The 144179-nt window shown below is 35.9% G+C and overlaps 2 protein-coding genes across 6 annotated transcripts in view; one reads left to right on the top strand and one right to left on the bottom strand.

The window, feature by feature from the left end:
- Positions 1 to 5097, top strand: part of LOC148946881 (uncharacterized) — a 5567-nt gene extending 470 nt beyond the window's left edge. Inside the window, exons 2-4 of the mRNA XM_089096456.1 lie at positions 947 to 1165; positions 1879 to 1976; positions 4629 to 5097. Coding sequence (XP_088952582.1) covers positions 947 to 1165; positions 1879 to 1976; positions 4629 to 5097 — 786 coding nt within the window. The remainder of the gene's footprint in view (positions 1 to 946; positions 1166 to 1878; positions 1977 to 4628) is intronic.
- Positions 5098 to 23030: 17933 nt separating this feature from the next.
- On the bottom strand, positions 23031 to 140271 carry IleRS (Isoleucyl-tRNA synthetase). Of its 5 annotated transcripts, none has more exons than XM_089096690.1 (16): positions 140178 to 140271; positions 120314 to 120440; positions 95645 to 95801; positions 84331 to 84481; positions 81401 to 81589; positions 80388 to 80516; positions 74575 to 74723; positions 62650 to 62868; positions 57258 to 57448; positions 53884 to 54090; positions 51398 to 51595; positions 49112 to 49250; positions 46996 to 47138; positions 41307 to 41553; positions 30525 to 30721; positions 23031 to 24346 (listed from the first exon to the last, which is right to left on the bottom strand). In XM_089096690.1, the coding sequence occupies exons 2-16, from the start codon at positions 120430 to 120432 to the stop codon at positions 23101 to 23103; spliced, it is 3681 nt and encodes a 1226-aa protein (XP_088952816.1). In that variant the 5' UTR covers positions 120433 to 120440; positions 140178 to 140271; the 3' UTR covers positions 23031 to 23100. The 5 variants fall into 5 exon arrangements, with proteins under 5 accessions (XP_088952816.1, XP_088952815.1, XP_088952817.1 ...); XM_089096689.1 differs by lacking the exon at positions 140178 to 140271 and adding an exon at positions 140032 to 140164; XM_089096691.1 differs by lacking the exon at positions 140178 to 140271 and adding an exon at positions 140084 to 140107.
- Between the last annotated feature and the right edge of the window lie 3908 nt (positions 140272 to 144179).

The raw sequence follows: 144179 nt of genomic DNA, 5'->3' as shown, positions 1-144179 counted from the left end.
GTTATGTAAAAGGGTCTTATATTTTTGTGTTAAATGACAGGCTGGATAATATTTTTTTTTTCTTATAGTAAATACAGAGAGGTAAACAAGCTAGTTCTGGGTATAATAATGAATTATTATGAGACCCCTTTTCCCTACATAATGTAAGCAGGAGGGGGTATGCAGTAATTTTAAACCCATATTTTTTTGGCTTTGCACGGCTTACTAAACTAGAATTTAATGGGGAGAAGATGGTGAAACCTTTGTATGAGAAAACAAATAATTTATTCTTTATTTGAGAATGTTCTTTTGTTACAATCAAATGGTATTGTATAAGGCTTTTGTAGGTCACGTACAAAGATTTATCTGCAAAAGATGGGTATGAGGAATAGAATATTTATCACCAAAATGTTTTCTTTTACTACAATATATTACAAAATGAATAAAAAACACATATTAAGACGACAATTTTACCAGGAAATAAAAATCGGACTATGATACACATTAATTCTAAATTTTCCGATTTTGGGGTTTTCAGTTACTATTAACATGAGTCACCTTCACTTAGCTAGATTATTTGATTCTATTTTCGCTAATTTTTGGTTTAATTGAGTTCTTTACCTTTCTTTGAAAAACTTATTTTATGGAAAAATGTTTTTCCTAACTTTCTTGTTTAACCTTACGGACCACGAAAACAGTCTTTCAGGCCATGAAATGTCTCTAAACTTGAATACTACATCGAGAGCTAACAATTTAAGCTGGAGAGGGAAGGTTTTTAACATTAACATATAAGGGGTGGGGCAATAGGGATGAGTTAAATTTAAGTGGGGGCAATACATGTTGAAAACTACGATTTCGAGAGCAATTATTTGGAAAACTAAAACAGTTATTCGACTTAAATTTAACGAGAAATTAAGATTCTAAGTTTCAAGTTATTTGGAAAACTAAAATTTAATTTATATTTCAGGACAATCCCAGGCAAGAGGCTCCCCCCACAGAGAAAGCGAGGGCGTACGATAATGCGGGTCCTTCTGTGTTCCCTCTAGAAAGCAACGAACTCGCGGGTACTGAAATGGCAACCGTAGTAGATGGTGGTGAAGTTACCGGGCATTCTGCGCTACCCCAGCCCCATGGTGAAGATGCGAGGCCTTCACTGCGAGCGATGCCAATAAACCCAATAATACCAGTCCTTTCGTGATTAAAATAGCTATATTATTATCCAAAATTACAACATTATTTTATTCCAACAATCACGAATTATGCTCATAAAAATTCATTTTTATATGTTTTTTACGCATGACAGAGTGCTGAGATTCTAGAACATTGAAAGAGCCTCCGGTCCGATGATGTTGGGAGGGGGATAAGGGGGTCTGAGTAGTCCCTAGCCCCAAAGAAATAGGCTTTTCATCATGTTATACTGATATAAACCTAATTTTTAGGCAAGACAAGGGACTGAAAAAGTAATAAATTGTCTGGATAATAGGATGTCAAGGGGGAGGGCCCTTTTTCGAGGATCCAAGACCCACCTAAAGTTTAAAGGCTATTAAACACAGCCCCTATTTCGATGCTGCCGTTGGGGGCCCAACTAGCCCCATCAAAGAAATAGCTAAAGTAAAACATTCCGTTCAGCTTGATAAAGGGAAAATAACTGGGATTGCTGGGAGCCCTCTCCAATAGTTCTGAGGGTTTGAGGACATTGCCCATCCTAAAACAGGTTTTTCATCACCGTGAAAATAATATATCATTTTTTTTTCAAAGAAATTAATTTCATCAGCTAAAGGGACGAGAACCCTGGTCCTGAGATTAATATTCTTTTTCAGCTTAATAATAATATTCTTTTTTACAGGTTAAAATCTTAAGTGTTTCACTAGAAAATAAATTTTTATTCTCTTTTTCCAGGTTGCACCTGAAATGCAAGCAGTTGATGGTAATGATGTCGAACCGGAATGGATCGAACAGTTACTACTCGATTTCTATGGTGAGGGAGCAGCAAAAATGTACAGCACTAATAACACCCCCTCCGTAAGTGTAATATTTTTAAGACTCATAATTCCGAGGGGATGGAGAACCTTGTTTCAAGCTTAATAACAGGACTTACAACGGCAAAAAGAACTTTTTATAGAAAACTGAATCTTAAAGGTAAGGGTTGGAGGAAGGGGGAAACCATTCCTTACTTACAGAATAATCTCTGGTCGTTAAACTTTTAAGTAGTTGTATGGGGTTTCCATGCCCAAATGACTACTCCACCCCATGTATGGAATAATTTTTGCTCGTTAAACTTTTAAGTATTAATATGAAATTGTATGTCCAAACGGACACTCTTAAGCATAAGCGACCACCCCTAGAACAATTTACAGACTAGTAATATATTTTATTTTGGCACAATATATATTCTTTTTCAGGATGAATTATAAGTGTTTCAAAGGGGAAATAATTCGTTTTCTATTTTTTAAGTTCACCTAACAACATTGCCAACAACTGAAAGGCCCTACAGTGATGACACGGAGACACCTATCCTGTCGCCACCTTCGGAATTCCGTGACAGTCACTGTGTCAGTAAGGGCCCCGTGGAAAATGAACCGGAGGGGGTTTAAGTGCTGGAATGATCCCAGTTAATGTAGCTCTCCTCATCTTTGATTTAGATGGTTTTATAACTCTATTTTTCACCAAACATATCTGATAAAAAGTTTGAGATAGCTATTTTCTTAAAAATAGTTCAAAGGCCATATAAGAAAAACTCCGGTGTCGATACTACCCCCAGGGCCTGGGGGCAGGCGTTCTAAGTTATGACCCAGGACCATATACGATTCTAATGGAAGGGATGCTCATATAAAATTCTTAGAGGGCTCATTTGATTGGAAATTGAAAGTTCTAGTTCAATTTTACAGAGTCAAAAGAGTTTGGGAGGCAACTAGACCCCACCACGCTCTTTTTTTGCCAAAACCCATCCAATACAAATTTTGAAATAGGCATTTTTTTTTAAATAGTTCAAAAATTAGATAACAAAAACTCCAGTGTCGACAAAACCTCCCAGGGCCTGGGGGCAGGCGTTGGAAGTTATACTTGAATTGAATCCTTCTGATGATATGTCTATTATACACTATTAACCTACTATCATGTTATGTAATTAGAACAAACCTCCAAGAAGAGCTCCCTCCCTCGAAGAGCGCTTCTTGACTAAAGTGTTCTTGAGGGGGGGGGGGTCCTTCTCGTTCGGCTTTGTTAAAGAGTAAGCTAAGCTACTGGGCTCATACCCCGTTTTTCTTTTAAATCCCGAAAATTGGTTCCCTGAATTTCCAAAAATCACCCAATACACTACTACCCTTAGCAAATCTGCTAGCTATTTTTGAACATTGAAATAAAAAGTAAAACTTATAGCATGATTGTAATTATGTCACAACGACGTAACTCATGTTGGGGTTGGGTTTTATTTAGTATTGTAAAGTAGTTTCTGTTTGCTTCGAATTATAATAGAAATTTATTTCTTTGATCTTAAGTTTAATATAAATATTTATAGTTTTTTTACTTAATTAATTTAAAATAGTAGTAGAACAACGTTTATTGACTTAAATCTGACTGTGTTTTGTCAATATTATACAAATGTAAAATGAAATATAACATACTTAATTCTGCAGATCCTAGGTTGGCGTTACCACTAGTGTATTCTCTTTAATACGTCATATGATAAATAATTGTTCATTAAATATTAACAAAGTATTTCCAAAAATGGCTAGCATACTTGCTAAGGATAGCACTCTATCATATTTGCTAAGGATAGCAGTGTATTGGGTGATTTTTGGATATTCAGGGAACCAATTTTTGGATTCATAAGAAAAACGGGGTATGAGCCCAGTAGATTAGCTTAGCTTATTCTTTAACAAAGCCGAATGAGAAGGACTCCCTACCCCCCCCCCCCCCAACTCAAGAACGCTTCAGTCATGAAGCGCTTCGAGGGATGGAGTTCTTCTTGGAGGTTTGTTCTAATTATATAACATAATAGCAGGTTAATAGTGTATAATAGACATATCATGAGAAGGATTCAATTCAGGTGTAACTTCCAACGCCTGGCCCCCAGGCCCTGGCAGGTCGTGTTGACACCGGATTTTTGTTATCTAATTTTTGAAGTATTGAAAAAAAATGGCTATCTCAAAACTTGTATAGGATGGGTTTTGGCGAAAAAGAGCGTGGTTGGGTCTAGTTGCCTACGAAACTCTTTTGACTCTGTAAAAGTGAACTAGAACTTTCAATTTCCAATCAAATGAGCCCTCTAAGAATCTTATACGAATATCCCTTCCATTAGAACCGTATTTGCCCCCAGGACATAACTTAGAACGCCTGCCCCCAGACCCTAGGGTTAGTATGACATCATCTCTATTTCTCCTGTATACAAGTGTTGGGAGTTTCAGCTTTGCTAGTATTGCAAGGTAGGACAGCTTCCACATGCTGGATATAACTTTGGTGGCAAGTCTCCGCTCATCTTCCAAAACTTTTCTGTCTTTTTTTTAAATAAGGGGAGGCTAGAGATATTCCAATTTTGAGCTTGGGACAAGCAAGTCCCTTATACAGAAGACTGATGACTTTAGGGAAGCAAGTGGTAATAGTACACTTAATCAGCCCCGTTGAACTAGCAGTAGACATTTTAAATCTAGCCGTCAGGCCATTCTCGAATACATAATGGCCGATTTCCAGGTTGGCAATGATGCAAAAGTTGTTAACATGCATCATAAGCAAGCTTTGAAGCGTTGTCTTGCAAATGGAATTGTTATAAATGCAAAAGGTATTGGGGTAACTGGTTCTTTCAAGCTTGCAAAACCTGTTAAGGCCGAAAAACCCAAAGCTGCAAAACCTGCAAAACCTGCTAAGCCCACAGCTAAGAAAACCTCATTCAAGAAAACAGCCACACCTACTGCACTTAAAAAGTCAACTTCAGCCAAAAAGGCTACCAAGCCAATGGCTGGTAGCAAGAAACCTGTAAAGGTTTTCAAGAAACCCACTGTTGCCAAAAAAGCAGTAGCAGCAAAGAAATTGACTCCCAAGAAGGGGTCATCAGTCAAGAAAGCTACCGCCAAGAAAGTGGCATCTAGAAAGTCAGTAGCTAAGAAACCGGCTAAAAAGTAATTGTGTGCAATAGGCTAGCCTACACTATCAAACAGCCCTTTTCAGGGTTATCAAAGCAAATGCTCGAAACTTTCTGTTCAGAAAGTTATAATGATATTGGTTTTAAATTTTGACTGTCTACTTTTCCCTTTCAAGTATAATTCAGCTGTTGTTTCCACCCAAAACACGTTCTGTAATATTTACTTTTGCATTCTAGCGCTATTGCCGTCTAAGAACACCGTCTTAAAGACCAGATTTTACGGCTGGCTCGTAAGGTTCAAGCTTAATAAAGTGGCCACATTAATAAATCCATAAATACCTCGCCATAGCCGAATGGGTAGAGCGGTGCCTTCAAATCGTGGGAGCTGAGGTTCTATTCCCAACTAGGCTGAGCGAGGCGAAGAGAGCCAAAGAATCATCATTTATAGCAACTGTAAATTTTCGTTTTTGGGCCTTCCAACAGGAAAATAATACAACTAAAAATATTTTTGCTTATTTTTTTTTAAAATCCCGGCAAAAGGGAAAGGTTTGGTTTCAAGAAGTTCAGACTCTAAAAACGACTTTTTTGTTTGTTTTGTTTGCTTTTTTAACAATTCAACACATCAATCGCAATCTTTGCAAAAGCAAAGAAGAAGAAACACAAATTACCTGGAAATGACTTGTTACAAACATCAAAGAACCAGGCAGCTAACTAAGTTCAATATATGCAATGGTTTGGTATCCTAATGATCGTCTTTTAATATAATTTTATTTGAAATTTTCAGGAATTATTCTAGTTTCAGTTAACAAATAAATTTTGTGTTAGAACCCCCCAAACATTACTGCATTTTACATAATAATGGATAATTATATAAAATGAAACCGTATTGACAAACACCATTTATGATGAACTCTATCGGTTCTTTATATAAACTTTACTAACCTAATTGAATTGAATTTATCAAGTATTTTGGGCAATAGGTTGCATCAAGACTGGGCTGGGTAATTGTAGACAGAGTATAGTTAAGTAGTCTATAAAATTTAGTATAGGCAAGAGGTCGTTCTTTATTATAAAATCAAATATCTTTGAAAAGACTGCAGTATGAAAAGTTATAAAAAAAATGCAGTTTTTAGTGGAAAAATTTATTCTCATTTAGAAATAATTTATTTTAGTTACAAAAGATTTTTAACCCAATTAATTTCCTTTAAAATGAGCCATTGAACAACTCTCTATGACGTTCCAGTGCCAAGCTATCTGTGGAAAAGAAAAAAAAAAGAAAAAAAATATGCAGTTTAGACAGAATGCTCTAGCAGCTGCCACTTTTCTTGATTTTCAAGCCAATATATTTCCCTTGCTGTTCAAGCCAAGGGACAGAAAGTTTCCTATATAGGGGTTTCGAACAAGGCAGTTCTAATCGTGTACTTTTTGTTTTGATTTGACTCCTTTTTTAGGAGTTATGGGTTTTTATATTTCTTGACATTGGACGTGATCGTCTCTTACTAGGTTGCTAGCTACCACTGCAACCCGGATTTGATTGTTTCGAAAATCAAATATCTTTGAAAAGACACAGTATGAAAAGATATCAAAAATGCAGTTTTTTTGTAAAAAGTGATTCTATTCTTAAATTTTTTGGTTTTCTGATTAAAAAAGGCACTAGAAGTTTTAATTTCCGTTTGAATGAGCCCTCTCGCGACATTCCAGTACCACTGGGTCGATACGATCACCCCTGGTAAAAAGAAAAAGGGTAAAAAATAAACACACATCCGTGATCTTTCCTCTGGCAAAAAATACAAAATTCCACATTTTTGTAGATAGGAGCCTGAAACCTCTACAGCAAGGTTCTCTAATACGCTGAATGCGATGGTGTGATTTTCATTAAGAATCTATGACTTTTGGGGGTGTTTTCTCCTTTTTTGAAAATAAGGCAAATTTTCTCAGGCTCGTAACTTTTGATGGATACGAGTAAACTTGATGAAACTTATATATTTAAAATAAGCATAAAAATCCGATTCTTTTTTAAAGGAACAGTATGAAAAGACATCAAAAATGTAGTTTTTTTTTATAAAGTTATCTATTTTTAATTTTTTTTTTAATTAAGAGACATTTTTAAAATAATTATTTTGATTCTTTTGATTTTCTTAGGCTCGTAAATTTCGATGGGTAAGACTAAACTGAACGAAACGTAAATATTTAAAATCAGCATAAAAATCCGATTCTTTTGATGTATCTATTGTTATTAAAAATCCATTTTTAAAAGTTTCGGTTACTATTGAGACGAGTCGTTCTTACTAAAAAGTACGTTACCACGAACTATTGGAAAGAACATCTCCGAAGAAAAATATACCAAGAAGCAGATGTCAAATGTTGGGAATATTTCTGTGATTCAATTCCTGAATGTGTCATGGGGCTATTTTATCAGCTTCTTGGAAATGGAGATGAATCTTTAAGCATTTTAAGACCTATTAGTGTAAATATCATTCAAAATTGATCATTGCCACAGAGTGTGTTGAACTCAAATCCTTCGGAACTAGAGGAAAGTCCTTACTCTACTGTGCTAGTGACAACTTGAAGTATAACTATGCCATTCAATTTATGATGTCTAAGACGTAATAAAAATGTGTAAAAAATTATCCCATACGATTGAGGAACAATAACTTTTTCGTCCCCTCTATCATTTCCTCCCTGCATGTTGGGAGCTAAAAACTTACAATATAAGTAAAAAAAATGACTTTATTCTTTAGCGAAATCAATAAGAGACCCATTGATCATAACCAAGGATTTAGTGTGGTAGTACAATTGTTGACACAATTCTTCAAGAATATAACTGGATTTAATGTTTAAAGCAGTAATAATTAATGGTTATCATTTATGTTAATTACTTAATGAATTGTTTTTAATTCCAGTTTTAATTAGAGTGTCTCAATTCTCATGGAAGAGAACGATGTGTATACTATTATTTTATCATATTAGGATTTCTCTGTAATCAGCCGAGAGGGTTTTCCCGCCTCCTCCGATAAGGGGTGCAGGATAAATCATCAGTCTTGGCTTACCCCCTCTTTGTTTTTTTTTAAACCTTTATAATCTCCTTACATCTTTTTAAATTGGGAGTGGCATAAAACCTAAGTGGATCTGACCGCTGCAACCTGGATATTGGACGTGACTGTCTCTTAATAGATTGCCACTACTACCACAACCCTGAAGCAGATTCATTTTAATATTTCAGTTGTTACAGGTTAGAATTTGTTCTTTATTATAGCTTTTCAAGCCAATAGATTTTACTCGTTATTGAAATCAAGGAACAGTTAGTTTCCTATATAGGAGTATTGGACAAGGCGGTTCTAGTCAGATCAAAAAGATCTGATACATACGCAAAATCTCTGCCGATCCATCATTGGTGCAGATTGTAGACTTAAAAAATATCGAAAAATGACAATACAAAACTGTCAAAACAGAAAAGCTAAAAATGAAAACCATGGAGAACAGATATGGAGAACATAGTTTTAATGCTTCTTGTTTTGTCAATAATAGAAGTTAAGATTACCAAAATTTTTCTATTTATCTTGTCAGCCTCTCAACTTTTCGTTAGTTAGCATATGTATCTAATTTACTTGTGCTATTTTAGTGATTAGAATAAAAAAAGAAATCTTTTCAGTGCTGAAAACTTTAGCGTAAAGCTCAAGGTATTGAGGAGGGGGCAACCCCTTCATATGTGGAATAATTTCTGTTTGTTTTGAGTTTTAATGTTGCTCCTTTCTTTAAAGAAGTCTAATAACTTTATAAAAAATATAAATATTATTGAAATCAGGAATCATATTAGAATTGAGGTGTCGGGTTGAATTGAATCTGCCTCCTCTTGCATTCTGATTTATAATTTCCAATGCGATTAGTTTATAGCCTACTTGGATACAATCACAGTCGTCAAAAAGAAAAATGAATTTATAAGGAAATTAGAAAGGTTAGTAAAAGAACATAGAGGAGGTAAATGGTTCATCTCCCCTTAGGTTTTATGCCACTCCCAATTTAAAAAGATGTAAGGAGATTAAAAAGGTTTAAAAAAACAAAGAGGGGGTAAGCCAAAACTGATGATTTATCCTGCACCCCTTATCGGAGGAGGCGGGAAAACCCTCTCGGCTGATTCCAGAGAAATCCTAATATGATAAAACGATAGTATACACATCGTTCTCTTCCATGAGAATTGAGACACTCTAATTAAAACTGGAATTAAAAACAATTCATTAAGTAACTAAAATAAATAATAACCATTAATTATTACTGCTTTAAACATTAAATCCAGTTATATTCTTGAAGAATTTTGTCAACAATTGTACTACCACACTAAATCCTTGGTTATGATCACTGGGTCTCTTATTGATTTCGCTAAAGAATAAATTAATTTTTTTTGCTTATATTGTAAGTTCTTAGCTCCCAACATGCAGGGAGGAAATGATAGAGGGGACGAAAAAGTTATTGTTCCTCAATCGTATGGGATAATTTTTCACACATTTTTATTACGTCTTAGACATCATAAATTGAATGGCATAGTTATACTCTAAGTTGTCACTAGCATAGTAGAGTAAGGACTTTCCTTTAGTTCCGAAGGATTTGAGTTCAACACACTCTGTGGCAATGATCAATTTTGAATAATATTTACACTAATAGGTCTTAAAATGCTTAAAGATTCATCTCCATTTCTTAGAAGCTGATAAAATAGCCCCATGACACATTCGGGAAATGAATAATTAGTATGATGATAATTATTATGCTTAGAGATGCTGTAAATAAAGTTTTAGAAGGACAAAGTTTGGATTTAGGAAGGTCAGAGGTGGGTCGCCCAAACTTTCCCTCTTAGAATAATAATTAAGAAGTGCCGTAATCAAAACGCCCCTCTAGTCCTCAGTCTTACAGATTTTAGAGAGGCGTTTGATTCAGCCGAAAGAAGAGTTTAGTGAAAGTTCTTTCCTTATGTAGTATATCCGATAGGCAAAATTTAAGTGATTGGTGTTATGTACGAGACAAAATTTGCTGGGTTAATCTAGGAAATAACAGAATAGCTAGTTAGGTATTTAATCAGAAGATAAGCAGGGCAGTGTTCTATACCCGTTTAAATGGATTGTTTTGATGGACTTTGTCGGGGCAAAGCGTTACATTATGATGTCACTTGCTTCGAACATTTCACTTCCTGTCAGTGTCAGATAGACCGAGTAAAAACTGATCTACCTTTGGAATCCTTAAATAACGTTCCAATTAAGATTTTTGAGGGACAGCAACACTTTTACTTAACACTATCAATTTTTCTTAGAAATCACAAGTATTTTCTTAACAGTAACAAATTTTTTCTAATAGCACCAAGTTTTCCATCAATGATAACAAATTTTTCTTAAAAGTAACAATTTTTTCGTCACTGATAACAATATTTCTGTTAGAAGTAGCAAGTTTTCTGTAAAAGATAACAAATTTTCTTAGAAGTTACAATTTTTTGTCGTTTATGATAACAACTTTTCAGTTAGAAGTAGCAAGTTTTCTGTAGAAGATAATAAATTTTCTTCGAAGTAACAATTTTTTAGTTTATCATAACAACTTTTCTGTCAGAAGTAGCAAGTTTTTCTTAACATTAACAAATTTTCTCATCGAAATAACAAGATTTTTCCTAAATACTAACAAACTTTTACTTAACACTGTAAATTTTCTCTTAGAAGTAACAGGTTTTTTCTTAACAGTAACAAATTTTTCTAATAGCACCAAGTTATCCATCAAAGATAACAAATTTCTCTTAGAAGTAACAATTTGTCGTCACTGATAACAAGTTTTCTGTTAGAGGTAGAAGGTTTTCTAGCATAGATAAAAAATTTTTCTTAGAAGTAACAATTTTTTTCCTTTGTAATAACATCTTTTCTGTCAGAAGTAGCAAGTTTTCCTTCACACTAACAAATTTTATCATCGAAGTAACAACTTTTTTCCTTAATACTAACAAACTTATACTTAACACTATCAAATTATCCTAAAAGTAACAGGTTTTTCTTAACAGTAACACATTTTTTCTAATAGCACCAACTTTTCCTTGAATGATAACAAATTTCTCTTAAAAGTAACAAATTTTGTCAATGATAACAATTTTTCCGTTAGATTTAGCAAGTTTTCTGTAAAAGATAGCAAATTTTTCCTAGAAGTAACAATTTTTCTTTAACACTAACAAAATTTCTCTTGATACTTTTCTTGGAAAACACTGCCTTTCTGGGCTTTAATATTTCATAGCGATAAGACACAATCGTTTCTCACTTATATATCAACAACAAGTTTCTCTTAGAAATAACAATTTGTTCATCATCGATAGCAAGTTTTCTGTTAGAAGCAGCAGGTTTTCTGTCAAAGATACCAAATTTTTCTTAGAAGTAAAAATCTTTCGTTTATGATAACAAGTTTTCTGTCAGAAGTAGCAATTTTTCCTTAACACTGACAAACTTTCTCTTTGAAGAAACAACTTTTGCCTTGATACTAACGAACTTTTGCTTAACACTATCAATTTTCTCTTGGAATTAACAATTTCTCGTCATTGATAACAAGCTTTCTGTTAGAACTAGCAAGTTTTCCATCAAAGATAACAAATTTTCTTAGAAGTAACAATTTTTCGTTTATGATAATAATTTTTTTGTCAGAAGTAGCAAGTTTTCCTTAACACTAACAAATTTTTTTATCGAAGTAACAACTTTTTTTATTAATACTAACAAACTTTTACTTAACACTATCAAATTTTTCAAAGAAGTAAAAGGTGTTTTCCTAACAGTAACATATTTTTTCTAAGAGCACCAAATTTCACATCGAAGATAAAAAATTTCCCTTAGAAGTAACAATTTTTTCATCAGTGATAACAAGTTTTCTGTTAGAGATAGTACGTTTTTCTTGTCAAAGATACCAAATTTTTCTTAGAAGTAACAATTTTTCGTTTACGATATCAAATTTCTCTTTCTCACAATCGTTTCTCACTTTTTTCTTTGTAAGAACGTCAATGAATATGATTTTTTTTCCCTGGAACACCAAGCATTCTTGGGTTTCATGGCGTAATTTGCATAGCGGGACCATTTCTCTAAGAAAACAAACATGGTGCCATGTGCATGACGGAGGGGGAGGTGTGTAATGCCATGGTGGTGTGCTGTGTTTTTGAAGCTATCATGAATGGTTTCGCTTGCGAAAAAATTGAATCAATCGGTTGAAGTATAATTTTTAACAAGAAATGTCTAAAAAAGGTCTTGGGAATGATGAAGGGGGTGTCAGAGGGTTCCGCAGAGCAGTAATAGTTAGTTAGTGCGGCGTGAATTGCTTGGAGTATCACATTCTGGTAGTGAAATGGTGAGTTCCGCCGTTCAATGCCACGTGGATGGTAGGGGGCAGGCATGTAATGTCACGATGCTGTGGAGTGCTTAGGGGGTTATTATGATAGTCCAGGTTCGCGAAAAACATGAATCATCCGATTGAAATATAATTTTTTTAACAAGAAATATCTAGAAAATGTCTTAGGAATGATGAAGGGGGTGTCAGAGGGATGCCACAGAACATTAATAGTGTGACATTGTGGCGTGAATTGCTTGGAGTATCATACTCTAGCAATGAAGTGCCGAGTTCCGTTGTTTAAGTAAAAAACACTGTTTAATTTAGATTCATGAGTTTATTTTCGTTGGGAAAAGTTGAAAATGTTCTAAAGGGGGGGGGATGAGTGGGTGATTCCACATGGATGCCGGAGGGGGCAGGCACGTAAAGCTGTGAGATGGTGTGGAGTGTTTTGTGGAGCATTATGAATGGATTGGCCTGCAATAAAAAAAAACTCGAATCATCCAATTGAAGCATAATTTTTTACAAGAAATGTCTGAAAAACGTCTTAGGAATGATGAAGAGGGTGCCGCAGAGCAGTAATAGTTTGATAGCATGGCGTGAATTGGCATGGGGGCATCATGTTGAGGGTGGATGGCTAAAATAAATCATTGGATTTAAAAACATATTTTTATTATGAAAATATCTGTAAATGCCTTTAGAATAATTAGAGTTTCAAAGGGTACCGTATGCCATCCAGAATTTGCCAGGGTGGCAGGCATTGACTTGGACTAGCACGCTCAAGAGCTTAAAGATAGGGTGAGAGGTGTTAAAAGAATTTTTCGGGGAGAGGGAGCTGAAATCTAACATCCCAGTCTAAGAAACGATGCATTTTTGTTAAAAAGTTCTTAATAGGACTTAAATGTGCATCTAATATCAGCCTTTCCCTCTGGAAATGATTGCTAGGGGGAAGGGGAGGTGTACTGTCAGGATATTGTGAAATGTTCATAAGTTAAGCTCATGGAAACAATGCATTTTCATTAAAAAGTTCCTAATAGGGCTTAAATTGGCATCTAATATCAGCCGTATTCCCTGGTATTGCATGCTAGGACCCCGCCACCTTTCTATAGTACACGGTTTTTTTATTATATTACGATCAGTTTTTTTTCACGTTTTATTTTTTGTTTGTCGTGTTTTTAACTTTTTTCTGTGTTTTTAATATTGTTTGTAAATTTGATTGAAATAATAAAACTTTTATTTACAAAGGTTTCTGTTATTAGGATTTAACATTTAGTACGATGAAGGAGTTTGCATAATTTAAGCACCTCTTCCGTCTTTATTGCTAGAAATAAATTTAATTGTCTCTGAAAATAAATATTCCCCGTCTTCGTGCCAATTGACGCAGGTGCACGGAAAAACAAGGGTTGCGTCCGGAATTCTACCAGGTGTGTCATGGAGTTGCCACGCGATTCCATGCATCCATGGAATCCATGCGATCACGTCTTGCGACGTCACAGGAATGTGTGATTTCTTGAAAGTATTGAGTAGGATAAAATATTGGGAATGGCTTGTTAGTCTTCTTGCTTGGTGCGCTGTTTCATTGGAAGGGAATTGGCCCTTCGAGTCCTAGCAAGGACAAAGAACTAAAGAATAAAAGGTATTAAGGCCAAAAAAGGTATTAAGCGACAGTGATGCCCGCCTTCATTATATAAAAGCGTGTGCTGACCTTACATAATGTGTGCACCGTCATAAAGTTAAAAGTAAGAAAAAATGCCTTGAACGTTCTGCGCAAAAAAATAAAATGTCAAAAAGTATGACACGACAGTGATGGTTGCGCAATCAGTACGTGACATCATATAAGGTGTGTGCTGTCGTTAATTTACAAGAGAGGGTTCCCCCATGGGTTCCTGACATAAGGTTACATAAAACTGTGTCATCCATATTAGACCTGACCGTTTAAAACGGCTAAGTCGTATGACGTCATTGGTGTCCAGAGGGGTGTGTCGTGGGGGTCTTGCCAATTTTGTTCCCTTTAATAGGACCGGTGACAACATTGCATAGGTCAGACGGCTTGAGGGTTGGTAGCTCCACTTATCTGACCCTTTTAAATCCCATGTTAATTTCCTATTATTACTACTTGTTTATTATCCCGACCATATGGGAAAATAGAAAAACAATAGGGGAAATACTAGAACACCTGGACATATTCCATAATAGCCGTCTAGACAAGTATATGGGAAAATAGAAAAACAATACGGGTTGCTACGGGAAATATTGGAACACCTGGAAACAAGGCTCCCGTGGGAATCTTGCTAGGGATGCCGTGACGTCAGAGGGCATGCGTTTGGAATCCTGTGGGAAAAGGGAGGGTATACGCTTCAAAGCCGTGAAGCATTACTACTGTTCTGTTCTTAATTTACGTCAATGATCTTGTTCTTATGTGTATGAACAAAAAACAAACATTTCTTGTCGTCTGTGTCAACCTGAATCTTTCCATGGCCGCAAATGTATAACGGAGCCTGAGATCCGGACTGTCTTGACTTTTTTGTGTGAGGAATAACTATGTGGTTAAATGCTAATTGCTTTGCATTAAATGTTGCGAAATCGAGCTTCCTGATTTTTTCGCAAGTTTCTCAGCCCTGCCCCCAACTTTCGAAAATTTATCTTTCAAGGGGTTCTTTCGGTAGACCTAGTGATTGATATGTTCGGGCCCTGGGTGTATCTCATTATGATAATCTATCCTTCAGGTATAATGTTCTTAACGCCCACGCGTGGTTAATGCCTTCGGTTCAAGTTGGAATTCTGTTTTATTGTATTTATTGGGCAAAGCACTTTGTTCCTGCTTGGTTTTTGGCGAATAGTCAGCTGGTGGCTGATTGGTGTTTTCCTTTTTAGCGTGTGTGTATGTTTTATTTTTCTCTCTTTTTTTTTCTCTTTTTCTCCCTGGATTTTCAGTCAGAGTCTTACGGGGGAGGGGGAAGGTATTTGATGTCGGACCTTTTGCTTTTTTGAAAAAGAGTTACACAAGAGTAGGCTTATTTTCCCCTAATCCCCTTTGACCCTCGAAAAGGATATTATAGCACTCAATTTTCAATGATCACCTGTACGAAGTGACACGAGGGAAAAGGCAATTAATTTTTTTTTTTATTGAACGTTCATCAGTATTTCCTTTGTTAACGCTATTCCGCTGATTCTCCCAGATATAACAGGCTGATTCTCTGAATATGTCTAGATTTGCCTTAAATGTCAGGTCTTAGGTACCTAAGCAATTCCCTCAACCTTTAGCTTGAGTTCACACATAAATTGTGGTGCTGCGCTTAAAGCTAATTTGCCCACCAACAATCAAAACCCATTCCCTGTAAAAAAAGATTCTAACCAGTTGCGGTTAAGTTACTAAATTGCAAGGAATAATACAGAAAACAATGTATTTTTAATAAAGATAAAAAAAATGTAAGAGGGACATTAAGTGACTCGTAGACGGCACCATTCAACAGCCAGATCAAAAAATTTCTGCTTTGACTTCGAGCTTTATTCTTTCCAAATAATATCTTTTGATTTCTGATGCTCATCTTCCACTTACTACTCACTCACCCGCTCGATGTGCGTATAACTGAAACCTCATGCATCTGAACCTTTGTGCAACAGAATCCCCTTCAAACTGAGCCCAGTGCGACTGGACCCTCGTACCACTGATCCCCATGTAAATACATCCTCGTGCAACTCAACCCCATTTAAGTGAGCCCTCGTGCAACTGAACCCTCGTGCAGGTCAACACCCCTTTAACTAACCACTGGTACAACTCAACCTCCATCTAACAGACCCCTCACTCAACTGAACCCCAATGCAACTCAATCCTCACTCAACTCACTATCCATGCAACTCAAACCCGTTCGGCTCAGCCCTTTGAAACCCCCATTCATCTCAACTTCCGTACAAATAAATGCTCGTTTAACTAAATCCTCATTCAATTCAACCCCTGTTTAACCCCGACCTGTCTGACTCAACCCCCATGCAAATCAACCGTATTCAGCTCAACCCTCAAGGTGGCAAAAGCTGATTCGAATAAAATGGTCTTTAGACTTTATTTATTAATTCTTTTGCATTTTTACTTTATGCCGTTCCGATGCAGAACTATCTCCCCTCCAAAAAACAACAATTTGGCCTTCCATCCTATATATTTGAATATTAGCGAAACTTTTCGTGCTCAGTGCCTCAATACCCTTGACGGTCATGGTCGCAGCAATAGCTGCACCTAGTTCAGGAATGTCAACTATTATCAAAATTCATCTTAAAAGTAAAAGTTTATTGCGGAAACAAATTCATGGGAATTTTCAGACTGAGCTGGAAACACTCCTTTTTCGGTTTTATTTATCCAGTTTAAATAGGGCACTAAAATATTGCAGAGAGCTGTTTAAAGTCATTTCAAAACTAACTCACGTTTATGCGCTTTTTATAACTTCGTCCTGACAACATCATCATAGAATGCCTTACGGCACAAAAACGCAATTTTAGTGTCATTTCTCGAGTGTAAAGGCTTGAAATCGTAAAAGGTCTACCACTGACATCTCTATGATCAAAAACCCTTAAACCAGTGTTTAAAATACCCTTTCTTGAATACTCCTTTTCGAAGTCCCCTTTGCAAGTGAAAAAGCAGACTTTTGAGAAAACTACCGGGCAAAAAAAAATTCATTCAAACACAAGGCTAATTTATTAATGGTAGTGGCTATTAATTTTCATTTTGACACTATGAAAATCATTGCTTCGTAGTTTATGCAACGTCTATCTACAAAAACAGCTAAAATATGATTACCAATAACACTTTCCTCTAATTTTTGGGAATTCCGAAAAAAACTAGCTTTTTATGTGAAGATTGGCGTAGCTTGAGTTTTTTTGAGAATTTAAATTATATATTAAAAGTTATAAATATTATAGCTGGTGAAAGAAAAATAAGCACCCATCTCAAAATTTGAACCGACGCGAGTGGAGGTGCCAGAGTGAGAGGGAGAGGGGCAAAAAGGTCACATGAGGGGGGCTGGCTACCTCTAATCGCTTGTGGATCTTAAAAATGCCATTCGAAATTTCTATCAAGTGAGTATTTCCAATCAAGAGAACACCCTTCTAAGTTCTACGACAACCCCCTCTCTGTGAGGCGGCCAAGAAAAAAAAATACTTGCGGCATACATTACTCTTTAATATGTCATCTCTTTTGCTCATTCAGTACTGAATGAGCCTTTGAACTGTGAGGACGCAAATTGGATTTACTTTGAATTTAATTGGTTTGTAAAAAGTGTATTTGTTAGACAGTGAAGATATTGCGAAACATTGAATTGGCTTGGGATTATACACCTTGGATTACGTCATTTAATTATGACAAAAAAAGAAAATAGGCCAAAGTCAATGAATCAAGCTCTGATTGAGTAGTAGTTCAGGTGTCTTTACCGCTTGCCCTGAGGAATGGAATGAAATGCAAATATTTGATTAGTTGAATTTTGCAAACGCTACAGAGTATTCCTGAAAGTTGGTTGTGATTCCTGAAGTAGAGTCGGTATTCAAACGCTGTTGGAAATCGTCGGTGCAGGAGATAGGGGTGTTAGCGGTTCCCAAATTAACGGTGGCTTAGCGAACTGCACGTCCGCATCGAAGTGGATAAATTATAGGTGCCAAAATAGGTAAGAGAGATTACATATTTTATTTTATTTGCACTTGCCATGGGGCGAAAAAGGAAGATTGCTAAAACTGTCCAAGTAGGATCCCAGTCTGTTGAGAACAGTTTGTTGAATTCGACCGTTTCATCTGAAGGGAATAACGATGTCGCTTCACTGAAGACCCTGGCGGATGATTTTGCTAAGATGCTAACAATACTTACTGAAAATGGTAAAAAACTAGACTCTATAAACGATAGTATAAAAATGTTAGAAAATCGTATGGTATCAGTGGAAAATACACAGTCTGAGCTAAAATCAGAAGTTAATACTACGAATTCACGTGTTACACAGCTTGAATCTGATGTTCAAAACTTAAGAAATGAAATGTCAATTATCGCTAGTGCAACGAAAAAGTATGAAACCGGGAATGCAGATCTGTCTTGTTGGCTTATGGCATCTGAGTATCGACATACAGAGACGAATATTATCGTTTGGAATGCTCCCTGCGAAAATACTACCCAAGCCGAAACATTTTTTTGACCAGTTGTGTTTGGAGGGTCTAGGTCTGTCCATGGTCCCGAGGTTTCGAGTTGTTGGTAGTGTCCGTAAGGAGCAACCGTATTTTAAAGTTGATGTTGGTTCTCGAGATGCGAAGGTCAGTGTGCTTAAGAACGGAAAGAAATTAAAAGGTAAAGTTATTGGACACCATAAAAATGTATCTGTTAGCGATGATGCACCAATATCAGTTCGCGAAGCTCGAAGGAAGTTGTATGTAAAGAAATCTAGATTAAATGCTATAGGAGTTTCATCATGGGTTTCCAATACAGTTCCACCATATATACAGATCGATCGTGGTGGTGTGGCGGCAAAATTTGGTTACGATGAGCCTATCCCTGAGTTTTTGGACCAATATATGGTTATAAAATTAATGGTTAATTAAGAGTTTGTTAATATATTTTTTTTTTTATTTTTTTTTTTTTTTTTTTGTATTTGTGTTTATGGAAAAAAAATGAAAAGTTGTTCTTTTTCCTCATTTATTTAGTTTTTGTTAGAATTTAGAATGGGTATGTGGTAGACACAGGTAGAGCATTGTGTTTTCTTCAATTATAATTTTCTGGAATTCAGTAATGGAAACAGTAAGCCTGTATTGTGACAGGTTAGTGTTAGTGTCAATTTTTTCACTTTTTTTGTATTCGTTTGTTTATTTATACTATTTTGTTAATATGTTTCTTATTATTTTTAGGTTATATTGTGTTTTTTCTGGAGCTTCGATTACGTTGGAAACGGGACCACCGACCCTCCGAGTTATAGTAAGTTATTCAGTTGGTTAGGTTTGGTTGCAACTACCCTCCTTTTCTTTTTTATATATATATATATTTATAAAAAATGGTAATTGTTCGTAATGATCGTTTGGATTGGCTTGAGAATAATCCATTGAGTGTTTCAGATTTAGGATTAGGGGTACTTCACAGGGATTTTGAGATGGGGGTAGATGATGTTTTTCCGAAGGTTAATTATAAGTGCCCAGTTGATTTACATACTAGACTGGCACCGGATAAACTTGGCATTTTTCATTTGAATTGTCAGGGGTTAAATAGTACATTGGATTATTTGTCGGAGCTGTGTATGCTATCTGATTTTCATATTCTTGCACTTACTGAAACATGGTTAATGAATAATAATTCTGGACTATTGGATATTTTAGATTATAATATGTATGTTAAGAACCGTACTCACCATCAGCATGGAGGACTTGCCCTGTATATTAGAACTGATTTGAATGTGAAGGTTAGGGATGATTTGTCTGTTAATAAAGAGATGGTTTTTGAGTGTTTTGTTACGGAGGTTGATAAGAATGGTGACCCATTTTTTTATTGCTGTTTGTTACCGCCCCCCTTCAGCTAGTGTAGATTGTTTTTTAGAATTATTAGAGCAACAAATGGACCTTTTAACTCGTAAGAACATGCCGTGTTTTGTGTGTGGAGATTTTAACATTGATTTGAAATTGTTAGCATCTAATTCAAAAGCCCGGAATTTTTTGAATTTAATGTTAGGTTATGGGATGCATCCTGCTGTAAATATTTGTACTAGAGTGACGGATTCATCTTCATCTCTAATTGATAATGTATTTTTGAATGTTCCCCATGATTCGTCGAGTGTTGTGTTAAATGATGTTTCGGATCACTTTGGTTTGGCTATATTAGTTCCGGGTATATTTAAGAATATTAATATTAATTGTGATGCTCGCCCTAAGCCTAAGAAATTAATAGTTGATTCAAATACTATTTCAAGATTTAAGCTTAGGATAGAACAGTTAGATTTTAAATTTTTACAAGAAGAATTAGATTTAAATTTGAAGTTTGAGCTTTGGTATGGTAAGATTAAGGATACGTTTTTGGAATGTTGTGAAGTGTCAGGAATACAGAAGAGAAGGGTGTCTCCGAATAAACCTTGGATTACAAAGAGTTTGTTACAGTCAGTTAATAAAAGACGTTTTTTATATAAGTTGTCAACAAGGAGCAATGATCCTCATGATAAAGTAATATATAGAGTTTATAATAGTAGGTTAAATGCTGCACTCCGACTGGCTAAGGTAGAATATTATAAGGTTAAATTTAAAAAAGTTGAGGGTAACCCGAGTAAGACTTGGAAATTGATTAAGTCTGTGACTTGCCCTGGTAGCGTCTTGATCCGCCCAGATAATATGGGAATGAATAATAATGTTGCAGATGAGATGTGTAATCACTTCGCTACTATTGGGCAGCGTGTGTCATCATCGGTGCCAGTCTTTGATCAAGATGGAGATTTTCGTCAGTTCCTACCTGAAGATTGTGATGTGTCTGCGTATCTTAAATCTGTAACTATTGATGAATTATTTGATGTTATAAATAATATGAAAAATGGAGCATCAGGAGGCGATTTTATTTCGTTGAAGGTTTTGAAGTCGATATTAACTTTTATATATAGTCATTTTTTAGGACTGATAAATAATTGTTTAAAAGATGTAATATTTCCTGATTGTCTAAAGTGCGCGAATGTTATCCCTATATTTAAAGGAGGGGATAAGAATTGTTTTAGTGATTATAGACCGATTTCTTTACTGCCATTTATTTCTAGAGTGTTTGAAAAGTTGATTCATAGTAGGATGGTAAGTTTTTTCGAAAAAAGACAATTTTTTAGTTCTAGTCAGTTTGGGTTTAGGAGTCATCATTCTACAGAGCATGGAGTTTTGTTTTTAACAACTTTTATTAATGATGCTTTAGACAAGGGTCTGAAGATAGCTTCGATATTTTTGGATATTACTAAAGCATTTGACTCTGTTGATCATGATATACTAGTTCAAAAGCTATATAGTAGTGGTATACGTGGTGATTTTTTAAATGTGATAGTTAGTTTTCTTAGTGAAAGGACTCAGTGTGTCGTGATGGATGGAGTTACATCTAAAATTTAATATATTTCGATTGGAGTACCCCAGGGTTCCGTGTTGGGCCCTTTGTTGTTTTTGGTTTATATTAATTACCTTTGTGGAGCTTCAAGTAATGTGTCTTGTTCTTTAGACCTTGATACTTACGGTACAAAAGGAATTCTACCATGTTTTGCTGATGATGCCCATTTCACCGTAGCTGCTAGAACTGAAAATGAGTTGATGACTATATTGAAACAAGGTATTTCTTCGATTGAAAAGTGGATGCGAGTAAATAAATTGAAACTGAATCATAATAAGTCGAATTTTTTGATTTATGGTAGAATTACTGGACATTATCCATGGATTAATAATATAGAAGTAGGGCACCATACTATTGTAAGATCTACTAGTACTAGATACCTTGGTGTTATAATTGATGAAAGCCTTAGTTTTAAAGACCATATTGCATCTGTTAACAGCAAATTGTCTCGTAATATTGGTATTATGGGTAAACTTAGGTATCTTTTTCCGTGTGAAATTCTGAGAATGTTGTATTTTTCTATGGTTCACCCATATCTCATTTACTGTTGTATGGTTTGGTCGAAAACATTCGTAACTCACCTCCATCCGCTCTGCGTAACACAGAATATGGCAATTAGAGTTCTTTATGGTAATCAAATTGACCTATCTGCATCGGTGAGGCATCTTTACCGCGAGTATAAAATTCTACCGTTGGCAGGAATATGTGTATTCTATAATGCTCTGTTTATGTTTAAATATTTAGCTTCGGAGTTACCATCATGTTTTTCAGGAATGTTTAGTCTTGCGTCTACTACTCACGATCATTTGACACGATCTTCTCAGTTGGTGCGAAGACCAGCTATGGTCACGTCTAGGTCTAGGTTTTCAATTCGCCATGTTGTTCCGTTAGTTTGGGAGAGTTTGCCAGAGGATTTGAGGAATGTTGGGGGTTTGCAGGATTTTCGTAAGTCGCTAAAGAACCATTGTTTTGATGTGTATATTTTGAATGGATTATTCCACGCCACTTAAGTTTTTTTTTTGAGGTGGGTTTTGTTGCATCTTAATATTATTATAATTATTTTAATTTTTTTGGGTTTTTTTTGGAGGTTCGTTGGTTTTGGGGTCCGTTAATTTTAGCTATAATTTTTTTTTTTTTTTTTTTTTTTTTTTTTCTTTTTTTATTTTTTTTTTTTTCTTTTTTTTCTTTTTTGGTTTCTTGGTTTTTTGATTTATTAGGTGGGTTTTCTCCCGCACAAGCATTGCTTCAGGGAATCGATGATGTATATATATTTTTTTTTTTTTTAAATAAACCCATTGTTACTTAAAAAATAACACTGGAAACCCGCGGAGTAAACGCAAAAAAAAGAAAAAAGAAAGAGAATAAACTACTTTGCAGAAATAAACTATTCATAATCTAATTACCAAAAATAATTCCGGTCTAAATTATGTCGGAGAATATTAGCAACAACTAGCACTACCACGGTTTGACATAAATCGTTTGCATATTGACTAGTTTAACAGTAAAACAAATTTTTTTTTGTTTTCTGACAAACAAGGTTTGAGGATTTTTTTTTTCACTAGACCATTCATTTCAATAATATTCATAGGATAAGGAATTTATTTTCTAAAGTGCTTCAGTAAACAGATGACACAACCCCAGAAAAACCAATTTAGTTTCCAGTCTTTAGCTTGCTGATGATCTCAGAGGGTATTTTGAAACCAACGGGATTCTCATAAAGCAGCGAATATACTTTTCCTTCTCGTTTGAAGTCACCATAATCACAGAAAGTTTCTTCTTCTTCTTCAAGAGCCATATCTGGATGGAATTTCTGTTGCCCCACAGTGACATAAACAGTCTTGTGATTTAGACTAGCAGAATCGCAATTTACAGCCTCCCCAGTTGAAGTAAACAATCTAACTTTTCTACCCCATAGGCCAAAGACACCAGCAGCTTCTTTGGATAAAACAGATGTGTCTATAAATCGTCCATCAACATATTCTTGCAGAAGCACAGTTCCTCGCCTCTGATCACTCCCATTACAAAGGACTACGTTCACATACCCCACAGCGGGCTTTTTTCTTCGTGGCATTTCTGAAGATAAATCAGTAGCATCTCCTTTTATTAGTATAAGACGTAAAGTGGCAGATGTAAGTTTTAGCTGTTGCACCTCTTCACCAACTATTTTGGATTTCTGCACTTGTAAAGTATAAGGACGTAAAGGAGTTTTAGTATCTTCTTCAATTGACGATTTGAAACGATCAAAAATATCAGATAGATAACCATCGTCTTCTTTTATTTCATATAGGACGGTGACTATGTCGGATGGTACAAGTTTCATTTTCTTTCTGAAATGCTGCACAAGTGTCTTCAATTCTCTTGCAACTCCTTCATCCTTCAGACTTTTATCCTGAGAAACATCCAAAAGCACAAGCAAATCTCCTTCCGAATTCGCTTCAAACCGGTTCGTCATCTCTTTGGACGTATCGCAACTAAACGAAAAAAATATACGAATTTCCTCTGTGGTTATTTTCTCACCCGCAAGAAACATCTCTCCGTCTCTTACAAACTGTTGCAACTGCTCATCAGTAAGCTCCTTAATCTTCTTTGAAACTGACTTAAAACTACCTTTCAACCTAGCGCCAAGAAGTTTATGATCCGGCTCGGCCCTTAAACATACACCATACTTGGATTTGTTGGTGGTTAGAGTAAGAGACTTGACATTCAACTCATCACAAACATATCTCTCCAGCCTTCGTATCTTGTCCAAAACAGATTGTTCTGAGTGAATCACAACAATCTCACGAAGTGGAGTTTTCAATGGCAGTGTTTTACGCTCACGAATAACACGTCCAAGCTCCAGAACACTTTGAAGCCGAGAGACAGATTCTTCTATATTTTTGTCAATGAATGAGATCCTAAAAGAAAACATAAAGATGAAAAATCGGCATTTGGTTACATTGATAATTATGACAAATAAAAGCGTAAATACCCAGATACAAATAATTGTTATAGTCTTCGTTTCAACTAATAGCCTATTAAAAAGTATGTTATATTTAATTTGTTTTGTTTTAGCCAAGAAACAGAAAAAAAACATTAGTAGTTGAACTTTGATAAGTTATTTTCTCCTTCTAACTGAAAAAATTATTCCAGGTACATAAATTCCAACAAAGAGTAGAATTATATTCTACTTCAAAACTTTTTAAGATCTTTAATGTACTATTTGACATATGATGTGCAATCTTCTTGTTATACTTTAGTACATTTTGTACAAACAGGCGTTTTTATGATTAAACCAAAATAACGAAAAAAAGCTTCTTTTTTTATCATGAAAGGAAGCAGGGATGTCAAACTACGAGAAAAAAGAAGTGAAAATCCTAAATATTTGAGGTAGACCAATCAGAAATAGTAGATGCCAACTGAAAAAAACAAACAAACATTATTAACACTTTAAAACCTGCACCTATTTCAAGCTCATTTTTAATATTTTATTTGTGCAGACGGCACGGCAGTTTCATGAATAGGCAACACTGTTAATAGTTGATAGCATCGGTTATGTTCCCTTGACTTGACCATTCCCTTGACCTACTTCATAGGAGGTAGGGGAGAGGGACTACGATTTGAGACAAAAAATACCCAAGTAACTCTAGCTCAAGGACTGTTGAACCTAATTTTTTGTAATTAATTTAAAATAAAGATTGCTTCCAAAAATATAAATTAAATAAAAATAAGGAGTTAATGGTCGAAAATTTGACCATTCACTTGTGACCATTACCAGAAGTCAGAGTAAGATACTACTTGCAAAACTATTTTTAGCGATAATTAGTTAGGTAATTGCTAAATAGAATTAATTGAGGATTAAAATTAGACTCTTTTCTACTGATTACTGATACTCGGGCGACGCTTTTCGAATCTATTGAAGTTGTTGTGAGAAATTTTTTCACCATCCTTAGTATTTGATTGATAATCAGTTAAAGTATGAAATGCTGGCAAAACCTGTGTGCTCTGATCTTTTTTCTATCAGCTAGAGTTTCTCCATAATAACTTCAAGTTTTTCTTGATAGACTTTTCAATTTTTATCAGACAAAAAAAAATGTTGGCGATAAAAAAATACCGACGTAAGTTTTGGAATTACTAAAGAAAAACTATTAACTTAGATGTTAACAAAACAGTTGACCAATTTTTTTCAAGATAAAAATGAGAAAAAAAAGAGACAATAAACTCTTAGCATTTTAGTCTGATTATAGAAGAATCAATTGAATTCCAAAACAAATTTGTTCAAAAATAACAGCGACATTAAAGCCTAAACAAGCGTAAATGAAATCATATAATAAGTAAAACTTAAAACAAACAGATACTAGATTAACGAGGAACAGATTTGTAAATATTATATAGACTTTGCCCCCAGTTCAAGCTTAACTGTACATATAATGTCCTTAAATGATTCGGAAACAAAATAAAGACAAAGTGGCACAAATATCTAATCTCCTGCTTTGATTTTGTTTCTTCACTATCGATGACTTTCCGCAAAAATCGTAGATAAATCCGAGGAAAGGATTTTAAAATATCATTTTGCCTTTACAGCCAGTTGAACTTATCACTTTGTAGCAACCTCTCACCGGTAAAGATTGTCCAGGGTATAAGAAGGGGTATAGAAAAATATATGTATTAACTTTGTAGACAGTTGAACCGAATCCCTTTTAAGCTTAGACATAGTTAGAAATTGAAACTCACGATTTTATCTTATAGAGCCTAATTATCATTATGTAACTATCCCTAACTTTTTATAATCGTAATACTGCAGCTACTCTCTAGTACAACAATTTCAATATGATGTCATTACTGTTAAAACTACTAGCAACTCACTGCAGGACCAAGCTGCCTGAGACCAACACGGCTGCGCTATATTAGCCTCCCAGCTTGGAATCCCAACCTATTCAAAGCTTCCATCTTTACCCCCTCCAAAGAAGTTCTAATTTACTTTAAATCATCCCCTACGACCTCCCACAGAGCTTAAAACTTGCAATATAGTTTAATTGATACTATAAGGCTATCCGTCACATTTCATAATCATTTTACTATAGACGCTGCTAAAAGCCAAAGAATGGTACACCAGTCAGTAAAAGCACATAACCCCTATCCTCTAAGACGACCATGGTCTAACAACTGATTCTTAATTAACATTCTCTCACTTGTCTTTGAATTCTGTTTTTCCCAATTCTTCTAATAAAATAAAAGGGAAACAAATTTGCGGAAGTATCTAACCACTTTACCAAGGAGATGACTCTAACAAGTCTAACAAGGAGGATATAACAACCTACTCTTAAATGCACCTCCCTCTCTGTACTAAGCATGAAACCGAATTTTCCGTACCCTCAGATGCATTGGGAGCAAATAATAGGTGCAGCAACTAGCATCTTTACACCCCGTAGCAAAGGATGCCACCCCTCATTGCAAAGATTACCAAGACACAACAGCCAATTGTTCCTTGCAAGTCCCCCTTGTTTTAAAATATGAAACAGATGTTTTTTTTCTCATAATGCGTAACACAACACTGAAGTTTTAATCCCTTGAAATTTCTAAAACGGTGTATAGAATGAGTGAGTTCGTGCACAAAAAAATTATGTCATGTACTTTTATCAACGTTGAAACCAAACAAAATCCATCTGTCTTGGTACAAAATCGATTTTATTGCCACAGGCCAGCTTTCTAATATCCCTACTTAGAAAGGAGCAAAGGGAAAGCTCGAGTTCCTTTGGTGGTAGTGCCACGTAACCGTCAAACATTTAAGCACTTTCCCATTTGAATATAACTTTTATCTGAAACTGGTGCGTGCCTGTTAGAACAGTTTTCCAGCCTTGATGGAACGAAAGCCAAGCTGCATTTCTTCAGATATTCCTCTCCAAAATGGGCTACATAATTCCATTTCAATGCACACACTGTAGGCTCTGACTCAATTTCTAGCGAAAACTGTTCCTATTTATCCCCAGGCAAGAAATATGAGGTTTTCCAAAGTTTTATGTCATATCCGTCACTCCAGCCTAAGGTCCACACTTTACATAAAAACCACAGAAGTAAAACCCTTACCCCATTTTCTAGCAATAATATGAAATCGGCAAACTAGAAAAAAAAAAGGATAAGCCAAAGTGTTACTCCCGCAACACAATTACAATGAATGAACCAATGAGACCCAAAATAACACAAATTAAAATGAACAATCAGGTTAAACTTAAAACTAGAGTAACTTTTACACTTTACTGATATACCTTTGGAACAGTTTTTTCTTCTTGACATAAAACAACCCAATAAAAACAGTAACGAAGTTTAAAGGAGAAACAGCAACACTTTCTTAGAATAAAATAGATTAGTGACTTTCAATTTATGTTTACTACTTTTCGTAACTCTTTTTCGTCAATATCTTGCTAGTTGATTTTATTAAAAAGTATACAATATTGATAACTAAACACAACTTAAAAAAAAACCTCAAATGATAATTTTCGAGGCATTCTGCTTAGTTTATTAAAATTTCGTTAAAAAGCACATTCCGAAATTTCTGTAAAATCAATTGGCAAATAATTTGCTGATTTACCAATTCAAAATATTTCTACAGCTAACCAAACATATTCCTACATGACATATCAACCGAGGCTTTAAAAGTTCTATTTAGGAAACCATTTTTGGAATGAAATGGAATAAAAAGTTGAAAAAGCGGCAAAAAACGTCCTTTAAAAACAATAAAGTTGCATTAAAAGTTACAAATATACCTATTTATGATTTCTTTTTTTTCTGTAAACCTGATTTGTATTTTAATTAATTATTGCTGTTCATCCAGTGACAAAAGAAAAAAGAGAAATGAAAAACCTTCGAAATTCCTATCGTTTTCAGTAAGGAACAAATGACACTCATACCTTTGGGGAATTAAAAGGGACAGGAGCCCGCTCTTATGAATGGTAATTTCCTTTCTTTTTAAGATGGGATCTATTGTTTATTTTAATCTCTGTTTGTTTTAGGTTTCATTTATTCATTAATAGTTGCTTCTTAGGATCAACTTAATTACTCATTTCTGTTGGTTTAAATATGGCTTATTACGTGATTTTATTTTGGGTAATTTTAAGTTTCAATAATAATCTTTACTTTTATTTACATTTTTTTCGGAAAACATTTTTAAAACTTCATATACATCAGGAATTCCTGCAAATTTGAGCAGTATTTAAATTCTTAAATTTTAACAGAAAAAGAATTCATTAATTTTTTCATTGACTACTTTTCGACTCGGAAAAATTCTTACGTCTGCCCTTGCCAGCTGTGATTGAACTCTGGGGCCAAGTATGTCAGGCCAACAGAAAGGGGAAAAATCACTCCTTTTCAACCGAGTCAGACCACAGCCATGCTATAAATCCCACTATTTGGACAACCATAGACACAGATCATTTCGGCCCCTAGTTAGGCCTTATCTTGTTTTGCACCAATTTTCTAAGTACCTCCTTTCAGACCTTTAATCACTTAAACTGAGAATACTTACAAGATTCTGGCTTAATCAAGGCGCAGCATGACTACGATTGCTGAGCAGTTGGGGTTGAGAGTGGGGGCGTCACAGACCTAATTTGCATCGCCCAACCATATATGTGTAAATATATATAAGAATATATAGAAGCAGCCGCCTCTGCCCCCCCCCCCTTCCGTACGCCCATGGGCATTATCATAAAGTTGTAATTTTTTTTGTAATAAATAAATCTTACACCGAAATGAAAAAAATGTATTTTTTAAAATTGAAAATAAATCCAAGGGAAGGAAGAAGGTGTGGAGCTCTAATAATTGGATCTCTAGGTAGACGAGGTGCATGCACTGCTATTTTGATCTCAAGGAGTTTTGAATAGGAAGAAAAAAGGAGTGAAACTCTATATAGATTTAAGAGTGGAACTCCAGATAACTCCAAGGGAAGGAGAAAGGAGAGGAGCTCTAAATAGGGGTGGAGCTCTAGATAGACTAGATAGCACACCATGACTACGATTGCTGACCAGTTGGGGTTGAGAGTGGAGTCGTCACAGACCTAATTTGCATCATCCAACCATATATGTGTAAATTCCTTGCGTGATTTTAAAAGGTGTATATGTCCGTCTTTTCTGCGAAAATGTATCAGTGAAGAATAGATCCTCTGAAGTAAATCATTTCAAGTAAGACCATTTATATGCTTTGAGGCCACTGTCCCTAGGTTTTACGGGGCATTTCCACCCAGAGGCACATTCGTTAGACGTTTATACCCTTTTGGATAAAATAGCAAGCTAAAAATCACAACGCGACAGCGTGGTGGGGGACTTATATGTCCAAGGACGAAGAATGACATGGGAGGAGACACGTTATTTACCGTTACCTTTCAATCCTTAAAATATCACTAGAAATTCAAACTATGACCGAATGAGCCTCCTTCCTAGTTTTTATTACCCCTGCCAAATACGAGATGACCAGAAAAAAACAAAGAAGACGTATCACTCTTTACTAGGTCAACAGTGCAGCGTCGATTCTAACAGAGGCTCGGCATAAACTCAAAAGAAATGCGAGTCGAAAGGCATAAATATGTATACATGGATCTACTCAGCTGAACGGTTTTGCCATTTTCTTTTGTGATTTTTTCATGTAGCTAAATTCAGAAAAGCAGCCAAATTTCCTTTTATGATGCTTCGCACCTAAATTGTTTTTGATATTCAAGAAAATGACATTTGAAAGTACAATATTGCAGAAACCTTCCCTCCTCGTTTTTATTAATTAAAAAACACTCCAAAAAAATTATTCAGAGAAGTAAAGAATGATATTAAAACACAATGAACAGAAACAAGGCCATACATTAAGTCAAACTTAATTCTAAAGTCCGTCAAGCTTAAGAATAACAGATATTACTATGGACAAATTTATGAAACGCAGAAATAAAATGAATAATCACGTGAGACTTGAAACCAAGAGAAATTAAAATGCACCCATTTTCTGGGATAAATTTATAATGAAAATCATTTCAGCGGGCTAAATTTGTCATTTCATCAATGGATATGAGGTTTCTAACCTTCCCCAAAAAGGTGCAAAAAAGAAAGAAAATTGGCTCACCTAGGCTCAGGCATCATCAGATAGTGCACTGAAGCAGTCTGCTTGTCCTCAGGATAGCCTTTTACAATGGGTCGCAGTCTTTGGTAGAGCCATTCTGTGAAAAACGGCGTAAAAGGTGCCATCATTCTTATCATCGTGAAGAGGACACGAAACAAAACATGTAAAGAGTCGATACAGTCTTCACTTCCATATTCTCCCTAAAATAAAACATAATTTAAAACTTTGTACTCCCTCCTTGATCATCAAAATATTCTCCTTTATATATATATATATATATATATATATATATACACAAATATATATGCAATGTATATATACATATATATACAATTTGCCAAAATTCAGACAAACGAAGCATTTACTTTAGTCATTGAAGCGACTGGAGTCATTTTCAAATGCACGAGGTAAATAGAGAATTAAGGAAATTCGCGCTACTAAAGGCTTCACAGCACAAACATACAAGATGTAGACTTCACATAAATTCAGATAGTATTTATAGGAACCATTGAAAAAGCAGATCAGCTAACTCGACTTTTTTCTTTTTGTTTTAGATTTTGTGTTAAAACATACGGTTTTTGATTGCTTAAATTCACCACCGTCCCCTCATAATAACAATCAACATTCTAGTCAGTGTTTTCATCTTTTTTTTTTTTAAGAGGTTAATTCAACTGAATTGATACTCAATGTACTAAAAAACATTGCTCATGCTCGAGTACTACTACTAATAATAGCTCACGGCAGTACCAAGCCGCAAGAGGCCAATATAGCCAAGCACGTTCCTCCTCCATCCCAATCTATTCATAGTCTCCCTTTTTACACCCTCCCAAGAAGTTCCCATTTCCCTTAAATCTTTCTTTATGACGTCTTCCCACCCAAGACGAAGACGACCTGCTTACTGTTTAGCCCTAGATGGTTGGCCGAAAAGGACAATCTTCGCCAATCTGTCATCCTTCTTCCGCAAAACGTGCCCTAGCCAAAACAACTTTTCTTTCATTATAGCCCCAGAAAGGGGGATTGAACCACATTTTTTGTACAGCCTATTGTTTGAAATACGGTCAGTTAGCCGAGTACCAAGAACAATCCGTAGGCAATTTTTCTGGAAAACATCAAGCAAATTTTCATCCGCTTTTCGGAGCACCCATGCTTCAGAGCCATATTTGACCACTGTCATCACTGAAGCTTCTAATATTCTAATCTTGGTTTGCGGACTTATCTTCATATTCTTCCAAACCTTTTTTAACTGCTAAAAACACCCTGAGCCTTGGCTATTCTAGTTTTAACGTCTTCACTGCTCTCACCGTCTTTACTAATAACACTACCGAGGTAAGTGAAGCTTCCCACCTGATCAATCTTTTCGTTACGCAACGTCACCTTTTCATCTTCACTTATTACTTGGATCAGTGACTTAGTCTTTTGGTCATCTATGTTCCGGTCAAAACGAACACCTTGAATTTGCAATGAATATAAGAGCTCATTACTTTTGCTCACACTTTCATCTAGCAGCCTTGAATAACCATCATAATAAAACTTCGGAAGAGTTTTTCCTCCCCATTTGATTCCCCATTTGGTCTCCCATTGCCTTTCCTGTGCTCCTTAAGAAAAGTCCATCAAAATGATCCATATAAATGGGAGTAGGACGCAACCCTGCTTTACTCCTGATTTAATACGAAACCAGCTACTAACCTCATTTCCTACCTTAACCGCAGCAGTGTTATTCTCGTGCATAACACTAATCACTTTAATGCATTTGTCTTTTATACCATACAAGGATAAGACCTTTGCTAAAGCTCTTCTATCAACAGAATCGAAGTCTTGCTCAAAATCTATAAAACTGAGGACCAAAGTTGTTTGACAAGTCAGGCACTTCTCAATTATTAACCTAAGAGTGAAAATTTAGTCGACACATCCTCTACCTTTTCTAAAACCGCACTTTTCTTAAAAACAAAGTTCTTTTCTTAAAACTTTGTCTACGGCATCTCTCAGTCTAAAAAGTATCATATTACTAAGTATTTTGCTATCTACAGAGAACAGACTAATACCTCGATAATTACCACACTAACTTTTATCACCTTTCTTATACAGTGGTTTAATTAAGGTTTCCTAAAACAGTTAGGTACTTTAGTACAGGAAAATGAGCTCCAAAAAGAGGTCGACCCGAAACAAATTGCAACAGAAATGATTTTTACACCATCTTGCAGAGAAAAAAAAACTGAACAATATATCCATTTTCGCATATTCTGAGTCGACGCAAAATAACGGTTTTTTGGCTTTTAATGCTATTTTTTTCGTTATTCGAATAAATATCGCAATTTTCGTGGACATCGGTTTTTCTTGAACGGAAGTATGATTCTAACCCAAAATAACATGGCGAGACCGAAAACGAAGTCGGATTTAGCGTAAGAAGCACCATAAAAAAGTAACTGTATTTTTTCGACTTTTTTCGCCTAAAAAATACAATTTTCGTTGTAGCCCGATTTTCTTGAATGAAAGTGTGGTTCTGACGTAGAATCACGAGCTGAGATCGAAAATAGAATCAAATAGGTTGTTCACTGAACCAGAAAAAAAAATCGTAATCATTAATGAATGATCTACATTTTTTTAGAAAATAATTAGGGAAAGTGAATTACAAACCGAACTGGTTTTCAGTGGTCAGTATCGTAAATCACACTTAAAACACTCTTCGTATACAATTTAGGGTCAACCCATAGTGTCTAATCTTCACAGTCTATTAAATAGAATCAATCTTATAAAAAATACAAAATAGAGAATCAGATTCCGACTAGTTTCACAACTTTTTCATTTGGAATGGATTAACGACTAGGGTTCTAGGTTCTCTTCATCCTTGTTGCTGTCGATTTTTGGGGAGTTGGAACACATTGTTCCCTTGCAGGTTCTGCATGCTGAAGTACAAACTAAGCCGTTTTTAAAGCAGCTACACCTCGCTGAACTACACTGTACACGACAGGAGCACTTCACGATCTTTAGGAGCATACGCGGGGCTCGTGGGAGGTCAGTTGTCAATGGGTACGAGAAGTCATCTTTATTCTTCCATCCCCATTCCTCGGCTTTCAGTTCCGGATCAGGCTCCCCGGTCCATACCTGAACTTGATAAAAAACTCTATAGCTATGAAACTTGGCTGCATCAGAAGTTGGTGGCAGATATTCTGGGTGAACAAAAGAGTTTGCCGTTGTCACTTTCTTTTCAAAAACTTCTCTGCGGAGTTTGTTCAAGTTCCCTCCTTTCGACGAACTGTATATGATCAGCAGGGCGTCTTCACCAGCGGTCTTGATTTCCTCCTTCGAAGCGGACTTCTGCATGAACACTGCAGCTGATGTTCGGAAATCATTGTCTTCTATCAGCCTCTTCAGTGCAAGACCTTTTCCCACACCGTGGATTCGCGAAGTAGAGTCACAGCCTAACAGGGCGTGAGCAAAAAGGATCAGATGACAAGTATCTTGTCCCAGTTTCTCTTTCAGGGTGTGTATGTCCCATATTCGGGGAGCTTTATTTTACTTTGGCTCAAGTGGAAGAATAGTTTCTTGCTTGACAAGTCACAGTGGTAGCATAAGAGAACCAATAGATCGGTATCGTCCCCAACTACGGCAGTGTCGTGATACCGTGAAGAGGCAACAGCAGCTTCCACAATCGGGACATCTGCGACATCTGATGCCTGGGAGACAGAGACACCATTTGCACGGAGATGATCAGCCAAAGCGCAGATAAACCTGGCTTTGTTTTTCTTGCAAGATAAGAACTCTTCTTTCTTCAGCTTGAGCTGCATATCTGCTGTGAAGAAGATCTCACGGCAAACTGTACGACTCCTCAACGAGTGAGCCATATCTTTTATGGAAGCCCCACCATCGTAGCCGTCGAAAACGATAGTGGCAGAAGGGTACTTTCCTGTCACGTAAGTTGCATAATGGTCTAGAATCTCCAGGTATCTTTCATTGTTTGTCCATGGTATCCTGTGCAGCAGAGCTCCACCGTCTAGGATATATCGAGTGCCTTCGGGGAGGGGAAATGAATGCTTCTCAAGGTTGCACGCCTGGGCTATGGTCTTCGCAAGTTCTGGTTTGTTCGCAGTCCGGAGCATGCAGGAGCTGTCAAATAGTGACACTGGGTAGGAACACAGTTCGTGTTGAAAGTACTCAGTTTCCGTAAGATTGATCCTTTTCGCGATCATGATAAACCTCTGAAAAAGAAGAGTCGGGTCTAGTCGTTTGCAGTCTCCCCGTTGACTTTTCGTTGTGGTCATAAGGATTGACAGTTCTTTTCGTCGAAACACAAATTCAGAGACCACCAGTCCAGACATGGCGTCAAAGACTTTTATGCCAACATCTTTGGCAGAATCAACGTTGGCAGACGGATAGGCAGTTAGACCATTTGCTATGCTTCTTAACTGAACATCTCCCTCAAATGGTGAACCCCTTTCCAGAAACTCGATAATCGTCTGCGTATCTTTGCAGTATCTCAGTTGCATCGGCTCTGACATCTCCTTGTGCTGATCGCTTGTAACGTACAGAATTTGTGAGATACGTTCCATCAGAAGGTTTACTGTAGAGCAGACTGGTCGCGACAAAACCCATAAGGACCTCTGAGCCTCTGTCATGCCGCTGCCGTTGGTAAGGCCACCACAGGTTTTAAGAGAGCTCCTGTTCAATGACAAGATCCTAAGCTCTGTAAGCTCCTGTTCAATGACAAGATCTGTGGAGAGTCCAGCCCAGAATCTATCAGAACGTCTTACTACATGCATGCCACTCTGGAAAGCCTGGTAGACCGTAGGATGGGTATCTTGGAGCTTGTCCATTCGCTGGAGGTAAAGATGGCATGATTTCGTATAGTGGTTGTGTCCTGCAGCCGCCAGGTAAGGTAACATGTCTGAGGTAGACTTCAAATGGAGCTCCCATGACCCAGATCGTTCTCCTTTTACAAAGTTTCGTAGAATCGCAACCATGTCCAAATACTGGAACCAAAGCTTTGATGTTCGACACTGGAGCAGTTCTTTTCTCTTTCTGCTGATGAATTCCTGTATTTTTTCTAAGGAAGGATTGCCTTCTGCAACCTCAGTAACTACTTCCTTATTCATCAGTTTCTCGTATAGGTTTCTGAGTTCCACAATTTCTTCGGATTGTAGTCTTGGCTCATCATCACTAGCTTGGTTGTCGGCAAAAACCTCAGAAAGCAGAATGGCGTGTAGCGCAGCGTCAATAAGTAAATGTCCACGTACTGCTCTCGCGATCGCTTTTCCGCTGAGAAGGTGGGGAACAGTATTGGGCGCATACACGTTTTCAAGAACCTCTCTGAGTCCTGACCCATCCATGATGTAACCCACTGCTCCAAGAAAACTCATCATGGTATGGAATCCGCCAAGTTTCAGGACGACTTTTGAAAGTGCACTTCCTGGTGAAGCCGCTTCGACCATTTTCATGGCTTTCCACCACAAGGGTTGGTCAAAGGTTACGACGGGAGTAAATCCATGTCGCATGGCCTGGTCTACAATAAAAAGCAAAGTGGAGTAAATACAGGTGTCGTCACTAGCTGGGAGATCGATCATTGGGAGGAAAACAATAGACGATTTCCCTGGGTGATTCCCCACCATAAGTGCTTGCTGCGTGGCATTCCAACCCGGTCTTGGAGTTTTCAGGTACCAGGAGGAATGCCAGAGGATTTCAAGGGTAGAGTTAACAACTGGTTGAAAATCTCTCAGACCTTCATATCTGATTCGCGAGAGTATGGAATCGTCTGATTTATGGTGCACAATGCGTATCTTTTGAGCATTTCTTATGTCATCGGCAGTGGGATTAATCCTAGGAATGCGTATTCTAGCAGAAGTTGACGCTGGTGTCACAGAGGCAATGATACCCATACCGTGGAAAGTATTGTTGCCATCGAGAGTGCAGATATCATGATCCACGTTGTCGGCAACGTGGTGAATAAACCCGCCAGGGAGAATTTCATCCAGATCCTCAACTGCGCTGATGGCTGAACATCTTTCGAATCGCCGAACTTCATAGTACGACGAACAGAATCCCATTGCGTTCAGAGTGTCGATGAGATATCGCGACGCAAAGTGATGATGCATCTGTACACCCAGACCTATTTGCAGAGGTGCAATTACAGCTTGTGGTCTAGCTGCTTGTATGATCGCATGACCAATACTAGCAATCTTGAGGTCTACGGTCTTCCCAACAAATATTTCCCGAAGAAAAAGTCTGAGGCTGTCAGGTACAAAGTTCACAGCTTCTGAAGTGGTTGACAGTTTTTCTAAAACGTCGTAGTCGTCTTTGTTTGTCTGTAGGCCTTTTATGTCGTTTTTCAACAGTTTCGCTGCAGCGCAAAGCAACTGTGCTTTTTCCTTCTCGGGATCTGCAGATCTTGCTTCCACATGATACTGATTTAAGATTGATTACGCAGTATCCGTGAAAGTCACTACATTCGACTTTCCGTCGACAGTCGAGATGAGAATTCTAGTACCGAAGTGCTCGAGAATCTTTTTCTTCATATAAACATTGCTGTAAGGTTCAACATCCACTTCAAGAGCGTCACGCATCTTTTGAACTACATCACTGACTGTTGTCTGTTCTTCGTCAGTCCTTTCAAGAAACTGCATCGCTTTTATGAAAGCATCCGTTTTCACCTCGTCCTCTGGTCTGCCTGACCTTCTTCTCTTTTTCTCAGGCTCACAGTTCATGTTCTCGTATTTGAATGGAATCCCTCGGCTTGTCCGAAAGTTATTGCTGCAAAACTGATGGTACACGGCATCAGCGGCATGAAGGTCTGGGACGGTGCATATCCTTCGGTAAACACTGACTGCCCAGTCATCATTTCTCAGTTCGCATGTTTCTTTAATTGTTTTGTCAAAGTCTATGGTCCGAACGCAGAAAACATCTGAGCCTTTCCGGTGTGAAGCTGAGAGGTCAACAGGGCAGCCACAAAACAAGCAACACTCGTTAAACCTGAACTGTGAAGTACTCGACCGCAACTCTTACTTGGCAGTGGAAATTTTAGCTAGCCACTCATCCTTTCGCCTTTGAGTGTCATTGTCAATGTTACGCCTGTGTGTATAATTTTTTCTGCATAACTCATGGACCTTCTGTCCGGCAGTGACCACAACGGTATCCCTTCGAATCTGACTAGATTGTTTAATTCCAGCAGCTCCTTTCTGTGTAATAATCGTGTAATGTGAGTCGTCTTCGACATTTATTTTGCAGATTCTGCAGTGCTCCAACTGAGTAGACATCTCGCTATAAAAAAAAAAAATAGTTATTAAGAAAAAAATATCTGATCGAAATTTTAATAGATTTATTTTGTTAAGCCTTGTTGAAAGGTCCAGTAATAATGTCTCTAGGGATGTCAACGTCCCCAAAGTCTTCAAGACAACGGCTATAGGCAAGGCAATTACTTCATTGTTGCACATGGATACGTTATTGAGAGGGCTATGTTTGTTTGAACTTTACTTTCCAAGAAGACGAGGGATATTCAAATGAGCCTTACAGAGAATGTTGAGGAAAGTGTTGAACTAAATGAAAACACGTTATGTTTACACAGATTGTCAAAAGGGTGAAACACAGGAATAAGTAAGTATATTAATTGGGAAAATTCAGGGAATGATAAGGGATATGATCAAAAGACAATATTTGCATGCGACCAATACTACTTGAGCTACTACTATCATACTTCTCCATTTACAATACTGAGGGGAAAGTTGAACTAAATCCAAAGACGCTGTGTGCATGCACAGCGTCAAACTAGCCTAGCTCAAGAATTAATTGGGGTATTAAGTTGGAACTTTCAGAGAATGCTTAAAGGGGAAATATCGTCTCATCAAAAGGCAATATGCGCACACTACTGCTAACGCTACTGTTAGTGCAACATTTACTACTACTACTTCTTTTGCAACTAATTTTAAAGTTAACCTGTCGTTTTGTTGTGTTCACCTTTTGTTAAATGTTTTTTTTCTGGGGACGTTTTTTTTATAAATATTTGGCGCTTTAAAAAAAAAAAAAAAAAAAAAAAAATTAAAATGACATGAAAAAACAAAGAATTTGACGCAAAACAGTAAAGTACAATAATTTATACTTTAAACTTTTAAATTATTAAGTTCCGAACCACCATTATAAAAACCGACTTATTACCTGCGCTAATCATTCATCAGAACACTAGCAGATTCACCGGAAAGTATTACTCGACTGCTAGATGGCGGAATTTCGAATAAAAATTTTTCTCGGGGTAGATGGCGAATTTAAATAAAGGTTATGACTGTCACTGACCGGAACTAGTTTTCTCCTCGACTTTCTGGCATTACTTGAGGTCTTCGTCTAATTGATTTCTCAGTCAAATCTTGGGAATAAACTTTGAAATCTTTAAAACACTGAGTGATGAATGTGACGATTTTAATTTTTATTGCATTACGTATCTTCGAAGTGTCTTATACTAGTGCCTAGTTCAGGTATTTTTACGAACAACCGATCATTTGTTAAATAACAAGTGCCGATTGATTGTCTTTACAAAAATTACCGCAACGCATATTGATGATAGTGAAACTTTTTTGTTTTGCACCAGACACCCAATCGGACTTCATTTTCTGTCTCAGCTTGTCATTCTGCATCAGAATCATACTTCATTTCAAGAAAAACGGTCGGATACTAAAATTATATTTTTTTCCGGAAAACGTAAAAAAAATCGCACTAAAAGCCAAAAAACGGTTATTTTGCGTCGACTCAGAATATGCGAAAATGGATATGTTGTTCAGTTTTTTTTTTTCTACAAGATGGTGTAAGAATCATTTCTGTTGCAATTTGTTTCGGGTCAAACCTCCATTTGCCTGTACTACTTCCCCTTTTTCAAAAATCATATTCATAATCTTCAATAAGTTATTTCTAACCTCAGAGGCACCATATTTAAGAAACTCATTTCCCACACTATCGGCACCTGGAACCTTATTATTTTTTAATCCTTTTAGTACTGTCGCTAATTCTTCCTCACAAGCACGATATTCCATTACATCCAAGGTATTACTAACTTTTTTATTTTCCTCAATATAATTTCCTGCAACTCTATCTCGGGTTAACATATTCTCAAAACGTTCAACTCATCTTTCTTCAACTGTATCCCTAACACTAATTATGGCCCAATTCCTATCTTTAACTGGGACAAGTCCGGATTGACTACACCCTCTCAATTTATTAACATGCCAGTACAATATTTTACTATTATCCCGTCTAGCTGCATCTTCCGGATCCTCGGCAATTTTATCAAGGGCCTCCACTTCACACCTCCTTAGTTCATATTTTAATGTTTTCTCCACTTTCTTTACATTCCTTTTGTATTCATATGATCTATCGCTCAAATAATTTCTTGTACAACCCCCTTTTCCTCTCTATTAAAAACATAGCTTTTTCACTAATATTCCTAGCTGCGGTCCTAACTTTCTTCCCTAAGACACCATCAGCAACTTCACAAATTGTTTTTCTAAAATAATTCCAACATTCTTCCACATTGTTAAATTTTAAACTTTCGAGTTTAGTATTCAACTGTTCCTAGAAAGTTTCTATCATATTCTCATCCTGGGGTCTACCAACATCATAGCTTCCCGGGAGGTAGTTACCCTTCCAAAATTTCAGCTTTAAATTAACCCTAGACACTACTAGAGGTTCATCTTTACTTTTAACATCAATAAAAGCACTGTTATATACCCTAGTATCTTGTATTGATCCTGCTAGTCTTCGGTTTACAATAACATAATCAATAAGGATTGCTGTCTTACCATCACATGAATACCATGTTAACTTATGGGCCATTTTGTGACAAACACCGTATTGGTTCGTATACTGAAGGAGAGACTTAACTTGAATGTTATACCTACAAAATTACAAAAGTCTGTACCCATTACTGTTTTCTTTTCCTACACCAAATTTACCTAGGCTAGGATACCATCCACCCCTATTTCTATCGACATGGGCGTTAAAATCTCCTAGTAAAAACATCATATTTCTGCCTGGGACCCTGTCTATTTGCTCCTGTAACTGTAATTAAAATTCATCTGATTCACTAGTATCTCCGTCAGTCGGTTCTACAGAGGCATATACTACTTTAACTGATACCCTGAATTTTTTAGTCATAAAATAAGCAATTAGAATTCTATTGTTAATACCTTCCCAACCTAAACAAAACTTAGCAGCTTCCTTATTCATCATGAGCGCTACTCCCTGTCTATGTACCCCATCCTTCCTGCTGATTAAACAATGCTCAAGCACACACAAAAAAAAACTTGAGAAAGCTTTTGAAATGTTTTGAATAGCTTCTTTTAATACTTGAACAAATTCAATGCAAGGAAACAGATGGTTAAATAAATGATGATAATAATTCCTGAAGATGTCACTATTTGTAATATTTCCATATTAAAATCATAAAAGAGAAAATATAATTTTTTTACTGTAACACGACTTATTCTATTGTTTTTAGAAGGTTTAGCGGACAGTAGCCCTACTGTGTTTGTGGTAATTTCTCTTCATTTTCATTTTAACTTGAATATTTGTTTTCATTTCTGTTTGTTTTAAGATTCGTTTATTCGTCGCAGCATTTGTTATTTTTATGCCTAATATGATAATTTATTTCCATTTCTCTCAATTTTGGATTTCATTACTTCATTCTTGGTAATTTCGTTCATTTGAATTATTATAGGAATTTATAATTTTTTTTTATCTTAAGTTTCAAAATGGCTCTTTACTTTTCTCTGAAAACATTTTTTTTAAATAATAAAACAAAAAGCAAGTTTCTACCTTCATCCTTGGTCTGTTCATTTTAATGTACCAATTGTTCAGCTGGTCTACAAATTTTATAAGTCTTGGTACAACCGTGTACAATCGATACGCGCCCATTTCCTGACGTACGAACTGAAGGAGAGACTCTGTAAACGACAGGATCCATCTATCCATAATGTTGTCTGGAGTTTGCATAGTACCTTCATCATATAAAAATTGTTGGCATTCTTTGCGTTCAAAACGGCAAGAGTTTTGTTCGAAAAACCTATAGAGATTCAAGTTTTAGTTTCTAAGGTATACAACAAAGAAAAAAAGGGTGAAATCAGTAATACTTTTCATAAAATCTAATCAACAACTTAATGTGAACTGTAGCTTTACAAAAGTCCACAAAATTTTAAATGAACATCGAAATAGAACCATTTTAGCAAGTTAAAGGTTATTAATTGTCGTTACAACATCGCCGTAAAATAAATACAAAAAAATCATTTATAAAATTGCTATGAAAGTTTCAAGGCTCTTTTTGGTACTTAAATGTTATAGCGCCTGTGTTAAGTTCTTCATCTAAGTAGAACCTGTTTCTCTGACTAAATATGATGAAAATATAATACTTTAGAAACTAATTTGGGCTATATATATTTGCACATTAGGGGGGTAGGGGTAAGGTATAGCAGGTCTGCATGGAAAATGTGTTAGGTATAACTATCCTGATATTATAAAGTAAGAACTGTTTTCTAACTTAACACTGTCCAAATACTTTACCCCCAACCCCCTAATGTGCAAATATATAGCCCAAATTATATATTTCTCATCTATTCTGTCACTTGTCTTTCTAAGCTGAAAGAAACCAACATATAAATCGCTTCTACAGTGCGTCAATGGATGAAGAACTTAACATAGGCGCTATAACATACAAGTACTCTCTTTTTTACAGTTTTATCTAGATTTATTTGCATTTATCATTATTAAAAACCAAAAATTATTCAAAGGCTATAATTTCGCAATAATGCTAAAGATTTTGATAGAATTTCCCAGTTGAACTATAAAAACCATGAATCTGTTTTCTTTTTTGTTTTGGTTTTGAAAAAAAAAAAAAAATTAGTTCTCATTTATTCCTTAAATCTAGGATTGCGAAGATTTTCACTTTACAAGATTTAATTTCTCATGATTTCATAGATGGTGTTGACTACAATTATATCACAACAATTTTGAGTGCGTTCGAACGTGTCTTATCTGACTCATCTCCAACACAAACGTCCCTGGATTTAATATGTAAAAGATAAAAGCAAATGCTCATCCGATAGCTTATTGCTGATGAACTGAAATACTGTGGACAACTAGGAAAATAACAACATTAGTTACGTTTGGTAAACTACAAACAAAGTCAATTTACAAATCCCTACAGGTGTGCCCAGGGTCGTATCCAGGATTTTTTCGGGGGAGGGAGGGTACAAAAAACGTATCAAAATTTGTTCATATTCATTTTTGTTACGATTTTACGAGTCGGGGGGGGGGGTCAAACCCCCTATCCCCCTTCCCTGGATACGGCCTTGAATGTGCCGAATTTCGCAATTACTGTCCCTTTTTTCTCTGCATATACCTTTACAAACTTTTTCAATTTTTGAAAAGGCTGAATTTTTCCTTTACATGTGACGTCGCTGATCCTGTCTTTTCCCGGGGTTAGTAGCTGCAACTAATTCGACAACTAATCCAGACCGTTTTAAGTAGCAACCTCCCTGAACTCTGGCATCATTTACGTCCAGTGAAACGCTAAGGATAAGTAATGGGGCTGGTCAGATAAGCAAACTTGGGATGTTCGAAGACTATTTATGGTTTCCAGACAAAATGTTAGAGAATTGTGGAGTCGCATAGTCGTAATAGTCGCCTGGCCGTAAAACAGTGTAAAAAAATTGAAGTTTCTGAAATTACCTACAGTTATATTTGAAATTGAAAAAAAGCAACTTCAAGAAATATTATTTATATTTTCTTTTTCTGAAGTAAAATCTGAACTCGACCCGTCAACATTTGTCGAAAATTACGTTTAAAATTCCAGACTTCAAAATATCTACAATCAATAACAGTACATCATTTGTGCATAATCGTATTAGGGACTTCAGAAACAAAAATATCCGAAAATAAGGTAAAATACTATACTATTTGTATTAAGAATGTTTTAGCAATATTCCTATTATCGAATTTTGTAGATATATAATTGCGAAAAGACAGTAGTGTGGGGGACCCTTATGGGTCCCCCCCCACACTACTGCCCAGATTAATAGCTAAAACTAGACTCAGAACCTAATTAATACACAATAGCTATATCCATTGTATTTGGGTATAGTTGGACACAATGGATATATCGTTAGGATATATCCATTGAGGCTTCTTGAATAAACCTTTTTTAAGCTCCGTATCAATTTGTAATGATTCAGAGAAAAGGCTTATTCTTCCCTTCAATAAAGGGCATCACAGTTGCAGTTCCATAACCCAATTGAGCGTACCCCCCCTCCCCCAAGAGGTGTTTTCATATACAAAGTCTCTCATTCCATCAGATTTCTCTGAGTCGTATGTTATTTAGGTGTATCTACAACCAATTATAACTTTTTTGTGTTTGAGTATTCTAGCAACAGAGACTTAAAAAATGTTTGATAATAAAACTGAAATTTGGAATATTTCAGTGAAACTAGGTGGCTCAAATTTTCCTACCCAAACTGGTATAAAATTTCAATAAAATGGACCTGTATCGAAATTCATAACTTTTTTTTATAACTCGTTGACTTGATGTATTATTACATAGGTGTTCCAAGCTATGACAAGTGCCAAAAATAAGCAGTTACGTAAACGATATTATCATTTTCTTATTAATATCATATTTATAAACTATGCATTAACACTAAATTAAATTTAAACATTTTTTTTATATCCTGCCACCATCCTATACAAGCATTTGATAGCTCAAAGGTTAATATAAATTGTCACGACTAGCCATACCGTTACACAAAAAGAGCCTCAAAAGCTGTCTAGTTGCCGGTTCTAATTTTACTGGCTGATCCTTGTTTTCTCACCTAACTCCACATTTTGCTCTCTTACTAAACAGAATTTAGACGCAAACACAAAAATTTCCAAAGATAAAATAAAAACAATTGAAAATATTTATGACTTGCAGTACAGTACTAGTTGTATAGCCTAGTTATAAGCATTGACACCATTGTCGCGGCGGTTGCGTGACCATGAGGATGGTTTAGGGGTTTGAGAGGGAGCGGGGTATATTTGCACAACAATCGAACCCAAGTAGCTCATTTTATGTTGTGTTACAAAACATATTATTAAACACTATTATACAATAATTTAAAAAAAAAGGTTTTTACTTCTTCTTCTTAGGTAAGCTTCGTCTGATGTCGCATATTTATATTTTGTTATAATTACACTTGTAGTATGGTAAACTAATTACACAATTACCTTTAATAATGCCAGTACTTTCCCCACAAATTCCAAATTACGAGGGCTGCAAGGATGACATTGGGCGAAAATTTTCAATTACGCAACTATTTGTTTCTGTTTCTTCTTTAGATCAACTTTGTCTGATGTCAGTTTTTATATTTTGCCATAATTACACTTATAGTATGGTAAACTAATTATATAATTACCTTTGAATTTTGCCCGTATTTTGCCAACAAATTTCCAAATTACATAGTTACACCACAACCCATCACTTACATTTTTTTATGTGAAATTCTTTCGATGTTTCAGCATTCGACATAGTGGGCAATAAATTTGAAATTCCATTCCAATAACTGTACGTTTATACCATGAGAAACAGAAATTTGTAAGCACACTCAAGAACACTTTAGGCGCGTAAAGTAGTTATTATTTATTATTTTTATTCTATTTGTTTATCATAATGTATATTGAACATCAATTTGATGGTCAGTGTTAAAAAGATAAACCACCTTATTTCGTTTTCTTGTTTCGTGTGCTCAAAGTTTTTAGTGATGAGAAAAAAGGCGACTTCTGTTTTTCCTTTAGCGTAATAGTTTTAGCACTCAAGTTTGCCAGCAGGCATAGTACAAATAAAAATGTTCCACTCTGTATTTTAAACTTCTATATATTATTAAAATGAGCCCTTCCTACTCATTTTTAATCGAGAGATGTATCCGGTTCATCTTTTAGAATTATTTTAGGAAATCTTTAGCTTTTTTTTTACCGTAATCCAAATGTATTTTAGTAAATATTTTCCACTATATTTTGAACCAATTCTGATTTCGGATTCCATGAATCACAATGTCTACAAATCTATTTTTGCTTAAATTTATTTTTGCCTAAATTTATTATTTTTGCCTAAATTTAAATAAATTTCTTTATTTTTAATTTAAAAATAAAGAAATTAATATTTGCCTAATTTAAAAAATAAATTTCTTTATTTTTGCCTAAATTTAATGTTATAAAAAATTTATATGTTATCAAAAGAGTATATCGGCAATATCATACCAATGGCTAATTGTATTAAGTTGAAACTTCCAGCGCTTGATGAGGAGGATGTTCAACTGACCAAAATGCAAACGTTAATACTACTGCTGCTAGTGCTATTGCTGTTAACACCACTACTAGTCCTACAACTGGTACTACTAGCACTCCAACTACTACTACTGTGACTGCTATTACAACTATGACTAAATGTACGAAAGTGAACAAATACAAAACATACTAAAAATGTAACAAAATATATTTTAAATCTTTCCAGTTTTTTAAATTTAATAAAGACAAAATTATTAAGACTTTAAGGAGTAAAAATTAGTATATGTACGTTAAATTGTGATCCACATTCATTTGTTGTTTTGTAAAATAATCTTGGTTGTGATACGTTATTTTTTGTTGTTTTTTTCCGATATTAAGAGAAACAGCAACATTCAGCTCGAAATAAGGTGTTTTCAGAGAAGTGAAAATTATTTTATGGTCTTTAGAAGATATAAGGGGAGTCGGCCCCACTCACCTTAGTTTCTGCTAATTTTGAGTTTGACTCGATTATCTTTTTCAGTTTCTCTTCTTTTTGGGTTTTCTTTATTTATTGGTTATTTCTATTCATTTTTGGTTTTATGTAGCTCTATATTTTTCTTTGAAAAACTAATTTAGTAGAAAGTATTTTTAAAATTAATCTTTGAGATAAGAGAAGGTGTTATGAGCATAAAAGCGGGCATTGGACAACCATACATTACATTAATGGAGGAAAAGTTTTTTGTAAGTCTATTCGATTTTGCCTGGCAGCCTTGCTAAACTAGCCCCCTGACTGATAGACAGATGCTATTTAGAGGTATATCAGTAGAACTTCTCTAACAGTAAATCCTAGACAGACTCTATCAACAGGAAACCATCAAAACACTACATAAAACAAAAAAGTATATTGTAATGCAGCTGTTGAATATTCAAAAATCATAAATGTACCATGACATCGAGCCCCCACCCCTCCCTCCCATGTTAATCGTACTGGATTTGTTTTCCAATATCAGACGTTTGTCGGTAATTAATGTATATTTCGAAGATTTTTGTTTTAATTTTATTCAACTTTAAAGCGCAGCAACCAAAATTACAGTAAAAGGGTTTTGCGGTAGAAGCTATTAAAATGACACCAGGGAGCAGTCCATTAAAAGACTGCATTGCACACGTATAACTGAGAAAATACCATCAAAAAGTAAAAAAACGAAGATATTCTTACTTGTAGGCATTCAACCAAGGAAGCAAAACATTTTTGACAATTTCTTTAACACCGTCTTCTTTGAATTTGAGGTTTTCTCCTCTAACGACAGGACTGTCAATCAGATATAAGCGAAGGGCGTCGGCTCCATATTTCTCAACAACCTCAAATACAAGAAATATTTTCAAACCTACGTTTTCAAGATTATGGTACTTACCATAGAATAATAAAACATGGCAGCTAACTAGAAAATAATTAAGAAGAGCTGAGTCGGAGAATTAGTAAAAGAAAGAGTTTGACTCTTAGTGACCGTAAAACGATTTTCCATCAAGAAGCCATCAATCCACGGCTAATTGAAGAAAAAGCCAAGACAGATAATCTGAGTGAGAGGCACAACTGGCTCTTAGTGACTGTAAAACAATTTGTTCCACACATACTCGTAGTTATTTAGAAAAAAAAAAACGAAAAACCAAAAATGGCCGTTGGTGACGCTGTGGCCAGTAATAAAAAAAAGAAGCACTGACAACCTAAGATTTGTCCCTGGCTGTCCTTTTGGGGTTTTAATCTTTACTAAGAAAAAAGAGGGAGAAAGGTGGAAACTTTAAGAAACTGGGTTAAGCGGCTTTCACACTACTAACGTAATTTCCTATGCTAAGGGCTTAGGTTACGTTAAGTGAAGCATAATCTTTCACACTTCAACAGGTTTCTCTCACTCTAGGCTAACATAAAAATCTCTAAAACCATTATATTCGTCATCTAAAATTGTCACAATCATCGCAAGTAAACTATTCAAAAAATCAAAAACGTGGAGTGGAGCTTCAAGCTCTCACTAGGCGTGAACGGCTGTCTAGGAAAAGTTTATAATTTATTTTCAAAATTTATTAATTGTTCATTCAGGGTCCGTTCTATTACGGCTACACTGACTTTTTATAACATAACATAAAGTTGCCCTAACATGATAACGTAACATAATATTCAAAGCAAAGCCCGAGTCTGCTTGGCACTGCCTACGTTACCGACCAAATTTGTTCCAAGAGATAAAAAACGTAAAGTAAATGCTTAAATTATGTTAGTGTGAAAGGTTCTACGGCTTAGTGCTGTCTTTAAGTTTGAAGCTTTAGTCCCAAAAACTTACTATAACTTGAACTTCCGCTCCTATATTCCTTGGTTTGGATAATCAGTTAATAGCAGAGAATGGGATGTATAACATAGTAGTTAAAATAGCACAACGCCATCTTTTTAGTTTTTAAGGACGCAAACATTTTCTTTCTAATAACAAATACAAAATAATAATGGTTATTCAACCGATTTTAATTAATAGGCTCGCAATTGAAGCAACCCCAAAATAAGCATTATCTTTCACATAGCCTTATGTAACTATTCTATTGAACTTGGACTTATTCGATACTTGTTGGGGGCCCAAAAATTTATGGATAATAACTAAGAATAGAAAGTTGATGACCATCTTTAGATGTAAAAGTTAGTAAGTAAGTATGACGGCACTAGACCCTTAAGATCCAAAATGGCGGTGCTGATCACCGTTTCGTGGCACTTCAGCCAGGAAGTGCAACGGGGGCTGGGGGCCAGCCATCCTGCGCTTTCGCACACCCTTCCTGCTTACCTTCCCCAGATTTCTCCAGGTACCCATTTAGAGTTGGGTCGACACTGGCTAAGCTCACTACTCTATCATGTTTTGTAGAAAAATGTTAAGAGTTAGATGGAGAATTATCAGCACAGGCAATATCAAGATATAAAATACAGTGCTGAAAAATAGACAAATGAAAAAAAAACATCATGGCGACATTTGGAATACAGAATTAACTAATCTATACTTAAGGTACTATTACATATTCATTATTAATGAAAATTTTCTTCATTATTAATGAGCATAAATCTAAAAATCCTTCAACTCATAAACTAAGCTTTCCAATTTTCTTCCCTCTCCTGAAATTAGATGCAAATTTCCATATATGGGTTGTTTCATATATTCTAGTCAATAATTGACTTACTTTGACCAACTCCCCTCTGGTCAAACCTTAAATCCTAAGTTAAGTTTTGGTTTCCGGAATGATACAGGGTTACTCAAAGTAGCTCAGAGTTTATATTATATTATAAAATAAAGGGACTTTTGACCCACCTCCATAGGATCTGGGTAGTTTTTCTTGCTTTTAGACATTTTTTGCCCATCTGAGGCAAGAACTAATCCGTTTACAATCAGGTTCTTGAATGGGGGTCTCTTGAACAACGCTGTCGATAGAACAAGCAGAGTGTAAAACCTGAAATACAAATAGAATCTACAGGAAGCAATATAGTTTCCTAAGACCACACTGCCTTTTCATCACGTACAAATAATAGTTCAACAGGTAAAATCCTTTTATTGGACAGTGAAGCACAATGATAAAAATCCTGGATATTTCGATCACTTACACAGCAACCGTCATAAGCAGATGACATTACAAATGGCGCAACTAGTTGTAGCCAACTAATTTGACACTTATCCGTAAGCTCTGGGCCAAGGGGTCCGACGTAAAAAGAAAAATTATGTGAAACCAAGCAAGCAGTGTGAGTATTCATGTCGACTCCTTGAAGAAACAATAAATGACAAAAAAAGGGTTTTTTAATAAGAGCACCTATTTTACACACCTTTGGAATTTTATAATTAGTTTAATTGGTTGCTGTTGATTTTCAAAATTTGTTCTTTAATTCTAACAAATATTAGGTTAAACAAAAACAAGTTTTTCAACTAAAAGTGAGGAGAAACATTAAAACTTAAAAGGAACAGAAATTATTACGCATATGAGGGTGGGTTGCCTTCTGCTCAATACCTCGCTTTTCAAACTCAAGTTTTTTAGTACTTTTAAAAAAGCTTCTTATTGTTCTAATTAACTGACCCTTGTGTTTCAAGAGTCGTTCTTGAAGAATTGGGAAAAAAGTCAAATGTTAGCGTCAAGAGCGAGGTATTGGGGAGGGAGACCCCCCTCAGATTTGTAATAATTTATGTTCGTTCTAAGTTTTAATGTTGCTCCTTACTTTCAGTTGAAAAATTTCCTTTTCTATATTTAATTTAAACAAAAATTGTAATTTTTTTATTTAAAAAAGAATTTCGTATAGGATTTCTGGCGAATTCCCCCAGTGTAAAATTTCCCCTGAAAAGTTTACCCCCTGTAAAATTCCCTCCTCATGGAGAATTATCCCTGTGGAAAATCGTGAACAACTTTGGCGAAAAAAAGGCGTGGGAGGAAGGCTAGATACCCTCTAATATTTTTGGTCACTTAAAAAGGGCACTAGAAATTTTAATTTCCGTTCTAATTAGCCCTCTCCTGATATTCTAGGACCATTGGTTTGATACGATCCTCCCTGGAAAAAAACAAAACAACAAAAACCAAAACAAACAAATAAACACGCGTCCGTTATTTTTCTTTAGGCAAAAAAAAAAATCAAAATTCCACATTTTTGAAGATGGAGACTTCAAATCTCTACAGTAGGGTCCGGTGATACGCTGAACCTGATGGTGTCATTAAGATTCCTTGACTTTTAAGGGACATTTCCGCCTGTTTTTTGAAAATCGGGCAAATTTTCTCAGGCTCATAGCCTTTGATGGGTAAACTAAAATAATGAATCTTATATATTTGAAATCAGGATAATAAGCCAATTCTTTTAATATATCTATTGATATCAAAATTCTGTTTTTTAGAGTTTCGGTTACTTTTGAGCCGCGTTGCTCCTAACTTACACTTGGTTACCATGAACTCTTTGATTCAATGACAGCACGTTTGGAGGAATCTAAAACGTGGCTGGCAAATAATGAAAAAAATGAAGACTATTAGCCCAGTTTATTTACTGCTATCCTCTTATGACATGGCTAGCCCTTATTCCCTTTCGAAATTTGCTGGCCCTTCTGCCTCCTTCCTTTCAACCATACGCAGAAGTTTTACAAAACAGGGTCTTTAGACGAATTTATTATTCTTAAAGTGCCCTTTTGTGATGTCACCTCGGAGAAAACGCATAAGAAATGTTTAATGTATAATTGGGCGATGTTAATAATGTTTAACCTACTTTTTGGTACTGTCTCGAAACTTTTCATGTTAACTTTGGTCAATTCTTTCTGATTTTTGTTTCATCCATTTCTGCAAAAATGAATCCCTCATTTGCAGTCGAACTTCAAGGACTTACAGATTTGATAGACCAAAGGGAGAAATGAAAAGCAAAAAAAGGAAGAAAAAAATTGCCAGGCTACAGGACTATGACCAAAGCAAGGGATGCTATACAGCTTGGGTAAATTCTAGCCTTTTTGTCCGATATGATTTAACAATCTCATAAATTTTCAATAGCATCAGTTTATAACCGCTATAGATACACATAAAGTATTTCGAAACACCCAATATAAAACAGAACTTATTGAAAAAATCTTTGATAGGCTCACCATCCTCGAGTCTGGTCAATTCCTTCTGCAATAAAGTCAGCAGGAAAACAGCTTTCAAATTTTTCTTTTCCCTCAAAGGGGTAATGAGCTTGGGCATAAGGCATGGATCCAGACTCAAACCAACAATCAAAGACTTCAGAGATGCGCTTCAATGGAGGCATGCCAGGTCGTTTTGACGGAATTGTAATGTGATCAATGCTGCAACAACATAATATTAATGTGTATTACACAAAACTTCTAATTAATCCTTTTTAATTACAATCAAAACATCCGTTCTTTCTGACAAAACCCAAGCAGTCAGTTTCTCCCTGGTGACATTGTAAGTTCCCACTTCATTTCTAATTATGGTTAGCAATATTGACGGTGAGTTTTTAACAAATGGAAATTTGTTGATGATTTAACAGCCTCAAAAACACAGCAGAAAGATTTCAAGAATGAAATCCTCAAGCAGATATCAGATGAAGCTTAATAATGTTATGACAGTCAATTCATCGAGGTCAACAACTTTAACAACAAAGTTTTGCGGAACTCTATCAGTTTTTTTCACTTAGCCTATAGTACTATTAGATTGTTCGGCAATAAGCTACCAAGTGATTTCATATGGGACAGGACAATTACTTACATTCTACAACGTGTAAATGCCTCAGCTTTTACCTTAGACTCCTTATTAAGCTCTTAGACTTCCCGTATCTACTTGTTTGAGAATACTACTTCCCCTTTTAGCATCAAGTACTTGAATATGCCTGTCTTTTTTGGCATTCTGGCTGCGCTAAGAAATTTGTCAGACAGAATAGAGGCAACTCGAAACATCCGTAAGAAGTCCTTCTATGATTGAAGAAGTTTTGATTCCTACAGACACCACTCTTTTTGTGTTAAAATCTCGAACTAAACAAAATTATAAGGGATATTTATAAACAATACCATCATTAAAGCGGCTCAGGACCAGAAAAGTAACTTTAAAGATTTGTTTATCAAAGTTTATTAACTAAGATTGAATGCCGTGCAGACATTTTGTGGCGTTGTAAGACCAAACAAGAATTATAAGACTAATTCGCTAGATTGAGTTTGGTTCACTCTTGCTATGAAGGCAAATCTGATATTTTATCACTATTTAGCAGCTACAGGTAAATTCAGGTCATTGCACAAGTTATGCGGGGCTCCCACAACGTCAATAAAGTTAAAAAGGTTTTTTTTTTATGAAACTACGAACCATACAATTTGTCCCACTTACACAAGGATTTCGCCTTTTTCACTTCACAGCAATTTTTCATAGAAAATAACTGAAATTATCATGCGTTGAACTGAAAAACCATCTTTTCAAGCATTTTTTTCTTTTTAATAATATATGAAAAAAATTCGTTGTGTAACCCTTATTCTTTTACGAAGCAAAATATTCAAAAAAATATACACTATTATATATGTAGACACTAATTTGTTTGTGGTTGATTTGACATTTTCCACAAGTCTTCAGCTATTCCTTGAACTTAGTGGACTTTCTAGAAAAAATTAAACAAAGTTCAACTTTTTTCATAAAGTCAACAAAGTTGTGCCAGGTGAATAGTTTATTAACTTTATAGACAGCTTTATTAACTTTATTGACGCCATGGGAGCCCATCATTAGACTTGAACTATGAAAACACCGACCTCCAACTTTGGGGCGCATTACATCAAATGTAATGCATTACATCAAAATACCAAAAATGGACTTGGCATACTTTATTACTGAATGCCCTAAATATTGGAAGGTACGGTGATGACAGTGGCCAAATATGGCTTTGAAGCAAACACGCTCCGAGAAGCGGATAAATATTTACTAGATGTTTTCCAGAGAAATTGCTTACGGATTGTTCTGGGTACCCGACTGACTGACCGTATTTCAAACAGTAGGCTGTACGAAAAATGTGGTTCAATCCCGCTTTCTAGGGCTACAATAAAAGAAAGGTTGGGGTGGCTAGGGCACGTTCTACTGATGAAGGATGATAGATTGCCGAAGATTGTCGTTTTCAGCCAACCGTCTAAGGCTAAACGGAAAGCAGGTCGTCCTAGTCTAGGGTGTCCTGGGAGGGTGTAAAGTGGGAGGCTTTGAATAGATTGGGATGGAAGAGCAGCGTGCGTGGCTGTGTTAGCCTCAGGTGACTTGGTGCTGCGGTGAGTTGTTAGTAGTAGTAGTAAATATAATTGAGAAAATGCCTGTAAGAAATATGAAGAATGCCAAGTCTCAAAGAAGATAAAACATGCCGATTACTAAGCCTACTCTTTAGTTCCAAATAGCAATAATCCCCCCCCCTATGCATATGCACTATAATTTCTGTCAATCCCATAACGGTTTCAAATGTAGAAAGTAGAGTTTGGAGTTATCACAACAGCAAATTCGTCCCCCCTTTAAGTTATCAAAGCAACCCAAATACAGGCAACCCAAAAATAGATAGAAATAATATCGATAATTTGCTGCAAGAATAGAATAAAGAAAAGTAAACAATTCCAACCTTTCTCTATGGATATCTTTGACTTCAGAAGTCAAACCAGCCAATTCTTGGAGTTCACCTCTTGATCCAACGCAAACAATTTCTTTACCATCCTCGGAAACCCAAAGCGGAATTGGAGTTCCCCAGTAACGGTTTCTGCTGATGGCCCAGTCTCTAGCATCACGTAACCAGTTTGCAAATCGCTTCTCTTTGACAAATTCAGGAACCCTACAGAAAAATGGAAATTACAAGCAAAGTAAAAGAATTTATTAACATAGTTTACTCACCGAAATTACATACATCCACGTAGATGCAACCTCTATATCTTCCAATATCAAAAAAATAGAAAGCTCATTTCAGCAACTAGCAGCATAAGTATTAAAACCAATATATTGGAAACAAAGGCAAATGCCTATACAAAAAAAAACTATCAAGTCTCTCTTCTAAATTCATTAGGATCAAATACTTTCTGTCTGTAAAAACAGTCCTCTCTATTCTCAAATGCTGCGACGCAGCCAAACGTCATAACGTCTTCGGGTTTGCATAGCAATTCCTATACTGTTTAGTTTTGGAAATTCCATTGGCCAATGTCTTTATAAAATAGTTCACCTCTACATTTGAAAGAATAGGTGCTAATGTAACTTTAAAAAAAAAAAAAAAGTAATTTGTCCTCCGGTCGCGTTTTCAAATGTCCGTGAAACATTTTGTACGAACAGATTAGGGCTTTTGACAGAAAACAATAAGTAAGATTCTGAAAATCTTGACAAGACAGGCAGTCCCGGTACGGCAGATGAATTAGAAAAGTAGGGAACTTCGTCATTCTTTTTACACCCTCTCCAGGATGTTTGTATTTGTTGAAGCATAGGCGAGAAGATAATTTGTCTGGAATTCAAGAATAGATCGCACAGGCATTTACTTAAGAATGTTTTTTGTGGAGGGGGGGGATAAAACGGAAAACGGAGGCCTAATAATAATATAAAAAATAAAGATTTGAATAAGAAGTATCCATGAATATTAACAAATTGGGATTTGAGGGGGGAGCGGCCACAACCCGAAGTCTCCCTTTCCGTGCGTGTCTATGAGATCAAACCACAGGTTGATGCAGGGGAATCAGTAGAGAAACCATTTCTAGACAAAACCTATTATTTTTGACCCTTTTGGAGTGATCCTTTTCTAATGATAACAAGCTTAGTTTTCAATAATTAATGATGCCTAAGTCTTGTTCGGAGTCGATTTTGAAAATGTTGTCATTCAGCATAAAAGATGTCTAGATAATCTCGTTTCTAGCTATACGCAGGCATTTACTTTTTTTTAATTTGTGAAATGAAATTCGTTTGTACCAAGGGCTTTTAGATAGAAATGTCAATCAAACTCAAATTTTGCACATTATGGTCCTCTTATTCCAGAGGCTTATGGATATAAGTTTTGAACCGGCTGGACAACATTTTTTAAACTGTACTTTTTGTGGATTAGGGCTCCCTTGTGCCAGGGACTTATGAGGGTAAGTTTCAAACTGGTCAAAGACGAATAGTTTTTCGGCCCATTTTCAGGAAAATTAATCGGGGATGAGAGACATTAAACCACATCTTTTGTATCTTGATTTAAAAAAAAGTACTTGCCCCACTCCCACCCTCTACCCTTTATGAATTTTTGTGTGACTCATTTTGGGCCCCCTAACAACCTCGCCTCCCAAAAAAATATGTGGTCCTTTTGGTTTGGAGAAAAATATCTGAAAGATTCAAGCCAATTGGGCAGCTAGAACCACACATACCCGCTCTTTTGCGATTATAAAACTTAATTGTAAACAACGGACAATTTGCATAATTCAGAAACCTTGCCCCCAGGCCTGCGTGGGTCGTGCTTTCCCCGAAGGTATATTTATTTTGTATTTCAATTTTTCTTGAAAACTGGATATCAGGAAATTCTGATCCGACATCACAGAGGGTTACACGGGTGCCTAGGGGCATGAAAGGGCACCTACTATCACTTTCGATTACTTTCACTTACGATCCGATTATTGGTTGCCGGTCTTTTCATTGTGATCCTCAGAGGGCAATTGAAATTTCAATTTCTAGTAAAAAAAGGCCCTCTCCCAAATTTCTACGACCCCGTGTTCAGCACCACGTGGTTGGAAAGATATAATGCAAGGGAAGCATTTCGCTCGTTACAAAGTCAACGCTAGTGTTTTGACTCTAATAATTGATTGTGGAGTATACCATTTTACACTGTGTATTTACTTTTTACGCAAGTACTGAAACTTAACGCGCTGTTTAGAATCCGTTTTTTAAATACAGAGTTACGTTCATATATTTCACGCCTCATCATATTTGTGTGGGATTTTAACAAAAAAATTTCAGTCAAAGTCTGTGTTTTCTTGCAGTACATCTGTGTGGCCTCGGGCACCTTGGTACTGTGATGGGTTGTTAGCAGTAGTAGTATGAACAGAAAATGATTACCAACAGTTGCTGGCAACCTTTATTAACACTAAACACAGGATAAATTTAAACACATTCCTAAAGAGGGTAATTAATGATTTTAGAAGTCAATTTTGGCACCAATGTAGAGATAAACATCTAAATCCATTTTTAACCAAAATCCTCATAAGAAGGAGCAAATCAAACACAGGATATACCCCGTGACAACAGGTACAAGGCAGCAGCGAAAAAATTCTGGCTGCGGAAGTTAAAGCATAAATTCTTGTAGCACGATTGACAACATATTTTGTCAGGAAAAATTTGGTAGCAATTTTTCCTGCAGGAATTTTTTCACATTTCTACAGAAGATTAACCTGAGCGTTTATCATCAAGTCAGTTATAAGACAAAATTTGAATGTGCATAATTACTGTTGTTTCCAAGGAAACACTAACACAATATTTGTTTTCTCGCGTATAAGTAGATTCTTAGAGCAGCCAAAACTAAAACTCTAAATGGAACCAACGCACTGAAAGCTTTCATTTTGAAATCTAGCCATCATTTTTTTTTTATCAGCTTCTCTGACACAGAATCAAACTTACAAATATTGGTTTATACTATGATTTGATTCCGACTGCTATTAGCTTTCTGTCTGTTAGCTTCTAAAACTTGAAATAATTCAATTTTCCGGGAATAAATTGTAAAATTAGTTGAAAACTTACAACTTTCTGAAACAAAATACTTAACAACTTTATCAAGTGGCCTCCATTTTTTTTTTTTGGGGGGGGGGGGTGTTCGGAACTCGCATGATCTCGACGAGCAAAGGGGAGAGGGAGAGAGAGAGAGACAGAGGGGGGGGGAGAAACAGGGGGTAAGAGTGAGAAGAGGAGAGAGCGAGAAAATATAGAGAGAGAAAAGGAGGGGAAGATAGGGAAGGAGGGCGGGAGGGAAACGGGGGAGAGAAAGACAGGAGGGAGACTTACCAATAGGTTTGCTTGCTGTTTTCTAGAAGATGTTCCTGTAAAAATTCTACTTTGACAAACCAGGAAGGGACTGCTTTATAGATAAGAGGCGTGTTGGATCTCCAGCAAAACGGATAGCTATGTTTCAGCTGTGCATCTTGTATAAGTCGTCCCTTTTCTTTTAAAGCCTTAATGATATTTCTATCAGCATCCTAAAGGAAAAAAATAAATGAACCAATAACAGAAATCAAAAGTTTAAACATATAAGACAACATCTAAAAGCAAGGGGTGTACCCGTGGGGGGATTAGGAGGAACTGATTAATCAAAATTCCATGTAATTGTTTCTTCTTCTTCTACTAGACCTTTGTCCTGGATTATAATCAATATAAACAGATTTGGTAATTCTTAATAAGGTTGAAGGTTGCTACAAGTCAAAAATACTCCCCCTGAATTAATTAATGTTACCAAGCCTAAAAAGAGATTTTACTCCCCCTGAAGTCTCATTTCCTGATCTGTCAGAAGTGAAAATACTGGGAGTCATTTTCTCCAAAGACTGTTCTTTTAACGCACATGTTGACAGTGTAATTAGGAAGGGTAACACTTCCCTTCAAATACTGTCTAAAATGTGGCGTATCGGTTGCGACGTCAAGTCTCCTCCGCACCCACCTTTACTATGTGCGGCCAGTCTTGGAGTATGCATGTCCTGTATGGGGCCCTTCCGAACTACATACTGCTCGCCTAATGCACGACCTAAAGTCAGTGCAAAAAAGGGCAGTTAGAATTATCCTGGGATGTAGTAATATTTCCAACCAAGAAGCACTCAATAAACTTGGAATCCACTGCCTTGAGTGAAGACTGAGACAACACAATCTCATCATGAGATTTGGAAAAGCATTGCTGTCAAACCCAGCCCACCGTGATATTCTCCCCGCAGATGCCCCACCAAACAGAAAGACCAGACAAAAACTCAAACTGACACCTATACGTACACGAACAAACCAATATTGTAATTCATTTTTGCCATTTTTTACGTCTATTTTTAACTTGTAATGTTGTAGTGTTTATGTTTATCCATGTTTAATATGTAATGTTGCGCCATTATTTTTTACTTCTATGTTTAACATGTAATGTTATTGCAACTGTAAATTAGCCAAGAGCTACGAAATTTGTGTAATAAAGCGTTCGCGTTTTCTCTCTAAGTGAACGAAGTTAATTATTGTAAGTTATGCGAGTTAATTATTATAAAAAAGAGTCTAAAACACTTCTGAAACTTTGACATTACGCTTCGCCACTGTTTCTGTTGTGTTTTCAAAGTGCTTGTTTCTATTCTGTATGCAAACAAAAAATAAAAACAGAACAGAAACCGATTATCTGTTTTTAATTTACCTTTTCTATTCTGTTTCGGTTTTTATATTAGCTATTTTGTCCTGTTTCAGTTTTTTTTTTTACTTTTTTCCTCTGTTCTTGAATTTTTCTAGTGAAAAGACATTCAGGAGTTTCAGACAAGTTGTTCATGAGGAATAGCAATCTACGTTTCACCGTGAAAAACCAACTGTTTCCAGTTCCCAACTGTTCATTTACGCAGCAGCATGAATTATTCTTATACATTCATAAAGGGCCATATACAGGATTTTTTTCGGGAGGGAGGGGGTACAAAAAAACTTTAAAAATGCATTAAAAATTTGTTTGTACACCTTTTTGTTACGTTTTTACGAATTCGACAAATATTTCCGGGGGGAGGGCAGAACCTCATCCCACCCCCTGGATTTGTTCTTGCATTCGTAGCATCTTCAGTTATGAGAAAACACGTTTGAAATCATTTTGTCTACAAGGGTAAATTAATAATATTTTCATTCGTCGAACCTTCACTTGCAATGCTGGGAAAGCAAACAGACGTTGCAGTATTTTGATTTTTGTTCATTCATACGCTATACAATGACAAAAAAAGAAGTTAAATCAGGATCAGGAAACAATATAATTGTATAGATATATAAAACACAGTTAAGTATTATTATGCAAAACATACGTAAACAGTATAAAAAGCTATTTTTAAATAAGACATTATAAGTTAGGCAATGAGTCATTATTTGGGTGCCAGTAATTTTGTGTCCTCGCGAATGCAAACACTGTACCAACAAAATTATTACAGCATCAAATTCAGGAAATGTCTTTCTCGACATTTCCCTCTGAACAGATTTTCGAATCCCCTCCAGTTTAACTGTTTACTATCCCACCGACCGCTAATGTTTAGATTTACATCCAAGGTCATAAGAAAAAGTTTCCTGTTTTTTATTTGGTATTTTGAACAGTTGTTAGTGAAAAATGGGCTAATAAAAAGAAAATGGTGGAAACTGTCAAAATGAGTCAACTTTCGCTCATAACAATGGCTACATCTGGGCATCAATAACGTAAAGTGGGGAGGGGGCTGTCCCCTAGATTCTTTGCCCCACTAGATTTTGAAAAAAAAACTTTTTGAGTGGTACTTTAATTGAAAAAAAAGCCTTGGTATTAGCCTACAATTGGGGCTCTTGCAAAGGAAACATGTTGAGAAAACAATTCTTAGTTAATAATACGTAGAGAAATTGTAGTTAATACATTTTGATGGCGCTTCCACTTTACTTCAGCACCTTTCCCCAATGTGCAAATAAATAGTCCAAATTGGCCTATATAATCCCCATGCCTTTTGCCATGCATCACTCTTGTTTCAGCCCGTATACCCGTAAATTGAACCTACACTGACGAAATCAAGAAACGGAAAAACACATAGGAAATATATAATTCGGGCTATGTATTTGCACGTTAGGGGTGAGGGAGGGTTTTTGGTATAGTGGAAGCGCCTTCAAAATGTGTAAACTGCTATTTTTCTGCATACTACGAAGTAAGAATCGTTTTCAAAACAAATTTCTGTCTCAATAGCCTCAACTGTAGGCTGATACCAAAACCTGGTGTGTTTTCACTAAAAATATTTGAAAAAACATCCAACCCCCCCCCCCCCAGAGCTTGAAATATACATGTTATGCCCACCTTTTACATTTTTGTGATTTGACACAACTTCCGGGAATCAGGGAGGGGGACAGTTAAATCGGAAGTGACTTTGAAAAACCAATAAATAGCAACTTTTTGAATGTAAAGGAATTAGAATTATATTTGAATAGATTTAGTTCAGAAGGAAGTATAAAATAAATTAGTACTCATTTTCTTTTATTTAAGATAAATAGGCTTGGATTTGCATAGGGATGAACGCAGGACAAGGGGAGCTTTGAGCTCGACCACCCTTAAGACTCGAAACTTTCTTGAATTTCTGAGAACTTCTTAATCAAACTATCAAACATTTACTTTACAATTGCCTTCCCCTCCCTTCCACCCTTTTTCCGGAAACGAGAGTCAATTGCAACTTTGAATCTAGTTTTTGTATCGTATCCCACTATTTATCCTTTCAACTACTATGAAAAAAAAGTGCAATAAACTCCAAGAAAGTGAAAATTTCCTTATATTTACATCCCTTTAAAAACTTGTTTTAGAGAAGAGAATACTTAAGGAAAGTATTGTACAGCAAAAGGTCTAAGTTTAGTCGAAATTCAGAATTTGAGAAATTTCATTTTATCTATTTGGCTAAGATTGAATTCGGCGGATGGCCTAGAACAGTAATTTCCGACGCAGAGCGCTGTTGAAATGTGTAAACTACCATTAAAACGTGTATTTTTCTTTTGATTTGTCTCTTACGCACATTTGCTAGGAAACAATTAATCTTAAAAGGCTGTTTTAAGCTGCAAAGGGACAAAAATCTTTGAATCATCATTAAGAAGTGCCCTTTCCCGTTGCGTTTTTCTTCTTTCATCCATGCTTTTGTTTAAGATGGCTTCCGAACATCAGGATGGAGGGAGGGGCACAGAATGGTCAGTAGGGGAGATAGCCCCTCTCCCCCAGAGCAACTAAGGTCTCTGTTTAAATACCAGTGATTTTAAGCAGACTGCATAAATCAATGACAAAAATTATTTTATTATCGAAACGTCTCAAATAGTTAGTATGTATTTTCGAAAAGTTTGAGGATATGCTGCATAAGCCTGGCATAGGCATAAAAACGGAAATTCAGAAAAATGGACGGATGGACGGATTCAGAAAAATGGAACTACGCTTTCTCAAAAGTACTACTTCATGAGAAAGGTGCTACATTTGACTAGTGACAATCCTGACGAGAAGTTATTGAGAGACTAAAATTTAATGTTTTCAGATTTGAGACCATTCATTTTCAGGACTCATTTTCAAGACAAATAAATCCTTCTGGACCTGGAAGACATCATTTTATAGCATCTTACTGTACCTGCTACTAGTGTGTGGAACGAATCGGCATTTTCAATCGCCAATATTTCAAGCGAAAGCAGGGTGCCCAAAAAATTTCCAAGATACTGGAAAGCGCATGTTTTTAAGTGATAAGTTTTAAGGCCCGAAAAAATTATGCTATTATAATAATAAAACAAAACTTAACACCTACTGCTTTAATCTTTAAGCTGTAAGTGTTGAAAAACAGCTGTTTTCTGTTTTTACCAAAAAACTGAACAGAAACAGGCCTGTTTTTTGTTGATATGTTCTGTTTCATTCAAGCCCTGTTTATTTTTTGTTTTGTTTCTTCAAAAAAAAAAGAAAAAAAGAAGAAAAAAAAAAACAAAAAGTGCCGATGCTTATTTGACATCTATTATATGTCTATACTTGTCAATATTTATCACGGTTGGTATGACCATCTACATGCAAATATTATAACAAATCAAATAAAACTCTGTTTCTTCTGCATTAATGAAAAAAGTAACACTAAAACTTTTAAAGAGCATGAACCACGGTAACTGGGAAGTAGCACCTAACCCCTCCCCCCCCCCCTACCCTTCCTAATTCCTCACACCCTGATTCCCACACAACATTTTTAGTTGTGTTCATAAGGCAATATAGCAAAACAACCCCATTTAACTCTACCCTCGTGCATCTCAAACCCAGTCATTTCAACCATCATTCAACTTAACCCCCGTGCAACTCAAATCCTATTTAACCTAACACCCCCTTGAAATCAATCCCTTTTAGCTAGTTCTTTATGAAACCCAACCCCCATTCAACTCAGCATCCGTTCATCTCAACCTCGTTCGATTCAACCTCACTTATCCTAACTCCCCTGTAGCTCAACCTCACGTAATTCATTCCTATTCAACCGAGTTTCATAAAATCATCCATCAATAATTCAACTCAAACGTTCCTGATACAACTCAACTCTCATTCAAATCAACCCTCAACAACGTAACTGAAAATTTTAACTCAAACCGTTTGGTCAGAAGTGATAAAAGTTTGACTCAAATGAAATGGTCTTTATTCATTGGTTAATTATGGTTCTCTGGCCTGGTTTTGTCGAGGGCAGCTATAACAACAAACCTTAACATGTTGTCCAAAAAAATCCTCAACGGGTTTCGTAAAACGTCCGGTTTCGTCCACTGGGCAAATAAGTTCTTGGTCCCTCTGTATAATATCAGCTGCAAGACAGACCCGGTAGTCGTCCTCACCAAAATATGGTGCTTGGTGAACAATGCCAGTGCCAGACTCCTCAGAGACGTAGTCATCAGTTAGAACCTGAAAAGCGCCTTTTGCTTTGTGCTGCAAAGAAAAAAAACAACTTAAATTCAAATTCAAAAATGTGCAACAAAACTTGTCAGGTTTTTGCTGCAAAGGAAACAAAGTATCTGTGCTGCAAATGAAAAAAAAAATTGTCAAGCAAGATTTACTGCTGCATACTTGTCATACCATAAGGCAACCAGATGCGGATATGTTAACAAACATACACTTCTCCACTCCAGCCTCTTTAAACTGATTTGCTTTGGCTAAATTTCCAGAAGGGGCAAAGATCTCGGAAAACATTCTTCAATACCGTTCCGCTTTAGTCTGTAGCAATAAATGAACAGTTAAGATAAAAATTATAAATTCTGTGCACCATTATTTACGATTATTCAAATACAGCTTGAACATCCATGAACAATATTTACAGCTGGCCTATGCAAAGCAAGGGGAGAGAAAATTTCTGTCCCCCAAGACTGGTCTTTCAGACCCCCCTCCTTGTCGTAGATAGATTATTAGGTCGAAAAATGAGTTCTTTGCTGCTTTTGGACAAACCCTCCACTAGCCCCATGAAAAATTTGCAATTTCAAATTTTAATAGTGAAATCATTTCTCGCTCTCAGTGCAAAAGTGTGCAACGGTTACTCACACTTTTGCAAAACCTTTTATAGGAAATCAACACCTTGTAGGAGCAGAAAAAGAACTTTCGGCACCATTTTGGTTTTAAGAGACGTATCCATTTTCCATTGCTTCTTACAATATGCCATTTCTTGTTAACAAAAAGCCTCAAATCGAAGAAATTGCCCTAATCGTTTAAACTTATCTCCAAACGTCACCAACAACAAATTTGAAATGAAAGCAGAGAACGGCAGATTATAGCAATGCTGCTATTTCGAAAGGCTGGCCAGACTTTAGCTGCTGATTCCATAGTAAGCTAAACCATTTTGGCTTAGTAAGTAAAATTGTAGTCTGAAAAAACGAGCAAATTAGTTTCCATACAAGAGTATAGTTTTGAAAGCATTCAAAAGCATCCAATTGATCACCTCCACTTTTCTTACAATACAATTCCAAAGCAATAAGAATTGATAATGTAAAAAGACAAAAAGAGAAAAAGGGATTTGCCCATCAAATACTACTACTTATGATTTTAAAATATTTAAATTACTGCTAATAAAAATTATCTATTTTGAATGAAAGCTGGAAAATATGTCTTTTGAAATTCAAATACCCATACTTACTGAAACCTAATAGCATACCACAACACACAAATCGTCATGTTCAACACGGAAGGATGTATCTAAGAGTTTTGCAATTTTACATCGTGAATTTTAGTTCTTCTGCTTTCTTTTAGTTTTTTTTTTTAAATTAATTTTTAGTTTTCTTTTGTTTTTCTGAATAGTGAGAAAGATTCCTTATTTCATATCGATTTCAATATGTTCGCTTTAATTAGAGAAATTTTTGTGGGGCTCCGTCTTTGAAAGATGTCTTCTAATGCGGACTGTTTCAATTAATAATCCTGGATTTGATAAAAGTTATATATCCCGAATTAGTAGAACAAATCGATATTTGTTCACTATTTAAACCTGATACCTGAACAAGGAACAAGAGAGAAGAATACTCATTTTCAAAAATTTATTATCTCAGAAGAATCCTCAACATCCACTGACAGCAGAGGCTAACTAACCAATCAGTCCATGACAAGACAGCCTTTTGTAACAGATGGCATTAGAGACCATCGATGAAGAAACCTTGGCTACGTGCCATGTGTGGACGGTCTCCAGCTACCGAAAGCATCGCCCATATGACAACTATTGGGTTCGATCCGCGGAAACATGCCCAGAAACACCTAACGACAAACGCACCAGATAGATGTGTGGGACCTGCAAACGTCAATCCAGCCTCAGTGGGGAGAACATTGGCAGCAATAAACACACAGGAAGATCGGCGGCTCCTTCGTGATGCCCTGGGAGTCTCTGAATGTAAAGACAGATCCAAGGTCTAGGGTCATTATTTAATGTCTAAAAAACTGAAAAATATTAATAAAAATATAGGTTTTCGCAGTCAGTACAAGAAAATTTATAATAAAATAACAAAATGCCGACTTCATTTATTTTTTACTCATTTGTGATCTAAAGAGAAGAAAAAAAGAAGACAACTTTTATTCATTTTCTTTATCAATGGAATAAGCTCTTCGAGATATTCAAAGTGATTTTCCTTTTATTTCACGGTAGCCTGAAATTGGCCAACAATCCTATGAATCTTTTAGCCAGGTCGTGGAGGAAAGAGACTTGAAATTGATCCAGACTTTAAATTTGTTTTCAATGCGGTAATTAAGGACGGCAGTGTCTAGAAATTCGACCACGTCCAGGGACAGAATAAGATTGATACCAGTAAATCTTTAAAACTAAAAGATATCTCACCGGGATTTGCGATTCTGGATTTACCGGTGTCGATCACAAAATCTTTAGCCAATTAGTTCTATTATGAAAAAATCCATGGTTCGGAGTCTAGCGAATAACTTGAGGTAAATTAGGCTTCACATAGAATAAGCAAGTTGCTTCCTGGTTTAAGCAATCGAGTTGATACGGTGGTTCTGTATTTTGAGAGGAGGCTAATTCTTACATTTTCAAAGAATATATTATTATGTTAACCAGATTACTATTTTGATTTTGTCAATAATCTATAATAAAAGAAAGAATGAGCCAAGATCGTAGGAGCTATGTAGTAGTAGCTTTGAAAGTTCATGGGAATTTTCTAAAAAGCTGATTAAAAGGTCAAAACTAAGCAGGGGCACTTTTTCGGTTTTCTGTTTATGTTCTTTTTTTAAAGTACATGTTTCTATTCTGTTTATGCAAAAAACAGAAACAGAGCAAAAAAAGAATACCTGTTTTTTATATGCCTGTTCTGTTCTGTTTCTGTTTTGATCATAGCGATTTTACTCTGTTTCTGTTTTTTTCAAACCTGTTTTTCTTCTGTTTCTGATTCTATTTTTGTAACGCAATATCGAAATATTTGAGGATTTTTAACCTACAAATTGATTTCTAAGCCATAATTGTAAATTGTATAGAGTTGTGGTTACGCCTCATACAATTTCTAGAATTGGAACGTAAGTAAATTGATGGAGCTCAATCTGTCCAGTGCATCTATTAATGCTGCTTGATTGTTTCAGCTAGGCAGGATTATAGACTACGAGTCAGATAATTGTAAGTATTTGCGTAAGTGTTAGCAGTGGTGAATCCATGTAAGACACGGCTCCCCCTCCAAGATTTTTTCCTGCCCCCTCATTCCTTACTTTTTTTCTTTTTTTTCACTCCTTTGTTTAGAATAAATTTTTCAATTTCGTTAATTATTGGTACCTTTGTCACATTGGGTCCCCCCAAGATTTTGCTAATAGGTGACTTTGTCACATTAGACCTTGCCAATGAGTTTACTTTAGATCCGCCCCTGAACGTTAAGACGGTAAAGGTGCAGTTTAAATTCCACTAAAACGACGCATTGCTTACAGTATATTATTCCATCAATTGAGCAGAAAAGTTGCACAGTTACTGTCCAGGAGAAGCAGGATACAAACAAATCACTTGTTACTGTGTATCCTGGTTCTAGTGGTAGGGGTAGGGCCTCTGTCTCCTACATTACAAGGGAAATAATTTGCACCTTTAGCCACGAGAACTTTAATCTAACTGTTTTTATGGAATTTATGCTGCTAAATAACATTGGCTTGCTACCATGACCTTGCTAACCTATACATGATAAATACTGATTATTAATTTGTAAAATTCTCTTAAATGCTTAGTCAGAGAGCACTGTAATTGTATTGAAGTCTTGTCCAGTAGAAATATAAGTTTTTGCTAGCAAATCTTTATTGCATCAACATAAAAAGATAGCCAACTATACTTTTTCTCATGTTACTAAAATCATCTTTAAAATCAATAGAAATCCTTTCAAAGAAAAGTCTAGAGTTGAAACTAGCTGATTTTCTGGAAGGGATAATTTCTTATAAAATGCTGATATACTTTTCTCGTTCAGTAGGATACCAATCTTCCGGTGAACACAGTATTTTTTACCATACAGCAAAATAAATTCAAAAAATTAACACTAAGCGGTGAATTATTTCATGTAACTGTCTCATAAATAGCAATTATAGACAAGCTAATTCCCGTAAAAATTAATATTGTGCTTCAAATGCTCTAAGTTGGTATGAAACCGTAGTTGGGATATGTCATTTTGCTTTTATTAGCAGACAGATTCTTTGGCTTATTGTGCCAAAAAAACAGCTCAGGAGGCAATTGGTCCCTTTCCCCCTAGTTATGCCAGTGAGGTGAAAGAGGTCAGATATTTGGGTGGAGGTGCAATTTTCAAAAAGGCAGGCTACTGGAAGGTGCTTCTAAATCTGTGAAAAATCCAAAACTCAACCTTCGTGCTAAGAAAAGCATGATGTCATCTTCTCATGACGACTTGGATGTTCCAACCAAAACTTCTAAGCTATCTCTCTGGGTATCCCATTTAAAATGGAATCACAGAAAGTATCTGGTGCAACTTCTGCAAAGTGTCTCTAAAGGCTAAGGGAGTCTCTACCACGACATTTATATACCATCTTAAAAGGAAGGATATAATTGATGTGCACAAAAATAAAGTATATACTGCTGGTACAGTAAATAACAAACCAAAACCAACTCAAAAAAATATGTATCAAGTCAGGCTGCTTCCCTAAAGAAAGCTCCCGATAGCGAAGCAAGTGACACAGAGGATAATGAGTTAGTGAAATATAGAATAAGAAGAGTAGACATACGACCATTCCTTATTTTTAATCATAGGCAGCGCGATAGCGCTGCCTAAGTAAAGAACGATGTGGGCACAATGTCTTATTTTTTGTTTTTTTTCTCCATACCCGGGCACTTCGTATCACAACCCTCGGGGCGAGGGTTTTAAGTTATGCCCTGAGGGCATATAAGAACGATGCTGGCACAATGCATCATTTATTATTTTTTTCCTTTAGAGCAGGGCACTTCATATGGAAAGGGTCGTCGTAGAAACTTCAAAAGGGGCTCATTTGATTGAAAATTGAGAGTTCTAGTGCCGTTTTTAGTAGTCGAAAGTGATTGGAGGACAACTAGCCCCTTCCCACGACCATCATTCCCCCAGACATCCAATCAAAATTTTGAGATAACCATTTTGTTCAAAGTAGATGATTTCCAAATAAAAATCATGTTTTTGAGAAGGAAACTTCTCCACAACCCTCAGGGCAAGGGTTTTAATTTATGCCCTGGGGGTATATAAGGTTTTTTATAGAAGGTGCTGTTGTAGAAACTTCAAAAAAGGCTCATTCGATTGGAAATTCAAAGGGCTAGTGCCCTTTTTAATAGTCAAAAGTGATTGGAGGGCAACTAGCACCCCGACGCCCATCATTCCCCCAAACCCATCCAATCAAAATTGAGGGGGACTCGAGTGTCCCCCTCAGAGCCCTCAGTGCGAGGGTTGTAAGTTATGTCCTGGGGCATATAAGGTTTATCTAGAAAGTTGTTGTATAAATCATAGGCAGCACAATCGCGCTGCCTAAGTAAAGAAAGGGGACACTCGAGAACGAGACAAGAAACAGGGACTAAGTAAAGAGGGAGACACTCCCCCACAAGCGTCAGGGCAAGGGTTTTAAGTTATGCCCTGGGGGCATATAAGAACGATGTTGACACAATGTATTATTTAATAATTTTTTTCCTTTAGAGCAGGCCACTTCGTATCGAAGAAGTTGTCGTAGAAACTTCGAAAAGGGCTCATTCAATTGGAAATTGGAGTGGCTTGTGCCCTTTTCAATAGTAGAAAGTAATTGGAAGGAGACTAACACCCCTTCCACGCCCACCATTTCCCGAAACACATCCAATCCAAATTTTGAGATAGCCATTTTGTTCAGCGTAGTTAATCTTCAGATAGAAATTATGATTTTGAGGAGGACAGTCCCCCACAGCCCTTAGGGCAAGCGTTGTAAGTTATGTCCAGGGGACATATAAGGCTTTTTATAGAATGTGTTTTCGTAGAAACTTCAAAAAAGGCTCATTAGATTCCAAATTCAATGGACTAGTGTCCTTTTTAATAGTCGAAAGTAATTTGAGGGCAACTAACCCTCCTCTCACGCCCATCTTTTCTCCAAACGCATCCAATCAATATTTTAGATAGCCATTTTATTCAATGTAGTTGAAAGTTTTGGAAATTAGGTCTTTAAGGATGACAACCCCCCCCATAGCCCTCAGGACAATGGTTTAAAGTTATGCCCTGGGGGTGTAAAAGGTTTTTATGGAAGGCGTAGAATCTTCAAAATGGCTCATTAAATCGGATATTGAAAGGGTTAGTGCCTTTTTTATTAGTTGAAAGGGATTGAAGAGCGACTAGCGCGTCTCTCACGCTCACCAATTCCCCAAACACTTGTAATCAAAATTTTGAAAAATCAATTTTTTTCAACTTATTTAAGAACTCTTTAAATAAGGTCTTTGAGGATGATAACCCCCTCAGAGTCCTCAGAGCAATGGTTGTAAATTATGCTCCGGGGGTATATAAAGTTTATATAGAAAGTTGTTGTAGAAATTCCAAAAAGGGCTCATTTGATTGGAAATTAAAATTGCCCTTTTTAATAGTCGAAAGTGAGTGGAGAGTAATTAACCCCCCTCTTACGCCCATTATTTTCCCAAAGACATTCAATCAAAGTTTAGAGATAGCCATTTTGTTCAACATAGTTAAAAGTTCTGGAAATTATTTATTTAAGGATGACAAACCCCCCAGAGCCCCAAGGGCAAAGGTTGTAAGTTTTGCCCTGAGGGCATATAAGGTTTTTATAGACAGTTGTCGTAAAACTTCCTATGGGGCTCATTCAATTGGAAATTGAGAGGGCTAGTGCCCTTTGTAATAGTCGAAAGTCATTGGAGGGTAACTAACCCCCCTCTCACGCCCACTATTCCTCCAAACACACCCAATAAACATTTTTAGATAGCCATTTTGTTCAACGTAGTAGAAAGTTCTGGAAATTAGGTCTTTGATAATGACACAACCACCCCCCCAGCACTCAGGGCAAGGGTTGTATGTTATTCCCTGGGGGCATATAAGGTTTTTATTGAAAGCGTTGTCGTAGAAACTTCAAAAGGGCTCATTTGATTGGAAATTGAAAGGTCTAGTGCCATTTTCAATAGTTGAAAGTGATTGGAGAGGGACTACCGCCTCTCTCTCGCCCAACATTTCCCCAAACACATCCAATCAAAATTTTAAATAGCCATTTTGTTTAACGTAGTTGAAAGCTCTAGAAATTCTGTGTTAGAGCATGACAACCACCCTAACAGACCTTAGGGTAAGGGTTGTAATTTATGCCCTGGGGGCATATAAGGTGTTTATAGTAAGCTTTGTCGTTTCCAAAAGGGCTCATTCGAATGGAAATCGAAAGGCCTAGTGCCCTTTTTAATAGTCGAAAGTGACTGGCAGGCTTGACATTTTTATAGTAAAGATAGATGTGGGTATAATGTATTATTTTTTGTTGTTGTTGTTGTTTATACCAGGGCACTTCGTATCGAAGGAGTTGTCGTGGGAACTTCGAAAAGGGCTCATTCGATTGAAAAATTAAAAGGGCTGATGCCCTTTTTAATAGTCGAAAGTGATTGGAGGGACACTAATCCCCCTTCCACTCCCATCCTCCCATTTGCCCATTATGTTTAAAAACTAAATGTTGCCTTAAGATAAAATCAAAATGCACTGTGATAATGCCAATTCCCAATTAGGCATCTCAGCAGTATCCCAAGAACGACTGAGGGTATTATGTTCAAATTTTCGGGGCTACTTCTTCTCTTAAAATTTAACCAAATCAAAGTAGCGTAAGTGTATCCAAGCTATGAAAGGAAGTAAACAGATTTTTTTGCGAATGGTATCAAGTTTTCCATTTCAGGTAAACTAGAGGAGGTATGAAACTAAATCAAAAAGTACTATTTGTGTCCAGATTTTTAAAAGGGTGTAGGTTGTTAAAAATTGCTGAAAATTTTTCTCCAGCATACAAATATTAGGCCAAACTATAAAGTCTTATAAAATAAAAAGATTGTAAATGTTCTATTCTTTTTTCCTGAAAAAAACAATGTCAATATAAAACGAACAGAAATTAATTAAAAAAACTTTTTACACAAAATAAGTTTTTCAAAGAAAATTGAATAACTCCATTAAACATAATTTGAACAAAACTAAAATAAAATAATCTACCAAACGTGAAACTACCCAAAATTAGCGTCGATAAATAAATGAAACCCAAAACGAACAGAATTACAATAAATAACCGAGTCAAACTCAAAACGAGCAGAAATTAACATTAGTTGGGCGCAAAACCCCTATGCCTTCCCAAGGCCAGAACAAAATTTGCATCTTACTGAAAAAATATAAATGAATGTGCATTGTCAGTTTAATATACATATACTGATATTTAGTAATCAAAATGTTAATATTGTTTGATTTATTAAAGTTATAAAAGTAAAAAGATTTATATTTTTTCAGTGAAGTGCAAATTTTGTTCTGGCCTTGGGAAGGCATAGGGGTTTATTTGAGGGGTTTATTTCAGGGGTATTATTTGAAAAATTTTCACACAAATTGGCTTGGAAATAATTAATCTTAAAATGCTGCTTTAAGCTGCAAGGTAACAAACAATTTTTTAAATGACAGTAAGAAGTGTCATTTTCCTGTGCATTTTTCTTCATTCTTACTTTTGTTTAAGATGACTTCCACACATCAGGATAGAGTGGGGGGGGGCATGGTCTGGAGGGGAAAATTTCCCCCCCCCCAAATCAACTATATGCTCTGCTTAAATACTAATGACTTTGAGCTGACTGCGTAATTTCATGCTGAAAAATTTTTTTTTTCCAAATGTCTCGAATAACTAGTATGTATTATAAACATAAAACTATATTTTTGGAATGAGAAAATGAAAGAAAAATAACCATAAAGAAAAAAACGATAGCGATATTTATGTGCGCAGACAATTTTTCGCCCCTATATTAGAAAAACTGTTCTTTTTTGTGGAAAAAGTCTCCAAGAGTACTAGGTTTTCTCAAAAGTGTTACCACCACAGGAAAGCACTACCCATGGCAAGTGTAGTTTTTGATCAAAAACAGCTGTTTAAACAGCTTTTTTTTTATCAAAAACAGCTGTTTTCTGTTTTTACGAAAAAACAGATCAGAAACAGAAATAGGTATTCTGTTTTTTGTTGACCTGTTCTTGTTCTGTTCTGTTTTATTCAAGCCCTGTTTATTTTTTTTTCTGTTTCTTCAGAAAAACATAACAGTGACCATGCTTAGTCGAAACCAAAGTCAAATCAGGATAGAGTAGGATATAAAATGAGATTCACAAAATAGCCACAATGGCAATCAAACAATTTTGCGGAAACCTATTGATCTACAGTAACCAACGAATTCAAGGATATACTTATCAGACAGAATATATGCACGAGTGTGCTTTTCTAGCTTAAAATCTTTACAATTTTTGTCTAGAGTATTTTTTTTTTTTTCAACGCTGGTTTAATGGTGGAAATTTCCAGATACCAATAAAGCAATTTTTATCTTTTGTATTGAAAAAGCTGAATATTTCATTTGTGTTTAGGTGAAAAACATACGGAAAATTGCGTCTAAGTGAAAGAAAATGAAAGTGAAAGCAAGTGAAGGGAAATATTGGACGTTTGGCTTCCGCTTAGGTGACAAATCAGAGAAACTTATAGTGAGTATAATGGTTGTTTTCTGTTTTTGTATGATTGCGTATTTAGTATGTTTTGGGATATAGTTAGTCATTGATGACAAGTCTAAGGTTTTACGAGTGCGCAAGGCTGCCAGCACTGGTTCGTGGACGGACACCTCTGTGCGTCTAAAGCTAGATTTTTTGGGGGGCATTTTGGGAGCGTTTATTATTATATTCTTTTGGTGAGAAAGTTGAGTGTTCGAGTTGGGCCGTGTTGAGGAAATAAAACAAGCATTGAGGGAGTAAAAAAGGGTTAATTTGCGTGTGTGTAATGCGATAAGATGAGTAGGAACACAGTGGTTGTCTATTTTCGCGCGATGGACGATGCGGAAATGAGAGAAATAATAGAGGTGTATATCAACAGATTTTTCATGCAGCTAAATATGAAAAGTGGGAATGTTATAGGTGTAGATACGAACGACTTTAAACGTTTTGGTCAAGTACGTGTAACAATGAACTCCGCAGTTTTAGTGAATGATTTAGTAGGACACATGAACCAAAGATGTGCTTCAGAAACAACTTAACCTGGTAGGCTAAACGTCAAAAGAACCAATTGATGCTCTATGTTATTTCAAGTCTCTAAATTGCCTAAGATGTTTAATCCTAAGTCTTTCTTTCAATGTGTACATTAAAACTGGAATTTTTAACTCCTCAAACGTTTTTAATGGTATATTTCATGAGAGAGCTCAGAACTTGCAACACGATCTTATTGAACCTAGTTGCTAATTTAAAGCCATCCGTCTCTTTTCATGATCATACTACTATAGATACATGCTGCAAAAATAAAAGAAGGATACACCAGTCGGTAGAAGTTCATAACCCCTAATCTTTGAGGACGACTGTGGTATAACAACTGATTCTGAAAAGAAACTCTCTCACCCATTCACTGAGGTGATGACAGGTTGGCACCTTTTGCTATGCCTATTATAGGCTTCTGATTCATATGAGAATACCGAAAACTCGGTTCCATGTCCAATACAGAAAGGGACGTTCAAGTAAGAATAGATTGTTAGAGGACGGTCGTCTTCGGGGATGAGGCGTTGAAAATCTGTACAAATTAGTTTGCCTTTTTTCTGGTGTCCCAGCGGGATTTGGCCTCAGTAGGTACTTGCTCTTTGAGGGAGTACTATCGTACCCCCTCTAGTGAAAGCTGATTAGTTGTGCCAACTGATGCCACAGATATCCTAATTATAGATAATCGATAGCGAACATAAAAAAGCATAGTTTTTCATCAATCGTTTATCAGAGCACAGTCATTTTCATGGGTGACAGGTTAAAAATCTGCGCAAAACTAGTACATTTTTAATTGGTTTTCGATACACTTGAGGGAAGAACAACTCATAAATTATTAGTAGTTTATTTACAGTATATGATTCTGAAAAGCGGCAAACAGCTATATAATACTGAATAATCAATTAATCAATAATATAATCATTAATTAATTAATTAATCCATCTACTGTTGCTAGCCATTTTTGTTCGTACCATCTCTTCAATATCATCTATTATTTTAGCCATTTCTGTTTGTGATTTATGCAGACTTACTCATTGTTAAGGAAAGTAATCGACAGCCAAGAAACAAAACCAAAGCAAGGGATTAGATACTAGTGCCAACTTGTCGAAATTTTGTTTCTAGTATTATTTAAAGGTAGATTACATGCATACATTTATGATTCAACTGGCTGCAAAGCCAATAATATGTTTCCGATACATTCACGGGTACACTACATATGTGCATCTAAGATTCAACGTCTACAATATATTTTTAAATTTTTTCCTCGGATTCCTGAACAAGGTGTTGGTCCCGCAACACTTCACGGTACCTAGGTAAGATAAATCTGGTTCTTCCTACTTCTGTCGACATTATTATTACTGCTGAACGACTCCTCCGTCTATGAATTTAGAGGTTAACAAAACTCCAAAATTACAAAAGAAAAGTACAAGAGAAGGGAGTAAAAGACGGGAAAATGGATACAAGGAATGATAATATTTGAAATAAAATAAAGCCTTACCTCAATAAAATAGGGAAAGAGAGGCGTGTATCTTTTTCCTCTTAAGCTTTCCCCCTTGTATCTATCAACAACAATGTACATATTCTCTGATTTATAGAGTGAAGACAATAGGGGCTCCATCAAAATGTAAAAACAGTCATTCTTCTTATCTAAAAATACAAAAAAAACGTCAGATAAGACAAAGAATAAGGTAGCTAACCGATTTGAAATTTACTAATCCTGATTAAAGCAACATCTGTAACCTATAAGAGCGAAAATTCAGCCGAAAGTAATCAAAAAAGAAGTTTTTTGTTTTTTTAATTGTCTGGTGGGATAACAAAATTCCCAATGTCTATATATTCCTAAACAGAAACTATTACTCGGAGTCAATCTCATAATTCATATATGAAGTTACCAACATATTCATCATCTTAAGGATTATTTAGACATCAAACTGGGATTCCCCTCTTATAAATGACAATAGGATATTGGAAAAAAAAATGAGCATACAAGTTTCAAGATACATGCATAAAGAAAGATAAAAAGCAGAAATGAAAAAGGCAGAAGGAAAAAAGACCAGTTTATATAAACCTTTGCTGAGTGTACTAAGTTTAAGGTAATATATAGTCTTTTCACCAAAAAAAATAAAAAGTGTTTTCACCAAAAAAATAAAAATAAAAATTAGGAAAGAAAATTATTGTTAACCCGTGCATTGTAAGAATACAATCATTTGTTCTGTAACATATTGGCATCATGTCCAAAATGAAAGGGCATCGGTTGCTCTTCTTTTATAAAAATGAGTTAGACAGTGAAAAATATTTATCTAGTTGTTTTATCCAGGTATTTACAAGGAATATAATTCATTATGTGCATTCTTCATATTTCCATCTTCTAGTTCTTTAATGTAAAGGTCTTTATGCTTTAAACAATTTTCCAAGTTAAGAAAACAGGAAGTGTGTTTCAGATGCATATGATAACATGAATCCTAATCATAGGCAACGCAATAGCGCTGCTTAAGTAAAGAACGATGTATTTTTTATTTTATTTATTTATTCTTTTTTTATTATTTATTTTTTTTTTAGACCAGGGCACTTCGTATCGAAGGAGTTGCCGTACAAACTTCGAAAAGGGCTCATTCGATTGGAAATTGGAATCGCTTGTGCCCTTTTTAATAGTCGAAAGTGATTGGAAGGCAACTAACACCAATCAAAATTTTGAGATAACCATTTTGTTCGGCGTAGTTGATTTCCACATAGAAATTACGCTTTTGAGGAGGACACTCCCCCACAACCCTCAGGGCAAGGGTTGTAAGTTATGCCCTGGGGGTTTATAAGATTTTTATAGAAAGAGTTTTCGTAGAAACTCCAAAATGAGCGCATTCGATTGGAAATTGACAGGGCTAGTGCCTTTTTTAATAGTCGAAAGTGATTGGAGGGCAACTACCCCATCTCACGCCCACCATTTCTCCAAACACATCCAATTCAAATTTTGAGATAGCCATTTTGTTCAGCGTAGTTGATTTCCAAATAGAAATTATATTTTTAAGGACACTCCCCCACAACCCTCAGGGCAAGGGTTGTAAGTTCTACGGGGCATATAATATTTTTATAGAAAGCGTTGTCGTAGAAACTTCAAAAAGCTCAATCGATGGAAAAATGATACTGTTACTGCCTCTTTAAGAATAGAAAGTGATTGAAGGGCAACTAACCCCCCTCTACCGCCCACTTTTTTCCAAAACATCCAACGTCGAAATTTTTAGATATTCATTTTGTCAAACGTAGTTGAAAGTTCTGGAAATTAGGTCTTTGAGGATGACACCCCCCACAGCCCTCAGGGCAAGGGTTATAAGTTATACTTTAGGGGCATATAAGGTTTTCATAGTAAGCGTTGTCGTAAAAACTTCCAAATGGGCTCATTCAATTGGAAATTGAAATGGCTAGTGGCCACTTTAATAGTCGAAAGTGATTGGAAGGCAGCTAACAACCCTTCCACGCCCACCATTTCCCCAAACACATTCAATCAAAATTTGAGACAGCCATTTTGTTAAATGTTGTTGAAAGTTTTGGAAATTATATATTTGAGCAGGAAACTCCCCCCCCCCCCACAGTCTTCAGGGCAAAGGTTATAAGTTATGCCCTGAGGGCATATAAGGTTTTTATTGAAAGATTTGTCGTAAAATTTCAAAAAGGGCTCATTCGATTGGAAATTCAAAGGGCCAGTGCTCTTTTTAATAGTAGCAAGTGATTGGAGGGCAACTAATCCTCTCACGCCCACCTTTTCCTCAAACACATCCAATCAAATTTTGAGATAGCCATTTTGTTCAACGTAGTTGAAAGTTTTGGAAATTAGGTCTTTCTGGATGACAACCCCCCCCCCCCCACACACACAGCCCTCAGGGCAAGGGTTGTACGTTATGCCATGGGGGCATATAAGGTTTTTATTGAAAGCTTTGTCGTAAAAACTTCAAAAAGGGCTTCATTCAATTGGAAATTCAAAGGGTTAGCGCTCTTTTTAATAGTCGAAAGTGATTGGAGGGCAACTAACCCTCTCACGCCTACCTTTTCCCCAAACACATCCAATCAAATTTTGAGACAGCCATTTTGTTCAACGCAGTCGAAAGTTTTGGAAATTAGGTCTTTAAGGATGACAACCCACCCCCCCTCCTCATAGCCCTCAGGGTAGCGGTTGTAAAGTAAAGCTTAAGGGGCATATAAGGTTTTTATGGGTATCGTTGTCGTAGAACCTTCAAAAAGGGCCTATTTAATTGGAAATAGAAACTGCTAGTGCTCCTTTTAGTTGTATAAAGTGACTGAAGGGAAACTAATCTTCCTCTCACGCCCACCATTTCCCCAAACACATTAAATCCAAATTTTGAGATAGCCATTATTTTCAACGTAGTTGAAAGTTCTGGAAATTCGGTCTTTGAGGATGACAACCCCCCAACAGTCCTCAGGGCAAGGATTGTAAGTTATGCCCTGTGGACATATGAAGTTTTTATAGGAGTTGCCGTAGAAACTTCAAAAAGGGCTCATTCGATTGGAAAATGAAAAGGCTAGAGCCCTTTTTAATATTCGAAGGTGATTTAAGAACTACTAACCCCCCCTGTCACGCCCACCGTCTCCCCAAACACATACAATCAAAATTTTGAGATATTCATTTTGTTCAACGTAGTTGAAAGTTCTGGAAATTAGGTCTTTGAGGATGACACCTCCCCCCCCTCCCCACAACCCTCAGGGCAAGGGTTGTAATTTATACCCTAGGAGCATATAAGGTTTTTATGGAGAGTTGTCATAGAAACTTCAAAAAGAGCTAATTTGATTGGAAATTGAAAGGGCCAGTGCCCTTTTTAATAGTCGAAAGTGAATGGAGAGCAACTAACCCCCCTCTCACGCCTACCATTTCCCAAAACACAATCAATCGAAGTTTTGAGATAGCCATTTTGTTCAAAGTACTTGAAAGTTCTGGAAATTATGTATTTGAGGATGACAAACACCCGAGAGCCCGCAGGGCAAAGGTTGTAAGTTACGCCCTGGGGGTATATAAGGTTTTTGCAGATAGCGTCGTCGTAGAAACTTCAAAAGGAGTTCATTCCATTGAAAATTGAGAGGGCTGGTGCCCTTTTTAATAGTCAAAAGTGATTGGAGGGTAACTAACCCCCCTCTCACGGTCACCATTTCCCCAAGTACATCCAATCAGAATTTTCAGATAGCCATTTTGTTCAACGTAGTTGAAAGGTCTGGAAATTATGTCTTTTTATAGAAAGTTTTGTCGTAGAAGCTTCAAAAAGGGCTCATTTGATTGGAAATTGAGAGGACTAGTGCCTTTTTTATTAGTCGAAAGTGATCAAAGGATCAATATCTCCCTCCACGCCTATCATTTCCTCAAACACTTCCAATCAAAATTTCAATATAGCAATTTTGTTAAACCTATCAGAAAGGTCTGGAAAGGTCCGCATTGGTGATCGTTCTTCTTCATCCCACCCAATTTAAAACTTCATTTTGAAAACCTTCAAAGAAATCCCTAAATATTTCAAGCTCATTTTAGCCTAATCCCAGAGTATTCTGCGGCGTCTACGCTTTCTCTTAACAACACGCAAGTTAAAATATAGCAGAAATATTCTATGAATTCAGTTTTTGTCCATCGTTCATGAACAGTAGCGTTTCGTAAGCACAGACAGAAACCAGATCCTGAGTTTTTTATGTATGTAATTGGTTCAACGCAATCATAGCAGTAATTCATTTTCTCTTTTACCATTTTCCCCTGCTGGTTACATGCAGTTTATCAAGGTCGCAAATGCGTGCATTATAAGTTTCATAACAAATTGTTACTATAAGGGCGACGTACTTATTTGGGTAGCAAACTATCTTTGTCCAGGTCGTACCTGACAATATGTGGCATCAGGTTCAGATATTAACTCCCAAAAATGAAATTATTTATTCTCTTTTGACCATTTCAAATATTCTAGATTATTAAATGAATTTATACCACTTAGTCATTTATAAGTCGACTTATTTTACTAACATGTATACATCAATCCTGACACCTGTGTAGTAATGAAAAATAAAACAGAGAGTTTGTGGTAGATGAACTGGAAGTAAAGAGCGGCCTATTTCGAAAGTGACCAGATGTTTAAAAAATAATTTTTTTATACCAATACATCACAAAAGGAAGTTGCTGTCCATGGTGATTCCGTATGTAAAAATACACTAAGTTTAGAATTACCCATTATAAGGTATTAGTATGAGAAATTTGTGTGATTTTGGAAAAAAAAAAAACAGATCCAAAATAAGGATCAAACTTAATGGAAATTAAACCGTCAAATTCAGTATAATTGAGAAGCTTTGAGCAGATGCGTCAACCATCTATACACAAAAATATTTCGCATATTAAAAAGAAAAAGTTATTTCAAATACGTGCTTATCTATCACATTTTTCCCCCCCGAGGTGCTCGCATTGAACCAGTATTATAGAATAGCAGGAGAGGGCTCATTTGAACAGAAGTAAAAATATCTTGTGTCCTTTTTTCGCAACATAAGTGGCTGTGCCTGCCACTTTGTGGTGAAAAAACAAATTTATCCATAGAGGGCCGTTTTTCTATCTAGTCAAAAGCCTCAGATAGACAACGGATTTAGAAAAATCAAACAGCTATTTATGGAGTCTCCGAGTTTAAGAGCCAGAAATGCTACATGGCAGTAAAGTCAACCCTAATGATATACTCGGTCCACAGAAATCCACGATTATTATTCATAATTTTTCTAATTTATTTAGCTTATTCGATTGGTTGCTGCTTCACCAATTTATGTATTGTCGCATAATTGCACACCAGTTACTGAGGGGAAGAGATGGAGGTCAGTTGATCTTTCTGTGCAGAAGTGGTCATGCGGCAAAGAAATGGTCAAAGATGCTTGCGTCTTCTAGAGATGACGATAACGAACCAGTGGTCGTAGCATATCAGAAAAGTCTCTTCAACCGGAAATTTACAATTCCGGCACCTTTATCAAGTAAGAAACGAAATCAGCAAACGAGAATAGGGTCAAAATATTACCGAAAAGAAGTTCTGAGGTGGTCAATCGGTGTAGAGCTATTGTAAGACTATTTAAATAGCTACCAAGTTTCAGAGGCAAAACCAGAAGACGGTCACGCTTTGGTGTCTAAACGTAAATGAAGTCCATAAAAAATGAACCATTATTATAAAATGTTTATGGGCAAATTAATGGGTTCCAATAGAGGGTTCCTAATAAAGGGTTCCATAGTTGCCTCCCTCCCTAATGACCAGATATCATTATAAATGACGATAAGAAAAACTGTCAAAAATAATTAAATTTTTCAAACACCTTGCACTTTAACATAAGTTGAATTGGCATTGACGCAAAGAGCCATGTTGCTCGGCAAGGTCCATGGGGTTGTCGTCCAGGCCAACAGACTAGTAGTCGGGTCTTCTTCCAAGGGAAAAGATACAATAACTAGAAAAAAAGAAATTCACAGTTAATAAGGCATTATGAATTCATTTTCAGTCTTAGGGTAGAGTTTGTGACAATATGAACGACAATTATTTTTTGGGCATTATTTCCTACATTACTTCACTCCAAAATTACGAGAAATTCTATTTAGACATTTAAGAATTTTTCCTTCCAAGCTTTAATGTTTCACAATGTTTGAAGCGCTTAGAGCTATTACCTTCTGTTGAAATACTGAGCTAATTTGCACAACAGTTATAATTCATTTTTTCGTAATATATTTTATTCATTTATTTCTAGAGTAATTTTCTTCGACGCTTTTCCTCGTTTCTCATAAGAAGACGATCATTGTTGTCTCTTATTTGTTTGTTTCACAGAAAAGACATTCTATCTTCAGGCAAATTTATTTTTCCCCATTTGATAGGTCAGTGGCTTCCTCTTCTACGTTAAGATCAAGAAGCCTGTTTAAGGAAGTTGATAAGCAAAGAATATAGACTGTGAGAGAACTATGGAAAACTACCCTTAAAGTAATAAAAAAGGCATACAAAAATCTACTAGTTTGAATAAAACACTTCCGACACAAAGTAGTCTTTTTTCTTCTTCTTAGAATCGACATTGTATCGACAGGTCTGTGCACAAAACTTTTGAGTTAATACAGATTTTACTTGCTAGTGATATGACTATAGGATGACTCAAACAGTGCTTCACCATCCAGGGGTGACAAGATCCTTCTCTAGTATTGAAGGTTATTTGAAACTCAAAAACCTTAACTGAATTCTGATCATAGTTTCCAAAATACAATTTTAATTTCAAGTGTAAAAAAAATGTATACATATATAAAAGATAAGAAATGTAAACATACAAAAAAAGACAAATAAAAAAGGACTTACCAGCAGGGTCAACTACATCTTGGTAATTTTGGCCAGATTCAAAGTTTGACAACGGTGTAGAGCAGAAAGTTGAAAATGGCATAACTTTACAGCTTTTATAGACCATTCCCTTCAGGAAGAGCTGCTTAAATACCCACCAGACCGATTCCATAAAATTAGCATCGAGGGTTTTGTATCCATTCTTGAAATCTGAAAAAAAGTTACTGGTACGTAGCTTTATTTACGAGCTCATTCTTATCAGAAGAAAAGAAAAGATAAATGATTTAATTCTAAAAGGAGATGTATAGCAGGGTCAAAGGAGCCACCGATTCCCTTTTTTCATTCAGGATTAGCCTTATTTTTCATTGTTTGCGCTAACCAAGATCTTTAATTGTACAAAAGAAAGAAAAAACAATTTCAATGATATACGACAAAAAGTAGCCCTTTCTGCAAGCATCGACGTCAAAGTACTATAGATAATTCTTGAAACCAATCTAATTTGATTTCACGTTATGTTCTAAAACATAATCCTGAAACCAACTATATTATACAGGAAAACCGATTAGGTTTAGAACGGGAGGTTCTACGAATCTGAAACTCCATGAACTCGATTAACAAGTAGAGCAAGTGTTCGGACGACGGAAGCAAACCACTGGCATATTCCTCGATATAGAAGGGGTACTTGGCAATGCTACATTCAAATAAACAGATATTGCTACGATGATGAAAAAATATTGATACACATACGCAAAGAAGGAATTCCCACGTATTCATAAATAGAGGTAAAGGGGAAACTTCGAATTTTGAAAACAGTATTCAGGATGAACCAAAACATTTTCTTATGACCTAAAGTACCTCCCCAGAGGAAAATATTTAAGGACCCTGTCTAAATTTACATTAAAATTTGGATAAGAATGAATTTATAATTTTTACGACCATCCAAAACCTCAGAAGAAGCAGGATAAATATCTAAGGGTAATTATACATCATAAACTGCAATGAAAATCCAACATCAGAGAGAAAGCATGGAAGGCCACAGCTTTCCTAATACAATGCCAGAAGTTTGTAGGGAAGAAACGGGGCATGCATCCTGATAAGGGAGAAGCTAGACCAATTCTGTCATATATGATAGGGTTTCGATAAAATCTAATAGAATCAAGAACCCCATACTTCCCCTCATAAGAGTAAAACAAAAACTAGCAAGCCTAATAATTTGAATATTTTTTTCATGGAACTGCCAGAGGTCTATGAAACTAGCCTTGGGATTTTAACCAGTAGAAAATTTTCTAGAGGAAGAAGCCATTAAGAATACTGTTAGACTTCCAATTAATGGTGCTTGAACTCTAAAATTTGACACATCATGCACAGGAAAGTCACATCTTGTGGATGTCTGCAACTCGATTATGCTTAAATGCAGAAGTGTGCAGAAACCCACAGAAGTAATGATCTTAAATGATATATAGTGTAAAACCCAAAAGACAATTTAAAATTGTCATAAAAGAGATAGATCGACAGCAGTAGGAAGAGGAGGAACAGCTACTCCATCAAAGCAACGCAATAGTCGGTTTTACTGATGGATTGCGATTCGACGAAAATTCAGGAAGTTATAGAAATACGCTTGACGGAAACAAGTTTGCAGCGTTTTATATTTTCTTTGTTTTAACGATTTTTTTTAACTGTTTGACTAAGTGTATAATATACATTCGATAGAGCACGTCTCCTCTACAGAACTACGCAAAAAAAAATTCTGAGTAATTTGATCTTTAATTATTTTTTAGGCTTAGAAGTGGAATATCCAGGATGTGAAAATGAGCACTTTCGACTCCTGCTCTCCTTCACTTTTCATCGAGACCAAAAAGCTGCTAAAGAAGCGAAGGACATTTGCAACGTATAAGGAGAAGGTATAATAGGTGAGTCTACAGCACGGAAACGGTTTACAAAGCTCAAAAATCGTGATTTTAGCGTCGACGGCTCGCCCCGCAGCGGAAGATCTTCGGAATTCAACAAAAAGAGTCTCAAAGCACTTTCGAACGGTCGCCAAACAAGTCGTGAATTGGCTAAAAAGATGAACTGCGATGGTAAGACGATTCTCAATCATCTTCATTCAATGGGATGTACAAATTTTAAATAAAAGTATTTAATAAAAATGCAACAAACTTATTCCCCAAACTAAAATAGATAAATACAATTTATTGCCAGAACACAGCTAGTAGCAGCCGTCACACAACAAGAAAATATAACACACAATAAAATTTAATAAATACAAAAATGAATTATCAAAACTTTAATAAGCATTTTCTCTCACCACAAGTCAATAGCCTAATACGAGCATTTTACGGATATTAGACTATTATAGACTATTACATATACATAAATAGAGTATTACAGGAGTTTATAATACAGTAATAGACTATTACAGGAGTTTATATATGTCTACAAAAGTACCCACGGTTAGATAATTACAATTCTATTTCAATGAATTTCTTTTTCAAAAGCATATTTAGTTTCTTTGTTGTTGTTTGTTTTTTTTTTGCTAGAATATTTATCACTACTTCTGGGTTAACGGAAACTTCATGGTGAAAATTTATATTTGCAAGCTTATTCAGCCGATTCTCTGCCATTCTTTTCAACATACCTTTAAGATATGTTTTTAATCTTAGGGTAGAACTCCTTTCAGCTGTTCTGGTAGAAACCAACACGGTAGCCAAATATTTAATAGTACATGAACATTGGGAAAAGGCTACAGTACTACAGTACTTGAAAAAATCTTAGCACTATACGTGGAATCACTCTGTCACATTAACATCCACCCATTGACGTTTTATCAATTCCTATCACATATTTTTCGAATTTTCTTAAAAGAGCTATTTTATGGTACTTTGACTCACTTACTTAATTTTTCTTAATCAATTTTAGTATTCATTCGAATTAATTTGTGAGATCCAACTTACCAATCCATCTTCCAAGTCGAGATACAATTCGTTCCCAGTCATGTGAGTATCGCATGACAATCTTCCGGCATTCATCATTGTATTTATCGATTCCAAGTTTCATAACATCTTGTGGCCCTTTAATCTTTAAAACTTTGTCAATCTCATATTCCTAAAACGAAAATTTACTGTCATTCATTCCATATTGCATGAAAAATTACAGAGTTTGATTATCCTTCTTAAACCAACTTGCCATGCTTTAAATCAACCAAATAGATGCGTATAGTAATTTTTCCTAATTCAAATGCTGGGGTTTATGCACTTTATTTTTGCTGGGATTTTATAATAAAAACCAAGAAGTAAAAAAGAAAAATTGTGGAAAACCCGACTGAGGTTACGCAGTTTTTCTACTGCACACTGACTCATTTTTTTCGTCTCCTCTTATTGGTTAATAATTAATTATTTAAGTTTAACACATTGAGCGAGTGGAGTAAAGTGCAGGCAGACGGAAAAACCACCCTACCGAGAAGTTTGCTTATGTTTTAAATTTGGGGCTTGAGCAAAACATCAGGGATTATACAGAAAAACAGAAAGAAAAGAAAATAACCCAAAAATATTTACCCAGAACTAAAGAAGCCATGAGGGTCAATCACGATAAGTTGAGCCACATTAATGTCGAAAAACTATGATAATCTATTACATTCCGCTACTAAAGCAAACACTCCCACTCCATCCCAATCGACTCAAAGCTTCGCACCCGTCCTATTTAGTTACAATTTCCTTTAAATTTTTTCGTATGACCATTTCTACCCCATTCGGGGACGACCTAATTTTTGGCAATCTTTCATCCTTCATTCATAAAACGTGCTCAAGTCATCTTTACCTTTCTTTCATTACCGTCCTAGAAATTGGAATCGAACAACATTTTACATACAGTTTACACTTGGATATACGGTCAGTCAAACGGTTACTAAAAACATCCTTACACAAGTCCTTTGGAAAGCATTTAACAAATCTTCCTACGCCTTTAGGAGTGTCCATGGTTCAGCTCCATATTTGATCACTGTCATGACTGCGGTTTCCAACACTCCGATCTTGATTTGCAAAGTTATATTCCTATTTTTCCAAGCATTTTTTTGACAAGTAGACTAGCCGTCTTGGCTAGTCTACTTTTTACATGTTCCCTGTGTCCAACATCTTATGATATTATCGGCAGTGAGATAAAAAAAACTCAAACTCAAAACTAAACTCAAGATAAAAAAAAAAGGAAAGCGTGATGAGCTTTAAACGGCCCATAGGCATCAGGTATAATTAGTTTCTGAATATAAATTCTGCAACATGCTTGTGTTCAAATGATCTTAAAAGGTACACGCTCATGAGTTTTTTCAACATACTTGTGCAAGTTTTGTGATAAGTTTAAAGTATAAAAAAATGCTGGGTTTCTTAAAGAACGTTACAATGTTCAAGATTTCTGGCAGCTACAAAAGATCAATAGACTTAAACCTCTTTTATTGCCCCACTTCCTTAAAAAATTAAACTTTGATTAATATTGTATGAGGCAGTTGAGTAATATTGATGCCGACAGTATATGGCAAAGGTCCACAGGTCACAACGGAGGGCGGAAAGTCAGAGCAGTATTTCTTTAGAGGAGGGGGGGGGGCTGGTGCATAACTTTAAAAATGATCAAAGTGATCTTTGTTCGATTTTTCGGTCGTCTTCGGGATGAATTCTCTCTATCTTCGATTTTGAAGTTTGAAGATATTTTGGGACAAAATAAACGCGTTGGTTGAAGAGCAAAACACATATAATATCAAAGCACAAAAAAAGCCACAACACTTGGGTTTTAGGGGTGATTCCCCTTATAAAATCTCTCCTTATATGTAGGTTACATTATAAAATTGAGAACAATAGTGTTTTCAAGATCAAATTAGTCATACGACAATCCCGCCAGGTATTTAGGCCGAGGGTAGAGGAGAGCAGCTAATGTCTCATGAAATGTTATTATTTAAAATGTGTTTCTTATATCTTTTACCTTTCCTTATAATTGTCATACAATTAGCCCATTTTTTTCCAGTTTTGATGAGAGTGTCTCTACCAAAAAGAAATGTGTATGTACCCCACTGACTCCCATGTTCGAAAACCGATTGCACAGTAAAACAATATTTAGTCTCTATTTACGATTAACAAAAACGACACTTTTTATCCGTTTTGAAGGTTTGAGGTGGTATAATTTACACATCACTCAAAACAGCTTTTATTACTGATTTCATGAGCGAAGACTGAAAACAAACTATTTTTGACTGGAGCTTCAAAAAGTAACGTGCGTATGAACATCAAGAAGTTGTTTTGGAGTTTCTGACAATTCATCGACAAATATTTATCCATTGATGTTTCATCGATAAAAGAAACACGCAAAAAACTTTTTTCTATGCTAAAATTTTTTCAGGTGAATCTGGAGAGGCAGGGATTCCTCACTTATCCTTCCTTCATATGTGTTGTTATAACATAGACTTGTATTCCCAATTTTGTGTCAAGATTGGTCCCTTGGGCGCAAAATAAAAAAGAACGAAACCTATTCCATTGTATGTGTGTAAGGAAATATAGCAGTCCGTTGCACAACACAGAATGATTAATTGCAAGTTCTTTTTGACAGAAAATTTAGAAGGAAAATGAAAATTTGTTGCTGCATTTCCACTATTTGCTATTAGTGAGGTTAGTATTTGGTCTGGTAAGGAACCAGCAGTTAGCGAGAGCTGTGTCCTGTCCCCGTTTGCATAACTTACTTTAGATAAGATTTTATATATATATGTAAAAAAAAAATCAAACATGCTAGATAAATGCTGGCGTGTTGCTATATATTAATTCTATAATATCTGGCATCTAATTACGTAATATCCAAAGTCAAGGCCAACTAAACCCGGCGGATCGACCGAACGCCGCCGAAGAGAGCCCCAGTCGAACGCCGCCGAAGTGTCATAACGCCGCCGGCGCGCCAAAGGCGCACGGCCGCCGACAGAGGCGGCGACGTTCGGTCGACTTTAAATTAATTTTGCGGCAATTCTTTATTGCGTCAACCGGAAAGTCGGAGCTTTTCCTTCTCGTGTGGTTTAGTATTTCGATTTTCCTGATTAGAAATCAAAAAGGGCTTGCACTATCCCCGAATTTTCGGGTATTTCCCCGAAAATCTATGCGTCACCCCGAAAAAAAATTTGGTTCCCCGAATCCCCGAAAATCACGTACTCACGGTGCCACCCCTAGCGATTTATCACCAGTGACTTTCCCTGCCAAATATTACTTTGCATACTATAATTCTTCACTACTCTCTTGTTCGTTAATTTTTCTCTCTTTTGTTACTTTGCATAAAAACCAGACAGATGCAATATGGAATAGCAAATATTGCAATATACACAGTTCTTCATAAGTTGACAAAAAACAGTATCGTCTTTATAAAATGAGTTTAAATCATTTCGAACGTAGTTTCCCAATCGCTATTTCTAAAATCGCTCGTAGTCAAGAATTTAATTTTCAAGTTGAATAGAACTATATAACGAATTCACTACTATACAGCTTCAGCCTTCAGGTGGATTTTGAAATTGACAGCCGACAGATTGTTTCTACAGCTGAATTGTAGGTTTGCAGACTTTTTTTTTGCTGTTTTTAGATAAGATTTTCTTAATGTTTAATACTCAATTATTGAACGCCTGAATGTTTAATACTCAATGTTCGGAAGCTACCCCAAAAATATGACTCATAAATAAATTGTAAATTATTGCCTATAGGGGGGTGGATAGGGGGCTGTCATTTTTAAGTAATAATACCTTATTTTTTTTTTATTGAAAGCAGGGATGCCAAAAGGATAATTATTTTTTTCATTTAAAGTGGAGACAGAAGAAAATGATATCAAATTCCCTGGGAAACCATTGAAATATTTTGATAAACCCAGGCCCCCCCCCATTAGGACTTGTTCATTGTCTTAGGTATTTTGCGAATTCTCATAGGCTACTGGCCTAATTTGGATTTTGTGTGTGCTCCCTTTTAATTAGATTCTTTGGATCTTATTGAATGCCACGGCGAATCTATGACTCAGTTTTCCAATAATTTGAGGTATATCTGAATAATTTCGACATTTTGTTGTTGTCTTTGTACCCCTTTCTCATACCCTCAATTTTTTTCAAGGAACACTAAGCTGTTTAACGTTATTTTGCGTGTTTGTTTGAACCATATGGTGACCTAGTTAATTATTAAGTAAATTATTTTTCAAATGAAAGCTGAGACGGTATCCTATCAAGGTGGTATCCAGAGGGGGGGGGTAGGGGGGTATTAAATTTAAATGATAATATATCGTTTTTTTATTGAAAGCAGGGATCCCAAAAAGCTATTTTTTTTAATTTAAAGCAGAGACGGCATTTCATCAAGGTGGTATCCAGAGGGGGGGGGGGGTAGTGAGCTAACCTATTTAAATGATACTACCTCGATTTTTTTTGAAAGCAGGGGTACCAATAAGTTAATTATTTTTTTTAATTTAAAGCAGAGACGGTGTCTTATCCATAGAGGGGGGGCATAGGGATTCATTATATTTAAGTGACAGTACCTTGATTTTTTTTTTATTGAAAGCAGGGATGTCAAAAAGTTGAAAAGTTGACAAATATTAGCAAGATTTTCGTGAGTTATACTTGATACAGCACTTGCATGGTCTTGTCGTCCAAAGGGAAAGGGACATATGCGTCCAACCCGTTTTTTTTCTTATTGATGAAAAAACGGGTTTAATTTGAAAACATTCATTCATAAGTACCAGGCAGATTCACACTAAAACGAATTGGTGTGACGAAAGCGATATCGACATCCCAACCTAACGTTGCGCTCGAGTGACAATGGCGCCCTTGGTCCAGTGCCCAAGTTACATTAAAAGGCCAGGTCATAATAAAAGCTTTCAATTTGGGAGGTTCAAGGAGGAGTCTTTGACAGTCTTATGACCTCAGGGTACTAGATGTTGCAACGTTCTTACGTATCTACAGAGGTTTAAAAAATTCGATCAACCCACAAATGATTACCAAAAATATGCACAAATATAACAAATGTAACATTTGGAATGTTATAAATTTATAACACTTTTTTCAAAGCTTTGAAGAAAAGCAAAAAAAAGCTAAATACCCCTAACTACGCTTGAAAGCTATTTTAAAAAGAAACTCTTTGGAGATTTCCATGGAAATGACCATAACAGAAGCTTTGAGCCTGGGTGGGAATCTAAGAGGAGTCTTTGAGTATTTTGACCACAGGTGACTTATTGTTGCGACTTTCTTAAATTTGGTAATTTTTGTGATCATTTGGAAATCAAAGCTTAAACTCAATAACTGACACCACGTCTCCTAACATTTTGCTTGGATTAAAAGTGACGAACTAGGATGAAAATCTTAACATCTTCCTAGAGCTACTTCAGTCTGCATATTATTTCATTTAATTACATTTAAAACGGAGGAGCTTTTAATTTTTTACCAGAAAATAGCTGGCATTTAATTTTTTCTTCATACCGAATAAACCATTAAGTGTTTTTTGTTTCATTGTAATTGAAGTGTTCTCATGTGAAGTGTTCATCATGTATTTTTACAATTTGATAAATTTACTCCTTTTAGATGCAGTTTATAATTTGACTGACATTAGGTATTTATCAATTTATAATTTGGAATGAATCCCCAAAAGAAAAAAACGAATAATATCAAAAGAGCAGCCAAAAGTAATAAAAAAGCAGCAGTTCAGCCTTAGCCTACTTGACATATATTCTATAAGAAAGCCAAAAAACTTTAAAATGTATTTTTTTTTAAATTGTAACTAAAAACCAGTTTTTAACACACGAAGTCTTTTTAAGAATCCAAAAGAGCAAAAAGAAAAAACAAAAAACAATCAATATCAAAGTCGCCCATTTCAACTGTTTTAAAGGTGACAAAACATATATAGGCAAAGGGCATTATGAAAAAATTAAGCTTCCAAGTTCAAAGTTAAATTCAAAGTTTTTACCCAGATAACTGACGAATTTTGTGATACGGTATTTGAAGTTGTATATGAAGTAATGCTCGATAAAAAAAAATACTAAATTTGATGATTATTTATGTTAAGTAAACATAGCTAATATATACTTGAACTAATTGTATTTTGCGAGGGTTCTGAAACGTTACAGCCCTTTTGTTTCTACTACCTGTCTATTTCACTTCCTCACTACCAAAGAAGGCCAGTTTCCAGCCAGCGATTTGTGAATTCTTGAACTCATGAATAGGCTCGAATCTGTTGTAAATTTAAGCTGTGATTTGAGAAACACTGATGAAAACATTAATTTGTGTGGTCAATATGGTTCGCGCCGGCGGCGCACTGCCGACATCTTACCGGCGGTACGGCACGGCGTGCTGTTTTTGGCCCCACCGCCGCCGGTCTTCCCTCATCGGCGCGGCGCCGGGGTCTAAGGTCAACAACTATAAAGCATAACGTAACTATTTTCTCTATATAAAACATTACTAAATCAGAAATGTGTTTGTCATATCCTTATACATTCAACAGATCAAAAATCAGATTTTTACAGGAACAATTTAAGAAATAAAAGTATACAAAAAAAAAATCAAAAAAATCATACATCTGGCCCCATAAAAAGCTCTACGGCCTGTATATGTTGGGGGAACAATTTCACAACTAAATCAACATATGATAAAAAAAAATAAATAAACGAAAAACTGTTACCCACCATTCAAAACTAAGCTACGAGAGATGCTGCGCACAGGGCAAACACCACTTACAACAGCAAAAATTCCAACCCGGCCCAGAGACGTCCATCCGATAATAATAATGATAATGAGAAAAAAAATTAAATATATTTCATATAGACATTAAAAATATATTAAAATTCTTTTAAAGGTCCCAAACGATTGACATTCTTGAGCTGACTCAGGTAAGGCATCCAACACAAAATGACAAACGGTTAGCGGACTGAAATTTGAGCTCACCGATCGTATAAATGGAATATTAATATTCCTTGAATTGCGAAGATGATACGCTGACCAATCAGTGACAAAAGATGGAGTAGTTTTTAGGACCGCAGGAACATCTCCATGAAGTTGAAGAAAAATAACAGGTGCAGTAACAGGTGCAGTAGCACAAAAGAATGTACAGTGATTTTCAACCAAGTAACAGGTCAGTTATAGAACTATTTGTTTCCTGTTTAAAAGTCTTTCCTTTATCATTTAACTTTGATAGTGATTTCAAAAAAGAAGAAAAAGTTGACATCCATTCCATACAGTAATTAGTCCAATTTGATGCTTGAACAAAAGTTTTTCATCAAGAAGAATATCAAGGAATCGGACATTCTGATCTTTCGGTCTACTGAGAGAACCTCTTGACAGACAGATATCAGGTAACTAATGGCAAGCCTGAGAAATACGGGAGAAAATTAAAAAACTTAACTTGACAACATTTAGGGCAAGGCAATTAGCATCTAGCCAAAGGATGACTCTCTCAAAAAGGTCCACAAGTTTAGAAAGCTTCTCAGACTCCGTTCTTAAATGGAAGGTAAAGCCCTCCTATATGCAAATTTTAGCAAAATTAATGAAGTTTTGGAGGCTGTGAGGATTCGAGGTATGGGAAATGGAGTGAAAATTAACGTTAAAAAGACTAAATTAAGTCGCAGAGACTATGAATGAATCAGGATGAAAAAGTGATATTATATAACCAGTGCACTGCTTCTCGTACCTGGGTAGGAGTTTTAGTAAATATAATGGAGGCAGTAAAGATGTAAAAAGTACAATATTTAAGGCACAGGTTTTTTTTTCAGGTGAAAAAGTTCACAAGAGTGGGAAGATCAAGCTTAAAGATCAGAATATCAGAAATTAATATCAAAATATCAGAAACCACGGTAAGGGCAGTCGACAATCTAGGACTCTGAAAAGTGGGCGCTTTTAAATGGTGAGAAATTTTGAGGATGTTACATGTTCTCTGGATGAATTGTCAAGGGATAATTAATGTATCCATTTGACGGACGGTACATCGAACAATAACCTGTAGGAAACACATGGTTCGATCTAGGGCTAAAACTGAGCTAACACAAAAGCTAAACAAAAAACTCGTTGTCCCCGAATGGAGCGGGAAGAGGTCACAAGAAAGGACAAAAAAAAAATAAGAACTTTCTGGGAAAGAGTAAAGAGGAATCTTTCGATTCATTAGGGTGGAGCAAAAGCGTGTGCAGCTACGTTAGCCACAAGCAGCTTGCTGCTGCACGTTGTTAGTAGTAGTAGCAGTAGTTTTAAGCGGTCAAGTTCAGAATCATTAAATTCATTTATTTAGAAATTCATCTCAGCTATCAGATGCGTGATGCTGTATTGTTTGCAAAAAAACAGTATTCAAGTTCCAGCTTCGTTACTACGTTATTTTGGTAATTTTCAGCTCCATTCAACTTTTCAACTATTTTGCTAAAATTTATACAAAAATTCAACATTTTCGGCTTTTTATTGTTGTTGTGTTTTTGCTTTTTTCTTCCTTTATAATAACACTGTCGTCTGGGATTTGAGGATTTCCTTTCAGCAAAAACATTTTTGTTTATTCCAGAAATTTTGAAACAATCATCCTGACTGAAAACACAAGACGAAATTTGTACTTGTAAATACATTATTTACAAGTCTTATCACGCGCCAATGAAAAAAAAGGACAGCAGCATTTAAATACACAACAAAGCAATATATTTTCACTGCTGGGCAAGGGCCATCAATGCATGCATTCATCATTGTTTTTACAACATATTTCACAGAAATTAAATCTAATTTTATGCACAAAAATTACTTTATTTAAGATCCAAAAAGGGCCACGGTAGTAGTAAGTCTCGTCTGGATTCTAGCGGACTATGTTCCATCCTGTGTTATTTGTCCAATTTACGTTCCATGGCACCTTTCCATGGCAGATTACTAGACTGATTATTGCTATTGTTGTCAATTGAATATGGAATTATACAAAACCTACCAGACAAGTTTTTCTGACATAATTTACGTGGACTAGATTTCTATTTCATGATATACATGTTTTTTTAGGGTAAATCCATGTCAGAAAAACCGGTGCGTCTTTTTTAGCTGCCAATATATTCAATTATTTTTTTGTATATATTCAGATTTCAGATTATCCTAGGTGCTGATTTGACGAGTACATTGACGAGTACAAGAATATACAGTGCAGTCTCACGATCACAAGAATATAGAGTGCAGTTTCACGATTACAAGAATATACAGTGTAGTTTCACGAGCACAAGAATATACACTACAGTTTCAATTGCACAAGGAATTGCACAAGAATAATAGCCTGTAGCTTAAAGGTATCTGAGATCTCGCCCCAGTATTGCATACACTATTAGAGATATCAAAATGATATCTCATTTGCATTAAGCTAACTCAATTTGCGAAAAGAAAATTCCATTTACACAACTCTGCTCTGATTGAATTGTCGCCAGCAATGGATCGAAAATGACACGTAATCACTGCTAAGCCTTTTGTTATTGCCAGAGGATTACCCAATTCGCTTCTTAGTGTTAACTGACAGAGTTCTAAATACGAACATAGGAAGGCTGTTTGGGGATTTTCAGACCTAGGTTTTTTAGATTTTCGTGTGTGTTTGACACCTGGGGTTTATTATTTGAGAAGTTAACTTTAGTATTTTGTGGTTTTACGTGCCTGAAATCATGAATTTGAATAGTTAATTAGCTGTTTGCGTTTTCAGACCTAGTTTTTTTTTTTTAGATTTCAGTGGGTGTTAGGTTCCTGGTATTTATTATTTGAGAAGTTAACTTTAGTATTTCGTATTTTACGTGACTGAAATCATGAATTAGAATATTTAATTTGCTGTTTGGGGATTTTCAGACCTAGGTTTTTTAGATTTTCGTGTGTGTTTGACTCCTGGACTTTATTATTTGAGAAGTTAAAGTTTGTATTTTGTGATTTAACCTGCCTTAAATCATGAATTAGAATAGTAAATAGCTGTTTCCGTTTTCAGACCTAGTTTTTTTTTTTATATTTTCGTGGGCCTTAGGTTCTCGGGATTTATTACTTTAGAAGTTAACTTTATTATTTCATATTTGACTTGCCTGAAATCATGAATTTTTTTTCTCCGAGAAAAAAATGAGAAAAAAGAGAAAAAAATATTTAATTGACTGTTTGGGGATTTTCTGACCTAGGTTTTTTAGGTTTTCGTGTGTGTTTGACTCCTGGGGTTTATTATTTGAGAAGTTAACTTTAGTATTTTGTGGTTTTACGCGCCTGAAATCATGAATTAGAATATTTAATTAGCTGTTTAGGGGTTTTCAGACCTAGGTTTTTTAGGTTTTCGTGTGTGTTTGACTCCTGGGGTTTATTATTTGAGAAGTTAACTTTAGTATTTTGTGGTTTTACGCGCCTGAAATCATGAATTAGAATATTTAATTAGCTGTTTAGGGGTTTTCAGACCTAGGTAGATTTTCGTGTGTGTTTGACTCCTGGGGTTTATTATTTGAGAAGTTAACTTTAGTTTTTTGTGGTTTTACGTGTCTGATATCATGAATTAGAATAGTTAATTAGCTGTTTGGGTTTTCAGACCTAGTTTTTTTTAGATTTTCGTGGGCGTTAGGTTCCTGGGATTTATTATTTGAGAAGTTAACTTTAGTATTTCGTATATGACGTGCCTGAAATCATGAATTAGAATATTTAATTGACTGTTTGGGGATTTTCTGACCTAGGTGTTTTAGGTTTTCGTGTGTGTTTGACTCTTGGGGTTTATTATTTGAGAAGTTAACTCTAGTATTTTGTGGTTTTACGAGCCTGAAATCATGAATTAGAATAGTTAATTACCTGTTTAGGGTTTTCAGACCTAGGTTTTTTAGATTTCGTGATTTGACGTGCCTGACATCATGAATTAGAATAGTTAATTAGCTGTTTGGGTTTTCAGACCTAGTTTTTTAGATTTTCGTGGGTGTTAGGTTCCTGGTATTTATTATTTGAGAAGTTAACTTTAGTATTTCATATTTTGACTTGCCTGAGATCATGAGTTAGAATATTTAATTGGCCGTTTGGGGATTTTCAGACCTAGGTTTTTTAGATTTTCGTGTGTGTTTGACTCCTGGGGTTTATTATTTGAGAAGTTAACTTTAGTACTTTGTAAATTCCATATTCAATTGACAACAATAGCAATAATCAGTCTAGTAATCTGTCATGGAAAGGTGCCATGGAACGTAAAGTGGGACAAATAACACAGGATGGAACATAGTCCACTAGAATCCAGACGAGACTTACTACTCACGGTAGACCTACTTGAATAAAACTGAGTATACAATATGAAATTTACTCACAACAGGTAGACCATGACAGTCCCAACCAAACCGTCGTTCAACATGATATCCATTTTGATGTGCATAGCGTGTAACTACATCCTTAATCGTCCCAGCTAATATGTGCCCATAGTGAGGTAGCCCAGTGGCGAAAGGAGGACCATCATAAAATGTGTAACTAAAAAAATGTACTTTTGTTGGTAAGAGACTGATTACTCAATTCATCTTTAAAATGATCAGATATTCTGTTAAAAGTACTCACAATCAGTAATGTCAAATGCCAAATTTCAAAATAAACGATGACATCAGCAAAATAAAAGAAAAAAAAACTAAACAAAAGGTTTGCGAATAGACTTGGGCATTTTTAAAGCCCAAAAATCAAATTTAAAACAACCTAAAATTACTATTAGTAAAAAATATTAAACCTGAAACAAATATAAATTAAAATCAATGATAATGTAGAACTTAAAAATAACACCTATTGCTATGGATGAATAATCAAGTCAAACGAGATTAGGGCTATCATCTCCTTAAGCTCTTCAAAGGCTAGATCATTTGTGCTTCTCTGAAAACAAAATAAATTCCTGTTTTTTTCTCTAATCATTATAGCACTAAAAAATTATGAATTTTCCAAACTTCAGGGAATTCGTATTTTCAAACAATCAATTTGTTTCAGATGCAATATAGCTTCATCGATACTTTCTTACAATTAATTATATTCCTTTCAAATGTAGCCTACAGAAAAACATTTGTTGATTTGGCGAATTAAAAAATTGCTTCAATAAACCAAACAGGTTACTTCAAAATTACCAACATTGGTGTTTTATTAAATAAAAAAAAACAAGTTTTTTAACTGAAAGTAAGGAGCGACATTAAAACTTAAAACGAACAGAAATTATTCCGTATATGAAAGGCGCTTTTTCCTCCTCAACGCCTCGCTCTTTACGCTTTTTTATTGTTATAAAAAATAGAGTTGTGAGAAAGAGTCTAACTATAGCGTAAATAGCAAGGCGTTGAGGAGGGGACAGCCCCTTTCATATACGGAATAATTTCTGTTCGTTCTAAGTTTTAATGTCGCTCCTTACTTTCAGTTAAAAAAACTTGATTTTTTTTATTAATTTCGAAGTAAAAGCCAAAATAAGCATTTTAGACTCATAGGAAGTTATTCAAAGTCCCACAAATAGGTTTATTTGGTCTAAGACCCCTTCCCAAAAAATAAATAAAAGAAAGTAATTATTCTACAGAAACTACTGGTTTGTCCACAGGTCCCATGAGTTGCAAACCTTCTCCCAGTAATGGGTTAAACTGCATGGTGATGCAGAACACCATCGCGGGAGGATCCTCTATAGGAGGACAACTGTGGTAGGGCGTAAGATCCAGATCTATGGACAACAGCCTCTGCAAAGGGCTGCCTCGACCTTTTCGGGGCACCTGCAAGACTGGGGACCTTGCGGTCAACTCTATTCTCACTTGAGGAGTGGCGACCCTCACGGAAAGTATAGCCAAGTAAACGAAACAGCATTCGCACGGGATTCTGACTAATGGATAATTCTTCTGGGCTTTGTATGTTTTTAGGGGCGTCTTCGGGCTGAAAAACATCTTCCTAGCTAATTTATCTATTATGAGCTGTCTCCCCGTAGTAACATATTATTTGTAGGTATGAATATATAATGAGTCGGAGGTAATAGTCCTGTGATTGTCTGTGCAGGATTTCGACTCTTGTTGATAGTAGAGCATCGCCAAGTGCTGAAAACCATGTTTTGACCAAGATGGGTCCAGGATTACACAAAGCCCCCATTCATGGAGGTCCCAGGGACATCTTGCTGTCCAGTTCTAAGCCGGCTTTAGAGTGTCGGTGTAGACTTGAGAAAATATGTGACCCCCGTCCTGTACTGGTATCCGGGATCATTGTTTTTCCTGAGGCGAAAATAATTTCAATGATTTAAAGAACATGAGAATTGGAACTTGGAATGTTACGACATTAAAAAAGGACTATCGTATCGACATTTTGACTGACGAATTCAGACGATTCGAACTGGATTTATTAGGAGTTTCAGAAACTCGTATCTCAGGGGTAGGAAGCTCGAAATTAGGTGATAAAGAATTTGTTTACTCAGGCAGGAAGGATGGGTACATAGATAGGGAGTAGGGTTGAAGATGAATAAGGAAGCTGCTAAGTCTTGTTTAGGCTGGGAAGGTATTAATAATAGAATACTAATTGCTCAGTTTAGCGGTACAAAGTTCAGGGCAATACTTATAGTAGTAGGTACCCCTGTAGAACTAACAGACGGAAGTATTAGTGACTCAGATGACTTTTACTTACATTTACAGGAGCAAATAGACAAGGTCTCAGGTAGAAATATGATGTTATTGCTGGGAGATATTAACGCCCAGGTTGGTAGAAATAGGGATAGATGGTATCCCAGCCTAGGTAAATTTGATGTAAGAAAAGAAAACAGCAATGGATACAAACTTTTCCAATTTCGTAGGTATAACGATATACTTATAACCATACAGTATTTGGTCATAAAATTGCTCATAAGTTAACATGGTATTCACGTGAAGGTAAGACAGCAAACCTTATTGATTATATTATAGTAAACCGAAGACTGGTAGGATCAATCAAGATACTAGGGTATGTAGCAGTGCTGTTATTGATGTTAAAAGTAAAGATCGCCCTCTAGTAGTGTCTAGGGTTAATCTGAAACTGAAATATCGGAAGGGTAACAACCTCACGGGAACCTATAGTGCTTGTAGACTCCAGGATAAAAATTTTAGAGACACGTTCCAGGAAAAGTTGAATACTAAACTTTAGAGTATAAAATATGATAATGCGGAAGATGGTGGGAATAAGTTTAAAAAAATAATTTGTGAAGTTGCTGAAGGTCTATTAGGAAAGAAAGCTAGAACTGCAGCTAAGAACATTAGTGAAAAAGCTTTATGCTTAATAGAGAGAAAAAAGGACTTGTACAAGACTTATCTGGGTGATAAATCGTATGAAAACAAAAGGAATGTAAAGAAAGTGGAGAAAGCATTAGAATATGACCTAGGAGGTGTGAAGTGGAGGCCGTGGTTAAGATTGCCGAGGATCAGGAAGATGCAGCTAGACGGCATAATAGTAAAATATTGTACTGGCACGTTAACAAATTGAGAGGGAGTAGTCAATCCGGACGTGTCCCAGTTAAAGATAGGAATGGGGTCGCAATTAGCGATAAGGAAAAAAATAAAAAGAGATGGGCCGAACATTTTGAGAACTTGCTTAACCGAGATAGAGTTGCAGGAAAAAATATAGAGGAAAATGAAAAAGTTTGTGATACTTTGGATGTGAAGGAAGATTTGTTTTGTGAGGAGGAATTAGCAACAGTACTAAAAGGATTAAAGAATAATAAGGGTCCAGGTGCTGATAGGATGGTAAATGAGTTTCTTAAATATGGTGGCTCTGAGGTTAGAAATAAGTTATTGAAGATTATGAATATTATTTTTGAAAAAGGGGAAGTACCTAACGATTTTAGGAAAACCTTAATTAAGCCACTTTATAAGAAAGGTGATCAAAGTGAGTGTGGTAATTATCGAGGCATTAGTCTGGTCTCTGTAGGTAGCAAATTACTTAGTAATATGATACTTTTTAGACTGAGAGATGCCGTAGACAAAGTTTTAAGAGAAGAGCAGTGCGATTTAGAAAAGGTAGAGGATGTGTCGACCAAATTTTCACTCTTAGGCTAATAATTGAGAAGTGCCTGAGTTGTCACACACCTTTGGTCCTTATTTTTATAGATTATGAGCAAGCGTTCGATTCTGTTTATAGAAGAGCTTTAGTAAAGGTTTTATCCTTGTACGGTAAACCAGACAAATACATAAACTGATTAGTGCTATGTAAGAGAATAACACTGCTGCGGTTAAGGTAGGAAATGAGGCTAGCAGTTGGTTTGGTATTAAATCAGGAGTTACGCAGTGTTGTGATCTATCCCCCTTTGTATTTATTATTTTGATTGCCTTTGTCTTCAGGAGAACAGGAAGGGCATTGAGAGACCACGGAATCCAATGAGGAGGAAAAAATCTCCTGGCCTTGGATTATGTTGGGGATTTATGCATCCTAGATGAAAGTGTGGGTAAAATGAATGAAGTTTTAGAGGTTTTGCGAGTTCAGGGTGCTAGAGAAGGTGGAAGGGTGGAAGAATAGGAAGATAAGTCGACAATCTAAAAGTGGAATATTAAAAGTTGCAGTGATAGATGCGGTTAAATATGGCTCGGAAGCATAGGCGCTCAAAAAAGTGGAAGAAGGTTTGCCAGATATTTTACAGAAAAATTGTCTAAGGATTGATCTCGGCACCCAGCTGACTGACTGTATTTCAAACAATAGGCTATACGAAAAATGTGGTTCAATACCACTCTCTAGGGCTATAATGAAAGAAAGGTTGAGGTAGCTAGGGCACGTTGGGCGGATGAAGGATGACAGATCGCCGAAGATTGTCCTTTTCGACCAACCATCTAGGGCTAAACGGAAAGCAGGTCGTCCACGACTGGGGTGGGAGGACGTCATAAAGAAAAATTTAAAAGAAATGGGAACTTCCTGGGAGGGTGTAAAGAGGGAGGCTTTGAATAGATTGGGATGGAGGAGGAGCGTAAGTAGCTGTGTTGGCCTTAGGCGGCTTGGTGCTACGGTGAGTTGTTAGTAGTAGTAGTATTCTACAGAATTATCGAAACGGATATGGTAATATTTCATGCACGTTGAGAAAAATGACCACTAATTCTTTTTATTTTTTTTTTAATTGTTTACCTGAGACATTTTAATTCTTAGAAGAACAAGTTAGTTCCCAAAACGGTCAATATTAAAATTCAAATACGAAAAGTTTAAGTAGTCAAGAACTAAAAGTTTGCGTGCAAAATTATTATTATGAAATTCAACAAAATTTTATATATTGTAGGCTTAGTTCACTTTCCTTCGAAATGCTCATTTTATACATAAGAATAACAACAACAAGATAAGGGACGTGTACTATTAACATAATTTTAAGTAATTTTATTCTAAAGACTTGGCAACCTGTAGTTTCATTTACACCATTTGGTTAAACAAACCATAAATATGCCTGAATATGGTAATTTGAAGATAATAAAAAAGGAATGATATCCGTCAGGGCCATTGACAGCGCACATGATGTTGGACCAACAATTCAGTTGCTGAGTCTTTTTACAGAGAAAAGTATCAGGTCTGTCGCCCAACTGTGGTAGCGGGGATGGAGCCCCAAGCCCTGTATTGCAAAGTGGTGCATCAATCCACTGTGCTACCACAGGGTTCAAAATCATGACATAACCAGAATTTGAATCTGGTTTACCATGGTTACAGCGTGCGGTCGCAACCACTAGTCTATATAACAAACTCGATAAATTTTACCAAAAAATAATATTAGTAATTTTGGAAAAGAAGGAAGAGGAAAAAAGTATTAACATAGTCATGGTGCAGACGAACTTCGCAAAGAAAAAATATCATTTGATTAATTTCCACATAAAAGGGAGACACAGAATATCACTAGTGTTTATCGGACTGCAAAACCCTTCGCATTTCTAAATTTACTATTAATTTAGGTTATTAGTAATTGGGTAAATTTTATAATACCATAAATTATACTAATAATTTAGGAAAAGAAAAAAAAATGAAAAGAAGATAATATACAGTTATGTTGTGGAAGAAATTCGCAATCGATTTTTTTTATTTTTTTTATTCACTTCCATACGAAGAATAGGGAAAAAATAATATCACTATCTTTTATGAAACCAAAAAACTCCCTTCATTTCTAAATTCATTGGTAATTTTGGTTACTGGTAACTTTATTATAACTCTTCTATGAAAAGAATGTCATTAGAAAAATTTGGCATTATAATACCTTACGATAGCAGAGTGGATGAGAGCGCGTCCATTGAACGAAGGTGAACAGGTTCAAGTCCTCCTATCGTAAGGAAATTTGCGACCATAATTTTAAATTAATTTTTTTACTGTTTGAATTAAGTATGGGCACTGTTTCTGTTCTGTTTTCAAAGTACCTGTTTCTGTTCTGTTCATGCAAAAAACAGAACAGAAAAAGATGACCTGTTTTTTGTTTTCCTGGTCTGTTTCTGTTTTTATAATAGCTATTTTGTCCTGTTTCTGTTTTTATCTGACTCGTTTTTCTTCTGTTCACAATTTTATTTTAGTGTAAGAGAATGAAATGTTCGAGAATTTCTACTACTACTACTACTACTACTACTACTACTACTACTACTACTACTACTAACAACTCACCGCAGCACCAAGCCGAGAATGAGATATTCGGAAATTTTAGACTTACAAAATAGTGTTTCAAATCGTAAAGAAACGTAATTATACGTTTCTACTGTAAATCAGCGTGGTTTTCTTCTTTCATTAATTTTCCTAAATACAGCAGCACAAATTTATATAAATTCTGGAGGGGGGGGATCGCATAATCTTATATTTACGCCTTTGAAATACGCGTAAATGTCGAGGTTTGGCCATTTTTTCGTAGTTTTACTGGACTATTATTGACAATCAGTTATAGGAGAGAACACTACAACTGGAAAATAGTTTGCCATATCTGAATACACATGTAAAAGTAGCAACATCCCCAATTATGGAGAAGGAGGGGTATCAAAAATAATTTCCAACTGTATCGGATAATAAAAGCAAATGTAGCTTTATACCCGGAAAACTTAAATTATCCGAAAGGATAAATTATCCTTAATTATCCCTGGCAAGGTTCTTCAAAGTAATTTTGGAAAGTTCTTCCAATCCCAACCTTGAGCATAGGCATGAGTATAAGCAGAAATTAATTAATTAGCCACAAATATTTTCAAGTTTGTTTTTTTTTTTATTTCGAAGTAAAAGCCAAACTGAACATTTTAGGCTCATAGGAAGTTATTCAAAGTCCCACAAATGGGTTCATTTGGTCTGAGACTCCTTACCAAAAAAATAAATAAAAGATATTAATTATTTTACAGAAAAATTGAAACGGATATGGTAATATTTCATGCACGTTGAGAAAAATGACCACTAATTCTTTTACATTTTTTTCTTAATTCTTTACCTGAGACATTGTAATTCTTAGAAGAAACAGTTAGTTCCCAAAACAGTCAATATTGAAATTCAAATACGAAAAGTTTAGGTTGTCAAAAATTGTCTTTTTTCAGAAGATCAATACTTAAAGAAAATTGCTCTGGAACTTTTGATGAGATGGCATTTTCTCTTTCTTCAATTTCCTGAAAATTCGAAAAATTCAACTAGAAAGTTACTTATCCTGAATTCAATTTGTTTTTCTCTTCTAAATTGGATTGAAACTTCCCCCTTTACACTGAAAAGTGAAGTTGTCTCAACTCATTCTAATAAAAGAGAGAGGCAAACTTTAGTTCACTTTAACTAGAGAAATAAAGATTCAAATTTATTAACCTAACTAGGATAAAATGGAACGAGCATGGAAATTGCAAACAATAAGAAAAGCCAAGTGCTATCAGAAGGATTTATTTATAAAATTATGAAGATTTTTTTTCTGACTTAATTTTTACACTGTTTATGCATTTTTGGTATTCCACGGGGTGGTGATATTTGCTTAGTTATTCACCTTTACAGCAGTGCAGTAATTTCGTCAAAATCCTGGGGGGGGGAGGGCAAAGTTGCAGCCAATTTTCCAAAATCAAGTGAAAATGACAGTAAAAACTAAAATTATACCATTTGGTAACATAAAGGTACTATTTAGTACTATGAAAGTAATATAAAGGTACTATTTAGCACTATAAAAGTAATATAAAGGTGCTTTGTAGTACTATAATACTACTACTAACAACTCACCACAGCACCAAGCCCCCTGAGGCCAACACAGCTACTTACGCTCCTCCTCAATCCCAATCTATTCAAAGCCTCCCTTTTTACACCCGCCTATGAAGTTCCCATTTCCGTTAAATCTTTCTTTATGACAACCTCCCACCCCAGACGAGGAGGACCTGCTTTCCGTTTAGCCCTAGACGGTTGACCGAAAAGAACAACCTTCGGCAATCTGTCATCCTTCATCCGCACAACGTGCCCTATCCGCCTCAAACTTTCTTTCATTATAGCCCTAGAGAGCGGTATTGAACCACATTTTTCGTATAGCCAATTGTTTGAAATTAAAAAAAAAAAACAAGTTTTTTTAACTGAAAGTAAGGAGCGACATTAAAACTTATAACGAACAGAAATTATTCCGTATATGAAAGGGGCTGTCCCTCCTCAACGCCTCGCTCTTTACGCTAAAGTTTTTTATTGTTTAAAAATATAAAGTTGTGAGACAGAGTCAAACTTTAGCATAAAGAGCGTGGCGTTGAGGAGGGGACAGTTTTTTCTTAGTTAATTTCTGAACGTGTTTGAATTAATGCAGCTTTGATTTTGGCTCACCGTACATGAATAATTAAAACGAAATTGGCCTATTCATTTTCTTCTTTTTGGCTAATTGGATTTCTGGAAAGTTATCTCTGACGTTACTTGCGAAATTACTTATGTAGCGAATTTCTATATTCATATGTTTTTATTGCGCATACTAAGGATTTTACCCCCTATTCAACGCCTCGATCTTTACCCCAAAGTTTGAATTTTGTTCGAATCCTAAGCACCTGAGTCACAAATGCCGGTTCATTAGAATAGATAGATCTTTTGAGAGTACTAAAAAAACTTAAACGTAAAGAGCGAGGTATTGACTAGGGGGCGGGACCCCCTCATATACGAAATAATTTCTGTTCGTTTTAAGTTTTAATGTTGCTCCTTACTTTTAGTTGAAAAAAACTTGTTTTTTAATTTAGTTTCTGATCGTTTTTTAAATAATGCTGGGAAATCTGGCGCCCCCCTCACGGAAATGTCCCTTCTCCCAAGGAAATATCCTCCCCCGTAACCAGTACTCTGACCCCGACCCCCCACTAGAAAAAAATTCCTCCTGAAAACGTCTGTATACTTCCAATAGCTACCATATGTAAACAACGGGCAAAGCTTGTAACTTGCAGCCGTTCCCCCGGGAACTGTGGGGGATTAAGTCATCCTCAAAGACATATTAATTAGATTTTCGACTATGCTGAACAAAATGACTATCTCAAAATTGTGATTGGGTGACTCCGGGAAAAAAATGAGCGTGGGAGGGGGGGAAGTTGCCCTCCAATTTTTTTGGTTACTTTAAAAGGGCACTGGAACTTTTAGTTTCCGTTTGAATGAGCCCTCTCACAATATTCTAGGAATACTGGATCGATACGATCACCCTTGGGAAAATAAAAAAAAACAAAAAAAATAAATAAAATAAACACGCATCCGTGATCTTTCTTCTGGTAAGAAAACTAAATGAATACTCGTTTTTGTAGACAGAAGCTTGAAACTTTTTCAGCAGGGTTCTCGAATTCTATGAATCTGATCGTGTGATTTTCATTGAAGTTCTATGACTTTAAATGGTTATTTTTCCTTGTTTGCAAAAATGAGGCAATTTTTTTCAGGCTCGTAACTTTTGACGGGTAAGACTAAACTTAATAAAATTCATATATTTGAAATCAGAATAAAAATATGATTCTTCTGATGCATCTATTGGTATCAAAATTCCGTTTTTTAGAGTTTCGGTTACTATTGAGCCGGGTCGCTCCTTACTTACAGTTCGTTACCACGAACTGTTTGATTTATGCATGATTTTTTCATCCTTATGAATGAAACAGAATTGAAAGGAAATAGTTTTTTACAAAAAAAACTGTCTTTTAAAATTTTTAAATTAAATTGAAGTCTCATATGTGATTATTCTAAGATATATTTTTTCGGTACTCCTGTACTAAACGCACTCTTTTATATACTGCAATGTAAACCAGTCACGAAATAGACCGAGACACGTGATGAAAAACAGGTTCACGCTGCCTTGTGGGATATTAAATAAAAAAAAAATCAAGTTTTTTTTTAACTGAAAGTAAGGAACGACGTTAAAACTTAAAACGAACAGAAATTATTCTGTATACGAAAGGGGCTGTCCCCTCCTCAACGCCTCCCTCTTTACGCTAAGTTTTTTATTGTTTAAAAAAAATAGAGTTGTGAGAAAGTCAAACTTTAGCGTAAAGAGCGAGGCGTTGAGGAGGGGACAGCCCCTTTCATATACGGAATAATTTCTGTTCGTTTTAAGTTTTAAAGCCGTTCCTTACTTTCAGTTAAAAAGCTTGTTTTTTTTATTTAATTTTTGAACGTTTTTGAATTAACGCAGGTTTTGATTTTGGCTCACCGTACATGAATAATTAAAACAAAATTTGCATATTAACTGTCTAATCTGTCTAATAATTGTCTGTCAAGAAACTGTCAAGAAACTGTCTAATAAATGTCTTGTATTCTTTTTTCATTTATTTAAGTAATTAATAATAAGGTGAAATCAAATAATTTTTTCTTACAATAAATCATACACTTGCTTACTCCAAATTTTCAGTGAACAAAAATAAAGTGGCAAAATGAAATATACGTAATATTTTCTGTTCGATTTAAGTTTTGATCTTGCTCCTTACTTTCAGTTGAAAAACTTTTTTTTTTTTATTATTTAATTTCTGATCTTTTTCTTTAATAATGCTCGGAAATCCGACGCCCCCTTCATAGCAGTGTCGCTTCCCCCATGAAAACTTCCTTCATGGAGAAATCCTCCAATATAACCCCCCCACCTACCAGAAAAAAATCCCCCCTGAAAACTTCTGTATACTTCCCAATAGCCAATACTATATGTTAACATTGGGTAAAGTTCATAACTTTCAATCCCTCCCCCGGGGACTTCGGGGGACTAAGTCATCCTAAAAGAAATAGTTATCATATTTTCGACCATGCTGAACAAAATGGCTATCTCAAAATTTTGATCGAGTGGCTCTGGGAAAAAAATGAGCGTGGGAGGGGGCCTAGTTGCCCTCCATCTTTTTGTTTACTTAAAAAGGGCACTAGAACTTTTAATTTCCGTTCCAATGAGCCCTCTCATGATATTCTAGGAACACTGGGTCAATACGACTACCCCTGGAAAAAAAAAATAAATATAAAAAAAAACACGCATCCGTGATCTTTCTTCTGGCAAAAAATACAAAATTCCACATTTTTGTAAGTAGATGCTTGAAACCTCTACAGTAGGGTTCTCTGATACGCTGAATATGATGGTGTGATTTCAATTAAGGTTTTATAACTTTTAGAGGGTCTTTCCCCCTTTTTTCTAAAATCAGCCAAATTTTCTCAGGTGCGTAACTTTTGATGGGTAAGACTAAACTTGATGAAACTCATATATTTGAAATCAACATTAAAATCTGGTTCTTTAAATGTATCTATTGGTATCAAAATTCCGTTTTTTAGAGTTTCGGTTACCATTGAGCCGGGTCGCTCCTTACTTACAGTTCGTTACCACGAACTGTTTGATAAACAAAGGCAAGAACTATATTTAAACTGCTGTTTTTTAGGGTTTAGGGGGGGGGGACAAAGGTACCTAGGTTAGGTTATGTATATAATATATGGTATGCTTTGCCTCCCACCCCCCCCCCCTAATGTGCAAATATATAGCCTATATTTGTTTCTAAACTATTATATATTCATCCTATTTTATTTTATTTCATTAGCATTAACCAAACTAGCACTATATAAAAGAGTGCGTTTAGTACAGGAGTACCATTTTTTCTAACCTAGGCTTGCTGAGTGAGCATGTGAAAAAGGCTGAAAGGAAAAGGAAAGTGGATGGATATTTAGAGAAAACGGAAGGAGTGTATTTTCACGTGAAAAGAAAGGAACCCCTTTGTGAATTTCAAGTCATCGTTTGAGAAAATGCATAGTGTACCGCCTAGTCAGCTTATGAAAGAATTTATGTTTATGTTTATTCATGGCATACTGCCGCACCAAGATCGAGTGAGTGGTTTTACTCGAGACGAAGGCCCAAAGTGCAAGATATGTGACGAAACAGCGATAAATGGCCTGAAGCACAAATTTTTTCATTGCAAATATAATGATGGAATTGTAGATAAATATTTTAGTGCCTTAATCGAACGTGGGATGGTTTTGAACACTGAGGAAGATAAGATACAGTTGATCATATTGATTGTGGTAATTCCCGGAAATGAGATGAGAGAGCTAGCTGTGGTGTTGATTGTGATGAAATTGTGTGGAAAAGGAGGACGAAGAGAAAAGAGATTGAGTTAAGAGGTTTGGTTTTGAGTGCAGGAGAATGATAGTACGTTTAAGTGTGAGTGAAAGGTGGAAAGAGCGAGTGGATGGAGTTGTTGGTTAATGAATTTATTGGAAAGATGTAGGTTATGTCAGAGCAGATACGTAGTGAGCGTGTATCTGTGTGTGAGTAGAAATGGACAAAATAGCGTTGCCAGTTTTTCATATTGTTTTTTTGTTTTGTTGTTGGAAATAATTAGTAGCCGAATTATAGTTTAAAGGAAAAAAATGAAAAAATAAAGTTGAAAAGTGATATCACTATAATTTTCTTCGATGTTTTTGTAATTTGTTTGTAAATATTTATGTGTATTTTTTTTTTGTAAAAGAAAGTTATAATGATAGACAATTTCGAATTTTTTTTAGTATAATAAATTTAAATAGTTCGTTTTGAAATTTTTTATTATTATCATTTGTTTTTAAAGCAGACCTGTAGGGCCACCATCTGGAAAAGTTTTGATCTGTGGTAAGAAAAAACTATTGTATGAAGGGCTTCCTGTTGGGGGAGGATGCCCTTTTCCACGGGAATGGCAAGATTGTTTATTGGAAAGTTTTTTGGTAGTATATGGCGACTTGAATTGTTCCAGTTTGCAGCTAATTAACCATAGGCAGCGCGATAGGGCTGCCTAAGTAAAGAACGATGTTAGGACAATGTATTTTATTTTTTTTCTTGGTCTTAGACCAGGGCACTTCGTATCGAAGGAGTAGTCTTAGAAACTTCGAAAAGGGCTCATTCGGTTGGAAATTGGAGTGGCTTGTGCCCTTTTTAATAGTCGACAGTGATTGGAAGGCAACTAACATCACTTCCACGCCCACCATTTCCCCAAACAAAACAAAATAAACTTTGGAGATAGCTATTTTGTTCAGCGTAGTTCATTTCCTGAAAGAAATTATGTTTTTTGGGAGAACACACCCTCACAGCCCTCATGGCAAGGGTTGTAAGTTATGCCCTGGGGGCATATAAGGTTTTTATAGAAAACGTTTTCGTAGAGACTTTAATAAATGCTCATTCCATTGGAAATTTAAGGGGCTAGTGCCTTTTCTAATAGTCGAAAGTAAATGGAGGGCAACTAACCTCCCTCTCAGGCCCACCGTTTCCTCAAACACATCCAGTTAAAATTTTAAGATAGCCATTTTGTTCAACGTAGTTGAAAGTTCTGGAAAATGGGTCTTTGAGGATGACAACCCCCTCACAGCCCTCAGGGCAAGGGTTGTCAGTTATGCCCAGGGGGCATAGAAGGTTTTTTATAGAAAGCGTTGTCGTAGAAACTTCAAAAAGGGCTAATTTGATTGGAAATTGAAATGGCTAGTGCGCTTTTTAATAGTCGAAAGTGATTGGAAGGCAACTAACAACCCTTCCATGCCTACCATTTATCAAAACACATCCCCCACAGTCCTCAGGGTAAGGGTTGTAAGTTATGCCCTGGCGGCATATAAAGTTCTTTATTGAAAGCTTTGTCGTGGAAACTTGAAAAAGGGCTCATTCGATTGGAAATTCAAAGGGCTAGTGCCCTTTTTAATAGTCGAAAGTGATTTGAGGGCAACTAACCCCCCTCTCACGCCCGCCTATTCCTCAAAGACATCCAATCAAAATTTTTAGATAGCAATTTTATTCAACGTAGTTAAAAGTTTTAGAAATTAGGTCTTTGAGGATATTAACCCCCCTCAGAGCCCTCGGGGCAAGAGTTGTAAGCTCTGCCATGGGGGCATATAAGGTTTTTCTAGATAGTGATGTTGTAAAAACTTCAAAAAGGGCTCATTCGATTGGAAATTAGAAGGGCTTGTGCCTTTTATAATAGTCGAAAGTGATTGGAGGATAACTAACACCCCAGGGTTGTAGGTTTGTAGGGCAAGAGTTGTAAGTTATGCCCTGGGGCATATAAGGTTTTTATAGAAAGCACAGTCGTAGAAACTTCAAAAAGTGATCATTCGATTGGAAATTGAAAGGGCTAATGCCCTTTTTAATAGTCGGAAGCGATTGGAGGCAGCGAACCCCCCTCTCGAGCCCACCCTTTCCCCAAACACATCCAATCAAAATTTTGAGATAGCCATTTTGTTCAACGTGGTTGAAAGTTCTGGAAATTAGATCTTTGAGGATGAAACCCCCCCCCCCCAGCCCTCAGGGCAAGGGTTGAAAGCTTTGCCCTGAGGACACATAAGGTTGTCATTTAAAGTGATGTCTTAGAAACTTAAAAAGGGCTCATTCGATTCGAAACTGAAAGGGTTACTGCCTTTCTTATCAGCTGAAAGTGATTGGCGAACAACTAACGCCCCTCTCACGCCCACCATATTCCCAAACCCAACCAATCAAAATTTTGAGGTAGCCATTTTGTCGAACGTAGTTGAAAGTTCTGGAAATTAGGTCTTTTAGGATGACAACCCCCTCACAGCCCTCAGGGCAAGGATGTAATTTATGCCCTGGGGGCATATACGGTGTTTATAGAAAGCGTTGTCGTAGAAACTCAAAAAGAGCACATTCGATTGGAAATTGAAAGGGCTAGTGCCCTTTTTAATAGTCGAAAGTAATTGGAGGGCAACCAGCCCCCCCCCCACGCCCAAATTACCATTTTCCCATTATGTTTAAAAAATAATTTTTGCATTAAGATTAAATCAAATTGAACAGTGTTAAGGCTAATTCCCAATAAGGCATCTCAGGGTATACCAAAAACGACTGAGGGTATTATGTTCAAACTTTCGGGGCAACTTCAGCTCTTAAAATTTAACCAAATCAAAATACCGTAAGTGTATCCAAGCTATCAAAGAAAGAAATTTTGCGAATGGTATCAAGTTTTCTTTTTCAGGTCAACTAGAGGAGGTATGAAACTAAATTAAACACTACTATTTGTGTCCAGATTTTTAAAAGGGTGTATGTTGTTAAAAACTGCTGAAAATTTTTCTCCAACATACAAATAGCAGGCCAAACTATAAATTCTTGAAAAAAACGGTAAGATTTAAAGAATTATTTTCTTTTTCCTTGAAAAGACTATTTCAATATAAAACGAACAGAAATTAATTAAAAAACCTTTTTCCACAAAATGAGTTTTTCAAAGAAAAGTAAAGAACTCCATTAAACCGAAAATGAGCAAAAATAATATCTAATAATCTACCAAACGTAACACTACCACATATCAGCATTGACAAATAAATGAAACCCAAAACGAACAGAAATTACAATAAATAATCGAGTCAAACTTAAAACGAGCAGAAATTAACATGAGTAGGGCTCAAAACCCCTATGCCTTCCCTAGGCCAGAACATAATTTGCACTTTACTGAAAAAAATACAAATGGAATGTGCATTGTCAGTTTAATATACATATACTGATATTTAGTAATCAAAATGCTAGTAATATTTCATTTATTAAAGTTATAAAAGAGAACACATTTAAAATCTATTTTTTTTCAGTTAAGTGCCAAATTATATTCTGGCCTTGAGAAGGCATAGGTGTTGTGAGCCCTACTCATGTTAATTTTTGCTTGTTTTGAATTTGACTCGGTTATTTATTGTAATTTCTGTTCATTTTGGGTTTCATTTATTTGTTGATGCAGATTTGGGGTAGTTTCACACTTGATAGATTATTTGATTTTATTTATGTTCATTTTTGGTTTAATGGAGTTCTTTACTTTTCTTTGAAAAACTTATTTTGTGAAAAAGGTTTTTTAATTAATTTAAGCTGCTAAGTCTTGTTTAGCCTGGGAAGGTATTAATAATAGAATACTAATTGCTCATTTTATGACTAGAAAGTTCAGGGTATCAGTTATAGTAGTATACGCTCCTGTAGAACCGAAAGACGGAGATACTAGTGACTCATATGAATTTTACTTACAGTTACAGGAGCAAATAGACAGGGTCCCAGGTAGTAATATGATGTTATTACTGGGAGATTTTAACGCCCAGGTTGGTAGAAATAGGGATAGATGGTATTCCAGCCTAGGTAAATTTGGTCTAGGAAAAGAAAACAGTAATGGATACAGACTTTTGCAATTTTGTAGGTATAACAATCTGGTTATAACCAATACGGTGTTTGGCCATAAAATGGCTCATAGGTTAACATGGTATTCATGTGATGGTAAGACAACAAACCTTATTGATTATGCTATAGTAAACCGAAGACTGGCAGGATCAATACGAGATACTAGGGTATATAGGAGTGCTGTTATTGATATTAAAAGTAAAGATTGCTATCTAGTAGTGTCAAGGGTTGATTTAAAGCTGAAATATCGGAAGGGTAACTACCTTCCGGGAAGTTGTGACGTTGGTAGACTCCGGGGTCAAAATCTGCGAAAAATTTTTCAGGAGCAGTTGATTACTTAACTTCAGAGTTTAAATTGATAATGTGGAAGATGGTTGGAATGATTTTAGAAAAATAATTTGTGAAGTTGCGGAAGGTGTATTAGGTAAGAAAGCTAGAACTGCAGCTAAGTATATTAGTGAAAAAGCTTTATGTTTAATAGAAGGGAGAAAGGACTTGTACAAGAATTTTCTGAATGACAGATCGTATGAAAACAAAAGAAATGTAAAGAAAGTGGATAAAGCATTAAAATATGAGCTAAGGAGATGTGAAGTGGAGGCCATGGATAAAATTGCCGAGGATCTGGAAGATGCAGCTAGACGGCATAATAGTAAGACATTTTACTGGCACGTTAACAAATTGAGAGGGAGTAGTCAATCCAGACTTGGCTCAGTTATAGATAGGAACGGGGTCACAATTAGCGATAAGGGAAGAACCAAAGAAAGATGGGCCGAATATTTTGAGAATCTGCTAAACCGAGATAGAGTTGCAGGACATAATATATAGGAAAATGAAAAAGTTTGTGATACCCTGGATGCGAAGGAAGATTTGCTTTGTGAGGAAGAATTAGCAACAGTACTAAAAGGATTAAAAAATAATAAGGCTCCATGTGCTGATAGGGTGGTAAATGAGTTTCTTAAATATGGTGGCTCTAAGGTTAGAAATAAGTTACTGAAGATTATGAATATGATTTCTGAAAAAGGGGAAGTACCTAACGATTTTAGGAAAACCTTAATTAAGCCACTGTATAAGAAAGGTGATAAGAGTGAGTGTGGTAATTATCGAGGGATTAGCCAGGTCTCTATAGGTAGCAAATTACTTAGTAATATGATACTTTCTAGATTGAGAGACGCGGTTGACAAAGTTATAAGAGAAGAACAGTGCGGTTTTAGGAAGGGTAGACGATGTGTCAACCAAATTTTCAATCTTAGGCTAATGATTGACAAGTGCCTGAATTGTCAAACACCTTTGGTCCTCAGTTTTATAGATTATGAGCAAGCATTCGAATCTGTTAATAAAAGAGCTTTAGTAAAGGTCTTATCCTTGTATGGTATACCAGACAAATGCGTAAATGTGATTAGTCACATGTACGATAATAATAATACTGTTGCTCAAGTAGAAAATGAGGCTAGCGGCTGGTTTCATATTAAATCCGGAGTTAAGCAGGGTTTTGTTCTATCTCTCTTTATATGGATCATTTTGTTGATCTTTGTTTTAAGGAGCACAGGAAAGGCAATGGGAGACCACAGAATCAAATGGGGAGGAAAAAGTCTTCTGGAGTTAAGATTATGCTGATGATTTAAGCATCCTAGATGAAAGTGTGATCAAAATGAATGAGGTTTTAGAGGTTTTGCGAGTTCAGGGTGCTAGAATAACTTCGAAAATTAAGGTTAGGAAGATCAGGTCACCAAGGCTAGGAATAAGTTAAGATGAAAATGTGATGTTGGGTAATGAAAAGATTGATCAGTTGGGCAGCTTCAATTACCTTGGTAGTATTATTAGTAAAGATGGTGGGAGCAGTGAAGATGTTAAAAATAGAATAGCCAAGGCTCAGGGTGTTTTTTCACACTTAAAAAAAGTCTGGAAGAATAGGAAGATAATTCTGCAAACCAAGATTAGAATGCTAAAAGCTACAGTGATAAAAGTGGTCAAGTATGGCTCTGAAGCATGGGCGCTCCAAAAAGAGGATGAAGATTTGCTAGATGTTTTCCAGAGAATGTGCGCAAGAATTGTTCTGTGTACTCAGATAACTGACCGTATTTCAAAGCATAGGCTGAACGAAAAATGTGGTTTAATAATGCTCTTTAGGGGTATAACGAAAGAGAGGTTGAGGGGGCTAGGGTACGCTGTGAAGATGAAGGATGAGGGATTGCCGAAGATTGTCCTTTTCTGCCAACTATCTAGGGCTAAACGGAAAGCAGTTCGTCCCCATCAGGGGTGGGAGGAGGTCCTAAAGAAAGATTTTAAGGAACTGGGAGCTTTTTGGGCGGGTGTAAAAAGGGAATCTTTGAAAAGATTGGGGTAGTGGAGGAACGTGCGTAGCTCTGTTGGCCTCAGTCGGCTGGGTGATGCGGTGAGATGTTAGTAGTAGTAGTAGTAGTCTGTTTGTTTTATATTGACATATTCTTTTCAGGGAAAAAGAAAATAATTCTTTAAATCTTTTCGTTTTTTTCAAGACTTTATAGTTTGGCCTGCTATTTGTATGCTGGAGAAAAATTTTCAGCAGTTTTTAACAACATACACCCTTTTAAAAATCTGGATACAAATAGTAGTGTTTAATTTAGTTTCATACCTCCTCTAGTTGACCTGAAAAAGAAAACTTGATACCAGTCGCAAAATTTCTTTCTTTGATAGCTTGGATACACTTACGGTATTTTGATTTGGTTAAATTTTAAGAGCTGAAGTTGCCCCGAAAGTTTGAACATAATACCCTCAGTCGTTTTTGGTATACTGCTGAGATTCCTTATTGGGAATTAGCCTTAACACTGTGCATTTTGATTTAATCTTAATGCAACATTTATTTTTTAAAAATAATGGGAAAATGGGAATTTGGGCGTGGGGGGGCTAGTTGTACTCCAATCACTATTGACTATTACAAAAGGCAGTAGCCCTTTCAATTTCCAATCCAGGGAGCCTTTCTTGAATGTTCTACGACAGCACTCTCTATAAACACCTTACATGCCCCAGGATATAAATTACATCCCTTGCCCTTACGGCTTTGAGGGGGTTGTCTTGCTCAAAGACCTAATTTCCAGAACTTTCAACTACGTTCGACAAAATGGCTACCTCAAAATTTGATTGGTTGTGTTTGGGGAAATGGTGGGCGTGAGAGGGGCGTCAGTAGCTCTCCAATCACTTCCAAGTATTAAAAAAGGCACTTAGCCCTTTAAAATTCTAATCAAATGAGCCCTTTTGAAGTTTCTACGACAACGCTTTCAATAAAAACCTTATATCCCCCCAGGGCATAACTTACAGCCCTTGCCATGAGGGCTGGGGGGAGCGGGGTGTCATCCTCAAAGACATAATTTCCAGAACTTTCAACTACGTTGAAGAAAATTGCTGTATCAAAATTGTGATTGGATGTGTTTGGGGAAATGGTGGGCTCAAGAGGGGGGTTCGTTGCCTCCAATCGCTTCCGACTATTAAAAAGGGCACTAGCCCTTTCAATTTCCAATCGAATGATCACTTTTTGAAGTTTCTACGACTGCGCTTTCTATAAAAACCTTATATGCCCCAGGGTATAACATACAACCATTGCCCTACAAACCTACAACCCTGGGGTGTTAGTTATCCTCCAATCACTCTCGACTATTAAAAAGGGCACAAGCCGTTCTAATTTCCAATTGAATGAGCCCTTTTTGAAGTTTCAACAACATCACTGTCTGTAATAATCTTATATACCCCCAGGGCAGAACTTACAAATCTTGCCCCTAGGGCTCTGAGGGGGGTTATTATCCTCAAAGACCTAATTTCTAAAACATTCAACTACGTTGAACAAAATTGCTATCTAAAAATTTTGATTGGTTGTGTTTGGGGAAAAGGGGGGCGTGAAAAGGGGTTAGTTGCCCTCAAATCACTTTCGACTATTAGAAAGGGCACTAGCCCTTTGAATTTCCAATCGAATGAGCCCCTTTTCAAGTTTCCACGACAAAGCTTTCAATAAAAGCCTTATATGCCCCTTATATGCTATATACCCCTTAATATTAGAAAAAATGCAGGTGACGTCTACAGTTACAATTAGATGTCGTCACTGAGAGGAGAGGAGGTGGGATTTGAAAAAAAAGAAGATACATTTTTTCTTTCCTAAAAACTGGATTAGTACTGTGATTTTTTTCGGTTTCTTGCAGATGTTCTGACCAATTAAACCACACTGTTCAAAATACATATTGTTTTCAATGAAGTGCAAATGACTCTAGCCATGTAGAAAGTTTGAGTGGGCAGCAGCCTCGTGCTTATTTGTAAACCTTGATTAGCAGTGTGATAAAGGCTAACAAGTTATCACGCTGATTTGAGAGTATCTAGTATAAAAATGAATGCAAAGAGGGCATGTCTGGAATAGTTTTAGCTTTGATTTTGAAGCTTAAGGGTAAGAATCCTAATCACTGCTTCAAATCTATTGAAGTTGCACCTTTAAAAAAAACATGATCCAATGGTACTAGTATTCACAAATTTGATTCTCTTCTTAAATATGGATAAAAAAAAACAGATTAGAGAAAAGAAGCCCTAGAAACACAGTTGGCTGAAAACAAACAACGTCAATGCAAGTTGATGAGTCGAAACAAAGATCTTGTGACAAAGTAAACTTTGTGAAGAACAAAACATATAGTAATAATATCAAAGCACCATAACAATTACAGCACTTGAATAATAATTCTAAAAATATAGAAATTTTAACAACAAAACCAAAAATATTTGGATTTGTTTGGACTAGCAATATTTGGATTCAAAAGAATTCTACCTGATGAATTAAAAAAAAATGCAAGGGGAGAGACTTTAAAGATGGAAAACGATATGTGTAAGGAATTTCAGAGTTATTTTTTCAAATATTAGCCCGAGTCTAGCAAGTCTTTCGAGTATGTCAGTTGTGTTGGATAACAGTGATCCTTTATTGAGAGACCTGATTGATAGTATCTCTTCATCAAAGGGTTATAACAGTTGAGGAGATCAAACAAATTGTTTGTGGATTGCATAGTAATTCATGTGGTAGTGATCATTTTGTCACAGAAACGCTTAAATGTATTTTCCCCGTTATATATCAGTTTTATGTGAGTTAATTAACGGACGTTTTGTCAAATTATGAGATTGTTTTAAAGTTGCCGGTAGAACCCCAATTCATAAGGGTGAGAGTCAAAGAGACCAAGGAAACTATAGAAAGTTCTAGTGCAAGAATGATGATTTTTTGGAGGGTCATAAGTTACTGGTACACGCTTTCTTGGGTTAAATAGAAAAGGACGACGGAACAGGCGGCGATTTATTTGACGAGTATTGTTAATGATGCATTAGATGAAGGTTTTAAAGTAGGAGCTGTATTTTTAGATCTGATGAAAGCTTTCGACATGGTAGACCATGAACTTCTACTTAAAAATTGTTAGGCGTATAGTCAGAGGAGAAAAACATAAAATTTTGAGGAGTTTTTTTTAAGTAGTTCTTAGCAGTATATCCATTAAACGATTCTTCTTCAAGAAAAAAACAGGTTGAAATTGGTGTTCCAAAGAATCAGTCCTTGGTCTTATATATTGTATTTTAAATTTATTAATGATTTGCCAAATTGTTGAAATAATTTTGTCACAAAATAAATGAACTAAAGGACGCCCTAGACGGTCAATCATTTTGATCAGAAGCTTCCGTCAATCGATTGATTTAAGCATGATTGACCGTCTAGGAACCTGTTTGATGCTTGAGTCAAGCGTTGACGGTGATTGATAGAGTTCGAATGACTCAATCGGTTGAAGAAGGTGATTGACCGTCTAGACTAGTGTTGTTCAAATATTGCGTCAGTCACGCGCAAACAACAATGGAAGATATACCGGAAGAAAGCAAAAATGTGGAAAACGAGTTTATTTGTTTATTAATTGAGTTATACCGGGATCACCCTGAGTTATGAAACGTTAAAAGTAAAGAGTATTTTAATCTAAATAAAAAAAAAGTGCAGCATTGGGCAGGATATTGCAGGCGGTAAAGATATTGAAACCAGATTATACAGTTCTCGAACTAAAAAGGAAAATTAACTTTTAAGAACAAATTTCAATCGCGAATACAAGGCGATCGAGAAAAAAAAGAAGTCTGGAACGCAAACAGATGACATCCCACAACCTTTCCTGTGGTACTACAATGACTTTCATTCATTTGGGATCAGATTGAAATTGCTGAAACAGAAACAACAGAGGTAAGAATTTTAATTAATTGTACTAGCAGTAGACACTCGATTGTTTGGTGGGCGGCGTTTACCCCCCCCCCTCCGGAAAATACCCCCGCCGTGGAAAATCTCCCCTCGGGAAATAACACTCCTCGGAAAATAACACCCCTATGCGGCTGGTTCGTCTCTAATCCCTTTGCACTTTAAAAACAAGGACTAGAACTCTCAATTTCTGATCTAATGAGCACACTCCGAAGTTTCTTCGATCATGAGGTTGAGGAATGGGCATTCCCTCTCCTATACAGAATATATTCTGCTCATTTTGGGCTTTAATGTTACTCTTTACTTTCATAATAACAGCGTAGACCAGAATTATTCCCAGAAATCATAAGGGAGTAGATATCGATTTCACAGTTTTGATGCGTTTTATAAGTTTTTTAAACCTCTCGCCTCCCAAAAAATCTTTGCTGGAAAATACCCTTTTGCTGGATTTTTGATGGAAAACTTTTCCACGGAGAAGGGAATTACCGGCATGATTTTAAAAACCATCAAAAATTACAGTTTTTTTTTTGCAAATTAAAGTGTGCCAAGACAAAATTTTCACTCGAGTTCATTTGCAAGAAATTTTTTCAGTGGAACTTTCAGCTAGAATGAAAAAAAGGGAAAAAAGAGGAAAAAGAGAAAGAGAAAAAAACGTCAGGCAGATTCCACTTACCAACTTGTGCAATTAGCTACGGATACTTCAAGCAAACTCAGACAGAAGAGAATATTCTAGCTCACGGTTGGGCTATGAAAATGAAGAAGCTAAGCCAAGACCAAAAACGATTTGCTGAAACAATTATTAACTATACGATTTTTGAACCGGAGTTGTGCAATCTGACGAGAGAAGGAGTGCGGTTCTCATCTTTCTTCTCTATATTGTGCCGTACTAACTTGAGTAAAAAATCAAAACTATCTTGGTCCATTCTGATAAAGTTCCTGTAGTCCTCTTGTTCGGTATCGCGCGGAACGTTTAGTAACAGATCACGAGTGAAGCGATTTCTCATCTTGCACCAGTCCTTGGACCAACGACCTTTCTTTTTTTTTCGCTTTAGAGCAACCAAAGTGCATGCAATAATAGCCAAAACAGTATTATTCTGCATTTCACACACGATAGGCACTTTAGTACCCGACTGTGAACTGAAAATAAAAATTTAGCCGGTAGTCAAAGTTAAACCTAAAACTAGCTTTGGTTAAGATTGAAGAGTCGCTTGAAGCACACGTCAATTAATTGACGGAAGCTTTTGATCAAAATGATTGACCGTCTAGGGTGTCCTTAGCAGTAAACCTAACAAATAAAACAACTTCACTTTTTCTGATGATACAACAGCCATTAGCACTGCAAACACAGTAGACCTACTGGAGAGTCGGTGAAGGAAACAGTTGATAGAATTGTAACGTGGCTGAGGGTAAATAAACTAAGAATTAACATAGGTAAGTCTAATGTTATTATTTTTCCGCTATCACAAGCATTTTACCCATGGATCAAGAATAAATACGTCTAATGAAGTCATAAAATGGGCTGCGTCTTCTATATACATTTGGATTGTAATTGATGAACTTTGTCTTTTAAGCAACACGTAACTTTAACTAATAAAATTCTGTCAAATCTATATATAATGAAGAAACTTCAGCATTTTTTTTTTTTTTTTTTTACTAAATCTGTTCTCGGCCCTCTTTATTTTTGTCTTATACACCTGCAAATACTTTACTGTTAGGGTATTTCGCTCTCTACTTTACCATCTATCCTTAACAGTTTTGGTTGTGGGTTTCCCACTTTTATTTTTTTAAAAGAAGATATTTTTGAACAAAAAATCCAAAGTCAGGGAATCTTTAAATATATATTTTTTTTTGGATGTGGGTGGCCTGAAAACGGAGCTCATAACAAGCACTTATATATATGATATCGAAATGCTACTGTATTGTTGGTTGATGAAACTCCACACCCAGATAAAATGGCAGAAGATAACTAAAATGTGTATACCTGCTCTGTTGATGTGTTCAGTCCATCAGAATCTTTTCTTTCTTTTTTTTAATACGAGTAAGGTAAATCACAGCACAGAGCACCATAATTTTGTCAGCTCAACTTTAAATTACGCAAATAAAGCAAATAAGATTGTTGAAAAAAGAGTAATATCTATAAGTGAAATCAACAGTTCCATCAAGTGACAACACTAAAACAATATACTTAATATTAAGACAAAATTTGTCAGAAGAATGACCACCCAGTTTCTAATTGCATCCTCCTTAAAACACTTAGGCAAGTACTGCAATACAGTTTTAATGCCAACAATTAAAATCACAAACCTAGGCTTCTTTTTGGACTGGTTGAGACACTCTTGAAACGCCTTAACTTCATTCCAAAAGTCAAGAATTTTCTCCTCTTCTAAAGGAAAGTTGAATTTGTCAGATTCTTGTTCACCCATACTGAGATCTGAAAGGCAGAGAAAATTTTAATACACTAATACGTATTCTGATTTGATTTAATACATTGCTGATTTATTTAATACACTAATACGTATTAGTAATTTAATATACAATACGTATGCTAATACCGTACTAATACGTATGCGTATGCTGGCGCAGATGGATCACAGCTGAATCTTGGTAAACGCCACTTTGCGAAAGTATATAATGCTGTTTCTCTCCCTTATCTTCTATACCTGGTTCCTTTCTGGGACATTTTTAACCAGTCGGATAAAATAGAAATTAGGAGGGCCAAATTTAAATATTTAAAGTTCTTTATGCGGGTTTCTTCTTGAACTAGGAATGGTAGATTACCGGAGAGATACAGCATGCCGAATCGTCTTGACTTTGTAGTTAAGCTTTTATCCAAGTTTTCAGATTATCCATCGAACCACCCTTGGAAGGATTTTTCGTTTTAATGCTGGGTCCCTTTTTATTTATTTATTTATTTTTGCTGGGTTACTATTTTTTTATATTGTATTATTTATTTGTATGATACATTTAAAGAGGTTTACAACCCTTGGAGTGGCTTAATTTTCTGAATTTTTTGGTTTATTGAGTTTTAATTTGCATGTATTTGCTCCTGTTTTTGTATGTGTTTTTTTTTTTTCATTTTCTTTCTTTTTGTTATACTCCATCGTCACGCTTTGTATTTTTGATGGGTTATAAAATAAATATATATTTATATAATAAAAAACATCCCAAATAATAATGTCAAAATAGAACAAAAAGCACAAATTACCATAAGAAAAAATGGCTAAATTGGAGACTAAGCTAATAACATGATCAAAAGTAATGAAGAATCTCAAAATGAATAACACAAAGAGCAGAACTGTTTTGATTCAGTAAGTTTGTGTATGAACCCTCTGTGGAACTTTCCACCCTTTTTTATGTTGAATGATATGAAACAGATATTTTTTTTTGTGCTGTCAATTTTACCTCAGGGGTAAGCCTAATTGAAGAGACAACCATGAACGTTGGGTTGGAATTCATTATGCTTAAAATTTTAGAGGTAACGCCTCTTAATATGAAGAAATACATTATGTAATACAGATTATTTGTAGTTTTTATGAAATGTAAAAAAAACTGCTAAGGCTTGGAGAAGTGTGAAAGATAATCCAACATCACGGCTACACAAAATATCCTGAAAAGGGCAAAACTGTACTTTGTGAGTCTTAACCTAAAAATATAAACTTATAATAAAAGTTGGACATATCAAGATTCCAATATAGGGTTTGTCCTTTTAGACAGACCCTCAATTACCTATCTTGCCAAACTATAGTAACAAAAAGTAGTGCCATTAAACTCCTCGTTTGACACTGATTCCAAATATAAGCTTCCCCGTAATGACAATTCCACTCCACTTCCCTAATGGAGCCAGATATAGCCCTATAACATGTAAAACATTTTTGACAAAATACTTAGACATTAAATTCCTCCTTGGGGCTCTGAAAATGTGGTACATAGGATTTTTTGTAAATTGTTCAAATTTGTGTATTATATGAAACTTTTACTACATTAATATACATCATGACCCCATCAAAATGGCACAATTGAGGCGAATAATTGCATATAGGAAAACAAAAGTAATCTACCTCACCAAAATATAACCTAAGCATGCAATAGTCCTGGAAAATATTCAAATAGGGGTATCAAGTAATATTCAATCTGTCCCATAAGACTAGAGGAATAATAATATTTATATGGCACAGAGCACTTATCTACAAAAGTCCAACAATGCAATCCAGAAAGCATGGAAATTTTTCCAATTCATCTCCCAGGATGCAAACATAATACTTGCCTGTGTAAACTGGTTGACAACATGAAGCCCAGAAAATAGAGCACAATCCCTGCAGAAAATAAATACTGAGCAAACCAGCCTGTTTGCAGACAAGAAAACCCTCACATGTATAGTATTTAGTTGATTTTAGGCTCAAGAAACCTGCCTAGGACAAAATTATAATCCAGGGTTATCAGTTTATGACCATTTTCCAAGACCTGTTCGTTAGCAAACTTGTAAAGGAGCCAAGCAGACTCCAAAATCAACAGAAGGCCAACACTCTGGATTGGGTACTAAGCAAAAATCCAGACACAGTATCATAAATCAAAGTAGCCCCATAGATCAGATGCAGTGATGATGCGGGCTTGAAAATCAACATCATGACAAAAGCCACTTTCTTGCACCCCCACAGGAATCAGACATTAAACTAACTAGACAAATGGTTGCTACAAACAAAATTCACACAGCAGGTAAATTAGAATCGTGTTTGTAACAGAACACATGGACAGCAAAGTTGAGCTACACTCAGAAGTCCTCTCTAAAGTAGTTCATGCTATCAAAAGACACACAGAACACTAGCCTTTATCAGTTCAGTGGAAGGATAAAAAAATCGATAAAAAGAGAACAATTTTAGAACTAAAACATGGGAGAAATTGCACACAGACAAAGACAACAAAAATACAGACAAGAGAATAACAAGGTGAGGAGCAAATATTTAGCAACAGAAAAGAAGCTGAAATGAAAAATGGAAAAGTGCCAAAACCCCCACCCAAACAAATTTTGGTGTCACATCAATACCAAGCTTCTTACTTGAAAAGTCATCCCAGATCTACAGAAATCAGAAGGGGAGAAACAAAACACCAGAAGAGAAAGCAGAAGTTCTAAGCTCAATATATATATATATATATATATATATATATATATATATATATATATATATATATATATATATATATATATATATATATATATATATATCATACTATACTATACTATATATATATATCATCATCATCATCATCATCATCATCATCATCATATATACATACATACATATATATATATATATATATATATATATATATATATATATATATATATATATATATATATATATATATATATATATATATATATATATATATATATATATATATATATATATATATATATATATATATATATATATATATATATATATATATATATATATATATATATATATATATATATATATATATATATATATATATATATATATATATATATATATATATTTATATATTTATATATATATATATATATATATATATATATATATATATATATATATATATATTATTATTATTATTATTATTATTCATTTATTGCCCGTCAAAAAAAGGTAAAAAAGGTACAGTAGACGGAGTAATCACTAAAGAAAACAAAAAAAAAAAAAAAGAAGAAAAAGAAGGACACAAACACACATTGAAAATTCAAACACATGACAAAAGAAAACTCTTCATTACATTAATACGAACAGTGACTATATGCCTTACATTAATATATAAAAAAACTATTGTGAACAAATAGGTGACCATGGATGATTAAACTTACTTTGAAAACGGGATAGAGATTTATTAATGCTAAAATTAGGGTCAGCTAGCTTATACCATTGAATAACTTTACGGTTTCTTGTCCAAGGGGGCAAATGTAGAAGATAATTAGCAAATCTGAAGAAGATTGATTGTAGGTGCTTTTTATCTGTAACTGTAAAAAATCTCCAGAAAGGAGCAATGTAAAGCATATGAGGAAGGGCTGTGGCGTTGTAAATGGATGCTAGAATAAAACGGTTGAAACGTAGTTTGGTTTTTACGATTACAGCGTAAGAAATGCTAATTTATCGCTCAACGTGAGAAATCAGCAAACAACATGTTTGACCTATAGATGTGCCAATTGGGAGGCCCAGGTATGTAATATGTTCTGAGGGTTTAACAAGAGAACCGTCCATATTTATAAGAGAAGTAGAGGGATTTCGCCAATTGAAAAGGATTACTTCAGATTTCTCAGGATTAAAAGACAGACCGATTTTTGAATATTCATCTTTGAGGATTTTGAAATTCTGCTCAATGCGCTGGATCGTACGGCTGAGATTCAGGATGTCATCAGCATAACAAATAAGAGACATTTCAATTCTCTCAAGACTGCATGAAGGAAGACACTTTGCCTGCGCTTCCAGGACACTATTATTGAACAGGGTTGGGGAAGTGATAGCTCCCTGTCTACTCCGTTTCTTAACAGGGACGGGGTACTGAAGATTCACAAGCATATTCGAGGGAACCGAAGATTTTGACCTCACACGAGAATTAATGCAATTATATAGGGAAGGATGAAGAGCCGACTGCAGGGAAAAACGGGATGGGAGTTTTAAACGCACTATTAGATTCTTATATCAATCACGAGAACACGGACAACTGATGGGTTTACGCCTGGCCTTGCCATATGAAGAAGCATGGACGAATGAACTAAGGAATCGAACGCACGTTTAACGTCAATTCAGGCGAGGATCATACTTTCTCCCGAAGATTCAGCGTCGGCGAGGGCAGTAAAAACTGCTGTAAGAGCACGAGAACAGCCAAGATTAGCCTGAAAACGGAACTGATATGGGGGAACGTAACATTTCTGTCTTAACTCATCAAGAAAAAGAAGCTTGAAAAGTTTGCATGTCGTAGTAGATACGGCGATGGGACGGAAAGAGGAACATTGCAGCTCAGATTTCTCTTTTTGGGAATCGGAGTCAGATCACCAATGCAGAACGAGGATGGAACAATACCTGTAACAAATATCATTTGCATGAGAAGGCTGAGGTGACGCACCAAAAGATAACTTCCATTAATGATGTGTAGAGTGCTCACCTTATCTATCCCACAAGACGCTTTCTTTTTAAGTTGGGAAATGGCTTTTATAACAGCGTCACAAGTAACAACAAAATCAAGGTCAGGAGATTCATCAATGAATTTGCAGAGCTCCTCACAAAATTGTGACTCTAAAACAGGATCAGGCTCAGAAAATTCATTCGAAAAATGGGATATCCACTCGGACAAAGGAATGTCATTCGGGTCTGGCAAATTGGAGGAGATAGTACGAGGTAATAGCTTCCACAGAAGATCAGGTGAATCCCTGACCTTCTCGGAATAAAGTGTTGGCATTTTAGATCGATGAAGGGCAAGTTCCTTAGCAAAACATTTTTTTGACATTTTTTTAGTTCATTCACTATTTCTTGACGGGGGCATAGACAATCTCTGCATAATTTATATCAAAATTTAGCACGTTCACAAGCTTCAGACAGCGCTAGTTTTCCTGACCACCCGGTAACTTGGGTACCAACACCTATTTTTGTAAGTGGAACTGCCCTTTTTTCAGCAGACAAAAGTGCATGGCAGATTTCTGCGGAGTATATATCAAGAGTTAATCTAACCACACAATTGCACAAAAGGTGCTCTTTTAGAAAGTGATCCATGGAACAAAGAAAAGTGTCTGAGATGATCCATCACCTGCAATAAACTTAGCCAATGTATCCTGGCAGTCTATCTTGATACATCCTCTCTGGGGCTTTGAGTTTTGGAAAAACAAACACTGGTGGAAACATCTGACCAATTACAGATACAAAGCATACTAATGCGACATTTTTCCCTCTTTCTGCTGGCACAGTCTGTACCACCTTTTTTGCTCCCTTTTTAACAATCACCTTTGGGGCCTGCACAACTGTGGTTAATCCTGTTTTGTTGCAGGTCAAACTTTGGCCAGGACGAAAATGATATTTGTAATACAGCTCCAGAAGATTTCAAAAGAAGGCACCAATTACAATGGCATTAAAGTTGGCAACACCAGTCTGGCCTGTATTTTCAGGTTTTCTGATGGACAAACTATAATCCCATTTGATGAACCCTTTAGCCAGTTCATTCCTGCTCTCTCATTCAGTTTCCAGCTAGACAGGAGTTTGATCTTCAGTGCTATTGTCCATTAGTAGGCTAACTTTCTTGTTGTATAGGGAGTCATCCAATGGTTCAGCAGTGAGCATTTTTCAAGGTGTGCAGTAAGCTCCATCTCTTGTTTAGGAGTAAAAACAAGCTTAGTGATCTCCTAAACTCTGTCATTATTATTATTATTTATTGAAAACCCATCAATCACAAAACATGACAAGACGGAGTAAAGGGAAAAGAAAAGAAGAACAAAACAAAAGCTAACGAACAAGAAACCACTGACATAGACAAACAACAAAACAGAACATTATTGATTATAGTGCTATTGAATTAAAGTATGGTACCAGCATGGTCCCAATCATTCTGTGAATCCAATTTTCGGTTATGTTTGGCAATTAATTTAAGGATTGCAAGATTAGGATCCGCAAGTTTGAATTTTCTGATTAAAGGAGAATTTTGATGCCAAGGAGGCAACTGAAGCAAATACTTAGCAAACCAAAAGATAACGGACCGGACTTTCAGACAATCAGTTCGAGTAAACAGCTTCCAAAATGGGGCAATATACAAAATGTGAGGGACGGTTACAGCATTGCAAAGTCTAGCTAATAGTAGGTGGTTGAATCGAAGTTTTGCTGAAACAATAGATGCATAAGAAGCAGATATATGTCGTGTGAGATGGTCTAGGAGCAGTGATTGGATGTGGTGCAGCGAGGAACCAATGAGAAGACCTAGATAAACGAGGTGGTCGATGGCCCTAACCATGGTATCATCAAGCACTATAAGGGATGGTGGCTCACCTTTCGAGTTAAAAAGCACAATTTCAGACTTGTCAGGATTGATGCCCAAGTTTAAGATACTCCTGTTTATGTGTGACAAAGATCTCATTCATTTTTGGAGGGTAAGGCTGAGATTCAAAACATCAGCTGCATAACACACTAGAGACAGATTCAATGAAGATAGAATCAGAGATGTGGGGCAATGATCTTGAGCATCCAAAACACAATTATTGAAAAGATTGGGAGATGATGCTGCTCCTTGGCATGCACCTTTCAAGACTGGAATGAATTTCCCATGGGCAACAGGGGGCATATTTTTATCTGGAGGTAGTTTTAAACGAACGCAAGGTCGAGAGTACATATCTCGAAGACAGTGAATGACCGAGGAATTCAGTCCATGTTTGGCCACTTTGAGGAGTATAACTGGGTGGATGAGGGAATCAAAGGCACGTCTGATATCATGACTAGCAAGAACTAGTCATTCTTCTGAGGATTCGGCATCAATTAGTGCATTAGCTACAACTGTGAGAGCATCAGCACAAGCTGATGCTCTCACAGGTGAGGTGGGGTGTAATACGTCTTTTCAAGTTCAGATCGGAAAAGAAGCTCGAAGACCTTGCAAAAGGAGGTCACCACCGTAATAGGTCAAAATTATAAACATTCTGGATTTGGTTTTCCTTTTTTGGGAATCGGGATAGGATCTCCAATGCAGAAAGAAGAGGGTACGATTTGCTATTTAAAATTCCTCTGCAGTAAAAGTGCCAAGTGTTGGACTAATGCCTCCCCACCAAATTTCAAATTTAAAGCACTGATGTGGTCAATACCATTGGATGATTTAGCCTTTAAATGTCTGATGACATTTTCAATCGATGCTCTGCTAACAACAAATTCTTTATTGAGACTGGTAGCAAGGAAATGATCTAACTCAGCTTCATAAAAGAGTTAAGGGGCTGATCAGGAGCAGCAAATTTGGATTCATAGTAGGTATACAATTCCTCATCAGGAACGTCAGCCGCAGATAAAGATGGTGGAGGCCTATCTTTGCAAGAAATAATTCTAAAATGAAGATTTTTATCATTCTTAGTATGTGCTGAATTGGCATTCACTAGGTTTCTACAATGAAGAGTGAGAGTCTTGAAAAAATTTCTTTGTAAAAAGACAAACAAGATTTGCAGCACCAGTCAATGGACAGTCACAATCCTTCCAAACATTGAACTAAAATTTTGCTTCAAGGCAAAAAGCTATGAGATCAGGGTTCGAAGACCAGCCTGCAATGACAGCCTTACGGATTTTCTGAAGCGGTACAGATTGATTTTCGGCAAAACAAAGAGCATGGCTGATTTCGGCTACATATGTAACCTGGCAAATTCTCACTTCATATTTTGGTAATTTGGCAGACCTTTGCAAAAGGTGGGAAGGAGCCCGTATTGTACTCAGAATAAAACCTGTACAAGAAGCATATAAACCAGAATTGATTCTAGCCCAATCACGATAGGTTTTTAGCCTAGGAGGAATCACATAAATATTCTGTTCTTTGAAATCATAGAGTTGCAAAGAAGATGTAATAGGGAGATGGTCAGATAGTTGATAGTCAGAAATAACCTTCACCAGTTCAGCAGAGACATTGTGGGACACAGCAATATGATCTAGATTAGAAATTCGAGCAGAATTGTGTACATATGTAAAAGTGCTATCTTTTGCAAGAACACTAAAATAATCGCCAAACATACTCATTATCATTGATGTACGAGCTGATTGATGAATCCCAATTTCTGAGAGGTCTCAATTAAAGTTGCCAGCAATTATGCAGGGCAAGCCCATTTGCTTAACTTCATCCAAACATGAATCAGGTTTTTTTAACAGAAAGTGCGAATAATTGATCAGATTGATCATTACCATAATTTGTTGGCAAATACACATTAATGAAGATACAACTCTCAACCCTAATTGCAAGAAAATTATCATCCATGTCAAATAAACTAGAACAGACATCCGAAATTATGAATGATGCTACACCTCCCGATGGTCTACCCCCTCTACTTAATATCTTAGTCGGCACACAGAATGATGAAGCACCTTTTAACTTAAGTAAATTTATACTAAGCTAAGTAATAAAATGCTCATGAATAAAAATGACAGAATATTTAGAAATAAGGGCATTTAGCGCTGGTAATTTATTTAACAAGGCTCCATTAATATTCCAAGACATAAGGCTTAGCATTATGGGCTCAATTTTGATGGTTTATGATTTTCGGGACAGTTAACACCATAGCACATATGACCTTCCACTTTAGAAGTAACACAAATAGGAGTTTTCTTGCACGGGTGATCAAAGGTAGACTTGTGGTCACTTGCTCCACATCTCAAACAAATGGTTGGCTTTGTACAGTTTGCAGCAACATGGCAGTTAAAGCACCAGCAAGGGAGAAAAATAAACTCCTGCACAGGAAGACGCTGATATCCAACTTTAATTGAATCCTTTAGGAATCTGTCAAGCTCATTTTGAGATTGGAAGTACACTTTAAATGTTCGTCATTTCCCACATTGTGCTGTTTTGACGCACCTCGGAATAAGCTCTTTAAGTTTAGTGTCATCCAAATTGTCGGGTACCCACTTAATGGCTGCAACAAAGACGGGTTCTTTAATTGATGCCTCAAGAAAGAGTTCAGAGCACTTAGCTTTATCAACAATTTGGCTAGCAATATGTTTATTAGAAACAACAAGCTTCCACTCCCCTTTGCTTCAGCAGAGTTCATTAATCCCTCTGTCAGCACTAGAACACAAACTATCTATACAGGTTTTTCTCTCTGATGGACCTTTCAAATCTTTAGGAGGATTCTTGAGAGCCACTGCATAAGAAACTTTTGAGGCAAAATTTGACTGTTCTTGCAGTTCAACTTGAGGCCATTTAGGGGTAGAAATGGAATTTTCAATAAAACTGTCCAGCTTTTGCAACAACTCATTCATTTTAGATACAACCGTAGAGTGTACAGCCTCACCTATGGTCGGGACTTTGCATGGGCTCATTATAACAAAATTAGGTATGGGGATATTTTGCTTTGCAGAGTGCTGTGGAAAGAGTTTTGCACATGTCAGAAATATTGTCCTCATCTTTCAAGTGTGATACCAGGCAGCTTGAAACACTCAGTTCAGTATTTAGTAGCTTTTTAGCTTGCAAAATTACATCTCGATTGTCGTAGGCAGCTGCTGTTTTTACTATTAAATCAATTTTCACACCATCAATCATCAATCTTTTAAGGAAATTTAAAACTGGGTTTAAAACTAGCTCCTCGCTCATATTGCAGAAACAAAATTTTTTACTACTTTCTATAGATATTCAAGGCCATCTATTAATAGATAAAGTAGATTGGGCTATTTACTTCCAGATACTCTAGTATTTGGAGATAGTACTTTGGTCTAGTATTTGGTAGCTAACTCGAACTTAAACATGGAATTCAGAGCAACAACTTAAACAAAGTCTTTTAGTGTAGGTATAAGTTACCTTAAACAAAGTCTTTTATCCTTGCAAAAATAGCTGCACAAATAAACTTGACACAACAATTATTCATTCAAGATGGCGTAGATTACTGCTACCACTAAAACCACTCTTTTCAAAATCTTGTATTTTTCTTGTATCATTTCATGGCATCCACAAGGGTATGGTACTCTTCTTTAAAGAAAAAACTTCAGCAGTTACTTGGAAAGACAAATTCCCATTTACAAATTGAACAACAGCATACCTGCTAATTCTGTATCAGGAGGACAACTCTCTTTCAAATATATTTGAAAACCATATGTGAAAGAAAATTACAATTTTCAGCATCTGAAGAAAACAAGATGGAAATTACATAGAAAACACCACTTCGTGCTTTGATGCACAGAATGGAAAGAAGCCTGCAGGTCCACTATAACAAAACTGGAACACTGCAATTTTCTACTTCTAGCTATATCTAATTCAATTTTCAAGGTTAGGAAAAACTCTTCCATCAGTATGGGGTGAAACCAAACCCTGAAAAAAGCATCCAGAGTTGTCCCAAAAAAAGTATCAAGAGTTGTCCCTTATCAAAGTATAATCACCTACAGAGCAAGTACTGACAAAACCTATCCTCTCCACACAAAAAAAGTGACCCTTTGTATACCTATGCGAACCTGGCAACTAAAACCCGTAGTTACACAATTCATCCCGGTCACTCGGTATTTTGGCGCGGAGCAATTAAGTAGTACAGCACTTTGGTCTAGAGGCGCTGAGGTACGCGGGGTCACTTTTGGAGAGTTTTGTCAGTACTTGTTCCGTAGGTGATTATACCTTTCCCCTTATTGATGTCATTTTGAAAATTTGTTTTTTTGTATATAATGGCCCAACATTTACTGAAGAAAATTGCCCTGCAAATAACAGGGGCATAACTTGTCTGATCCTGCTAACTTACTGCCAAAGAGGTACAATAACATAGAAAATATTCAACAAAGACTACATGTTTCAGGATTTCCAGCAAGCATATAAAAACTTCTTTACCTCTTTTCTGAGTAGTCTCTTTTATCCAAAATCTGAAACTTGCAGCAAATGTGCATTACACAAAAAGCTCCTTTTGGGATTTTTTTTAATGGATTAGCTCAAAAGCTTTAGACAAGAGGTCCAATGTTTGGAGTCATCCCCAAGCAGTGTCATCCTCTTCTCCCCTACCCAAATATAAAGCCCATATTATATATTTCCTATGTATTTATTGATTCTTGATTTTGTCCCCATTGATGCTAACAGAGGTATATAAGCTGTATCTAAAATAAGAGAAAAAGGTATCATCTTTGAGGATCAGTAAAGGGCTTAAAATTGAATTTTCAAGTAAAACAATTATTATATTCAGATATAGCAAAAAAGGCATCAGGTGGTATGTTCAGAATCAGAATCAGTTTAATGAAATCAGCTGTCATAGACACATTTAAAAAAGGCACTAAAAGGTGCTGTTTTTTTTACATGAAAAACACTTCAATACATGAAAAACAGTTCACTACATTTTATTAAAAGAAAGGAACAAACGAGTTACTGAGTCTGTTGTGCAGCACGAGACGGGCATAAGCTTGCTCTCGCTTCTGGTATTAGCATGGACAGGCATTCCAGGTGGTAATATTGTCCAATGTACAGGACTAGACAATAAAAACTGGCCAAAACTAATCATGAGCTGAAAACGGCAATCATGAAGGCTTGGTATTTCAAGTGACTTCAGAGCAGAGCTATAATCTACATATTTGTCACAAAGAACGACCTTTACAGCTCGTTTCTGGATCCCCTCCAAATCATCACTTAAATAATCTATGTGATGAACTTGCAGGCTCCACACGGGACACGCATATTCAAGGATGGGCCAAATAAAAGTGAGGCACACCGTTTTCAGTTGATGTATTGGAAAACCTAGCTGGCGCATTGCCACTAGTGTCTGCATAGCATAATGCCCCTTCTTTACCAGCTCTTGTACATGAATAGAGAACAAACAGTCCACACTAAAGGTGATGCCCAAGATAGTCGCACATAAAGCAGAAGGGAACAAAGTCGCAGGGCAGGTAAAATCGCGTTTAAGTGGGTTAAACCTCAAAACCTTTGATTTATTCTCATTAATTTGAAGACTGGTAGCAGTACACTGTGATTTAAACTGATTGAAAAAATTTGGGTCAAACTAGGCTACAGCTTGCAAATCCTTTATGTGGTATTAAGAAGCACAGACAAATCATCAACAAATTTAAAGCAATCGTCAAAGCTGGAAAGGACGCAGTTGATAACAGCCAAGAAAAGAAGAGCTGCTAATTTGGTACCTTGTGGGGCACCACATGTAATTTCCACCCATTCCAATTCAATATCACCAGGAAAAAAGGCATACACTTTTTTATACCTGTGATGTAAGAAATCAACTACCAATAGGAGGATGTGCTTATGGACACCCATTGACTTGAGATTCTGGGTGGCAAGAGGGTGATCAAATCAAATGCCTTTTGGTAGTCTACCAGAAGCAAATCGACAAGAGCTTCCTAACTCCAACCATTCAAGACATGCTAAATAAACAGACATGGTGCATCCCTTCAAGCAACTGTACTGGAAGGGGTCAAGTGATGGTTAAATTTGCACAAGAAGTTCACAATACATGAAAGATTCTGCAACTTTAGCAAAGTTTGGTGTAATCAAAATAGGCCTTAACTGATCACATGTAGGTCCTTTAACTTTGGGTATTATGCAAACATAGGCTTGCTTCCAAGCATCAGGAAAGGTTTGTTCACTCAAGCACTGATTGATGATCAATGCCAATGGCATAAAAACAAGGCATATTCACGAATAAGTTTGACTGGCAACTCACCAGGGTAGGAAGAACAGTTTGGTTTAGTTTTTTAAGTTCTTTAAAAACAGCAAATTTGGTAAACTGTTTTATTTTGTCAGTTTCACAATCAACTAAGAGATAAACCAGTTTGGCCTGCATAATTGAAGGGCAGGTGGTACAAATGCCAGCAAAGAACTCGTTAACGTCTGAAGCGTTTGTAAGATACCCATCAGACTTGGGTATTTTTAGCTCACTGTTAACTGACTTGCGAGTCATCTGTTTCACTGTGGAATGCCACTTCTGGCTGCTACTTTGGAGAAGAGATACTACCTTTTCCTGAACATAATTTCTTTGCTTGAAATGATTGACAGCCACAATATGGTTTCTAAGTTTTGCTGCTGTGGCTATTTGTCTGGAACTGTGCAGCCTGCACCTTATCTTGATCATTTGTTTGAGATTGCTTGTGATCCATGGCTTATTGGACTCACTTACCACTACAACTTTAGTGGAAAGAAACTTGTGAAACATCTCTAACAGAAAAGAGTTATCAAAGCAATAAGTCCCATCCACCAACCCAAATCACAAATTGATTGAGGGTTAAGCAGATGAATAGTCACTTTGGTTTTCTTTGTCTTCTTTTGGTTATTTTTGGCTTGCCAAAGGATTACATAATGATCTGAACTCTGGAGAGGACCTAATGACCAAGGGGAGTAATAATTGTCACTCAAGTTTGTAAAAATTAGGTTTAGAGTACTGCCACTCTGGTGCATAGCAATGGTAACTACCTGCTTCAGATCAAGGACACTAGATACCCATTGTCTGTTTGTCTGGTTAAAATTGCCAGCTATTATGAAGCCAGGATAGGCATGGGCGTGACAAAGTTTGTAAAAGTAGGTCTGTAAGTAGCTGATAAGCTCTTTCCTGTTCTTTGCACTCTCTGGGTAATACACAGACACAATTATCAAACAGGAGAACTTTTTTGATAGTTTGGATGGCTTGCACTCTACCCAGACAACTTCATGACACAAATCAGTTGGTATATTTAACAGCTTAGACAAAATGTCATCACAAATATAAATACTAATGCCACCACCTTTTCTACTCAAGCCTCTATCACAGCAAGTGAAGTGTAGCCTTTTATTCTGCCCATTTTGTCAGTTATATCCCAGCATTCACTAACTGCAGCAATAGGAACACTCACTTCTCTCAGCAGTATCTCCAACTTGTCAACTTTGTTTGTTAATGATCAGGCATTACACAGAATAAAATTCGGAAGCTTTGTCTGAGCTGATAACTGCTCAGGACATAATAGCAGGGGAAGCTTATCAGAGGATCATGGTAAGATCAGCTGCAACTGTGATGGAGAAAGAGCGGGAGGAATTTCATACCTTTGCAAACATCTTATTTTCACAAGAGTCCTTGGTTCACACACAGCCATCCTCCAGTCAGAACAACGTTCTTCAGAAATATTAACAGGTATCACCATCTGTCTGTTTTGCCACCTGCCTCTCTTTCCATGCTGTCTATGCTTTTTTTGAAGCACCATAAACAGTGAGTCCTCTGGTGACCATTTGAGTAATCCAAAGAGCCACAGACTGACAAATGTAGATGGCGCTGTAGTCAGTTGAAGTGAATTAAATCTTTTTAACAGTCTTTTTTATAGGTATAAGTCATTATGATTGCACTTACAAATCTAGGTGGGCCTTCTTAAACAGTCACTTTATTGGTAGGTCAGAAACGTGGACTGCTCTTTATTTACCTAAAATTGCAGTTAATCATTCCTAAAAAGCCCTTTACTGTACCCTCACCCCCCTCTCCAAATGTGCAAATAGGTAAAGGTCTGGAATAGCAGCTCTCTATAAGAAGACTTAAACAAAAAAGAAAACTTTTAGATGGTTGTGGTTTTCTTTACATTTTCAGCAATTCATCCTCAGCTCTTCTTACTTTGTAATATGCAGCAAGCACCAATGAATCATATTTCCTGTTTTTCCCATTTTTATCTGTTTTACAATCAGTTTTCATCAATTAATGCTTAGTTGTTTTTTTTTCATAGCCTAGGACTATATGAGACTATTAGAGAGAGCTTGTAATGAATTGTCTAAATCACAAACAAAATCAAAAAAATTAACATAAAATTGGCAATCTGAAAATGCACCTCTTTTTGTCCTAGCAATTCTTCTTCTGAAGAGCTGCTATTCTAGACCTCTCCTGTTCAAATTTTATAAGGAAATATAGCACAACATTATAGAGATGCTCAGTATAAGAGTTAAGCCAAAAAAAAGTATTTTTGTTTAAAAATTTCCAGGCATTATTCTAGCTTCAATTGACAAATCATATTTTTTGTTAAAACCCTAAAAAATTACTACGATTTATACAACTATATTTAAATGCTTTTTATAATGCTAAAAATCCTATTTTGATTATCATATGCAAGATGATGTTTATAATGTTTGCTACTACAATGTTGAACAAAACTGCAGTTTTTTGTAAATATTGATTTTATTTTAAAAACTTTTTTCCATTACAAAAGGCACTAGATGTAGCAATTTCCTTTAAAATGAGCCATCAAACAGCTCTCTATGATGTTCCAGTGCCCCGCTAGCTGCGGAGGAAAATGAAATTTTCATAAAAAAAATTATATGTTTAAATTCTTTTTTAATACAGAAGGGACTAGATGTAGCAATTTCCTTTAAAATGAGCCATTAAACAGCTCTCTGTTATGTTCTAGTGCCCTGCTAGCTGAGGATACAGAACAGGAAAAATAGACATCTTTGATGTAGAATGTAGTAGTTCAGGCCACTTTTCTTTTTTTTCAAGCAAACCTATTTTATTTGTTGTTGAATGCAAGAGACTGTACTCAAACCCCTATGCCTTCCCAAGGCCAGAACATAATTTGCACTTTACTGAAAAAATACAAATGAATTTGCATTGATAGTTTAATATACATGTACTGATATTTAGTAATCAAAATGTTAATATTATTTGATTTATTAAAGTTACAAAATTAAAAACATTTATCTTTTTTTCAGTAAAGAGCAAATTATGTTCTGGTCAGGGGAAGGCATAGGGGTTTTGAGCCCAACTGATGTTAATTTCTGTTGTTTTGGGTTTCATTTATTTATCAATGCTGATTTGCAGTAGTTTCACACTTGGTAGATTATTTGATTTTATTTTTGCTCATTTTTTGTTTAATGAGTTCTTTACTTTTCTTTGAAAAACTTATTTTGTGCAAAAAGTGTTTTTAAGTAATAAGAGTTTAAGACAAGGTGGTTCTAACAGTGTATTTTGTGTTTTGATCTGACATTATTTTTAGGACTTATCTTACCTTAAATTGCAGCTTGGAGCAAAATTAAGGATCTTCATCCTTGTAATGATTTGAGGACTAAATTTTGCTTGAGGACTCAGCAGCTTCTCAGTCGTACAGAAACTCTTGCTTTAGCCATTCTTTGTCTAGATTTTTCTTGAATGTACCTGTTGAGTCAACAGCCACTGTACTTTCAGAGAGTATATTCCACCAGCTCGTTATTCGTTGGCTGAAAAAAATGGCTTTTTTCTAGGACTATGGAGCATTGCTTGAAGATCTTTTTGGAATGACCTCTAGCCACAGAATGTTCTGGGGGAGGAGTAAGGAGACAAGGGAGAACATTTTTGGAAATAATTTTGTGGGTCATTATCATGTCACCACGTTTCCTCCTGTATGCAAGAGTAGGAAGTTCCAAGTGATGTAAATGGCATTTGTTTGAGGCCTTTGACCATTTTGGTTGCTCTTTGTTGAACTCTTTCTAGAATTTCTTTGTCCTTCTTGAAATAGGGGGATGCCAGGGACATTCCAACCTCTAGGCGCGGGCAAACAAGTGCCTTGTAGAGCTTCATAAACATGCTTGGGCATCTGCTAGAGATAGTTCTTTTGATCATTCTGAGAGATTGGAGGGCAGATGATGATACAGATTTAGCATGGGTGCTGAACTTTAGTTGATGATCAACAATGATCTCCAAGGTCTCTTTCTTCAGAGACTGCAGAAAGGGGGTTACCTTGGAGATGGTATTGCTGATGTGTGCTATGATTAGCAAAGTAGATTACATGGCATTTGTGAATATTGAACGAGAGGAGCCATGATTCAGCCCAAGTTCCAAGAATATTAAGGTTATTTTGAATAGATTGCCAGAGGTTGTGGTTATAGTCAGAGGTTGTGGCTGCTTAACCAACAAGTTTTGAATCATCAGCATAAAGAGTGAGGAGGTTTGAGAGGAGATTGGGTGCATCATTTATATATAAGTTGAAGAGACTTGGCCTAAGAATGGTCTCCTGGGGAACGCCGCTTAAAACGGTTGTAGACAAGGAGCAATGAGGGACACCTTTAGAGTCGTGAACTCTTACAACTTGTGTTCGTTCTGAAAGGAAACTCTGTATCCACTGGACAATAATGTCATCAACAGCTCCTGCTTTTAGTTTGGTAATGAGGAACTCATGGCAAACCCTGTCAAATACTTTTGAGAGGCCCAGGAGCACCATATCAACAGGTACATCATTATCCACAAATGATGTAACACACTTGTTTGTGTGTATCAGATTAGTGTCAACAGATCTTAAAGATCTGAAGCCATGTTGATTGGAAGTGAGGATGTTATTAGTTTCCAAGTGCTGAATTAGAGCTCTATTAACAAATCTCTCATTCACCGTCACAGCTGCAAAAGTGATGCTAACTAGATAGTTATTTTCCGTTTGTTCTGTGAGGCCTTTTTTGCGGACTGGGTTTGTACAGGATTTTTTACATACTTATAGTAGTTCTCTTGGGTTTGGGACATTGGGAACAGGCCACGCAAGTAAGAAAATAGAACAATTTGTTATTTCTTGAGAAGCCTTTGGTGTATTCTATATGACCCTATGAATTCATTAGCAACAAGTTTTTCTAGGCTATTTGAGACTACATCTTCGGTAATTGGTAATTTTGGTATTGGATGGTACATTAAGTTTGATGGTGTTGCAAGAAAATTTGAACAAGGTTGGCTGGTGAAGGCAGAGGCAAACTTGGTATTCAATATATTAGTCTTATCTATTGGTGATGAGTGGGTTATGCCATTATGTCTAAGGTCAGGCATGACCTCAGACTTGAGGTTATGGGGTATTGTATTTCTTGGTATGGCTTGTGATTGTCTCTTACTAGGTTGCTAGCTACTGCTGCAACCTGGATAATGTGAATAACATTTGTTACTCAAGTTTTATACAAAAATGTAGTTTTTTTGTAAAAATTTGATTATATTTTAAAAGTTATTTTTGTTAAATTACAGATGGTTTTAAATGCATAAATTTCCTTTAAAATGAGCCATTAAACGGCTCTCTATGATGTTCCATTGCCCTCTAGCTGCAGAGAGGAAAAACACAAAGGAAAAAATATACTGTCAATGCAGAATATTGTGGTTGTAGCCACTTTTCTTGTTTTTCAAGCCAATATACTTTCCTTGTTATTCAAGTTTCCTATATAGGGGTCTCAGACAAGGCAGTTCTAATAGTGTACTTTTTATTTTGATTTGACACTGTTTCTATGAGTTATGGGATATTGTCAAATTTACTATGCAACATGATCATCTCTTACTGGGTTGCTAGCTACTGCTGCAGCCCAAAAAAAGTATTTCTGTTACTATGGGCTAGAATTGGTTCTTTACTGTAAATTTTTAGGTCAAAAGTGATTTGAGAGCAACCAACACCCCCTCCCATGCCCATCATTTCCCCAAAACAAACATACAAACAAAGTTTGGATATATATATATATATATATATATATAAAGGCATCAAGTGGTATCTTTAGCCTACTTTATTTGTAAGTCAATAATATGAACTGCAAAAAAAATATCCAATTTCCTCATTGTTCAAGCCAAGAGATGGTAAGTTTCCTATAGCCTAGGCTATAGCCTAGGGGTTTTGGATGAAATATCACCAGATGGCTAATTTGACAGTGTATATATATATATACAAATCTTTAAATTAGCCAACTGGCCAACCAGTATTTTAAGCCTAGGAGTCAAGCTGGACATAGGCCTAGGAGTCCAGCTGGACATAAGGAAACATATTAAGAAAACAATTCTTACTCCATAGCCTAATATGCAGAATAATCTTAGGTAGCACATTTTTCAGGGGGAGAGCCTTTATCTTCACTTCTTTCCTTGTTTTTTACAGTTTTTCTAAGAAATTCATGAATTTCTTAGGACCTAGCCTATATATTCACAGAATATATACCCCCACCCCTCTATTGTGCAAATTTATACATAGAATTGCATCCTCAATGTAAATATAACATCCATTTGCATCACAAATGAACTTCACTCCCATATTAGCCATATGGTGGATGTCTGTTTTGGACAAGATGGTTCTATTAGTGTACTTCTTGTTTTGATCTGACTCTATTTTTAGGAGTAGGCTAACAGGTTATTATAATATTTACTATGGGACATGATTGCCTCTTAATAGGTTGCTAACTACTGCTGCAACACAGATAAATTGGCCTAGCCCAAATTAACCTTGGCTTACATATTTCCCATGTATCTTCCTGTTTCTTGATTTCATTGATTGATTTTAAGGTATCAATGATTTTAAGGTTGCTTCAGTTTAAAGGTATCAAGTTGAAACAAGAGACTGACAAATGGCAAAATATTTGGAGAATATATGATTTAGATACATCTAGCCTATTTACACATTAGGGGGGTTGAGGGTAAAGCAAAAAGAACCACTGTTAGGGATTATTACAATTATTCTGCACATTGGGAATGAAGAATTGTTTTCTTAATCGAGAGTCTACTCTGGGAAGGCGTTATCAAGCTTCTATCTCTATGCTTTCTTATTTCGTGTGGTTAGAAGATTGCATAGATATGCCTAGTTGATTTGTAGCATACCTTTCCTTTACTCGTCTTCCTGGACTGGACTGGACAGTGCCACGTTTGATTTCTCATAAGCATTGCCAACTCTTTGGCATAAACTGTTTCAGTTTTCCAACTAAATTGTACCACAGGGGCACAGACAAAATGTGTGTGAAACAGACGTCCAACTGAAATAATTATGTTATCAATCAATTTGGTACTTCTGCTCGTCTATCTTCAGTTTTTCAGGCTTCTAGCATGCATGAACGTCATAGCAAATAGCCTAAAGGCAACTGAATACGTATCCGACCCTTTTTAACATTGTAAGATAGGACACATAAGCGTTTGTATTACAGGGGTTTACTCTGTACCATTAGAAAAATAATTTAATGTTTGCAACTTGCATTGCCTTAGGAGGATCACCGGTAGTCATATTTAATTGATTTGTCTGAGAAATGACAAAGGGTTCTAAGCCAAAGGAAGATAAAATAATCACCTGGCAGTCGTAACTCCCAAAATGTATCACAGAAAAAATGTATCGCTTGTAAGAAACTTTCCTTACAAGCTAAAATAAGAATTTAGTTTCGCCTTCTAGAATTTGAAAAAATATAATCTTTGGTTAAAAAAAAAACTATGTTCGGTATTTTTATTATTAAGAAAAAAAAAAGAAAAACAAAAACTATTCTTTTAAATTTTGAGTAACAATTTCTTCTGTATCTTTATATAATAAAACAAACCGAAAAAAATTCTTTTCACTATTCCTTATATTTTCGAGAATCGACGCCCCTAAAAGTTGCAAAAAAAAACTTATCTTATGAAATCTAGACCGAATTAATAATATGTTTAATAATTTTTTTACTTAATGTCTAAGTTCCAACTGATCATTTTATTGTCGATTGCCCTTCAACTTACTTATTCCATAATCTGGTGGCTAATTAATTAAGCAGCATTTCTTTATTCGAGCCAATGGATAAAATTTGATCAATCCAGTTTTGGAACGTTTCATAACGGTCATGATGTAATATATATTTGTTCTTGTATAGGAGACATCCTCTGATACATGGCTTTTCTTCTGTTAATTTCCATCGAAAAAGTAGTATATTTTCGAGTTTATCATAATAATTTAAAATCGTATATTAGGTTTTTTTAAGACTAGCTTACCCGTTGCGCGTTTCTGCGACCTCAAAAGAAAGGAAATTCAAGAAAAATTCCACCTGAAAAATTTCCCGAGGAAAATTCCCCCATTTCAAATTTTCCTCTGCGGAGAATTCCTCCTCCATAGAAAATCACCTTGCGTAAAATATCCCCCAACGGAAATCACCCCCCCCCCCACCGATTAACAAATATCAAACTGAAGAATTAAACGTATTTAGTAAATGCTCTCCCAAGGAAAACCCCTTGTATATGGAACCCTCCCACCCCTTCGTGAAAAATTACCCTAGAAAAAACCCCAAAGAAAATTCCGCCTTGGAATTTTTCCCTGCGCATCAATAACGATCTTAGTTTTAAATTTAAAAGTATTCAGAGAAATAACTTTGAATTGTTAACTTCTGCTTTACTACCTCAGTGTTTCCAATTGCAATTATTTGTGTTCAGAGGGTTTCTAATTTCAGTCAGCACAAAAAGTATTCGATAGATTAAAAAGACTATGGGGGAGTAAAAACCTTTATGCCTAAGACTTTCAGAAGACAGAACTCGACAGCTTCTCAAAGTTTTTTGGCAATCGGATAAACAGTAACAGTGTAGTAATGCATAAAGGACATACAGACAGACACACATTCGATTTATATATTTGGATTACTAGTTTACCCATCGCACATTGCTGCAATCTCAAAAGAAAGGAAATTAAAAAGGAATCCCCCCAGAAAATTCTCCCCTGCAGAAATTTTCCCCAGCCACCCAGAAAACTCCCCTTTGTATTAATAATGATCGCAACTTTGGACTTAAAAGTATTAAAAGAAAAGAAAATTCTATCGCTGACAATTCTGCCCCGAAAGGTCCCTTCTGTCGAAAATTCCTCGTCTGCGGACATTCCGCTCTCTGTACCCCTTCCTTTTGCAAAATTACTCCCTAAAAATCCCCTCTGATAGTTCCACCCCCATGGAAAGTTCCCCCTGGACAGTTTTTTCCCACAGGTAAAATAAAGGTTGTATTTTTAAATTTAAAATTGCTTGAAAAATTAGGCTAGGGTATTAACTTACCCGTAGGGCGTTGTTGGATAATTAATATACAGAAAATGTGAATAATGTGAACGAAAGAAATTGTCAAGTATTTGGGGACCTCTAATTTCAGTCAGCGCGAGAATTATTTGAAAGACAAAAAGCTTTGGTGAGGATTTTCTACCTAAAACCTTCACAAAAGTATTCGCAACAACTTCTTAGGGTTTTTTTTTTGTCATCTGATGAATAGTACAGGAATGCATGAATGACACAACATGGTTATACATTCAATTTTATATATAGCAGACATTTGAGATTGTTCATAGTTTGAAACCATATTCATTTTTATTCCTTTACATTACCCTATTATATTGGTAAATATGAATAATGAGAAAAAACCTAGTCTAAAGGGCTTAAAAACTTCGCTACTTATATTGCCAAAGTTTGAGTGGTATGTATACAAATAAGGATAGAAAAATATTTGTCTGGCTTAAGACCTGAAACTGTCGGCAAGGCCTTAACAATATGCATACATATCGGTGTTTTCAACGTAAAGTTTATTTGTAAAATGCCAGTCATGTGTAAGATTTATACCCTTGTCTTTTGGGCTCTCTGTTTTTTCCCCTTAAATGAGTATTTCTTCCTTTCTTTATTTTTCGACTAGTATCAGTTAATAGTTCAAAGTGTCAGCATCTAATTTGGATAATGCATTGACTTTATTAATTCAGTAGGTTTTACCCGAAGAAACAGAAAATTTCCCATAGGGATTACAGTTACGTATAATCCGTATAATCGCGTAGTCTAATATCTAGAATTGAGCCTTAGGTCATCATTAATGGAACGAAAATATTTTTGGTGCATCAATTTAAGTACCTTGGTGTTACATATGGCTCTAGCATCATCAGTTCTAGGACCCTGATTATCGAAAATGTATCCACTGCAATTCGAGTTAGTTATGCTAAGTTAGCAGCACTCAAGTATAGTTACAGTAGAAAAGTGCTATCACGACTTTATTCAGCGGTTGCATTGCCACATCTTCTATATATTTACCGCTATGGAATTGGTTAACGGCAACAGAAAAAATGAAACTTCGATCAGTTTATTGCAAGTATCTGAAATTTTTGCTGCGTTTACCGTTATATGAACGTAACACTTGTCTCCTGAACTCGTATAATTTGCGTGACCCGACTGAAGTTCTGCCAGATCTGGAAAATCAGGCTAGAAAAAGATCATTCGAAAAATGATCCGAGTTATTGCCGGTGCACGTCCTTTATGACAATGCTGATTAGTTAATGTGGTATTATAGTGTGTATGATTTTCATTGTTGTAGTTTCTTTGCTGTTTCCTTTTTCTCTCTTTGTACTCCGCTTGTCATTTTTTTATGTTCATGAGCGGGCACAAATAAATTATTACTATTATTATTATATACTTATTGACCAACATATTAAAGATATTGCACGGACAATATTAATTCAGTAGGTTTTTTTATGTTAAGATTTATATCATGTTGCAATAAGAATTATAGTGCTTTGGACTATGATTTTCTATTGAGAAGCGAGAGCTGGCTGCATAGTAATTAAGCAATGACAGGCTCTATTTTTATGTGGCCGGTGTTGAACTTTTCGAAGCGACATATAGCGAAAGTTAAGGATCCAATCATTCAAGTTGCTGCAAAGCTTTTTGGTAAAGATGCGATTAAGACGTGCAAAAATGCTTTTCAAGCGAAAATTTTTGAAAAGCAAAGAAGTTCACACCCTGCTATGTCGTCCTATCAGATCTTTATGAATTAGTGGACGGCTTAGTGCAACATGAATAACCTCCGCCGCTTTTTGTCATCATAGACCTCTCGGATGTGCCATCATTCCCAAATGATCTTCTC

This window comes from Artemia sp. Qi Xiang Cuo, chromosome 11, assembly GCF_049724085.1.
Source record: "Artemia sp. Qi Xiang Cuo chromosome 11, ASM4972408v1, whole genome shotgun sequence".
Classification (NCBI taxonomy): domain Eukaryota; kingdom Metazoa; phylum Arthropoda; class Branchiopoda; order Anostraca; family Artemiidae; genus Artemia; species Artemia sp. Qi Xiang Cuo.
The sequence above is the reverse complement of the archived record's forward strand: the minus strand, read 5'-3'. Positions and strand labels throughout refer to the sequence as shown.

What these genes read in the sequence shown, in the direction of transcription:
- IleRS (XM_089096690.1), bottom strand. Translation starts at nt 120,432, where the DNA reads ATGGGTGAACAAGAATCTGACAAATTCAACTTTCCTTTAGAAGAGGAG. An exon ending in ACTGTCATGGTCTACCTGTT is followed by an intron (nt 84,482 to 95,644) that starts GTGAGTAAATTT and finishes TTTTCGTTTTAG; the next exon opens with GAATATGAGATTGACAAAGT. An exon ending in TGAACAGACCAAGGATGAAG is followed by an intron (nt 30,722 to 41,306) that starts GTAGAAACTTGC and finishes GTTTTATTTTAG; the next exon opens with GGAGAATATGGAAGTGAAGA.